This window comes from Chelon labrosus, assembly GCF_963514085.1.
Source record: "Chelon labrosus genome assembly, chromosome: 8".
In the NCBI taxonomy this organism is placed as follows: Eukaryota; Metazoa; Chordata; class Actinopteri; order Mugiliformes; family Mugilidae; genus Chelon; species Chelon labrosus.
In genome coordinates, this window is record NC_140358.1 from 25528599 (window position 1) to 25672777 (window position 144179).

General features: G+C 42.3%; 3 protein-coding genes across 4 annotated transcripts; all 3 read right to left on the bottom strand.

Annotated features, from left to right (window-relative positions):
- Positions 1-20215: 20215 nt before the first annotated feature.
- On the bottom strand, positions 20216-31599 carry fgf24 (fibroblast growth factor 24). Its single transcript, XM_084549192.1, has 5 exons — positions 30839-31599; positions 30617-30653; positions 26770-26947; positions 23724-23830; positions 20216-22204 (listed from the first exon to the last, which is right to left on the bottom strand). The coding sequence occupies exons 1-5, from the start codon at positions 30868-30870 to the stop codon at positions 21926-21928; spliced, it is 633 nt and encodes a 210-aa protein (XP_084405318.1). The 5' UTR covers positions 30871-31599; the 3' UTR covers positions 20216-21925.
- A 16236-nt stretch (positions 31600-47835) lies between these two features.
- Positions 47836-65502, bottom strand: npm1b (nucleophosmin 1b). 2 transcript variants are annotated; one of them, XM_084549429.1, is made up of 11 exons: positions 65304-65502; positions 64900-64982; positions 63135-63254; positions 62946-63039; positions 62662-62753; positions 62344-62417; positions 62172-62226; positions 56394-56492; positions 51499-51588; positions 51336-51410; positions 47836-50207 (listed from the first exon to the last, which is right to left on the bottom strand). In XM_084549429.1, exons 1-11 carry the CDS (start codon positions 65398-65400, stop codon positions 50163-50165), a joined length of 924 nt encoding a protein of 307 aa, XP_084405555.1. In that variant the 5' UTR covers positions 65401-65502; the 3' UTR covers positions 47836-50162. The 2 variants fall into 2 exon arrangements, with proteins under 2 accessions (XP_084405555.1, XP_084405556.1); XM_084549430.1 differs by lacking the exon at positions 56394-56492.
- Positions 65503-73468: 7966 nt separating this feature from the next.
- Positions 73469-83900, bottom strand: tlx2 (T cell leukemia homeobox 2). The gene is made up of 5 exons (XM_084549473.1): positions 83275-83900; positions 77155-77367; positions 76389-76626; positions 74087-74267; positions 73469-73596 (listed from the first exon to the last, which is right to left on the bottom strand). Exons 1-5 carry the CDS (start codon positions 83789-83791, stop codon positions 73585-73587), a joined length of 1161 nt encoding a protein of 386 aa, XP_084405599.1. The 5' UTR covers positions 83792-83900; the 3' UTR covers positions 73469-73584.
- Positions 83901-144179: the final 60279 nt, after the last annotated feature.

The following is a 144179-nucleotide window of genomic DNA, read 5'->3' on the forward strand; positions in this document are numbered from 1 at the left end:
ACTAGAGAACAAAAAGTGCAGCGGGGATTCAACACAACTACAAAAAGAAGTGAGGACCAAAACCAAGACAAGAACACGAGAAAATATGCCATAAGACAAAAAGAGAGAACACCACAGAAGACTTGACAGAGAGCAAGAGGAAAGGCAGAGCTATATATACACATGGGCAGAGGGGCGGGGCTAACGAGACACAGGTGAAACTAATGAGGGGGGAGCACACAAGGAGAAACCAATCAAAAAAATCAAAAGGGGGGGGGGAACACAGGAAGTAGAGCAAGACAAGAAACAGAGGAAGAATTTTACAAAATAAAAACAGGAAGCACAAGGAAAACCAAACACTGTCACGGGAAATACTCAAAACTCAGTTCTTAACCCAGTTTTAGTAGTTCCTACAATCTCCTTAGATGTTTTCTCTTCTTGATGCATGCCAATGATTTGACCCTTCTCAAATAGACTAACATCTTTTCCACGACCACAGGATGTGTCTTTAGACATGGTTGTTTAAGAAATGAGAAGCTACTCATTGCATCAGTTGGGGTTAAATAGCTTGTTTCCAGCTGAAAGATAATTGCCCATGCAGTAATTAATTAGTTAATTACAATAGGAGGATTATACTTTTGGTTTTTTGGCCAGGCAGTGTACATAGAAGCAGATAGGAAAAGTAGTTTTTAAAGCCTTTAATAAGACCCACAAGCATGTACGCTGCACCACTTATGTCTCATTGTTCTGCAAACAAAAACAGCATGCCACAGTGTTTGTATGTTCATGTTAAACTTGGCCAAATAAAGAGGTGGATGCATGCAAAATGAGTCCCTGGGAGCCAAATACTCCTGGCCTGCTCGATTCTCCATTCACGGTTATTTTTTTAATGCAATATTTACCGGACAGAGACGTCCTGCTGTAATCTTTGTTTCTGAAGATGTTTGCAGTGTCTACGCTCATATTCCAGATTGGATTCGATGTGAAACGTGTACAGATGGAGTTGAGAAGGTGCAGTTTCCAGCTTTCAGCCAGATCTTCCACAAAGGCGTTATGGATCCACAAGTTTAACTCGTGACTGTAAGCTGTAACCAAAGTCTTCCACAAAGTCTGCAAAACAAAAGCAAGGGTCTTAAAGAGACAGGACGTAAAACTGCTCGTTTCAGAGGGTGGATGAACTGAGGAGCTGCTCAAATGACCAGAATGAGATAAATAATCATTTTTTAAACGGTTAATCATGCAAAGCCACTTCAGTGGAGTATAGAGAATTAACCTAGAGATGGAAATGAAAATAATAGGCGGTCTCCTTTAAAAACTGGATATGCAGAAGACCTGATTCTTGTCATTGCTGTCTAATGTTTACTCCAGTCATTCCTCATTTTCTTCAACTGGGTCAGATCATTGTGTTCAGACGCCGCCTGGTTTCCCGTCTCTAACAGCTGATAGATCAACAGGAGCTGCTGTAATCTGATCATAGATAATCTTCGGGATCATACATCACAGCCGCATGACAACAGTTTGAACTGCTCCAAAGCCCTGCAAAAGCAGTGAACTCTGTGCAAAGAAAAACTCTCTGACGGGCAATCCGTCACTATCTCCTCAACCAATACATGACAAAGCAACAAATTGCCTTTGAATTGCTTGTTGCGGGTGAAATCCCAGCTTCAGGGGAGAGTTTTTCCTCCTCCTCTCTCAGGGCAATGAATCATAAAAATGTGACAAATATGGTTTGACATTGCTTTTTGGGGCTGATTAATGAGTGTAGCTATAGTCACGGTGGAAAGTCCCACACGGACAGGTTTGAAGGTTTCTGTTTAGCGCTGGAGCAGCGAAGAAAAGCCTCTTCATGTGTGTCCTGGCGTTGAGCTCAGGTTGGCTGCATGACATGCAATCAGGCTGTTCCCCTTATGTGAACCTTAAAATTCACTTTAAAGCTTGCTGCCTTCTTTTGTTGTCTGTTCCTACAGTAACAACAGAATGCTCAATTAGTCATCTCCATATTGACACGTTCAGGAGTCGCAGAAATCGTAATAGTAGAGGAGTTTTGTAGGTTGGGCAGTTAACGTAATGCAAAGTAAAGCCTCAGTCACGTTTGCCTTCAGTCAAGAGATTATCGCGCACGCAACACGGAGGAAGATGCATTTTCAGGTGTTTGGAAATATAGAGCAGATCTTAGACCAATCCTGCAAAACAGGGCTTCAGTGTGTGGAAATAATAGCTCCTCAGTTTTTATCACTGCATCTTCAATGTGAAGCACATTGCACAACAAACGTGGACTATTGCAGGATATTTATACACTCCTTTTAGCATGCGATGATTCCCTTTTGATGTTTTTGTAGTAAGATTTCCACTCTCCCCTTCGGAAATATCCTTGCAAATGCAGCCCGGATGAAATATTCCACTGAAAACACGTTTGACCTTTTTAAGCAGGAGTTTAACAGGAGCGTGAGAAGAAAAATGCTCCCGTTGCAGGGTTGTTACACGACTTACTGTATCGCTGGTGTGCTGGACGCTTAACAGAAGCGGGACAAAAACCTGTCCTTTGTCCTCATCTGTCAACCTCGCTGTGGCCGCGCTTTTCTTTCCCCCCTGCGACATGCAGTGGATGGCTTTCAGTGAACCTCCTGTGTGAAGTTAACAGTTAACATCGAAAGAGAAGCATACTCCGGTTGAGTTTATATGGACAGTGTGCACCGATCAGCCACAACATTATAACCACTTACACTAGAAGTGAATAACATTGAGCATCTTGTGACAATTCATTGTCCTGCTGGGAAACTTTTGGACCTGGCAATAACCCCAGTGTTTATTCCCCACTCCACCGAAACTCAATTGGAACATTTGCACTATTGTTTAATGTTTACTGTTTTAAAATGCTGCTATTCTTCACTGTACCAATTAGATTTATTTATGTGCTGCTGGGTGCTTTTATTATATATACTGTATTTTATTGTGTATAGCTGCTATAGTTGTTTTGTTTTGTTTTTTCTTTATGCTGCTATAGTTTCTATTTTACTGCTCCTGAACCAAAGAGCTGCCAAACTTTCGTTGTTTTTCACCGGACAACTTCTTATTCTGGTTCTTAGACATGTAGCACCAACGTACACCAGACCAGACCAAACCAGACACTCCTTGATGGCAGAAGACATCCCCAGCAGGATGCAGCCTGACACAGGCACACACACAAAAACGCTTTAGGAACAACTAAAAAAAAAACATGAAGAACAGCACAAGGTGTTGACCTGGCCTCCAAATTCACTAGATCCCAAACTAATCAAGTATCTGTGGGATGATCCACAGAGGCCCCTCTCCTCAAAGGCCCCCCCATTAACAACATTCTGTTGCCGCAGGACACCCTCAGAAGGCCCATGTCCATTCGCTGATGAGTCACCACAAGGGAGACCTGCACAATATAAGGATAATAATGTCATAATGTTATGCCTGATCAGTGTATGGTATCCCACTAATAAATAATATAATAGTCTGGTGAGGAAATAACGGTCTCATGTCACCACGTCAGTCTGTCACTAGGAAACAATTAGCTCCTAATGACCACATAGGTTTGATCCGATCATTTCTCTCTGGGTGGAATAAACGTATTCTTTCTGTGTGTTTCGTAGACATCAGGCTCGTTACGGTTTCCAGAAAGGGTCAGAAACACAGGGGCGGCAAAGCAGCAGATGTTTGAAGCTGGAACGTAAAGGCGGTACTGTCTTTGCCATCTTTTTCTGTGAAAGAAATTCAGCGTCGTCTACTTGTTCCGTTATTTTTCCGGTAGATTTGCTGCTTTAAACTAAAGAAATTTCGTGAATTTCACTACAGTCTTACCAAATATCTTTATTTTGATGTGTTTAGAGTTGACAGTAATATTAAAAGTGACATCTGATGGAGTACAATAGCAGTACTGGTTGCACTTGTGTTTGTGGTGGTATTATTAGAACAACGCTGAGTAAGCCTGGTTTAAGATGTGCAAATAGCAGCAGTATTAGTTATAAAATCAGTGGTGGAACTAGAAGGTAAGAATACCACTCGCATTAGAAATGGATGAGGTACTTGTTGTAGCAGCAGTAAAATAACTGGTGACACTGACAGCGCTGTAGCTGGAGCGGTCATACTGGAAGCTGCAGTTGTCCGGCCGTCTGAGAATGTGAAGGTTCCTGCGTTGTTTCACAGCATCACCACACAGAGAGAGAGAGGGAGAGAGAGACGCCGTTTCTGTCTTTCTTTTTTTTTTTTTTTATAACGCGCTCTGAATATTTCACGGATGAAGAGTTACTGCTGTTAAACATGAAATCATCACCTTCGGCTAAAAGTCACCGGCGTCCGTGTCTGTGATAGTAACCATGACTTCATACGGCGCTGTTTGGAAACAGCCTCCTCATATTCGTTAAACTCTCACCGGGTTTATTTTATTTGTCACCTGTGGCAACATGTTCGTCTGTGTTTTATTTAGCCGCGCATTCCAACTGGGCTGCATTTAGGGAAAGGTTTATCATACCTGTCATACTTTCAGAGCCATTTTCCTCCCGTATGAAGCCTAATATGCTCAGTCAGACCACACAGACCACACAGCATAATATTAAACATCCAGCAGAAGTGATTGGTCGGTGATGCATTCCAGCCGTGCCGGTGTTTCTCACAATGCGCCGGATAGCTGCGCTTTATTTAAAAAATGTAACTGGTTGCTGCGGTAACTGGTGGAAACAAGGTGAAATGTGCTGGGAAAGCATACCCAGGTGCATTATTGTTGCACTGCAATATGAAACTCGTGGCCATTTAAACATCTTAAGTAGATTTTGAATTTTTTAAAAAGCAGCCAAAGAGTTGATGTCCCTCCCACCGTCCAAAGACATGCTGGTTAGGTTCATTGGTGATTCTAAATTGGCCGTAGGTGTGAGTGTGAATGGTTGTCTGTCTCTCTGTGTTTGCCCTGTGATAGACTGGAGACCTGTCCAGGGTGTACCCCGCCTCTCGCCCGGTGACAGCTGAGATAGGCTCCAGTCCCCCCATATGAGTTGATGTCCTACCAGTCTGTTGTTGTGAGTTGCTTGTACTTTGCTGTGGCTTGTCGGGGGGGAGGCTGGGGCAGCACCAGCAAAAAGGATCGACAAACCGATCCGAACAGCTGGTCACTGGCTGGTCATTGGCACTGAGGGACATGTTTGAAGACGTTTGTGTCCAGTGTCCTCCTGGAACTGCTCTCCATCATGCACAATCCATCTCATCCACTACACCAGACTGTAGAGGGACACACTGATCCAGCTCCACTCCCACAGCCAACACTACAGGACGTCTTTCATCCCCTACTTTATCCAGCTGTACAACAACTCACCTTTCTGTAACAGATAACTCCATGTTATTCATGCATATTATTGCACCTTATTATCATTCCTATGTATATAATATATGTTTACATCTGCCTCTAGTTCTTGTACATTTGTTCACATGCTTATACTATGCTTATACTATTTTATTTTAGTTTTACTATTTATGTGCAACTAGGCTACTGTGACCAAGCAATTGCCCTTGTGGATGATTAAAGTCTATCTAAGTCACAGTCTAAGTTTACATTTGACGAAGACATAAAGACAACATTTATTTAAAAGTTGCCAAACGGTGAGTCTTTGCTGGAAGAGTGTCCAATGATACGCAAGTCTGGGAAACTAAAAAAAAAAGCTCAAATCTTTCTTAAACACTGAAATTCCTTTAAAAAATGTAATACCCCAGCAAAGAAAAAATGATCTACTGTGGAAGGCTAAAGAAAGCCACTAAACTAACTCCATCAAACTTTGTAAATAAGCTGTGCTATTGCTGCCTTCAAATTGGACTTGTGAGCTTGATACTTGCCGTTCAGATGTCCACCGCAGGTTGTGAGAGCGTTGCTGCCGTGCAACTGCTGTCCTCCAGGAGCCGCAGACGCTAAGAGTTGCATATGCTGCAAATGCAAAGGCGCGACGAATTGATTAGGCCACCGAGAATATCAACGTTACCATGATATTACGTAGAAAACTCTAATATTACTGCATATTAACCTACCATCTGACTCGTGAACTACAAGAAATTCCACCACGAGGTTGTGAATACCGCATGTGGGGCATGTTCATGAATCTTTGTTAGTCCAGTCCAGCTGTTAGAACATCCTTAATCCACATTCGAGATTCAATGGCCTTTTAATGGAAATGGAAATGAAGGATCACGTGTAAAAATAGTTTCCTTCACTGAAGCAAGTACTGTCAATTACAGCCTTGTGATTATCTGGATCGAGCTCAACTGGCAAGCTCCCCAAAATAAAAAAATAAATAAAAAACATACTAAAACTACCAAAGACAGAAAAGCTGTGGTGCACATTTGTCCACGTAGAGCATCGAACAGATGAGGATCACATGTAAAAACGTATCTTTAAATGGAGAATTACACCAAATGAATCAATCATAAACCAGACAACATCCAACATCTGATTAGAAGTAAAAAACAAAATAAATAAAAAAACTGCACCTGCAGGATGCAATTATCTAGTTTCGAAATACATCTGGAATTAAAGACCATAAAACATGTACATTGGGTGAAGAAATCAAACTCAGCAGTGCTCTGATCCTCAAGCAGATTAATAAAAAAGAAAAAGTGCGATGGCGTGCTATGTTATCGGCCCGTGGGTAGAAGGCATTTACCAACGTAGAACTCCCATTTTTTTATTGCACCTCTAACATTTTCTATGTAAATATCGACAAGATATTTCAAGTACCCGGTGAGTCTCGAGCTCCTCGTGCCACTGAGACCTCCTTAATTCACTTCACACCTCCTGGCTGTCAATAAGAAAACAGGCATTCTTCTCATTCTTTCCTTTGCGGTTTCTGTGCCACCGCAGCTGCAAAATAGCCGTAATAACTCTTGTCCCATTACAACGCACTCTGATTTCGGCATTGTTTGGGAATTTCCCTGAAGAAGCCTAATATTGCAGAATAGTATTAAGACCGCACAAAGACTTTGGCTGCGGAATAGGTAGAGACAATTTTTCAGACGATTCAGCGGCTGCAATAATAAACATTGACATTCCTCGCTTTATCTCGACATCTAGAGTTACACAAACGCTGCCAAAACGAGCAAGGTGTTTTTTTCTTTTTCTCCCCCCCCCCCCCCCCCGCCCCCCGCGCCTGATAAATGATGATTATTTGTTGCAAATCTTGTCAGGACACCGTGCCCTTGACCCTTGCTCTAAATGTCGAAGCGTACAGTCGTTTTGTGGATTGCAGGAGGCGCTAATCCCGTTAAGATATCGCTTTATGCGTTTAATAGTTTTACAAGAGCCCTATCAGCAAGTGTTCAAACATCCCAGCGCTGAACATTTCTGAAAAACACTCACTGCCAACCGTTTTTTGTTTTCGTGCGGAAACTGAAGCGCAGCAACTAAAGGTATGATTACGCTAAGGCAACTAAAACCATCTGCTAAGCCCGACATATTATGGGACTTTGGTGATCTGTTTGATGAGCAGCCCCGGGCGATGTGCACCTGTGTTGTGTGCATATACCCCTATTAACAAATACGACATAATCTAACACAGGTGACTGAAATAATCTTGTTTAACTTGGATCAGGAATGCATAGTTAAGATGTCGCCAGGCTTAACTTTGGATGCAGGGATTGTTTTTTAAAAAAGCCTCTTGATTTAAGCCTACTCCTGATTAAATTAATTTTCTTGTTCTTTTCAATAAAGTGGTGCACTGGTGCATGCAGCTCTTGTAAATCTTGTACGTACTAAAACACGCTTGCACCTTGACATTACGTAACGCGGCAATAAATAGCCCCAGGGACTTCCCTAATAAGGATGAAATGTGCTGGAATTGCCGTGATATTTATACACGGTTCGGTGATGTGATGTAGTTTATTGACGCAGCCAGCAGACGCAGAGAGACATTTATTTATCTCTCCTAAGAAAAAAAGAGCAGAATTGGTCATTTTAACAAATGCCTGAAAATAATCTGCTTCAGCCCAGAGCAACATTTATTAATCAGAGGACGAACCCGGGCGATGTTCTTGTAGAGTAATCGAATATGGAGGATGTCAGGGTGGATGGGCAGACACGGCAAATTGCGAATTATTAAAATTAAGGGCAAACGCTCCGTTTTTGTCATTAGATTTAAAAGATTTATGGCTTTTGGTTCTGCTAAATGTTCGCCAGCTGATTGCAAACTTTGTTATGTATTGGTTCCTACAAGTGACACACATTAATTCACTCATAGTCATTTGTTCTTTTGCTCATACGCCGATTGGGCATAACATCATGACCACATTCCATAATATTGTGTAGGTCTCCCTTGTGCCTCCCTAACAGTTGTGACCCATCAGAGAATGGACACGGGGCTTCTGAGGGTGTCCTGTGGTGTCTCGGCCTTTGGGCCCTATGTGTTGAGGGGAGGGGCCTCTGTGGATCATCCCACAGATACTTGATCAGTTTGGGATCTAGTGAATTTGGAGGCCAGGTCAACACCTTGTGCTGTTCTTCATGTTTTTTTTTTTGTTTTTTCCTAAAGTGTTTTGTGGCTGCATCCTGCTGGGGATGGCTGCTGCCATCAAGGAGTGTCAATGCTATTTGGTGGGGGTGTCTGGTCTGGTCTAGGTGGGTGCTACATGTCTAAGTAACATCCACACCAATGAATGCCAGATCCAAAAGTTTCCCAACAGAACATTGTATTGTCACAAGATGGTCAACGTTATTTACTTCTCCCGTCAGTGGTCATAATGTTGTAGCTGATCAGTGTATATAAATAATTATTGGAGCTTAAAGCAGAAAGAAATCTTGTTTCCCACTAACTGAGATGTCATATTACATCACATTATGTCTGTGATGGTGCATTATTACACTTTTGGACCTTCAAGGAGTTGTTGTACGTCCTGGTATTATTTCTCCCAGCATAAATCTACATGTCATTCTGAAACACCTTTGCTCCCAGCGCTGACTATCGCAGGTGAATGCAGACTCTCTTCATTCGAGCCCCTCCCGGAGTTCGTCCAGCCGTGGCAAAGTGCTACTGGCAGTGTGTGTGCAGCTGTGATTGGCGGCGTTGATACGTTTCATTAAGAGGTAACTCTAGCTGCTCATATCTCTGTTTCATCCTCACAGAGGACTCTCTAAGAGTGTGCTGGAAAACAAAGGCGGCGGGGTCCTTTGTGGGGGTACACTTAGGCCTGGTTCGGTTTACTGTAAACACAGTGACGGGGGGCACCGCAGAGGTCACATATGAGTGTTTGTGTGTGGGTGTGGCAGCCTTTGTCGCGGGGCTTTCATAGAGTTAAGTCGCGGCTAGTGATGGAGAATGAAAAGAAAACTGGAGAGGAAATAAAGAAAGATTAAGATAATGGACTGTTGTAATGTAGTCAGACCAGAGTTTAGTATTTTTGATTTTGTTTGTGTGTGTGTTTGCACTAGATTTTAAAAAATAGATATATTACTCAGGAATCACTTGAGAATCGCCTACAGTATAAAATAAGTAGGAAACAGATTTAAAACTGATTTAAGTACACATGCTCAATACAAAGCATTCGTTAATACACAGGATTAGATGTTACCATTACTTGTGCCAAGATCCCAGGCAAAACACATTTAGAGGCCCTGTCCAACTGAGAAACCCTAACAAACCTACAGTCGTGAGATGTGACGATTAACCTACAATCTAAAAGTAAATGTTGCTGGCTTGTATGGCCCACAGAGCAGCAGAGGATTCAAGGATTCAAGGAGTTTTATTGTCATTAGACTTAGACTTAGACAGACTTTATTTGTCATTTTGATTTCCATCAAAAAGAAATTTTGGTATAATGGCTCATAGTACACACATGTTGGTACATGAGGTGGAACAAAATTAGTTACCCTGGTCCTGGTGCAAGCCAAAACAGAAACAATAAAGGTAAAGTATAAAAATAGAATAAAATTAGCTAAGTATAAAAAAAAAATAGGCACGTAAAACTCAAGTTCCCTGACCGGGAATCGAACCCGGGCCGCGGCGGTGAGAGCGCCGAATCCTAACCACTAGACCACCAGGGACACGTAGATGGGAAGCCACTGCACTAATGCACGCCGCCGCCATCTTGGATGATATAAACCTTGTGAAATATAAGCTAACCAAATGCTGCTGGCTTGTATGGCCCGCTCAGCAGCTAAACAAACAAAGAAATATCGCTACCAACCAACATGATGACATCAGATACCTGGCCTAGTCAACAGCAGTATGCAGCATGTCATTGGGGTTTTCAAGTGTGCACCTCCCTTCACCGATGTTTCGTTAACTACACAATCCGTTTTTCTCACCTTAATGGCACAGGTAAGCTAAAATGTTCTGCTACCCCACTCTGTAATCCCTTCATTTACATTCAAAGCAAATTTAGACATCTATAAACTGTAGTCTACTTCTTGTTGACTTGAATTTGCATGTACTACAGCATGGTTTTGTTTTAGCATATGCTGCAATCCAATATGGCTGCCTGAGGCAAATCTAGCGCTAAGGCTACATTTGTAAAAAACTGTCGGGCTTTTACACATTTTACTTCTTACTCCTGTGTATTAATTATGCTCATGATGAGGATTACAGCACTGCTACCATGCCCACTAATCACTACAACATTTGGTTTGGTGAAAACTCGTGCTACTACCTCGTCTTTCTTTACAGTTTCACATTTGCTTCCGGTGCACACTTCAAATACCCATTGCTATTTCAATAGGCGCTCACAAAACTCTTCCAAAGTCATTTTCTAGTAGTTTAAGTCTAGTAGACTTAAAACACATCAAGAGGAAGTAATTGTTGGCTGACCAGTTAGGAGGTAATCACCTTTCTGAAGATTTGTTTAACGTTTGCCGTTTGTCGCCTTGACCCTCAGTCGTTCTTCAAACATTGGTTGTGGCCTAAAAAGGTACAGGCTCTGATGTGTGCATGAGTGTGTGTGAACATTGTAGGGACTCTCCTTCCTTTGTGAACAAAGAAATCCTATAAAGTAATTCAATAAATGTAAAGATTTGAGGTTAAATTTAGGATTAGGGTGTATTTTAAGTCTCCAAGAAACAAATGTAATGTCCTCTGAAGTGACAGAAACACGATTGTGTGTGTGTGTTTGAGCTTGTACCTTTTCCGACACAGAGGTCAACCAGTCAACTAGGTGCTGAGGGAACGATTTTTCACAGGCTTTGATTCGCCTGTGAGTAAGTTGGCAAGTATGCTTTCAAAGTCCAGTAGTCTGCGGTCCCAGCAGACCACCACAAAGGAGTTAATCCCCTCTATCACAGCCAGCGCAAACACATTAGCCACACAACATCAACACAGCACTCAAGAGCCCCATTGACAAATCCTCCTCGCTTCCTCAATGAAATTCAGACGGGGAGCCACGATGTTCCTTTTCCCAGCGAAACGAGGAGCTCAGATGTTGAAATTCAAGATGCTGTGGAGAATAAATTAAACTGCACTCTGCAAAGTATGAATAAAATGCGTACATATTATCGGTCGCTGTGTGTTTTTACAACCAGCTCACCTCATGATTAAGCTATTTTTTTGGTTGTTTTTTTTTATGTTGTCACTTGTTTGCTGCCTCTGCTGGCCTCACAGTCGCAGCTTTGGCCTTGGGCTAGATGTTATTTCAAGGCAGACGGGTAATCAAGATGACTGTTGGAGCATGAACTTGACCGAGGTGAAGCTACCAATCAACCCCCTGACTTGTGTGTCCCCAAGCCATGTATTTTAGCTTTAATGAGGCTACAGTTAGCTACAATTCACCGTTGAAGTAATGCAGAATTTGGCCATGGACGGAAGCTGGAGGAAGTACCCCCTTTTCTCTGCGTCTGCACTCCAGGAACTGAGGAAGATTGTCGGTTCTATTGGGTCTTTTCTAAGCAGAGTTGGTACTTTTCCATCATAAGAGGACCCTGGAGTGAGTCAGTTGGTTGAAAACATGAATGCAGAACCAGCAACTGATATTTGTCAACAAATAACACATTGCAAAATGTTAGGTGTGCAAAGAAGTCTGGGATTTGCAGAGCCTATATGCTGCTATATCAGTGGCCAGCTGGTTGGTACTCCTCAGGATCTGCTTGTGTATTCCTACCAGCGTTGTGAATGCAAATAGACATAAAAAAGGGAAAGTCCGCATAACTGTTTGGTCCAAAAGTGCCTGAGACAGTTACCTTCAATTATGAGATGATTATTGGCCTCACTTTTTAACCATGAGAGCAACCTTTCTCCATATTTCTCAGCATATCTGTTTTTGAGGTCACCTTTTGAAGGTAACCTCAGTTGTGAACGGGTTTGTTTTGGGTCCCCTGACCTTTTTGACCCATAATCTTGTACCTTGTTGGCACATTCAGTCCTCACTCCATCAATTCGGTCGCATAGTTTTCTGACCAGGGTGGCACTTCCATGTTGGCCTGCATGTCTTTGGTGACAAAAGGAGGGCAGGGAATTTGACCCTCCTGTGTCGCCAGTAGAAATTGATCCCAATGACTACACTAATCCCTCCTCCTCATCCGACAGTAAACTTTAGGTAGACATCTCCCTCTAGCAGCCAATCCCACGCCAGTATCGCCATGTGCCTGACGTTCCTCCTCCTTCCGCGACTCCATCGGGCCACTGAAAAGTCGAACGCCAAAGCAGCTGCTAGCGGTGTGAGGAAGAGCATTGCTGTCAAGCTCCTGAGAGGACGTCATCGGAGGCACAATGGCGAGTGGGCAGCGGGCCCCCGTGGGGGTTGCGGGCTCCCGAGTGAGAACCCTGTGGACTCACAGCTGTTCTATGCAACATGCTGAACAGTAGGGGGTCACCCTGTGTTTGTTTAAAACTAACAGGAGTCCCATTAAAGCCCTGACTCCCCTCATTTAGGACTGCCATGGGGACACAAAGGACAGCCCTGGGAAGCGGCACGTTGCAAGGGACACCAATTATTGAGGCGAGGACACAGGCCAGCTTGTTCGTGCTCAGGGACATGTCAACTCGTTGGACGACCCCCTCCGTCAAACCCATTGACCAGAGTGCACGGAGAGGCATCTTAATTGGTGTTGGGCAAACAGATTTTGTCACAAAGTTGCAAAGGAAGCTAAGTAGCTGAATGTTCACATTGTCCAACCCCTGACCTGAGCTTCAGGGGCCGTTCCGAGACATCATTATGCTCCATTACTTTGAGTAATCGTCTCAGACTCGTCCTATACCGCAGCAGGGAATCCAGGACAGCAATTAAAAGCAATATTCTGGCAATAAAGACGGCGTAAATAAAAAGTGAGCCCTTTTCTCTGTGTACAATGATATGATAGTGGCAAGGGGTAAGATCTGGCACAGAAAGTAGCCGGTAGGGACCTTCAGCTGGACCAGATTGAGTTTTTGACTAAAGGGAGAAGCCATCTCAGCCTTCTTCTTTGCTCCAACCTGTCCCTCCTCTTCAACTCTATCCCCTCTCTGGACCCCCAGAACCCCCCGCACTTCCCTCCCTCTCTGCCTCTTTCATTCTGTTTTAAAAGGGATTTTGTTAGAGGGAATCACTTGACATCATTAGTTTTGGAGAGCGGCCACCATGGCAGGGTTGCTTGTCTTGGCCCATGAAAACATATGTCAGATTAGCAGCAGAGGACCTGTGTTTCGACCTCAGGTGAAAGGTCTGCACTGTTTTGTTTTTTTTTCTCCTGCTTTTGTTTCCTACTGTTCTTCCTTCTCTCTCGCATACCAAGTTAGATATTAGCCACAAATTATTCTTGGCATTATTTTTAACCTGGCAGGAGCCTGTGTTGAATCTTTTTTTAGTCATCTTACTTTAAGCAGGCCATGAAGAAAGACTGACTTACTGATTAGAGACAATGAACTGTCCCCATCTGCAACATCCCCTGACAAGCACCCACAGAGTACACCATATCACGTAACACTGGACAGAAGTGAAACACCAGTGACACCAAATAGCACTTAAGAATAATCTTTAGTTTTTAGACTTGAGTCAGAATAATAAATATTTAAAAGACAAAACTATTTTTATTCAACACACAGACATGCCTTTTCTGTAATGTTATATATACCCAAAAAAGGAAGTAATTTGAGACTAAAACAATAATGTGCTAAGTTTAATCAGGTGATATATATGTATAAAGCAATGTTTTTAACACATTCACCCTCAATTATACTATATAATGTTATTAATTGTTGCTTTCCAAGGTTCTGTTTGTTTTATTTCCTGGTTTACCTTCCTTGGTAGTTAAATGTATGCAATGATTTATTGATTTATTGATTTATTTTGGTTTTCCTTTAGTACATTTTGTACCAGCTCTTTTCAAAGTTTGCATTTACTTTCATTCTGTTGGGGAGCTTTAATGTGTAGGTCTCTCATTTTAATTTTATTTTCCCCCACTGAAATCAGTGTAATCCACTGGGTTTAAGTAGATTCTTCACACAAAACATGCTTTATTGATTGACTAATGTGGTAAATGAGTTCAGGTCTGACTGTACTCTTAAAAAAGAAAAAAACCAAAACCCTCAAAAGTCATTTTCACCATTTAATAATTGTTATTGTGTGTTAAGCGACATTTAGATGTTCACTTAGTCGGCATCAGTCAATTTGAAGCAACATATGTCGACATTCAAGTGACAAAGACTTCTTCTTGTTGTAGTAGTAATCAGGATGTGAGAAAAGGAGGATGACAGGTAAGGTAGTTAGAGAGCTACAAAGTAAAGAAATGGAGGTTGGGGTAGATCAATGGGTAAACAAAACATTGGACTTTAACCCCATTTTACTCACGGACCTAAAAAATGGGCCGAGTGAAACTGTTGCCACCGTAATTCTCAATCAAATTATACACTGCCTGGCGAAAGAAAAAAGTCACCACCAAAAAAACACACACTTTAATATTCTGACCGCCTTTAGCTTTGATTACAGCACGCATTCCCTGTGGCATTGTTTCAATAAGCTTCTGCAATGTAACAAGATTTATTTCCATCCAGTGTTGCATTCATTTTTCACCGAGATCTTGTATTGATGATGGGAGAGTCTGACCACTGCACAAAGCCTTCTCCAGCACAAAGATTTTCAATGGCGTTGACCACATTTCTTCCTTGAAGACGATGGTTCTCCACTATCCTTCCAGTTTTTAATAATGCATTGGACAGTTCTTAAAACAGTTTTAGCACTTTCTTCAATCTCCTTAGATGTTTTCTCTGCTTGATGCATGCCAATGATTTGACCCTTCTCAAACATCTTTTCCACGACCACAGGATGTGTCTTTAGACATGGTTGTTTAAGAAATGAGAAGCTACTCATTGCATCAGCTGGGGTTAAATACCTTGTTTCCAGCTGAAAGATAATCACCCATGCAGGAATTATCCAATAGGAGGCTCGTACCTATTTGCTTAGTTGAATCCAGGTGGTGACTTTTTTTTTTTTTGGCCAGGCAATACATGTCAATTGAAAGTGCAAAGCCTCACCAACACCACTACAAACAGCCGCAATAGCACTATGTAGCATTATGGTAGTTTAGTAGCAGTAGTTTCTTCGTTTATATGCTGCATGTGTTGCTGCAAACCGTTTTAACTGTAAAAGTCCAACAAGCAAAGTACTTTCAAGGTAGTCACTTGAAGCAAAAACAAAAGATGGATATGGAGGAGGTTAACATGGGTGACCAAAACCGTTCCATAAGCTTAACCTCATGTTCATTCCTGTAGCCGTGATGACGAAGGTTCTCTAACCTTAATGGAGTACTTATCTGAATCCAAACCAGAATCTTTCCCACCAAGTATTTGAGCCTAAACTCTTCCCAAACTTCACTAATCCTGTGACATCATAAAACGATTTGTTAGTTAGATTTCCGCAGCGATTTTCAAAAGACAAATGAAACTATTCCTACGCACATTACTAACGGCAGCACTCCAGACAGGTGGAGCAGCAGATCTGGACGCATCAGATGTCAGGTAATTTACCACATGTTGATGTTACGTGATTTTGAAAAACTTTTCTGGCACTCACTATTTGGTTTTATGTAACAACCAATCGCCCCAAATTTGGCACATACGCAGACTTAAACAAATCACAGAAACAGCTATTATTAAAATAGTTTGACTGCACTTGAAGGGACAAAACGCTGCGATGCATCCGCCGATTTTTCATCCCCTGATTGCATCATCTATTTTTGAAAACCGTTGATATGTCCATTCCTGGAAATAGCCGTCACAACTTAAAAATTTGGCCTTGATAGAATCAAGCAGCTTCTGCCCATTGGTGGGAAAGTGCTGATTAATTGTGTCGTAGCCCTGTGAGAAAGTACGCCCAGCGCAAAGCACTAATTATGGGCCCTGCCTGGCTGAGAGAAAAGGGGGCAAAACTCTCAACAAAGGCTCATCTCATATCTCAAGACAATGAGGAGCCAAAAGAATAGGAGAAAGGAGAAGTTAATGAGCTGTGTCACCTGGCATCTGTTGATGCTGGGGACAAGGACTGACTGGTGTGTGTGTCTGTGTGTTTGTCTACATGTGAGGCCCGAGACAAAGTTTTAATGTATGTTTACATGTGTTTAGTTTGTCAGTGTGGGATCCTTTTCTTCATGCAACATTACCTAACACAGAGGGGAATGCAGTGGGTAACAGACCGAATCAAAAATGATTTTATTTTGTTCCCATCTACGGCCCGTAGCAACCAGCAAGCTTAAACTTTACATTGCAGAACTTTATTATAATGCATGTAGTTTTATCCATGTTTCTTTTCCTTGTCCGTTCAGCCTGAGTGACTGGCACTCTCCAGGAAAACTAAACAACACTAAAGGCTTGTGTGTAAATGCAGACATGGGTCATCCTGTGATTTTCCATACTTGCAGCATCTATATTTTGTTTCCTACTTCTTCTTCTTCTTCTTCTTCTCCTACTTTACAATTTTTACAAAGAGAATCGAAGGACAGGTGCAACTCCCGGCTGAGCCAAAGCCAAATCTCTCACAGCTGGAGTTCTGCAGCTGTAAAAACTGAATTGTGACATAATGTTACAACCCGTTTAGAGAAGGGGTACGCCAGAGATCCAGGCTTTTAAAACTCCAGGTTCTGTTCTCACTTTTCACAACGTACTTGTTTGCATGACTTTTAAAACCTGCACGTTCCTAATTTGTGTTGAAAATTTGTCATTAAGGCTAAATTGAGGCCTTGTTCACACCTGCCATTAAGATTGATGGCATTAGCGTACATTTCTAAACACATAATTTCTCCACATGCCTCTTGGGTGATCGAAACCATGCGCAAATAAATATGTACATAATTTCCATTTGTAAAAACAAGCAATTGGGTTGGCGTTGGTCACGCATCTTCGCTGTGTCGTCCGCATTTCAAGCTAGAGGAAACAACTGGGCGTGAGAAAGGAGCCGCGATATTCACATCCATCGTTGTTCCCTGTCCGGTGCCTATGTACAACAGTTGAGTGGGCGGTTTTCCAGTGTGGCTCTCTGAATGTGGCTTAATTGGATTTCTTGGGTGCGTTCACACATGTACTTAAAGCCGTCCATTAGCGATAAGCTCAGGCCCAAGATGCGTGTTAATGCCAGGTCTGAACAGGGCCTGTTCTAAACGTCTTGAGTTTGCAACACAAGCTCTCTTGTGTCACTCTGCATTGACATAGCTTTTAAATATGCTGGCTAGAACAAAAGACAGTTATTTCTAATGTTATGATTTTTTTTTTTATTATTATTATTATTTATCTAAATACTACCAAAAAAAGCCTGTTTCAATTTTGAAACGAGACAATATCGAGAGAAAAAAAATCTCAAATTCAAACTTTTTAAATTATGCAGATAATGTGCTTCACAGACTAACAAGCAAGCACATTATCAACACTTTAACCATTTTTTTTTTAAAACAGATTTTCCATGATCTTGAGATGAAACAGAATAAGGCTGATGGCACACTTACAGACCTTTTTATTCTTGACCCCTTTCCATAACACGCCGCCCACATGTTGTTAGGAGGAGAACACTGAAGAGGTCTGGCTTTCCAGAAACTGTATGTACAGTAAGCACATTTGTAATCCTGTAAAAACACAACCCGGCCGTGTATTCAAAAATACTCTGAGAATCCCAGCGAGAGTTTCCCCCTGCGGATTCCACAGTCATAAAAGGCGACCAGTCAACTGTGGTTAGCGTTTAGCGTGACTTAGACGGGCGGCAGCGGCAGTCCTGTTTTGACAGCGAATGACGTGACGTGAAACTCCATTTAACAGCACAAGTCATATTATACTGTAGCCCTGTTTTGTTTGGCTTTTAAATTTTGTTTTTCATTGACCTTAAGGAACAATTTCAGTAATGTTCACAGAGACAAAACTTGTTTTATGTCTCAGGGAGAGCAAATTTCTGTTGACAGGGCTAATTGTTAAGTGTGCGGTTGCTGATCCCGAGGCCAAAGAACCACTTTTGGTCGTTCTGCTCAGATTTGTGTAACTTACTCCGAACCACAACGTTTTCTTTCTCTCTACACTGACACTGCTTTCTGGTCATACTGTACCCATTGTGCGGAGTTTCAGTGCGCTGAGACTTTCTAATAATAGAATATAAACTACTTGGCAAGCGGGACTGCATTTAAAGATTCCCCCTTCTTTGAGAAAAGGGGCTGGTGCTTTGCAAAAGGGAATTCTATGTTTCATTTTGAAGTTATTGGTCCAGTTCCAAGACCATCTTGCCTCCAATGATCAAAGGTTGAGCCAGAGAAAAGCCTGGCGGGAGGCTTATGCAAAAATGTCGTCTCCTTATTGCGAATCCGCCGTCATGTTGGAAACCATCGGCGCTCGTTTAAATGTCAATATGCCCAGATGCAGTTTGGCTGTGCTTGGTCAAGTTTGAAGTATGCGGATAAAAAAAAAAAAAAAAGAAAAAAGAAAAAGAAAAAAGCTTTTCGCACACATAAATAGAATTTGGAGGGTTTCGAAAGTTGCATTGATTAAATTCCTCAAGCGGGATGATTTAAACTCCCATTCCTTTAGAATAGCAAACGTCTGTAGACAAAACTTATGTGGGAAGATGTGCGCTAGAAGTTTTTATTTATAGCAGTTTTTTTTATAAGCGGTTATCTTTTTGCTGGGACATATTTAATATATTCTTGAAGCGTGTTTTATTTTTTTCATATTTCCCTCTCAACGATGCCGTCATTCTTTCACAGAGGAGATAATAAACAGCTGAAAGAGATGAAGACAAGATGAAGGAACATAAAACATTCCTTAAAATCCATCCAGCAGCTATCCCAGCTTCTTCTCCGCCCCTCCTCCCCCTCCCCCTCCCCTCCTCCTCTGCAAGACAAGCGGGATCATCACCGCTGATCCATTACGCTAATGGCGACTCACTGGGTCACACATCAAGCGCCGCGTTTCCACGTTTAAAAGCAGACCAGACGTTCGAAATCCCATGACAGAACGGGGAGGGGGAACTTCTGGATCTGTTGTAGGTAGCTATCACGGCGGAGTGGCGGGGGTGGAAGGGGTGGAGGAGGGGGAGGGGGCCTGATAGCATCGCAAGGAATTTAAACAAAAGTATTTTTTTCTCCCTCAAAGCCGCCATCTTTCAGTCTGACGGTTACTGTAAACATCATTCCTGCACACAGCATTATAAGACATGCTACTCCACATTCCTTTAGCACTTAAAAAAAAAAAAAAAAAAGATGGAAAAACCACTAAAATATTGCATGTTTACTGGTTCGGAGGACGGAGCATTTACATCAAAGAACATCGCGTTTTTAAGTGCTCGGGGGTCGCCCGGGGTCTCATCTCTGACCACATTCGTCACATTTGCAAACAATACGAATTTATTTATTTTTTTCGCCTTGCGATGCTCCCTCGAGCCGCCGCAGTTAATCAAACCGCTAATCAAATCTCATGCATGTATATCTAGAGTTCTGCTTTATCTGCCGGCGGTATCAGTGTTTAAAAAAGACGTGAACTCTCTTAGCCCTTCTTCACGGTGATATAAAAAGCCTTGGGAAATGTTGCAATAGGCCTTTCTCAAACCGCTGACCTTAAAAGCAGTCCTCACACTTTGGGTTTGTATATAAAAATGCATACCTTGGCAGTATGCGGAGAAGGGAATGTACTCTATGTCTAACCAATCGCTACCTGCAGCCGTAAGATATTCAGCGCGCCCATCGTCAAATTCCTGGACATAAAAGCACCTCGACCTCAATCCACAGCACAGTGCAATAAAAACAAAATTGTTTTTCTTTAAAATATAGTCCTCATTTTATTAACAGAGGCCAAATAAAACTCATCACATTTTATTTACAAAGGGAGGCAATAAATATCTTAATAATAGTCATAAAATTATTTTTTGCTTACATTTGTTTTTAAAAAAAAAAAAAAAAAATCATAAATGTGTCATGTTGTTAGTAGCAACTCATACAAAATCCTGCCGGCAGACAGGTACCGTAAAATACAAACTACTGGTGAACAAAAAGAGGCTGGAGTTTTTTTCTTTTTTCTTTTTTTGTCAGTGAGAGAAGGAACGACAGAAGAGGCACGAGCTTTTCCCTTTAGGATTCAGATGCAAAACTTCCCCACGCCGCTGAAAATATTCCCTGAATCCTGGACAAAGTCGGTCGTCGAGTGGAAGCTTTAATCGTCGTCGACCGATTATCGGGGGAGGGGGTACGTGGAGTGGATGGCGTGCGTTAAGGGTAAGGGCTTTAACCCAAAAGCATCTTTGAGGCTGTCTTCCGGTGAGGGTGAACCGAAGCGGAGGCGGCGGACTCGCGGTCGAAAGATGATTTCGGGAAGAAAAAAAAAAAAAAAAAAAGCCCGGGTTCGAGCTCGGAGTCGACTGAAAGGTTCAGACAGTCTGACTAGGCCGAAGATAAACAAGAGAACAAGGAGGTAGAAGAAGTCATCACCGGCGCCAAAATACTGGCTAGCTCACACTTTAAGAATCAAGGCATCCTTTTCTGGAACAGCTTTAACATGTGACAGGAAGAGCTGATAGAAATGTCCGGGAGGGGGGAGGGGAGAGGGGAGGGGAGAGGGGAGAGGGGGGTTGGGCAAAAAAGGGATTAACATCCTTCCCCTAAATGTGATGAAGTTGGAAGACAGTGTGCAATTATTATGAATCACATTAGCTGTTGTATTTTTGTTTGTATTGTTTTCTTCTTCTTCTACTACTTTTTTTTCCCCCTTTCTTAGTGTTTAAACAAGATTAAGCCATGGCGGGTGCCTGACTAGTCAAAGCATGTCGTGTTTTAGCTGAATCACAGGCTGCATGGAAATGTCAGGGAAATCACACACACACACACACACAGTACTCGGCAGCGCATTCCTGGAGCCACGAGTGAAGCTGAGGTTGAGAGACGTATGGAAAGAGCAAAAGAAAAAGAAAAAGAAAGAAAAAAAAAAAGAGAAAGAGAGAGAACCTGTTAAAATATTGCACTCAAAGCTACACAGCTATCCCGGCAGCGCAGTGTCACCTGCGGACTGCCACCTCTCTCCCCGTTCCATCTCCATGGTGTCTAATTCCAGTGGAAAGTATGGGATCCGCGTTGTCAGGGGCAACACAAACAAAAACCGACAGGTATTCCAATAAATCTCTAGTTGGCTGATTTTTATAACATTGCGTCAGCTCCTGCTCCGGCTCCCCCGTTGTCGAAAAAGAAAGTACGCCTTCGGCTGTGCAGTTCGGACGTCAGCCGAGGACGACGGCGGCGACAGCGGCGGCGACAGGGATTCTCTCAGAGGTCCTTTAGTTTTATCCAGTATAAATAACATGACAAGACACGTTAGCACAATGACATCAACCCAGAAGAATCCAAGAGTTAAGAAATATTCAGTCATCCTGAAATACAAAAATAAAACATCTTTGACTTTTTTTTTTTGTTCTTTTTGTCTTTTTGTCTTTCTTTTACAGAAGTGAAGTCTTTAAGGTGATTCTTTTAAGACATTTTCAGATACAGTTTCTTTTCTTTTCCCCGCCCGTGAGGAAAACTAGTGCTGTCCCATTGGTCCCCTCAGTTCCTCTTGGCGTTGGTTTTTAACCGCCGAGCCCTTCGTGTCCGCTTAGTTACTGGGGTGAAACGAAACTCCTCCAGCGGGTTCACCCTGCCGTTCGGCGGGCGCTTCATGAAGTGGACTTCCTGCTGCCTCTGCGTGGTCCGCGAGCCTTTCTTGGGCCGCCCTTTCCGGTTGAAGCCGAGGTACCATCCTTTGTACTTGGCCGACACGAGGGCCGTGTAGTTGTTCTCCAGGAATTCCTCGACAAAGACGCACTCCTGCTTCCTTCCGTCGGGCTGGCAGAAGAAAAGAGACGTGAGATTAATTATTAACATACCAGCGTGGCCGCTTTTTCTACTAGTCTGCTCTGACTCTGGCCGGTTTCCTTTTCTGGCTGGGGTTGTAAATTGCTCATAAAAGCCCATTTTTTCTTCTCATTTTCACATCTATGAGCTAAAAAATTGGGCAAATGACACGTAACGTGAAGTTTGAAAACAAAAACATGGCTCAAACTAAAGCTGTCCTTCCACAGAGCAGCCTTACCTGCATACCTTCCCTCTCTAATGCCCTATTGTAATATGACACTACCTCTTGTCGTTTTCTATTTTTTTTTTGTTAATAACAGTGGAAAGCTGTTATTTCACATGCCAGGGCCAGAACACTTTGCAGTAGTTGCACATTAAAAGAGGTAATATTCTAGCATCTATAAATCCACGCCTGTAGGCTAAACATGTTGCTGGAGCTAGGACACAGGTAGCTAGCTCACTTTCGTTAATGTAATCCATGCAAAACCAAAGGTATAAAAAAAAACAACTGGATGTTATGTGATGTATTATTTCCTGGTCAAGACTTCTTTTGCCATTGCTAGCTGTTTCCCAATGCTGCGGGTCTTTATGCTAAGCTAACCGTATCTTGGCTGTATAGCTTGCCGGTTAGCCATATTCACAACTTGAAACGAGTAGGATCTGCTGATTTAGAAGAGAAATTTCAAAACGCTGCATTTTGAGATGACGTTTTCTTTGGTACAAAGTTGAAACTTTTCACAGGAAGGTTTCTAGAAAGCCGCGTTAATCGCGGGGCGGGAACCTCGGCGACGGACCAGAAGTTGGGAGCACAAACACGACACCGTGACGTGAGCTAAAGATCTATAATTGATTCCAAAACTCATTTTGTATCGTTAATAATGCTGAAAATGACAGGCTACGAAGATTGCCAATGTATTCTTATTGTTTTTCGAAACGACGACCTAATGAAATGTTGTCAGGGGACATTTTTTTTTTAAACAAACGAGGCCCCTGCAACTCAAAATGCACATTTCTAACAGATGACCGTAATGACAGAGGGAAAACGGGTGCGGATTCCTGCAGCCCCTGCCGACAAGCGGCGGTTATTAATGCGACAAAAGAACCCTACACCGCTCAGGCCGCTAACTTCTTTCCCGACGTGATCGTCTGCGGAGTCGCATGCGGCCATCCCGCGCTTGTGGCCACCTGGTGTGACTAAGTGATATAATTGCAATGGCATTCCTCCTAAGTGACCATTAGTCTCTCAATGCATTGTGGTGATTGCAGTCTGTAATTGACTGATCGAGTGTCAAAGGAGTAGGCCGATTACGTAATGGAAGAATGGCTGGGAGTTATCAAAGGGGTTTTGTTAGGGTGTACAAAAAACAGCAGGAGAAAGCAGATCTGAGGCCGCGTTCAATTCAGCCCGGATTAAGAGCTCCGGTTAAAAATATTCGTTTTGATATAAGAAAGAGGCAATTCAAACTTCAAAAGCTAAAAGGTAATATCTGAAAAGCAAAAAGGTGCTCACCCTTCCCACTATCTTGCCCTTCTCGTTCATGCAGATGTAATGCTCGCTCTCTTTTCCTTTTATTCGAATGTGGCTCCCGAAGGTTTCCGTCTCGACAACGAGAAGAGCTGGAGGAGAGAAGAAAAAGCATACTCGGTTAAGGTCATGTGTATGTCACGTGCTACAGTCCCTTACATTTAAATATGCAGGGCTCTTGTACCTTTTTTACCCCACACAATCAAGACATATGGGACAGTAAAGAGTCCCTCCAACCAAGGGCCCTCAACAGAGCATTGTGGAGATAAATTCTAATTTGTGCACTAAAGAAATTTGGTCTATTCGGGTTATTAATTTATTCTTTATGAGAACATTGTCATTTTAAATCATATATACCACTAATAGTAGGTGTACCAGAGATTTAACTCCCCTTATGAACATATATGCAGTAAAAACAACAATGCCACGGTCACTTCGACCTGACACAGCAGCAATCCACTCTCAAGATGTATCCCGGCGACTCTCATTCTTATTCCCCCCCACCCCCCCATGCCCTCCTCCTCCTCCTCTTCCTCTGCTCCCATCCCAAATGTTAACCCCTGCGAGGTCACCTTTGTCTCTGCTCGCCCCTTTCCGACCAGGCAAGGAGAGATCTGCCAAACATTTGTGGAGCGGTTACGTGCCCCTCGGGATTAGGTTTCAAGTTCCCTTTAGTCTGTGCTCACTCAATCAAAAAGTTAAGATGATCCATTTGTTTAACACACAGGGCCATTCAGTAGCGCTCAAGGGAGCAGGGGGGAAGAATAGCCGGAGGGGACGGGATGGGCTTGAGGGCAGAAGTAAACCCCCCCGCCCACCACCCTTCTACCCCCCACCCCAAAACCCAACCTTGGGAGAAAAGTGGGTAGTAGGTAACCTGCCTGAAAGGTGAGAGAGGAAAAGGCTTTTCCCTTCTCTTGTTCCGATGTCTTATTTGGGAAATAAAGAACAGCACCTCTGCTTTGGTTTCATCGTTGGATAGATTGGGCCCCAAACACGTGAAGTCAACTATTAAAAGATATTCCTACTCCTCAAATCGGACATAGGGGTCATTTGGGCTTCTCACTCTGAGGTGGATTTACATGGTATGAAGCCTCAACCCAGAACGTTAGGTTAAACCCCCTTAACGTTAAGTTGTCCTCTCTCTGTGGCACCCTCTTCCACACCCTATCCTCTTCCGAGACTCTCTGAGTAAACCACTAACGGTTTGATCTTCAAAAAGAAAAAAGAAAAAGAAAACAAATAGTCTGGTAGCTGAAGGCATCATCAAACTTAATTACATTGTTGAGTCACAGCTCTAGCGAAATGCAAACACTCGGCGGAATCTCACCGACATCAACGGAGCGGCGTTTGGTCGACAAAGGAGGGAACGTGGTACTTTTATTTACAGCGTGAGCGCTTCATCTGCAACTTTTAAAACCTCTGTGCAGGAGTCTTCAACCAACATCGGCCGTGACACTCCATAGAATAAGACATTCAAGCACGACTGCGAGTCCTAAACGCCTTTATTCTGAGCTATGTTTTTGCTTTTTGTGCATCGCTGCAACGCAAATAACGTGGGTCACATTAGCTACGTATTGACCTGAGCAAGAGGACACCTGTCCAACTTCAGCTTTAATTCCAGATTGCAGCTTTTATCAGTTTAAAAGTCTTCGCAGCGACGCACCATCTGCTCGTGGTGGACAGCGAGCATCAGCTGCAATGAAACTGCTCTGGAAAAGCTTTGTTCTTAAAGGTAATGAATATGCTACGCTAATACCTAAGAAGAATTACAACGCAGCCCACTTTAGCTGGACAGATACAGACTTTGCAGGCATTAAGCTCGGCACTTGAACCGTGCACGTCTTCTACGGTCGTTTGCAGCCCTTTGCCGTGGAGCAGCAGCGACTGAGAGTGAATTAGAGCAAGCAGAGTGTCTCGCTGAGCGTTATTAGTAAGTGCAAAGGAGTTCACAGGTGCCAGGTACTGCAGCTGGATGGGGAGGTGGAGGAGGAGGAGGAGGAGGTAGGGGGGTGGACTGTGGGAGGGGTGAGGAGGGTAGAGTTGGCAAAGCCTCATGGGAAAAATTGGATCTGCTTCCACTCAAGCTCTAACAAGCAGTGAGGAAACTTCGCCTCGGCGCATCTGTGACTGAACACACTCACTCAGAGGCATTTTCGAGACCAGCAATTTTAGGGGCCGTGAGTCAGCTGTTGTGAGCACACAATATCTGCAGGGAAGCGGCAGCAGCGGCTAGAGCAGCAGCAGCAGCAGCACGAGTCCTGCTGCTCCGTGCTTGTGCGCCCTTCATCAAAGAGAGCTTAGCTGACCGTCGGTTTACTCGTTCGCCACATTTGTTTTGATCCGCAGTGGCCACCAACGTCAATGCAGGCGGAGAGAATTCACATAAGAGGCACAAGGCTGCATCTCGGATCAGTCTGTTGAATGTTTTTTAATGCTTTTTGAAAAGTTAACATGAAGGACTTTTATACTTGTAGGCTGAACCAGATTGTCCTGGTTTCCCATATTTAGTTTCTTAGCAAGGAAAATGTATTAAATATTGGTAATTCCCATTGTGGAAATGAAACACGATGATTAGATTCTTCAACTTTAAGAGTAGAAAGTTGCGTAATGTGCCATAAGTGAATCCTGCACAGCCTCAAATGCACGATTTACATCCTAAAACCCTTAAACTCCGACTGGAAAAGTACCTCTACACCAAAGGTATCAAGTTAAAAATAGATGTTCTTTGAATACGCAAACACTCAAAGTCAGCAATTTCAAAACGGTTTCATCCACCCCAACCAGTAGTTGGTGGCTTCCGAAGGTCGCCATCCACTCCAGCGCCAGCCAAGCACAGACAGTGGAAAGCCGCCTCCAAACCATGGGCGGTAAACAGCCAAAGTGGCCGACCGGGATGAGCGAGACTCCCAAGAAGCACCAAAAAAAAAAAAAAAAAAAAACCCTGGCTTTTAGGTGGGGGGTGAGTTCTCCTGCTGTCATAAGAGACTAGCTAGAGTGTCAGGTGAGATGCACAGGAGTTCTCCCATACCATACTTGCCCCCATCATCGCCGTTGGCGTTGACTTTCTTCCCCAGGATCTGGACGTGCTTGCCCGTGGTCCTGCTGTAGAGCTGGTAGATCCGCACCTGCTTCCGGCTCAGGTCGTCCGGGTTCCTCGTGTGGTTCTCGATGTAAATCCTGAAATCGGGGGAGCTCTGCTGGGACTCCTGCACAGGAAGTGTGAGACAGGAGGAAACACAGATAGAGAGAGAGAGAGAGAGAGAGACAGAGGGTGAAGAAACACAGAAAGAAGGAGAGACAGACGGTGAGTGTTCGTCACGGCACAGGTGTTGATAGTAATGTGCGCTGTTGGTTTTATGGGCCCGGTGTCAAAAAAAATTGTGCCCCGGGGTTTAAAAACTGAGATAACAACCGGGAAACTGTGGCTGTGGCATTTTAGTGTTTCTCTCCCTTGCTTTCAACTGGCACATTTTATATGCAACGCATTTACAAGCTGCTAACTATGTTACAAGACACGTTAATGAAGTCGCCGTTTGAGCGAAAATCCCACAGAACAAGTGCAAAGCCTATAGTGCAGCCTCGTCGGCCTGTACTGAGACACAGGGAAATCGCGCGCCTCGGGCAATATTGAGAAACCTGCACTCCATTTCCACAAGCAAGCAAGCCACTAGCAATTATACACCTGAAGCATCCAGACCGGTTGCACTATCATCAAACAAATATCTGCCCGCAGGCTACGTGGGGTCCATAAATTAGGAAACGCAGCAGGCGGAGGGCTGAGGTGGAAAGAGGCACCTCAAACCACAAAAACCTCTCCCGTAGGAGAACTTTCTGATCAGACAGAACTCACCAGCCTCTTGTTTATGAGTCGGCTCGGGCCTGCCATAAAAGCGGAGGAAACCGCGCGACTCCGAAAAAGCGACTGTGACCCGACACGTGGAAGAGCGAGCGGAAACGTATACTTTCAGAAGCCCTGGAATCTCGCTTCACGCCAAGATCCCGTTTCCCCAGCTGTATGGTGTGGTAATTGCACAGTAATGGCTTTTTATGTGGCTGTTCTCAGGTGGCTAATTATATACACATTACACAGCCCGAGTCCTTGTTATTCTAGCTCCGGCAAATTAATGACATGCAGGGAACATGATGGGAAATCGGGGCATCGGACGGACATTCAGATCCTTTAAATCAGAGGGGAAGGCCGGACCGCTCCCGAGTGCAATCCTGACATGCCTCCTCTGAACCAGGTGTCATGCTTGAGTTGGGCCTCAAAGATGTGGCCCAGAAAAATACAAGTTCCTCTAAAGGAACTAAAGGCATGTTCGTGCATCCGCTTTACCCTCAAATTCACCATCAAGTGGCATGTCTGGAAAGACACTTGTAGCTCTAGATACCCACTTGAATTTGCAGGATCGGTGCTGATTTCAAGGTATGAGGTATATTCTCAATGTGTGAGAATTTAAGAAGGGATTCTGAATCAACACAACACAACCGTGCAACACACTACCCTTTAATAATTACACAAATATACCTTTCCAATCCTAAGCTCCACCTGGACCAGAGATAAGCCAAGAAATGCACAGTTTTACTGCAAAACGAATCACTTCAGGATTGATGAAACCAGCGCCTGTTTAACACACGTACATCAACATTACTTCCGTTGTACCTTTACAACAACTGCCAGCAACAGTCACGATAAGATCGTATGGCTTTTGGCACCGACAGAGCTGAAGGAAGCTCATGTGCTGGCCGTTTTGTGCAATTTGTGTCCTCGTAGGTGTTTCCGAGGAAAAACGATAAAGAATGACGAATTTCATAAGGATTAACCAGACATGTTACCGAGAACAGAAAGAGGCCGAGTTCCACTGAATAGATAGGTGTTCCCAACAGGCCATCAGGGAAGCGCTCATCCCAAACTGTGCACAAAAAAACTGTTTTGTAAATCAACCATCAGCACCGTCTGTTGCCAACTCTCTCTCCAAATGAACCTCAAAGCTGACGAGGACGAGGAAGAAGAAGAAGAAGAAAAAAACTAGCGCACAACAAAACATAGCCTAACCTGGGCTGCTGAGGGATTTATCCCAAATCTCCCCCATCTCTAAACAAACATAAAGGTGTGTTTGGTAGACAGTTGCATTTCATGTCGAAGGGGGGAGGGGGGAAGGGGGGGAGGCAAGCCTAAGCACATGGCTGGGGTGAACGCTAGCGACAATAGTTTTTGTTTTTTTATCACGCCGTCTCCCTTCTTCAAAGACGCGGCATGAAAACGGATATGGTTGAAACTTCAAAAGTCTGGCGCTCGCCTTCGCCGAGGAAGCTCAGTTGTCGCATCCATCTAAGATACACCACGCTATCTGCTTGACACACGTGCAGACAGTCAGGGTCACACACACACACATATGTATAATCAGGCACACTGGTGCGGAAAGGCACCCTCAGCGTTGGCAGTGCATTCAAAGCCGACTTCCATCTGTGGTTGCTTCTTTTGTTTTTCCTTGTAAATTCACAACCACAGCATGACATGTAAGAGTCATTAGCCGTACGTGGCTGCACCGAGGAGCAGAGTTTCCCAATAACACGGAGAGGCGGCGTGACAGGAGGATAAAGAGACGCCCCTGCACTTCTTTTTAGTCAGGTAAAACTAATCAAAGAGCCGCAATCAACACGCAACGTATTCAACGGTCCAACTCCTACATCTACTGGGTCACATTCTGCATGAGCTTCTCCACGAGGAGTGGTCAGCTTTGTTTGCGGCAGCTCTGTTGGAATAATCAGAGCAAACAGACTTATATAAGATTGCAGTTTCTAGTATTAAGGGTTCTCCTTTCCTTTTTCATTTTTTTTTTTTTTATGTTTCTGGGAAATTTCTCCAGTTACTTCCCAAGCTACCACAGCCCTGTTATTTTGTCCCTGGGAGCTAATGGTTTCCTGGAGAAGGTGATCCCTGCAGAACTGTGCAACCTATAAAATGTACTGTTTCAAGTTAACAAACATCTGCTCCCACCGGGTTTTATTTGGCAAATGTGAACTCATCATGTTGGATTCATTTTTTTTTTTCCTTGACTAAAAAAAAAAAATACTTTATTAAATATGTAAATAAACACTAAAATAAACACTGACGAATGAGGTGAGGCTTTTTGGAGATGCATGGATGAGAGATAAATCCACTGCTTTAATGTATTATTGTTATTTTGATAAAACAAAAGGTGGAATATTAGGATCGGACACGTGATGCCAATAAACCGATCAGATATCTTTATGGGGAGAAGGAGCGTGCTGTCTGCGTCCTATCTAAATCACACCCGCGCACTCAATTAGCTGAGTGGGTGCCTGCAAATCATTACTGTTCAAAGTGAGACGCAACCAATAAAAACCGAGGCAACATGCGCCAAACGAGCCATCTGTTCAAAGAACAACTTTTAACCCCAGGGATCAAAATATTTATTACGCGATTCTGTTGTAAAATACCGAAACTGCTACTTGAATTCCAAATTAAAAACAACAGGTTTTAATTTAGATTTTTTTGCCAATCCCTTAAAACTCGGTGGAAGTATTAGTCACCATTCTTATAATCTATTTTTTTTTTTTTAGATTAAATCGATAGGGCTCTTGTCTCTCATTTTCCCATTTTCTCTCGTTTTAATTTTCGCTTTTACGCACAAGATCGATCCAAAAACCTATACTCTCATTTTAATTCAGCATCCCAATCAAATCTAATTTACCTTAAGCTCATTAAATCACGCTAGTTTGCTGCCTAACAATGTATATCTGGTCCTGAACATCCATCACACCACCATCATTCGCATTTAAAAACGACACAGCGTCATGCGAGCGCACAAACACACGAAAAAAAGGCTTGATAATGGGAGTAAACATACCTGTAGCTGGAAGTAGAGTACCAGAAAGTGTAAACACCTACAGCAAATGGAGAGAGGGAAGAAAGAAGAGAGGAGGGGAGTGAATCACACAGGCAATTACATGAAAAATAAATGCAGCCTACCTGGATGACACCAGTGCACAAATATGAAGTTTTTGGCGACTTCTATTGGTAAGAATGCATGATTCTGTGTGCAAAGAGAACCGAGATGTGGTGTACTTACAGGTATATGAACCTCGAAGGCAGCAGAGACATCTTGACTCGCAGAAATACAGCTGAAATACACCTGCTTCCACAGATTTAGAGCCCCGGGAAAGGTTGGCGAAATCGCCCCCCTCTCTGTCGCTTTCGCTCCCCTGCGCGTCTTTTACGCACACAGCTCCGGGGGTAAGTAGGAGATTGAATCCCAGTGTAAGGACATATGACGGGAGAGCAGCAGCAGCAGCAGAGTTACGGAGTGCAACATTGGGTGCTTCCTTGTTGGGGGAAATTATCCAGAAGATTTTTTTTTTTGTTTTTTCTCAGCTCAGTCTCCTCCGCTCCCCCGAAAATAACTTCTCCGTAAATCGGTGCCAAATGTGGGAAGGAATCGGACTTCTCCAAAAAGAATCCCTCTCTCTCTTAAAAAAAATATCCTTTGAGTTTTTTGTTTTTCTGCGCACCTAGAGCTAAGTTACCCCGCAATCCCGCTTCTCCAGAGATCACAGGCTCCTCAACTCCGTCCGTACCTGTGAGGGATTTCTACACCTTGCATGGGTCATTTTATTCTACCAAGTGCTACGGTGGAAATAGGAAAAAAAAAAAAAAAAAAAGAATAACAAAACGACCGTCCACCAAAAACAAAACCGGTAACTGCGGGCAAATAAACTTATCCAACTTATCAAAAATATATATATATGTTAAAAAAATAATAAGTAGTGTTGAAATCGCAGCGGTAGCAGCAGCAGCAACAGCAGCAGATCCCTGGAGAGGTTCGGGGGCTGATGATGGCGCAGCAGTGCCTGTCAGTGGTGTTTGTGCGTCTGCGGCTTGAGATTTGGGCACAGAGAGGCTTTTTTGTTGTTGGTGGGTGGAAACATGTCAGCGGTTTGCACCTGATAGGGTAATCTTGGAGAGACCATCAGCCCGGAGAGGGTTTTTTCCTCTCGGTGGGCAAAGCGCCGCGCGAAGAAACTTGAACAAGCAGATGAAGTGCTTTGGTTTGGTTTTATTTATTTATTTATTTTATACATATATATATCTCAATTCAGATATGTGTTTGTGAGAGGCTTTAATTAGTATTCGGGCATGACCAAAGACAAATGCGATAATCTAATTTAAAATATCTGCATCTGATGGGGTGATATTAAATATTTTTACGCAAAATTATATATTTTTTTCTTTCAACCTATTTTTTTTTTCTTCATTACTGTTTGCACGTTGTTTTTTCATGCTCAGCTGATCTGTCGCTGTGTTGCAACAGCGACAGAAACTGCGTCTCTTTCGCTGTTATTCGTGCGCTTTAAACCGCCGCCGGTTTGTGGATTGGCCTCGCTCTCCCCAGACGGCATTCAAATGCAGGTTGTTGTCCTCGATTTTTTTCAATAATGTGCTATAACTTATCCCGCATTTAAATGAAAGAGAGGTGTGAATGTGTTTACGAGTACTTCAGAGCTGGCAGCAGTAAAGTGAGCCCACATCCCTGCTGCCATTAAATAAAAAGAGAGGAAAACCTTTGTGGTTCGCCTTTATTGTCCCATTAAAACTGGATCCTCGGGATTCCTGCCCCATTGATATTCAAAATGATTCTAAATGATTACATACATAACTTCCCATGCTGGGGATTTCAAAGGGCCTCCTGCTGCTAGTTTAGTGGGAAATGAAAAGGAGTGTTTGACTAAGAGCTCCAGCTGCTGATCATCATGAAGCAAAAACAGCAGCGAAATAAACAAAAAATCAGGATGTTAGCTGGAAAATATTAATTCATGACCTTTGTTTAAAAGATTTGAGGGTTTATGGCGAGTTAAATCACAGAGCGTGCATCTTTTCCTCAAGAACATAAAGTGGGTTGATGTGGGTTTACCCAGTGATTCATGGCTTTCTGCCTAACAAGAACCCTTGATCCTGTCAACCACAGGGCACTGTAATCATCCCTGTAACACAACTGATGCATTATGTCATTTAAAGCATGACTAATTTAGCCTTGTCTGCCTCAGGGAGGGAAATCACAGCGAAAATGGAGCAAATAGTAATTATCCAGAAAGATAATTTGACGATTTCTTTACAAATACAAGGCTCCGGGAGCGTTTGATCAAATAAGGCTCGCCGCTGATAAAGATTTCTCCGAGAGTCAAAAAAAAAAATAAAGGCACCTGACAACCTGATTTAAAGGCAGGGACGATAAACAGCAATTACCACGCTGGCTGCGATAGAGCCGGCATTGTGGAGTCACTCATCGCCTCTTAAGCACATGTTTGTGACAAACTTCTCGGAGCATGACTGTAAATTCACAACCGAGGGGAGGGGGGGAAAAAAAAAAGGGGAGAGAGGAGCAGCAGGCTTGGACGTGGCCACCTGTGAGGGTACGGGAGGAACCTGCATGTCTCTGCTTTTGGCCAAGAGGGAAGGTTCCTGTTGTTTTTTGTTTTTCTTTTATCGTCAGGCTTTGGGTGCACTTGTCTGGTTTACCAGTCACTTTGGCAGCTGACCAACGAGCAGTCAGAGGGATAGATTTATTTACTATAATAACATAATTTGACTAATAAAAGAGGATTTATAATGACCTACGTTCCCTAATCCGTTCAAATACTTGCAGCTGCCTTGCACGGATCTTTTTAGGACACGGCTGCTGTTTGGTTGTCTTCACCAAATCCGTTGTTGCAAAAAAATTGAAATGCATCCTCTGCACACGTGGTGCAGACTTGAAGTGCAAAAGAAATAAATAAGCCTGCCTTCTAAACATTTCTTTTTTTTTTTTGGTAGTGGTGGTTCCAATGAAAACAGCTGACATCATGTTGCATTGATCATCCAGTCACCATAAAGGAATTTTCATCCCCTTCTACTATAACGGTATTGTGGCAATATCTCAAATCTCGATGAAGCAAAACGTGGAGTACCTGCACACAAAGACGCCGCTAGATGTGCGTGAATTAACCCTTTGAAATAAAAGATGAACCAAACACATTTTGAACCGTCGGTCAAAAGATTCGTTGAGCCTGCGAACTGCCTCCCGACTCTATTTGAAGAGCAAGAGAGAGAGAGAGAAAAAAAAAAGCCTGATAAAACGGTAAGAATCAATCAAATTCAGTTTGCTGCAGGTTGAGCGTAACAAGGGCGAGCTTTGTGAATGGGGAGAGCTGTTTCAGTCCAGTTCCTGAGGCTCAGAAGAGGAGCGGTGGTGGTGGTGGTGGGGGGGTTGGGTTGGGGTGGGCAGCCACTCAAGAGTTGGGATAAGGTTACCCACACAGATTAGCTGACAAGAGTGAGGGAGTGAGAAAAACAAGCAAGCAAGTTAAAGGTCTTAGTTTACCTGGCTTGCTGTGCTTGGCAGCCAATGAAAGTGCTTTCCGACCACAGATTCAAGCGGCGATGCCTGAGATGGACCTGTGCAGCCACATTTCCTGATTGTGTTTCAAATTTTATTTTTTTTTTTATGAAAACAAATCAAACTCTTAAGTCGGGGAGGGGAGGGGGCGAATGATGTTACTCAGACGTCTCCCGGAGTCCTTTCAAGCCTTTGAATTTGAACCTCGCCGCTTCCGTGCAGTTATGCGTGTCTGTCTGCGGCGACGGGACTGTGGGAATGTCACCGAGGATATCTCATTGAAGCTAAAGGAGGAGGCATCCGAGGGCGGGCAAGCGCTCAGCAGTTCAAAGGACCCTAGCAGGCATTTAAGGCTTGACAAAAGAACTTGGCAGATCAGTAAGTGAAGCCCAATGTACTACATTAGTGTCAGGACCCCCTCCGCGTCCCTCCCACTTTGCACTTTCATCTCTGACACGGACATATTGACTTAAAGGAAAGGAGGGGGTGCCAGGGGTCGCTGCTGGTTTGGTGAGTGTCGGAGGGGTGGGGGGGGTGCATGCGTCCCATTCAATCCCCAAGGTGAAGCGAGTGATGCCGAGGGGTGACCACTGACTCATACGAGCCACCCAGAAGCCTTTTCTAAACTAGAAGTCACAGGCCGACAAGCATGTGAGACCCAAACGGGACGGCCCTCTTCCTCTCATCTCCCTCAAACTCAGACTCACCCCATTAGTGCATGCTGACCCTACCCCCGCCCCTCTCCAAACACATCCCCTTTTCACACCGTTTGCTGATCGCGCCCTTTCTGCTGGCTACCCAGAGTCCAATATCTAACGTGGGCCCAGGTCGTAATGGGGTCGCGACACCTTGACATTGCGGAGGGTGACAGAGAAAGGAGCCAGAGGTGGGAGGGGGCAGCGAGCCGGGCTACCTCAGAGACCTTTCAAGTATCACCTGAAGAAGAGGGAGGAGGAAAAGCAGGAAGTGTTTAGGTAATTTGTCCCCCGTCACACGTTGTTTGCATGGAGTCATTAAGGACCATTTAGGTTTTGTTTTTTTTTTCTTTTTGCCTTGAAGGGAAGACGCCGGAGCGTTTGGGTGCAGGCTGCTCTCCTGGAGGGGAGAGGCCATGGGAGCGAAGGGTGAAAATTAAAGCATCGCTCTTCAACAAATCATCTCCAAGCACCGCAGCACATGTCGAACATATTAATGTTTCCATTAGCCTCAGTCGCCTGTTTGACATTAATGATGATTTGCTCCATCTCGGTCCAGCAGGGAGTCTGAAGTTGTCCAAAAACATAAACAAAAGTTTGGACTCTCTTGTTGCTAGTTACTAACATGTGCAATAACTTTATGTGACTACACGCAGTTTGAAGACCTCACTAAACTATTCATGCTTGGATGAATTCTTTGGCCATTGCTTAGCGCAGTGAATCTGCCAAAATGTGTCACCGTGCTGCAGTGAATAAAAATCAGCTGACAGACCTCATGTGTTCTACGTCTTTTGGCACGTGTTTGACAGATAAATGTCAACTCCCTTGGACGAGCAGAGGTAATCAGAAAGTCTTGTTTCTCTTAGCAGACTTTAGCCGAACAATATGAGTGCTTTAATGACATAATAAGCCTTCAGAGCTGGGCGGACTAGTGGTGAAAGTTTGGGAAGTAAAATGATGTAAGTGTTTTTTTGTCAGCTCTTTAAGTTTTTTTTTCCTCCCTGAATTGAACGACCCCATAATCGTTTTCTTGGATTGCCACAATTACCAAATTAAGGGGCTGGTTGTTTTGTAATGTGGTATAAAATTGCTCCGAGACTCACACACTGGCCGGCGGGTTTGACTCATTCACGCAGGACGTGTGATGATTCGACAGTTATTAAAAACACTTAGCCGCCCCGCCGAGCTTACCCTACCCTACCCGTACCCTGACCCCTCGACGGATGGCGCTTTATGGACGCCGTTAACGAGACGAAGGCCCAAAGTTAAATTAAAAATTAGCTCGAAAGCAGCTTTGAGAAGGTGACGCTTCGCAATCAAAAGGACGCCGGAGCCCACCAAGGGTGTGACCTGAACTCGGCCACATGATTTGATGAGGACTTTGATTTTTAAGTCATTACCTTCCGTCTTAGGGGTGAGAAGAACTGAGTGAGTGTTCAAAGCCGAAACCTGTCAGGCTAATGTTTATCTGATTACCGTCTGAAAGGCACTTCCTCAGGTACAACTGGTCTGCGGTGGTCCTGGGAGATTGGTTTCAGCTTGTGCAATCGCCTGTCAGGATGAGGCCGTTCATGCACATTTTAAAACGTGCGTTAAAAATCATTATTCTTCCGTTAAATGAGATGTTGTAAACATATTTGAGGAAGATGGCAAAATTCAAGGGTGGGATTTAAAAAGGAAGTGTCTTTAAAGCTAGGGCTGTGCCACAACTTGATTTGATTTTTAATGGAACAAATATTTGGCTTAAGATTTGTGCAGGACGATGCTCTACTATTGCACTTTTATTATTCCAGGTTTACACATGCACCTTTAAACTAAAGGTCCAGTCAATTATTGACATGCTGGGTAAAAAAAATCAGGGCCTTAATCTGAACCCCACGGTTCCAGCTTTGGGCCAGAGCGAGGGCCGAACTCAAGAGCATTGTTAGGCGTAAGTCAACTTCAAAACTCTCTGCCCATCTCTGAGCTTTACAAAGTGTTGTGCGCCGAAGTGCAGCTGCGGCCTATAAGTCCTCTGTTCCCAGTCACGAAAAAGAACCCCGGAGTAGAGTCTCTCCTTGAGCTGTCTGCTCGGGTAAGCTAGCCTGAACCTGCAGTTCCACTCATCCTAATCGCTGAGCCCAATCCATTCCCCTGTCTAGCACCTCTTCAGAGGCCGCTCGCCCCCTTTGTTCTGACAATACACAAACGACCATTCAAATGGAGGGACTCTGTAATCAGTGAAATACTAGCCTCTAGGCTTTCAGAATAGAAAAAAAAGGGAGGGAGAGAGCCACATAGAAAGAGAAGAGAGAAAGAAAATCCATCCATGACCAATCAACTCTAACTACCTGTCTGGCTTTTTAGCTGCAGATGTTATTTGGAAAAGAGGGGAAAAAAATGTGCCCGTTCCAGATGTAAGATGTACAAAGGGAAGGCAGGCTGGTACCTCCACCCACAGAGAAAAAGGCCGGACCCTTCCACACCCATCCATCTTTGATACGGCTGATGTTATTTTTGCTCTTGCCTACGCCATTTCCTTCAAACAAATATGTGATGCATTGCATCACCTTGCAACGATGAAGGAAAAAAACTAAAATATGATCGATGCAGTCTCACTGCAGAAGCATGCTGGGATCACGTATTACTGAATCATTCTGAGCTGAACTTCAAGGGTTGTAGTGGATCATTTGTGGAATATTCGTATGAGTTTATAGTGGATGTTATCTGCCTCTAGAAAATAAAAGAAGCGCTAAAAAGGAAATTCAGGGCATGTCAGAAATGTGTGATTCCTAAAATGTTACTACTTCTTTGGCTCAGAGGTCATATGACTAACAGCTTGAAGATAGATGATGAAAATACATATAACAAGGGTTGCTGTATGTTGTTAATGTGGGCTTCACACCTTGAAAATTAGGTGCATGAGCAGAACAAGTCAGTACATAGTCTGAAGTAATTTGCATAATAAGTAAAATGGGTTTTATATTTCAGTATTTAGAGTGCATGCAATTGAAAATGTGAAGTAATGTGAGTAAACCATCCTCAAAAATACGCGAGATCAGCGTCAGTATGTGTCAGTCCCTTGGAGTCACTGTGGCCTTTTCCTCGTATTTCATATAAGAACGGAATAAAGACACTAATGCAAGTGGAGCTACGCTGCTTTCCAGTGCATTTGCAAGGTGAAGACAGTTTGTTAATGTTTGCGCATGTAGACCGATAAACCTAACCAACTGATTCACCGACTACTCAAATAAGCAATACGTGAATTTTAAAATATGCATTAAATCAATTGACTAAAAAGATGCACAAAGTATCTCTGGCAGTGAGCTATGAACTGCTTTGGCGGGACATTTGCATACATTGCTGGTAGATTGTGTTTGCAACTTGCCTCTCATAATCTTAACAAAAAATAAAAGCACAGCAAAAAGAGGCTGCAGAGCTGAAATAAAAGCAGTTGGACCAGTAAATCAGGTCGGATCGCGGTGCAGTGTTTGTCAAATTGTGTTGGAGGTCAACAAAGGTATTAGCTCAACCGACAAAAAGAGCAGGGGACTTTATCTTGTGGTTAACATCTTGTTTCAAATAAAATAAAGCAATTAAAATAATAAAAACATCACTCCCTCCTTTACATGTGACTGTACTTTATGATTAAACTATAATTTCCACTTTTGCTATCATAGATGTTTGTGTACACACTTGCTTTCTTTAAATTCTGCATCCTGTCAACAACCAGAAAAAACGTTGCCTCGTGTTTCGCTTCAAATGCTGAATGGAAGCGCCTTGTTGCAACGATGCAGAGAATACGTTAGAGAAAGTGGGAGAGGTGTCAGGTGAGACAACGTGCACGGTGCAGGTAACAGCCTTAACAGAGCTTGGGGGCTAAAGTCATTACAGATCTCAGTTTTTTGAAGTTTGGGGACTGACAAATTACCTTGTTGAACCACACTATTCTGAGTGAGGCATGTCTGTCAAATATCTGATGAAAGTGCTGCCCGAGGCTCTTGTTGGAGTGATCTTGGGCAGATAAGCGTGAAAACAGGTAAATGTAAATTCAGCTGTGAACCTGTGATGTGATGATTTATTGAATTTCAAGTCAGATGTTCCGTCATCACCGTAAGAAATCGGATTCTAGGTTAAAGAGTAAGAAAAAAACTCCATCATAAAGTCTCGGAGCATATTTTTACAGTCATACCTTTGGCTGTCGTTAATACGTATGATAATTTGATCATTTGAGTTACTGCCTGCTTATTTTACAGATAATCTAGTCACCCGATTGACTACCTACTAGCTACTTCTAAAAATATAACAGAGATGTCAGGATCTCACCTGCCACACTACCACTGGAGGACTTTTGGACTACCTCTGTTACATTTCATTAAAATACGGAAAGAAAAAAGGTTTCTCCAGAGGTTTTCGATTCAGTCCAACAGTTTCTCGCCATCTTGAGTCATCTTCCAGTAAGTCTTTCTTCAAGTCTTCTTCAAACTCTTTTCCACTTTTTTTCCTAAACTTCTGTGTCACTGCAGACCTGACAGATCTCAGCGCACACACACACATACACAGTTCTTGACGCTGACCAAACTAAACTTGGCAAATCTGGATTCCCCAGCCTCTCCCTGGACGCAGTTGAAGGCCTTGTGAAAAGTAGCCTTAACCATTCGTATTGGACCTGATCCTGATTCTGTCATTCTTCGGGACCAGAGTTGAATTCCAGACCTTGCCGCATCCCGCCAACTCTCATGTTAGCTTTGGTTTGCTGACGCACTGCTACCAAAGAGCCATGATTCTGTATCAGAGGACCCTAACCCACAGACATCTTTCTATCTTTCAAGGACAATTTGACAAAATGCTGTTGCCCTTTCCTATGGACTCATGTGACACATTTTCAAGGCTCACGGAAGTCCTTATGAAAATAGGATTAATCCCGGAATCAAGCCCTGTGGCACTCCACAGGCAAAAGCCTTCGTGTATGAAGAAGTAATCTATTGCAAAATCCACTCGAGAACAATCCCAGACAAAACCGCCCACTGCCTTGCAACTTGTCTACACCGGATGGTTTTCAGCTGTCAGTCTAATGAATCTGCTTCATCTCCAATTTATTCTTGGCAGGTGTTTACTCCAGCCTTTACCTGGAGTTTAGAGCAAAGGGATCACATTTTTTAAAAGAGAGACTCAGTAATGGCATTCTTAAAATAGGTGGGGACATAAACACAAATAATGGGACTGTTAATAATTAAGAGCCAACTGGAAGCAGTAGCTAGTACAACAACTTCCTTGAGAACATAAGAGGAAATACTGTTTCATGGGGGACGAAAAGTAGAAGAGGTCTTTCCTGGTTGTTGTTGTTGTGTACAAATGAATCCGTAAAGGTTAAGATTGGAGGGAGAACCCAAAGATTTGATATCACTATGAGTTTGAGCAGAAAATGACTAGGATCTTGGAGACGTCCAAGCGACAGGGGCATAATAAGCTTTCAGTTGTGTTTAACCATATTTGCAATCTTGTCTAACACATTTTTAAATGCCATAGTTATGTAATAATAATAATAATAACATAAATCATCTTTTGTAATCGTCATGCCAGCGTAATCTTTGAGAAAGTACAATGTGTACTATAAGGCCATAGAACAAAGTCATGGTGGGCTCCCTTACACAATGCCCAAGCCCTCGAATTCCTCCAGATCTGAGCTGAGTAGCTCTCAGAAGCCTCTCTACTGCATTAGGGGAAAAAACCTCTGAGTTTGTGGGCAGAGGAATGCAGCTCACATCTTTGCCATAGCAGCCGTAGAGGTAATGCACTCGCGTGTTGGCGCTTGTCGAGGTGAGCGCACCTCCCTCTTCTGTATTAATAACCGCATGTCCTATTGCTGTATCAACGGGGCTGTGTTTTACTGGGCCAGGGTTTGCTTACGGGAAGATAGATGATGAACTCCCCCACCCCTTTCCTCTAATTTACACAATTACTTCCCCCGATGTCTGTTTTGCTGAAGTATTCCCAATCCCTGAACGAGCAACCGTCGTACAACCCCCACCCAGTCATCCTCCACATATCACGAATGCCAAGAGCAGACCTCAGCAAAAAAAAGTGAATATGGCATAAGGAAAGTCAGTGCACAGGCATTTTAAGCATAGCAGAAATAGTTAAAAATAGCCCTGTTTAGTTTTCAAGGATAATGCAAAAGAGTTCACAAATCCTGACAAGAAAAGAGCTGACTGCTTTTTTTTTTTTTTTTTTTTTGGAAATGTTTATATAAGCGCATCATCTTTGACAATTGACTTTAACATAGAAGGAATTGTTATTAAGATACAGTCAACTGTCAAAATCGTGCCGTGAAAGAGAAAATCACTGGTGATGACAATGATGGCTTCCTTTCCGTCTAATATAAACATACCAGCATGATCACTTTTTCCCCCAAGGGCAAAGTCATTGTTCCATTTTGAAAGCTCTCCGTGAATGCTTGAAATGTTCCCTTGATATTTTTTCCCTCTGCTCGTTTATTTGCTTGTATCCAGGTGATGTGCCAACCTGTCACATCAAGCACAGACGGCCTTATTTCCTCAGAGCAAAGGTCAAAACAATCGTCACGGGAGGGATGGGGCGCATGCGCGTGACGGAGGGCGACAGAAGACCACGCTCTGTTTTTTTTGGGGTTTTTTTGTTTGACGTGTGAAGTACAAACGGAAATGGATACGTTGAGAACGTGCTCGGTGAAACGCGGGAGAGATTTTGATCCCCTGGGAATGGGATATCTATTCATAGATATCCATCATTTTTGTAAGGAAGCAAAAATACTTATCAGTTTAAACCTCCAAAACATGGATAGAAAAGTGTATTTTCTACATTACACTGACCTAGTTTGTCTGTAGACACAAAGACGCTAATCTCCACCTCCAAGAAAAACAAAACTTGCTCATGTTGCGTCACAGTACATGGCTAATAACAAGAAAGCTAAGCCCAAAAATACAAAAGTCAAAGATATATTTCACTGCCACTTGGGGCCGCCAAAGTGCCCACCCAAACAATGCAAAAAAAAAAAGAAAAAAAAAGAAAAAAAAAAGAAAGCTTCCATTTCAACACATCTGCATGTCCCTTTTTTTAAAAAAAATTTCGTAGGACCAGTACAGAGTTGCTTTCCAATCTCACTCCATCTTAATAACAACACTTATCACCAGTTTATGGCATTGACCACATGTCTTAACCGCAGAACTATTATATAGTATTAGAACATGTTAACAACACCTGTTGCTGTGGGCTGAGCTTTTTTTTTTAAACTAGACACACAGATGTCTTTAAAATCACACATCCCTTTGGGTCGTGAGAAAAAAGAGGGCGGAAATGTACATGCCTGCAGAGACATGACCTTACATTTCTTTCCACCAGAGATGGAGTGTGAAAATCTTGGCCTCTATTAGATGTCCTACAGGTAAACCCTAGGAAGACGGAGAATATCTGATTTCTTCAGAACTTCTCATGAAATATAACAATGGAAGTGTCTAGGCTGCTAAAAAAATGCAACTACAGCAATCTCAAAGGTGACATAACATGATATTTAGAGCCGATGCACTTGCCATTTTTGCTCTTAGCTATCAGAACTGGAGCTGTGAAAGAGCAGGCTTGGCTGCTGTGAGTAGAGTGATATAGGCAGCCTGACAGTAGTGTTAGCATTCCCCCGAAGGCAGTTTAAAAAACAGTGTAGGATGAGGTTGCATAATCAGTGCCTTCGAATTCATGGAAAAGAGAGCCTGGACTTAGAGAAAGATATACTGACACATCAAGAAGCGAGGAGAAAAGTGTATGGAGCAACATTTTTGGCTGGAACCCAGGTGAATTAAATTGAAATTTGTAGCTTAATTGACACTAGTTGCTACAAGCTATACTGACGGGGGAAAATGATGAGGTGGTAACAAGAAATGTATGATTTTATATTTAATCTAGATGTATTACTACATATATCGGACAAGATTTTGGTTCTTCTCATAAATGACTATATCCTGATTTGCTTTGACCTTTGAGCTGGGTACAAACTTACAAATACAGCTTTAAATAAAAGTCAGAAATGCGTAATTCCGTTCTTAATTATGTCTACAAAGGACTCTGACTCTGTTCCTATAACTCTATGTCCATCTACATTTTGTGAGTCTTGTCATTGCAACATGCCAAGAAATGGGTCAGTGTGTATATCACTACTTGAGTTCAACTGGAAGGGAGTGAGCCCAGCCAGAATCGCATATTATCCTTTAAAGCTACCATAGTGGATTTTAAGATTTAGCTTGACATAAGCTACATTTACATGGGGTGGGGGTGGGGGACTCTACTGTCTTAATATGTTAACCCGACTATTAAAAACTATTTATAGAGTATATGGCACGTCAATGAAGAGCATGCGTTTTGTATCAGCCCATCTTTAAATTACCCTAATAACGGATATATTGGATTTAGCGATAAATAGCAGCAAGCTGTGCAGTTCAAATACCAAACATGTAGCTGTTAAGACGTGGCATTCTATGAACAAATATATGTGAGATTAAATAAAGTATCAACAAAACTGTTGAATGTCAATCTGACTTTGGAGTTAGCTCTTATAAACCTAAACTAGTTCAGGCTACGTTTGGAGTCGTATGGGAAACTCTGTATCTCCCCCTTCTGGCAGTGAGGGGAATTACAGACATACAAGTGACAGTTCGTCTTCTTTAACAGGAATGGTAATCCGTGTTCGTCTTTCCCGCCTTTCTTTTTCAACTACAATCAATCGTCTGAACGCAGAGTTTCCTTTTCATTTGCAGCACCTGAAATGTTTCTTGGAAGCTTCCTAGATTAAATTTCCTTTCTCCAGCCCACCAGAGATTCTGAACTCATAGAACCACAGTTGCATTCGTAACTGCTGCATCCACAACTACAGACTATGCTTTACTTATAGCTGCTGCAGACTATTCCGTCTCCATTGCTACCTTTGTTCCTCTCTTAAGACGCCAGATTTAAAACTGCCTCATTAACTTAACTAGCGCTGGGTAAATATGGGAAGGGTTTGAATGTAACCAACATTCATTTTTATGTATAAAATTCTGCACTAATGTTTTAACTATTCTTTTTTTTTTTTTTCAGTCATGGATCAATGAACAGGTAAATTCAGATAAAAACCAGTATTCAAAAGACAGTGGAAAAGAAGGAGTGTATAAACTGAGACAATTGGATGGTTTCTCTTTTTGCATTTTAGCCTAGCTAGATGTTTTGTTAAACTATTATTTTTCACTTGTATTACACAGTTTCAGTTGCACAAGCATCTAATAATAGAATCAAGAATCTTGATTCTTCTTGACAAGCATTTAATTCCTTCAAAAGTGCTACAAAGGTTTTTACAAAACTATACAAAGGTGTGATGTGTGTGCTTTTACAACAGATTGCTCAAAGATTGTTTGCTGTACAGGAACAGCTTGAGCCTATTAGATGTTATCTACTGTTCCTCCTCTTTCCTATTACACTCCTCTAAGTGCTGAGAAAACACATATTGGTGCACGCTGTCTTTATAGTTGCAGGGAACGCAACATCCCTGGATCAAAAGCCATGTTTAGTTTGTGCTAAAATGCCTCTGAACAGTACAAGTGATTGACAACAGGCACAAGATCATTTAGTCCATTCCCTCTACATACACACACACACACACACACAAACGTTTGTATGGCTATCTTTGTAAGGAATCCTTACCCTAACCTTTACCCTTTACCTTTAACTAAAACTTAACCCTGAAACAGCCTTGTACAGAAGTGAGGAGCGGACAAAATGTCCTCACTTTGCACAAATGTCCTCACTCCGAAGGTGTAAAACTAAAAACTGGTCCTCAGAAAGATAGCTGTACAAGATCTCTCACACACACACATACACACACACACACACACTTCAGGCTGTTGGCAGATGCTTGTACAAGATGGGTTTACACAGCAAGAACTGCCCGTCCTCTGCCACCCTTACACTCTCTTCACAAGGAGGCACAAATACACTTACAAACAAAACACACCTGTTCTTACAGGACACGCACACTCACAAAATGCTCAGAATCATGACCGTCCTGTCTCATATCGCGTGACGCCTGGATTAAAGAAAAGGGCGATATTTCCCTAATGGCCCTAATGCTGGATTTGGCTGGCACGCGGTGGGTACCGATACCAGCGTTGTCGCACGTACCGCACACCTGCCTTGTGTCTGTGCGGTTTAACTCTTAAGAGAGAGGCGCTGACTGTTAAAGGGTCAGTTTATCCAAATAGGAAATTAAATAGTGGAAAAAAAAACTGTCTCAATGAGAAAGATGAAGACAGAGAAGATGAGATCATGTCCTTGAATGGTTGAGAAGATACCACCAGAATTAAGGGTTCTCACGCCACCTTTTTTTGCTTCCTCAACCACTGCACTTTGTCCTTTACTAAATTAAGAGTTTGCACCTCGTCTAGCTCGCTGCTGAAGGGGGATTTTCTGTTTTTTTTTTTTTTCCTGGAGACATCCTTTTTACTTGGCATCCAACTAGTTATTGGTCGCTCTGGTGGAAGTAAATCCTGCAAATGTCAATTCTCCCATTTTTTTTTTCTCCACAGGTGTACGCTGAGAAAACTTTGCCAACCATTCTTTACATATATGTGGCTGTGCTTTGGGATTCTGGTGTGTGTGTGCGTGTGTGTGTGTGTCAATACCTCCGGGCTGGTTCAGTCAAACCCTGGACTGGAATTCAAGTCAACCACAATGGGGGGGATTTCCACGTGCCTCTCAGTCGTCTTGTTTGGAACATAAAATCGTGCGTCATCCCGTGGCTGCATCCGCTAGTGCGCCTCACTTCCTTGTGGCCGAGGGGCATGAATTGTTCAGCTGGCAGTGAAGTAATGGTTGACTCACGCTTCAGGTAAAGGCTTAATCAATTTATATCATTACCGAGACTGGCTTTGAAGTTAACGCCTAGACTTCAGTGCCACCCAGTGGTGACACCAAAGATGGATAAAGATTTGAATATTGAGGGCATACAATGATTAAGCATAACATTATAACTATCTTCCTAATATTGTGTAGGTCTCCCTTGTGCCTCCAAAACAGTCGTGACTCATCAGAGAATGGACATGGGCCTTCTGTGGGTGTCCTGTGGTGTCTGGTAACAGAATGTTGTTGGTGGGGTGGAGTTGAGTGGAGTTGAGTGGAGTGGAGTGGGGTGGGGTGGGGTGGGGGGTGGGGGCCCTATGGGTTGAGTGGAGGGGCATCTGTGGATCATCCCACAGATACTTCTACAATTTGGGATCTAGTGAATTTTGAGGCCAGGTCAACACCCTGCGCTTTTTTCATGTTTTTTTTTTTAGTTGTTCCTAAACTGTTGCTGCTGCCATCAAGGAGTGTCATTGCTATGGGGTGGGGGTGCTTGGTCTGGTCAAGGTGGGTGCTACATGTCTAAGTAACATCCACACCAATGCCAAGTCCAAAAGTTTCCCAGCAAAACACTGGATTGTCACAAGATGATCAATGTTATCTACTTCTCCTGTCAGTGGTTTTAATGTTGTGGCTGATCTGTGGTTTGCAAATTTCAAGCGTTCTGGTTTTTTTTGGGTCTTTAATAACCAGATGTTGGTAGACGTTTGCCAAAAAAAACATAACCACAACCCACTGGAGATGGTTAGAAACTCTTCAGTGAACTTGATTTCAAAATATGAATCATCAGTAAATAAAGGAGTTTTCACTTGGCAACACAGAGGTGCAACTTTGGAAAATGCCAAAGATGCTTCCTAGCTATTTCTTCATGACAAATCCTCATCAACTTGTAAACCCTGAACCAACAAAGTTACTGACAAACTGCTAAACATCAGTCGAGTGTTCACCTCAGAAGTCAAATCCAAGTTTTTCAAAGCAGTGATAAATGGCAGAAAAACAAATACACAAGGTTTGGACAACCTAACAAGCACGCCATCCAACGAGGACGTTTATGCTTGACTTCTAGTACTTAGTGGTTAACCAAATTCGTGTAGCATTAACAAAGCAATTGCACCAGTCAGCTTTACAGGTTGAGGCCTATGTGAATGCTGCATATTTGACATGAATGAATGTCATGTTGACACACAGCATTTGCTATACAAACAAGATGAAATACAATTAATTAAAACAAATATTTACACCCCAGTTGCGCCTTTTCCAAATTCAAACAGTCCAACAGCCATGCTTGGTGGAACTCCCAAGATACAAATAATTGTTGATCATGTATATTTCAGTTGAGTTGCTGATTATGATCATCTATTTTTGCTGCAAGAGCGAAACCTGTGACGACAGAAATATCTATACAAGGCTAATGTTTAGTCTCGTTCTAGGTAAACAGAACAGAATGTGACCAAAACCAACTAGAACTTATTTTATTCAAGTAAATGTTGCATGTAGATTTAATCAAATAAATAAAGGAAAATACACTGGTCAGGGATTACACTATGACCACTTTCCTAATATTGTGCAGGCCTCCCTTGTGCCTCCAAAACAGTTGTGACTCATCAGAGAATGGACATGGGCCTTCTGAGGGTGTCCTGTGGTGTCTGGCAACAGAATGTTGTCAGTGGGGGCCTTTGAGGGGAGGGGCCTCTGTGGATCATCCCACAGATACTTGATCAGTTTGGGATCTAGTGAATTTGGAGGCCAGGTCAACACCTTGTGCTGTTCTTCATGTTTTTTTGAGTTGAGTTTTTGTGCATCCTGCTGGGGATGGCTGCTGCCATCAAGGAGTGTCATTGCTATGGGGTGGGGTGCAGCCTGGTCTGGTCTAGGTGGGTGCTACATGTCTAAGTAACATCCACACCAATGCCAGGTCCAAAAGTTCCCCAGCAGAACATTGAATTGTCACAAGATGGTCAATGGTATTTACTTCTCCTGTCAGTGGTTTTAATGTTGTGGCTGGTTGGTGCAAACCACAGCTACTTTGGTCCGATACCATGGTTGGTCCAAACTACTACTACTGAAAATCCAGAGAGTTGAAGTAGCGTTGTAATTACACTAAATACAAAAAAGCAAAACTCAACATAAGGGGCTTTAAACAAAGACGTTTACTGAGAGATATTTACTACTACTTCATAACTACTCAGTACAGAATCAAAGGATGACAAACAGCAGAGTGAAAATGAAAGGTTAACAAAATCTTGACATAATTCCAGACATTTGGTTTTAAAAAATGGGTTTATACTCACAACATGTTTATACCAAACTAGAACACATCTCCAATAAAGACCATGATAACAGAATTGAAGCTGCAAACACAGCCATGAGAAAGATCAGATTAAGCAGAAACTTAAAATGTATTCGTTCAGTTCAGCTGCCGGAGTTGCAAATAAAAGCATAAGATATTTTTACAGAAAAAAACAAAAAACATCTGATAAGATGGAAGAATTAAAAACCACTGATAAAGAACTCTGCCTTTATAAACTTCTACAAACCAAAAAAAGAAAGAAATAAACAACCTGCCGCTACTGAAGCCTCGCTACAAAAAAAGGACATTACTTACATTCAATTTTGAGATTCAGGTAAATTACCAGGGCCATTTTCATTATCAACTGAAGTATTGAAGTTTGCAGCAAAGGATTTTTAACTATCTTTTAAAAGACGACGCAGCAGAGGAACCGAACAATTTGACTGGCTTAGGACGGCATACATCTGCCAACATTTGGCTCTTAAAATGCCTTTTACAGGATCATAAACACATTTTAAGCTCAGAGCGAGCGCATGCTTATTGTCATCTGAGCACTGATAGAGAACAATTACGCAGCTATTTATGTGGTGATATCATGTTACTCTGATGTAATCTTCTCGTGTATACCTTATGATTATGTCGTACTTAAATAAGCTCAATCACATGCTTATAATCTGCTTTAGAGTAAACTGAAATACACTGAAAACAGTGTCCGTGCCAACTCGTAAATATTCTTAACAATGTAATCGCCTTGTTTTTAACTTTATTTTCGTATGTAATGTAAAGACGAGCCTTTTAGTCTGGGCATCTGTGCTGGTTTTATGGGTCGTGTCGTACTCGTGAAGACGAGTTGATGAAATGATTTTCAGCTTAAATCACTGGAAGGAACAACAAGTTAACGGTGAAGATCCTGGTAGAAACATGGGAAGAATATGTACTTGTCTGCTCTTCAGATATGTACCAGCAGCTGTGTTGCAACTGCTCACATCCCAGCAGATACATAAACGTTACTGTAATACAATGCATTAATTGGTTTACATACGCAGTTGTATGACTTTCCTTCATTGGCCAAATTGTTAGTGCATATTGCTCTGCAGGAATTGCTAAAACCAAACTGAGTGACACAGTTTAAAAATAAATCCCACTGTAGAAGTATCTGCACAAGCGAAGCAATGACAATACGCCAGACAAAAAATAATAAATCTGTGAGCATGCTCGGAGCAAAAAAATGCTTTGTAAATCTAGACAGAAGCTAAAATAACAAAACAAAAGGTATCGTCACTGGCTGATGATAGAAGATCCTCCAACTCTCAAACTACCCTTTTACATACATCATTTGTCTTGAGCACCCTTGCATATACTGCTCAGATTCACACAAATTGGGACTGCTCTTTACCTCAGTTTACAGTAGAGATATTTAAAGGCACATTCTGCAATATCTCCTATTGCATTTTTGACTGGACTAAGGATGCACAGTGTCACAGATGCAAAGCCCCCGAAACCAATTTCAGGCAAAATCAAGTGCAACAGTTCTGGACCCGTTGGTTCAAAGACAGGCCACACTACCAGTGCATGAAGAAAGTCAGGTGCTGTTATGCCCATCTCGCTCTCTAAAGGCAAAGGAAGGACTTCTGTAATCTGACATTTACACCATCTGCTGTAATATGTGTCATTGATGAGTCCTTCTGTGTGAGAATATGACGAAGACGGTGTACAAACAATTAGAAATAACTAACAGGTTCAGGATCTGGGTCGAAGATTTTTTCTATTTCTGGCTTTGAATACTTAAAAGTAAAATCTCTGGATGCAATGTTTGTTACTTGCAAGTGACGCATTTGTTAGCTTTCCTGCAGAGAGCGACATAGACATCCATAGGACATAGCTGGTAGTGCTGAACAAAGCTTCAACTTTTGAAACATCTGCAGTCTGCTAAACATGAATGAGCAAATGAGTGAGCGAACCAGCTAAATTAGTTGCTTTGCATCTAACAAATGACACCTGAACGCACGCACTAATGGCTTACCTAAATTTGAACACTCAAGTCTTTCCGATTCTAGTCCTCCGCTGTGCTGAGAGGATGAGGCTGGGTAGGAAATGTCGCCGACTGTGCCTTTAAATGTCTTGCAGGATGCAAAATATACAAATGTTAAAACATAGATGTACGTTACTTCTTCAGTGTCTGCACAAAACTCCAGAGATCCTTGACCACCTGAGGAAGGTGAGAGGGGAGAGGGGTAACAACAGAATAAGAGAGAAAGAAATTATAAATCATCCAAATGAAGTGCTATACAGCATGAGACATATGACTCACTTTTACTACAACATGCTTTTGTGCGTCTCGCCTGTGGGAACGCTGAGTTTAGATGGGGCGGTTGGGGAACGACGAAGGTTGGGTGGGGGCAGCAGTACATACCAGAGTATATGACTAGGTGCTCCAGGTCTGACAGATCTCAGCCTTGGCTGATGAAACCAAAGCACTTCCACAGATGTTTCTACACACTGGGATCAACAAGCTCTCGCCGACCCAACTCCACCCCCACTCTTTCCCTTGTCCACCCAGCCCCTGTGCTGCTCTAAAGAGCTTTCACCTGCTCTCATAACTGTACAGTTAACGCCGCAATGCAGTCGCAAATGAGTGTTCAAATAGTGTGATTCAAAAGGGTCGCCATCTAACAGGTGCTTCGATACCAAAAACACAGCTTTACCATTGCACACATTTCCTAGAATAATTTACTCTGCAGTGGTCATCTAAGGGTTTTGGGTGATGAATTAATTCTCTGCCAAATAATGTGCTGGGGATGTTGTTTTTCTTCTGAGAAGACAAGCGGCATTAGGAAAGATTTAAGTCCTGCATTTGGTCAAAGGCCTTGAATGTGAAAAAGACTGGTACCATCCACATACCACCAGTCCCTTCATTAAGGCTACAAAAGACACACACTCTAGTAAATCACTGAGAAAGAGTTTGCCTTGGCAGGTGTACTCCCATTTCATCTCGTAAGAGCCCGCCGACACAAAATGAATATAATTCAAAGAGAACGCACCGTGCTGCAGAGACATTTGAGGCGCACTGGACAGTGCTACGGAACAATGATGCATTCCTGCATAACAACAAGCTCTTAAAGCAAAAATGAGGTTTGCTGTAAATGTGCCCACAGCTATTAAGAGTCAGCGACAGGAGGAATACTTCACGAAACCTGGCAGTAAACAACTTCCCCTGGATGACTGTTTATGACACCGAATGGAGAGATTTTAAACTCTATTAATGAACAGTAAATGTAAAAAGAATGAGAAGCAAAGAACAAACTGAAGCTGCCATATTTGTGCGATGATTACTTACTTTTTTGTCTGAGAGTTTAAATGCGCTCCTCACATAATTCTCAAACTTCTGCTCGGTCTTCGGTAGAGGTTTCCCCTGCAGATAAAGGCAGTTAAATCATCATCTTAACTGTCAAACATTCAATTAGGAGGGATAATTTGCAAAAAGAGGATGACAGCCTCACCTCCTTGGCTGCCGCTGACAACTTGCTCTTAATCTCAGGCAGAGATTTAGACGGGCCAGGCTGGGGTTTGTCTTTTCCTTGGGCAGGTGTCTTGAAAAATATATTAGCTTGATAAGAACACTGGTTGATATGTCAAATAGAGACAGAGTTATAGTTGTAGATACACCACAATAGATCCTCTTTTCCTCTAGTTTTCTGTAAGTTATAAGTTTCCATTTAAACCCCATTGTTCATTCTGACATGTCGTTGATGAATTCATTTACCGACCAATAGGCCAGTCTGAGCTTCAGCCCTATCATGACCCACTTAGTCCCAGGCCTGTGTTTACAGGCTTGGCGTGGGCAACCAGCTGGAAGATGATAAAAGCATTAGAAAGGACAACAAATTCTAGCCTAATTACACCATTTTATTTATTTATTTATTTATTTTAGAAATACATCAGGTACAAATTATGTTTTTATGGTTTGCAAGCAGGCGAGGGCAAGCCCCGACTCTCCAATACGCAATGCACATGGTCAGATGTGTTTTTTCCATTGATGCAAAAGTCTAATGACCGAATTTAAGAGGAAAACGTCCAAGTTCAACGATTGTTCTTAGGCTCGTTTTCCCATAAATGTCATACTGATATCAAATTAATGACTTTTCTAGGTAAGACGACAAGTTTTCTTTTCAATGTGAATGACGAAGCCTAAAAAACACCATAACAAGCAGCCCCTCCATTTGGTGACATTATTGGTGCTCTTTCAAAACACGAAAACTCCCTTTTGTTTGTGAAGATACGAGCAGCATGAGCAGTGAACTAGCAGACCCACAGGTGTGTCCAGACCCAGGCAGCCACGGGAACCAGAGGTCCTCAATTAGGAAGTGTCTGAATGTGGCACAACAACAACAACGCACACACAAACGCCATACGCTGTGACTGCATGTTACACAAGCCGTGGAGCCTGTCCCTACACGCTAAGCCAGTGTGGAATCCAGTGAAATTGCAGGGTTTCATTGATAGCCAGAGACGCATTTTGAAAGACAACAGAAGCCATGTGCAGAGCAACTCCTTACACTGCAAGTCGAAAAACAACAAAAAAACCTACTGAGCAAATGGACAGCCATGGTTTTAGTTTCTGATTGTTTCTATTCTACGCTGTGTTTCAAAGGGTGCAGAATGGCACCAACAAGGTTTTCATTTATTAGATTTTAGCTTAAAATAACAGTTCTTGCTTCATAATTCAAAGTGCTTTCATATTAGCCAAGACACTAAGAAAAAAACGAATTAAAATTACTATATAAAGTGATAAATAAACATATGTGCTATACTGTGCCATGCACTGCATTTGCTTGGCTCTGATCTGCCACGTCGCAAACACAAAATGCTGTTCTTAAGGCTCATTTTGAAGTACTGCAGGACATGGACAACGTAACCTACGTACGTAGCCTGCCGGTGCAAGTCTTTTATACTTGTGCGCTCGTCAGTCTGGCTCGCCCTGCAACTATGCCACCCAAACACTAGTCGGTGCTGTGACTTCTTTGCCAGTAAATTTAAGTTTCTACTTCCTGCTTCACTTTCAACAATGGCGACTGAAACTTTGGCTGAAATTTCACAGAAGACGAGTCAAACAAATGTTTTTTTGTCTCTGAACCTCCTCAGTTTACCTTTCCTCAATGTGTTCCATCTTTATTGATCCAAAACAATCAATTAGGAAATTGCAGAGTTGGAGAAGCGGCCGGAAATACTAAAGCGGAAACACGCTACTACCAAGCGGACCAATCACAGCTCTTGTGGTCTGCGTCACTGTGGTCTGTCGTCGTAGTCAAATTGTCAAATGTCAAATTGACGCAGATGTCATGTAAATTTATGAGCACTGTATACCCACCAAGTACTTTTTCTCACCCACCGATGCAGGACCAATAAAAATATTTGTAAGCTGCATGTGTGCTTCATGTAGATACATGTATGAATTTAGCAGCTTCCTTCTCTCTTCCCTCTGTTTGTTCTCTACTCGGTTCTCCTCAAGGTTTCTAAAGGGAGTCTTTAAAGCTTGCTCTGTGGGTTTCAGGATCTGGGTTCTGTAAAGTGTCCATTAGACCATTTGTATTGTTACTGACACTATATAAATAAATTTGAATTGCAACGGCTCAATAGGTCAAATCTAGGAGTGGACATTCTCGAGTGGGACATGTATAAATCAAACAAGTCGTTTCTTCTTATACATAATGAACCGATTTAATAACGTGCCTTGTTCTCCATGCCCAACCCCAGTGCTTAAATTTTTGGGTAAAAAGTAATGTGATTCCTTTAAGACCACTTTAGCACCGGCCGGCTGTGAAAGCAAGACTTTGGCTTCAAATAGTTAAACACAAGGGAACAATGTTAGGAAAGTTAATTCTCCTTCGTGTTAAAAAAAAATGCAATAATCTGTCCCTGTCCCCAAGAGAGCTGCATTTTATAGCAGAGATCAAAAGGTATAAAATTAACAAAACCTTGAGTCAAACATACCACACTACAAAAAAAAAAAAAAAAAACATATGCCGCTGGCTCCTGGCCAGACAAATGCACTACGTATTTATTATTTACGGGCAACTCTCTACTTCCAAAGGACAGCTGTGGACTTGAAACAGCTGATAAACACACAAAGCCAGCAAGCTTTTTCATCTGGGCCAGACGCTGATTACAGATGCCATGAAACTTAATCACAAGCACGCTATCATTTGATGCAGTCTCTCGTCTTCAATCCAGTGCAAACACATGGTTGTGACACCTTTGCTCATCAAGCCTGTCCAGGGATAGTTGTCACTTTGCTGGAATGAGAAGCTTAGAGGAATATGTGTGAGGGAAACATCATCCTTTTAATCCTATATATATGTATGTATGAGTGTCTGTACATATGTTGGCCGTCTGGACATGGAGTTTTCAGGTCCAAACTGTAAAATCATAAGAAGCAAACATCCATAAACTCACAGTGGATACAGGTAAGCGCTAACTTAATAGGCACCTGCTGTAACACATGTCAATCAGTCACTGAAACAATGACTCACACCCTTTTGGGATAAGGCTGAGTGAAGTGGTTAACAACTTTATGACTGTGACGTGTGCTTGAAGGCATCAGCTTCTCCAAACCCATCAATCAAAGGACACCAGCTGCAAGATGAAGTTACTTCAGATCAGCACAACTCGAGTTAGCAGGTTCTCATGTCGAGCCTGTTACACAAGAAGGTGCCGAAGCACGCTGGGTTCTGAGAGGTGAGAACTGCGGTACTGGCAGCAGATCTGACAAGCCAATCTAATGACCAGTCACCTGCATTTAGGAAAGAAAAAAAAAAAAAAACAGACATCCACGCCCGCTTCCTCGCTCCTCAGGGGCATCTGGAAGCGCAAGCTGCACCAGACATCAAACGCTGGTAATGAGAGCAATTGGGAGAAGGTGTGTCCAGGAAGTGAGGGGTGTGAAGAGGTTGTAGAGAGGGAACAGTTGTGAAGAAGTGGAGAGGGGACGGGAGAAGTCAAAGCACCAAAGGCCAGAGAGTTGAACTAGCGGGATGGTTTCGGTGTAGGCTAATCCCCAAGAGCGTTTCAGGAGCCGCTGTGCTATGTCTGGACAACAGCCACTGCAGAATGTGCAGCACTCACCCACACAGCAAGAACGCTCCCCCTTCAGGGGGATTGCTCTCTCGCCTCAGGAGTTTAGCAATCCTGCGGCTTAGTGTTTAACATGACAAAAATCACAAAGCTTTCTGTCAAGGCGTCAGACGAGAAATGACAGCTTTCTCATGTGCCTCGAGTGTGCAAGTGTGTGTTAGATGTTCTGCCTTCGGTGCGAGTCATGTTTTATCACGGGAGCAGACAGCGTTAGCATGCCAGAAAGTAACGCTTTATCTAAACTGACTTTCTGTCCAAGTATTTTCCTTCACAGTAACATCCTTTCTGAAAACGTGCAAACCTGCTTGCCAATTTGTTTTCCCCCCCTGATTTGTACGAGAGCCGCAGAGGGGTGAGGGGCATCAAAGTTGGCTGCAACTCAAGACGGCGGGGTCAAGCCAAGAGGTCGGGGGTTTAAACCTCGCCCCCAGGAAACCTGTTTAGAGGTCAGGTGTGTTTGCTTAAAGACGGGCAGAGTTCAAGCTGTAGGTTTTGAGAGGCGGCTGTCCAAGACATTCCATCCAAGAAATTAACTATCAGGTTGAGCTAATTGCAACGTGCATTTATCACATTCCTTGGCATTGGAATGAGAAGGCTCTCCAAGTTTTTTTGTTTTTTTTTCCTGCATTTTCTTAGAGACTGGCAATAAATGCAAACAATTAGCTTAGCCTATGCTCTATATAGAAGGTATTTTCAGCATCGGGTTTGAGCAGAAGTAATTTTATGCAAAAATCAAAGGTTCTGTTGGTTTTTGTTTGGAAATGCATTGCGTAATACAACTTCGATTGCATGCCACGTCAGGGTTTCACTTCAAAAATACTGCAGGTAATGGGAGATCCAAGTCTTTTTGCAAAGGAGAAGGAGGTTTTAAATCTCTGCTGTGCTCATTTATTCTTTTTTGAAACTCCCATTTTCATTACTCATCCTTCTATCACATACTTCTAAAAGTGACATGCTACCTTTCATTAGGAATAGAGCAGCAGGCTTTGACTCTAGTCGACCCATGACTGCAGAAGCAATTAATCTAAATCTAATCTGGCCTGCTACACAAATCTAGCTATGTTATTTCCAAACTAATTTTGAAATAATCTCAAAAGTAGGCTAGGTGCAGAAAAGATTATCCCCCTTTCTGCAATGATAAGTGACTATTGTCTTTCTGTATGTTTCAATAAACATTATATAAAAACTTAACTGATTCCAGGTACAATGGCTAGATAATTTAAATAACCAAAAGTAAACAGAAAGAAGCAGCCTTTTTGTATACCTTAATCTGGGGTTTGACCTCTGATCCTGAAGGTTTTCCTGCAGGGCCATTTTGTTTCACTGGAGTCTTGTTGGCTTTCTTAGTTGAAGGCTCTGGACTCTGAGGGAACAAGTAACATCTCAAGTAAGACTTCACTGAGTTTCAAATAAATGTGTGTGCTATAACAATCTTGTTTATTTTTTTTGGTATTGTGAACCAATAACCAGAATTTGACCCTCTATACACCAAATACATATCACATTCCTGTTGATAACAACGGTGACTGTGATTCCTTTTCATTAATATTATGCTTTGAGACTATTTTTCTGTTGTCGGACATTAAAACAAGCGTCTCCTTGCTGTTCAACCAATAACAGTACTGGAAACGCCCCTCAGTTTTGGGTGTACCGACGTTTACACGTTTTATTGTCACTGTACGGTAAAAAAAAATCAACAAAATACAGTTCTCTGGTACAGCAGCAATAAAACTAAATGCTATAGCAGCATAAAGATAAAATCTACAGCAGCAACACACAAGAAACATTACAATGTGCACCAGTAAAGCCTTTAAATTTGAAGCGTCACTGGTCAATTGTCAATTTTAACATCAGCAATCATAGGGAACATTTCAATACGCCTCCTGTGAAAGTACACCAGGAGTTCAGCAAGGTGAAGGGGGAGAAAAGGGACCAACTAGAGCAGGAAACTTTGGAAGCTGCATTATAGCGACACAGAAAATTCCACAAAGACCGGCCAAAACTGACATAGATAACTGGTAAAGCTGTCAAACTCACTAGTCTTTATGACCGTTATGGAAAACTAGGAATTATGCCACTTATTGGGTCATCCAGAGCCACGGTACAGTTCGCCAGGTCGCAAACGCTGTGCGAATCTTCCATCCCCAAACTGTATGACACAGTGAGTGAAGAGGTTTCACAAAGGCTAAAAGATGTGCAGGTAATCAGCTTTAATCGCTCATTAATAATGTCACATCTGCACTATACAAAAACTGTCCATTCTGTAATTAAGAAAACAAGGGTGGCCTCAATAGTTTATTCTGATTAAATATCAACGTGAGTTCATTCAATGCAGGCCACACTAAAGACACCTGTGCTAAAACTGCAGAGGAAACACTAGACATACTTGGTAATTTCACACTGATCAGGTACTTAGCACCCAATAACCTGTCATTGTTCTCCACACTGGAGGCCTTCCCGTCAGGTTTCCATTGCTCTCAGTCACCTGTGTAATTACCTTGTAATAGCCGAGGCAAGTACCTGCATTTCCTGAGCACCAACCCTTTCCTTGCAATCACTGGTATTCACCTTGGAATGGACTAGAAGTGTAATTGCCTGTGTTGACAAAATTGCTACAAGGCAATTACGCAAGCAATTCCCTACAGCGATACATGGTAATATAAGAAGGCGAGGTTTCTAAGCTTCTTTCTGTTTCAGATCGGTGGTGTACTGATGCATGAAGGACTGTGAGCAGAGAAACATCTTCATGAATTCACAACAGAATGAAATCTATATTTTGAAGTCAATAATATGTTGACCATGTGAATATCCGTGCCTCTACCAAAAAAGCAACCAACACCCACGGAAATACCAAAAAGTGTTGACCTTTTGAAGCAAGTACAGTCATTGCCTTGCATTTTGTAAGTGTTGAAAGAAGTCTTTGGGTCACACTGGGTCATCAGAAAGTTCTACCTCAGCGGCAAAAACAATTTTCTCGTGGTTTCCAGGAAAGGTTTCCTGTGATGTAAATCCTCCCTCACTATGCAAAGGACTCATTAAACACAGTTTCACTTAGCAGTTGCCTTCTCATAACATTGGTGTGCTTTGTTCTCAGTGAAAATACTGGCATTGCCAAGCTCCTCGTCAGTGGCCAAACCTATGACAACTGCCTAAAGTAATGATGTTTCTTGTCATGGCGATGCCGTCGAAATCACACGAAGGGTCAAATAAAGGCCAGGATCTTACAGGACGTAGAACACATCCGAAGGGATGTAGATCATAATTGAACATGATCTTCATAAATGCGTTTTGCTCTTCAGACTGAGAAGGAAACATTAAACCAAAGTCCACGCGGACACACAAGTCGAAACTCGAGCTCAGTTTAGATGCTTGAAAAGTCGTCACCAGCTGAGGGCTCTTAGTACCAATACATGACGTTAAGAGCAAGCATCTATACAACAGACATTTTGACAATCTGTGTCCTCATTTCCAGTACAAAAATATCTGATCAAAGAACAAGTAAACTACATTCATGTGAACAAGCATTTGGTGCAACGTTTGATACTCAGTACAGTACTGAGGTTTGACAACAAAAGGAAAACTAATTTTATCCTCAGACACAGCTGAATTAGAAGTCAAAAAAATAATTGCTCCCAGCCCTACGCCGCTCTAGTGCTTTGTGCTTTCATTATTAAAGAATGAGACAGAGTAGCTATGGAGCTAAAGAGAAAAAAGGTTATAAAAAAAAAAAAAAAAAAAAGGAGGAGGATTAAGGTCATGGAGGGAAGAAGGTGGAAGAGAAGACAACAGAATAAATCAACAGGTGACAGAAATGCTCAGCTGTCATCTGACCCTGAGGGAAGAATCGGCGCTCACGTCGCAGGTATGCGCATCTGCCCTGCTTTGATCTTTTTGCCTGGCACAGTTTGCACTTGGATAGCGTGCTTTAAGAAAAAAAAAAAAAACGAAATCACAAACAGACACCGACGTAAAAATGAGGCAAATACACACACACACACACGCACCCACACACTTGCAAGCGATTGTAGTAACACGCAAAACAAGTGTTCAAAGGCGAAAGCCAGGTGCAAAGCTGAAATGGCATGAGAAACGATAAAAAGGAGCAATCATATTAACAGTGGGATGACAGAGGGACAAAGATATGCAGTGTTTCAGAAAAATGGTTGAAGATGTTTCCCATAACTGAAGCGTGCATGTGTGTGTGTGTGTGTGTGCCTCTCTGCATATGAACTGTAGATATGCACTGTTAATGTTTGCAGAATATGTGCATTAATGCAAGTGTGCATGCATACTTACACATTTAAATGTGCATGTGTGCAGTGTGTATATGTTCCTTTAAGTGTGCATGTGTGTGTGTGCATGTATAGCATAGGAGTGTGGTCTTGTCGGTGAGACGGTGAGAATTCAAGCAGATTACAGAGAAGAAATCCGATCATTACACCACGCAGACCCTGTGTTTTACTCTCGGAAAACAGGTGGGTACATGAGCGAACAGGATGAAAAAGTTCCATGTTTTGTGTCTCATGCGAAGAGCTGGACGGTCAGCGGGTGCAGGAATGGGTAGGGCCGGCTGAAATGAAACGCTGCTATAGCGTGTACTCTGCTGAGGTTTAAATGATGTGGTAGAAACAAAACAAAAAAAAAAAAAAAAAAAAAGGGGAGTGGGCAGACGGCAGTGTCACGGAGAAATTCCTTTTACACACTAAAGATATAGATGAGGGGAAGCCGTTGGCTACCCTGACACCTGGTGGACAACAACGGATTGGAAGCATTCCAAATAAAGAAGAATTAAGTTAAAGACCTACAAGGAAATTTAGTTTGGTCTACAAAGTCATGGTAACTATGGAACAAAGGAGTCAATAAAAATATCAAAAACTTATTTTAGCAAAGTTTTACCTGACAATAAAGAATATGAAATAGCAATTAGAGAAAAGAAATCTAATTTATCTTCTATCTTATCTTTTACTAATATATTACTTAGTCTAATTACATAACACAATCCAAAAATTTTAACAGTGTTTAAATTAGTCGGCGATCGCAAACCAAAAGAGGAACATCCGTCCAGACTAAGGACCAAAGATTCCGGATTCATTTCAAAACAAAAGGTTTCGGAGATTTGTTGTATTTCCACAATATTTAACCTGTAATTGGCACATCTAGCATACCGAGCTCTTCTCTGTCGACATAATATTTAAACCTAAAACGCTGACACAGGCCTCAGAGTCATCATGTTTTGGCTCTCCCTCACACGTGGACGAATCTTGCCGCACAGTTTTGCGAGAGTAGTCAAACAGCAGCAAGATTTCTAACGAGATGATGCAGATATGCAAACGTTTAAATGTAGGGACACATGTTAAAACTGTTCTAAGTGGCCGATAATTGGTGTCTCAGCCCCCGTCCCCTATTTCAGAGAGGGTTTTTCCAGTGTTACACAGATTCCTTTATTCAAACACTTGGTTCAGATGTTCTGATTAAAAACTGAAGAAACCCCTTGGATAAGTGGTGAAACATCTTCAAGAAAACTCAAGCAACAACAGTTGCTTAGTTTTAGCTCGATATGTCTAGATATCACTTGTCAATCCCACATGAATAAGAAGTGTAGCTAGCTTTAGCCGCTGCACTGAAAGGCCATATCAGTAGACGGCTATAACAACAAGTCATGACAGTGTTTTAAGTTCGTCACAGAGTCCAGTAGTCATGATGCCGTTCACAAACAATAAGATGTTTTGACGCAATGGAGGATGGAGGACGGCAGCTATTGTTACGGGACAAGAAAAACATAAGAAATGAGAATGAGCGATGGATTAAGTAAGAGCAGGGGTTCATTAGCCTGACGAGCCAGACCCACATTAAATGTAGGGTCTGGGCACTCTCCATAGACAGGGCTCAACCGGAGGGGTGGGATAAACGGTTGTCTTTCAAACTCCCTCTCCACGCAATAGGATAGCGCTACAACCAATCAGAGCAACGAAGAAGGTGACGTAGTCGGAGCGACGGAAAAGAGAGTTCCTTGCATGTGTTGTGGAAACACGTATCCTAATACATATTAAATAGTTCTTGTTGCATCCTTTTTTTTCTTCTTTTTTTATGAGTTCGCCTACAGGTTGAGTTTCTCCTGCATTAATCATTTTTAAGCTGTGGATCAAACTTTTGCCGTATCCAGTTGGCAAAACTCCAAATACATCCTTCTTTTGTAAGAACGACCTCAGTGCAGTTTCTTGTTCTTTTCTCAGAGGAAAAGCTTAACTTCAAGTCTTTCAGAGTGGCGGCCAAAGCCGATTCGAAAGAAAGTTGTTCGCTAGCAGCAGCCATCGCTCTGGTAGTTCTAGCAGGATGGGGAATTCACGCGTAATTCACGGAACTTATGGTCGCAGGTCAGTCGTCATCATGTTAAGCCTGCTGTTACGACCCGGCTCGAGAGGTGCAACATAAAGTGGAGACAAATGACGGAGCTAGAAAAATAAGGGTTTATTTAATTTTAAACAAAGACAAAAAGACACCAGGTCTGACATAGCGAGCCTCAGCAGCTGAAGTGATCCCCTGGGCTCTTTCAACAAGGCCCTTTATTTGGTCTTCTCAGGTGTGGCTGGTTAAGATGATTAAGCACAAGCTAAAGACTTGCACAGCCAATGGAGGAAGCAGAGGGGCGTAACACCCGCCCACCGACTCGTGATTGGCCTGGTCCATCTTGGATTTTTCGAAATCTCAAGTCAACGGAGAGTAACTAGACTGCCTCTGGAAGCAAATGTAATTTACTGCCGCTCGGGGCGCGTCTAGATTCTAGGCTAGGGGTTCATATAATTGAGGAGAGAAGATGGAAAAACCCTCTGCAATAGTAATAGAAAGGCCAACGAGCAATGGATTTGTCAGTCAGCGCTAAATATGAACTCTGAGTTTGTTCAATATATTCATTATGACTCAAATATGTCTCATTATGATTAAAGACACAATTAAAGCGATGGGTAATAACAGACAACGGTGAGAGTTGTCACCTTTTCCGTCAGAATGACAGAAAACAAAAGAGTCTGACAGACTTACTCACCTTTTTGATCGCTTTCCCGACAGGCTTCGCATCATCTTCATCACTGTCATCATCACTGCAAAGAAACAGGAAGAGGACTCAACATGACGGTATCAGTTTTATCTGCACAAACACATGCACAAAAAAAAAGATTCCTCTTCTATTATAGGCATCAACATAAATAAATGCATACTCATCATCCTCCTCCTCGTCACTGTCTTCTTCGTCATCATCGTCGTCGTCATCAGAGTCCATCTTTAGTTTTTTCTGCAAAGAATGTGACTCAGTTTATCAGAAACATCATTTCAGTTTTATAGAGAAATATTTTTTATATCAGCGTCTCTCATTGGACGTGCAGCAAATAAATAACCACTATGTCCTGCTCTCAGGATTAAACTGGGGCTTATTACAATAATTTAGTTGGAGCATTTCTTTCTTTGTGATTATTTTCTTGGGGAGTTAAAAACTGATCTGTACATAAATAATTCAAAGAACAAACTGTGACAACTACCAGTGGAGGCTTCTTCCCTGACAGCAGGCTTGCAGGTCGTTTCACCGGCGACGTATTGTTCTCCTCTTCCTCATCCTCGGAATCCTTCACACCTACAAAGAAATGCTGGTTAACGCTGGTTAATGGCACAACATAGTAGTGAATCCTGTTTACTCAAAAATGACTGTGTCAATTACGGGGTTAAAAATTAGGTTTCATTCCCTTCATTGTGAAAGAAGGAAGAGGATACAGTCAGTAGTTAGGTGGTAAACTGTTAAAGCCCGAGTCTGGGCTTTGATACTCACTAACAAAATGTTGCCCGCTGATGTGAACTGGTCCAGAACCAGACTGGAGACGGAACGTGATTGGGGGAGTAATCTCAAATCCCCCCAAACTAATCTGCACCAAAAAAAAAAAAGAATACAATTACAATGACGATATTTCTTTTTAATTATATAATTTTGCTGCTGCTGTGAGAGCTAGTGTTGACTCACCGAGGGAAGGACCGAAGGTTTCAGGGCGACGAGCGGCACTTTGGTCTTCTTCCCATCAAAAGTGAGGCCCTCGACTTCCACCATGTGGAACTTATCCTCAGCCTCCGCTCCCAGACACACCTGGAACAGCAGCGCAATTGACGACACCTCCACGTCTCGGCACCATCAACTTTATGCTACTTTTGATACCCATTTATTTATTTTTTTATTTTTTTTGTATTTAGGAAGAATTCCCAGAAGCGACTAAAGTTCAGGCTTCAAGAGATCAACCTAATGTTTCGGCATTTCTAAAATTTATTTTCTAGGAAGGTTACTGGCTCCAGTTACAGCTGAAATGTCTGAAATACAATTTAATGATTCATTGATGTCATTACTAGTTAACTGGACAGTATACCATCATCTGCTTCAGACATTTCACCAGATAAGGTATCAAAGATTTTCTCGATACACATTTAAGTGTAATCAATATCAGAACAAAACTGCAATTTTAAGGGTGCAGTTCCAAAAATACGCTACATAGCTCGTCTGAACAAGAGTTTATTCATTTTTCATCTTTATTGCTTTATTTGAGTTTGTAATATATACACCTTGGCAGCAATTCTTGTCTTTAGCAATAAGTATTGTTAGGTTATGCCCCATCACATGCTTTGAATATATTATTATAAGTTATTATTGAACTAAAGCTTGACTTTAAGTCAAATCTAATGGCAATACATGCACTTGCCAGTTTATTAGGGACACATTATTAGGGAAAATTAAAACATTCTGCAAAACAGCCCAGCACTACGTTAAATTAGCATTTGTTCAAAATAACAGAGAGAACAGTTTTCATTTTGGAGGCTTTTCTACTATATTGACAACCCTTTTTTTAGTTAGACTAACTAACATTTCCTTGTTTATTTCCAATATTTCCAAACAACAGCTTGACACCAGTCTATGCAATATTTTACAATTCAACCCGTGCAAATTACAATTCAATCTGTGCAAAATTTCTATCCGATTCTACTTCATTATTTATCTTTTATAGCTACTCTTTTTGCTCTTGTTATTTTTTATTCTGCATTTTCTGTAAGCTGTTGTAAACTGCAATTTCCCCATTGCGGGACTAATAAATGTTTTTCTTATTCTTATATCGGTTTAACAGCACCACAAACCACAGCCTCCAAAATGATCATCCAGTTGAATGACCACCTTTCTGACACGGTTTCAAGATCTAGTGCAGAAATGCATTTGTTTTCAGGAGTGTACCTACTGCTTTGTCAAGTGAGTGTGTGTTGTGTGTGTGCAATATATGCAAAATATTCTAAATATGTTCCCCACATTGTGCAACCTACGTAGCGTGTATATTGGTTTTATATGTTGTACAAATTTAAAAAGACATCTTCTTAGCCTCTGAGCATTTTTGACTGCTAATGTCACAACAAAAGCCCTAATTAACAATAGTAAATAATAATAATATCTGCAGCTATAATTGCAAAGAAATAAGATGCCATGAACAACAATTTAACATCGATAACATCGTTTTTTTGTTTGTTTTTGTTTTTTTAAGGGGGAATTAAGACGAAAATGACAGATGTTGAGCAACAACAACAAAAACCTAAACTAGCAGCATGTTATGGGACATAAAGGTTTAATTTAACGACCTAAATCAAGGTTTTAAAGATAAAATCAAAGTGCAACTTAACACATTTGTCTCTTTGCAGCATTATTAAGCTGCAACCATTATCCTACAAATAAAACAAATAATAGACAGCGTCTTCCTTACTGCTTTGAGTGACAGCTGTTGCTCCGTATCATCGTCGTCTACGTCAACTTTGAACTCCCTCTTGTCCGATTTCAAGGTACAGCCTGGGGGGGAAACAATACATGCAACGTGTAAACAAACTCACGCCTGCATTTGCCGTCCGCAAACATAAACAAATGCATAAAGCTATTTTAAACAGAGGCGTATAGTATCTGCCTGTTTGCTACAGCCATGTATCTCCATGCTCGGCTAGCTAACAAAAGAAGCTGAATTGGCGCGAGTGAGGGGAAAGCAGGTTAGCCAGGCTGCTACGCTAGCTTCCTCCGTCTAAACATGTTCTTTGGCTATTGGTGCATGACAACATGGCGGTAAACCTGATTGTGCGACCAAATAATCTCGGGTTGTGTCAGAATAAGCGAGCTCACCAAACAAGTACATTTGTGGTCTGCTCAAATCTGAGATATCGTCCTCCATCTTTGTAGTGGGCGGTTGTACTTCCGTAAACTGCTGCGGCTGACACATGGCAGAGCCAATGGGGAGGCAGGACGTCACTGACGTGGGAAAACACGTTAGCCAATAGCGTTGCAGTATGGGCGGGGCATATTAAAATAATTGTGTTCTGATAGATGGACACTAGATGGCGCCGTCGTAATGTAGATTGTTGACACTTTTCCGTAAACAAAAGCGTTAAAAAATAAAAAATAATCATAAATTTGAAAAGGTTTTAAGGAAAATTATTAATTTTTTAAAAAATGCTACTATTAAATAATTATTAAAAATAATTTATAAGACAAGCGAGATTAAAGTTCACACATTTTCTGAATATCTGCAGTTTTGTTTTTTTTTGTTTTTTTTCTGTGTAGTTGTTTGTGTCATCCTAATTCACACAGGCTTCCTAGAACAATTATTGCAGGTTTTATATTAAGATTGGGATACTCTCCCTCATGTCCATTTCCTAGTGAGCTGTTTGGACTAAATAAAAGAGTGATATTAAAAGTCCAGCCCGGGGGGCAGTTGCAGTCTTGAAGAGTCCTCTGTGGTTGTTAAAAACTATTAAAAAGAAAATCATTGCAGGTTCACGTGCTAAAATGAACAAATATGAAACTTGTCTAAACTGCGTAAGTGTGCGCAATGAAGTTACACAGGCACGTATTGTTCATTTAATTCATGACCACGTGCTCTCTTTTAAGTTGAGGGCAGGGTGTAATATAAATCCGAATATTAATTGTGCATGCGGTTAAAAGACATTTCATTCAAATTCCTTCACTGGACTTCACTTTGAGGTCCATACATTCTGCAGCTCTGCGGCCGGGGTGAGCTGTTTTGCTCAAAGGCATCACAGCGACACAGGTTTTTAAACACACACACACACTTCCACTGCCGCTTCAGAGGTGACATAATTAACTCTCACGTGGCTCTTCTTTCTCGACTTTCCTGGCATCTATTCGTCAAACAAATAACTACAGCGTATGCTTGAAATATTCCAGCTGAGTTACCTAATTGTGAAATGTCTCTCTCACATCCGTAAGTGTGTCACAATGAGCAGGTGGTAGGCATGTATTGAGCAACTAAGCCCCATCGCTGGTATTAGCCGGCCCTCTTCATGCATGCCTGGCAGCTTGAGAAAGCCTTAATGTGTCATATACTGCCAGGACACGTCTGCAGGTCTGTTCTCATAGCTGGTATAAACGTGGTACGTGTGAAACTCACTCAGCACATTCGCTTTGCACTTACAGCGGAAGGAAACTAAACCTTCCCTCGTCATCTTCTGGCGCCAGGTTAAAAAGTATGTATGCGTGTTTAAATTCTTCATCAAAGAAGCACTGGAATATTTTCAGCACATCGCCCCTGAATGTATCTCGACGTTCACGCTTATAAGACAATTTGTGAATTTGCATGCTTGCTCTTGTCCCTGCATGCACCCTTGGATGCAAACATGCCCGCGTGCAGCTGTTTGTTCATGTATATGCGAGCATGTGCATATACTTTACGTGCAACCGCAAGGCTCCGCAATGGAGTTACGAGAGCACGTCGAGAGGGGTCAAAAGGTTGAGGCGAGCGGAGGAGTCACGGTGTCAGGCAGCTGAAAGAGCTCTTCATACTTCGCCTGACTCAGCTGGAAGTGACTCGATGCTGCTGGATTTTCGACGGTTGTTTGTTGATCAGTTGACGAAAACCATGCATCCAGTGCACAAAAGGAGGCGTCAGTATTGTTCACGTCCACTTCTCTGTCACGGAGTCGTGTAGATTTAATGCAAAGAATAAATGTGCAATGTACTGATAGACTTCTTGCTATCACAGGTGCTCAAACGGACTAAATCAAGAACTGCAGAAGCCTTTTGCCCACATAGAATTAATGCACATCTTGTTAAACGTCCTTTATTAACTCAAATAATCCTGAGTTTGCATATATATTTAAATGGAATTTCTTCAGAGAGGTTCAACTTCAAGTCACGGCATTGAAAACTAATTTTATTTACAAGCTAGCGCCAGTCATCCAGAAATGTTCTCTCTTGCCCTTGCAAAATTCAAAAGGTTAATCGGTCCAGTCAAACCTGTTTAACTCATTTGTGTTCAAATAAAATGTATTATATCGTGTTGTTGTCCTGAACTTTAACCGATCTGAGGACAGAATATGAAAACAGAGCTTTTATATTTACCAAAAATGAGCTGCCGCAGGAGAATCAATTCAAACTTTCCAACAGAGTTACGTCAAAGGTTAAATAGGTTTGAATATTTTACTATATGTGTTTAACCCAGTGGAGCAAAACTTGTTTGGGATTTTAATTCGTGCTCACTTTAACTTTGTCACACACACACACAAAAAAAAATAAAAAATACAAATACTGTTTGTGTTTCAAAGACCCTTCGTCCTCGGCCGAACACCGCAGAGAAATGCCGCAGGGCTGGTTTTTATGAACATATAGATTTAATTTAAATGACTACAACTGTATTTTGCGTTGACTGACTTCAGCAGAATTTCTCCCCGGCATGTCCTCGTCTCATTTTGCAGGTGCTCAGACTAACGGAGCGTAGCTGTAATATTTTAAAGTCACAGACCGTAGGAGCCCTTTGTCAACAAAGCCTCTCCGTGTCAACACATCAGCAGTGACCCAACAGAGTTCGGCAGCATCGGGCAGTGTTTGCTTTCCTCTGAAATTTAGCAGCTGTCATTGTTACTGAAAGTGATTGTTAGAATTTCAGACAGATATCATAACATGCGGCGGCAAAATAAATAAATAAAAAAAAGACTGCTGAACTTACCTGCATCATTTTGCATTTGAACACTGGCCTGAAAAGCCCTAATAAGCACTAGTGACAAATGTGCCACTAAAACTGATGTATGCTGAAACTATAATATTATCTGCACTGGAAACTAAACCGTACCAAGCCTGCACCATCACAAGCCTTTTCCTTGTTCATAAATGCTTCTACAGACATTAAATCATCTGTAATCTGAATAAATATGAAAAGATCCCAGATTAAAAGTAAAGTGTGTCTAATGTACGTGTTAGAAAACCTGGAGGGATGCAACAAATCAGTAACGTGTTGCTACCTGACAGCTGTGCAACTGCATTAAGCTGCAAAGTTGACAATTTTAAGGGGAGACACTGCAGGTGAGTAGGGTGAAAAAACAAATATATATTTCACTAGCATATCACAGTGAAAGTTCTCCAGCTGTTTATGCACATCAAGATTTTTTGTTTTTCTGAAGTTCTATGTTGAAAACAGGTTTTATTTGGTTCATTTTTGGCTGAACTGCAGCAATTTTCAGAACAGAAATCTGAAATACTGAATGAACCCGAAGGTTTGTAAAATCCTTAAACCGTAAATTTAAAAACTACAGCCAGTAGCAGGAAGAAAAAGGACGGTTTTGTGATATTTCCGAGAATAAAATTCTGCATAATTGAGGAATGATATGTGAACGATTCTCTCTGAGAAAACTCTTAAGATAGGAATAAAACTAGAACGTTTGGTCTCTGTTTGAGCCACTGAAGAGGAGATATTTGGCTCAGAGAATTAAAGATATACCCAATTGCATGTCTGTTTGTTTCGGTAATATATAACAAGCTTTCTTTAATGTTGGAAATGAGATATTATGTGGTCAGACTGGATGAAGCCATCCAACTCAAACTTTACAAGACACACGAGCCACGAGGATTTTTGCAGAGGCTCGTGAAGTGTGCGGATGCCTTTGCTTATCACTCCGTGAATCGGAAATTACTGCAGATAGTCAGTGTTTTCAGGAATAAACTTGAGGCTATGAATACAAGACACATGAACAAACCTCCCAGTAAACACTTTCCCGATATAAATAGGAATAAAACTGGAAGGTTTAACGTCTCTAAGAGCCACTGAAGTGGAGTTCTTTGGCACAGAGGAAAAGAAAAGCCCTTTAAGATATGCTTTTTTTTTCTTTCGTACTCTCTGAAGCTTTAAGTCGTAAAGAAGGTATTTTTTTTAAAACCAAGTTCAAAATTCTTGACATATGAGAAGTGAATATCTTTTACAGACAAGGTTTGTACTGACACTGTCGTTCAAAAAACCCCAATGTTTTACAGTGTTTGATGAATGATATATGAACAAGCCTCCCTGTAAAAACCTCCACAGTATGGATACAAGTAAAACTCGAAAGTTTGGTGTAAGAAAATTATGCTGAAGTTGAGATTTTTGTGTTTAGAGAAAGGAACTTTGAACAACTTGACTTTTAAGACACAGCATCTGTTGCTAAATAGTTTTTTGGAAATGAAAAAACATTGTAATAGATATCACATGAAACTTTAACTGCTGTCTGATAACATTATGACAATTATTTTTTATACACTACCTGGCCAAAAATAAAAAGGTCCCACACTTTGATTACAGCACACATTCACTGTGGCATTGTTTCAATAAGCTTCTCCAATATCACCAGATTTATTTCCATCCAGTGTTGCATTCATTTTTCACCCAGATCTTTTATTGCTGATGGGAGAGTCTGACCACTGCACAAAGCCTTCTCCAGCACATCCCAAAGATTCTCAATGGGGTTAAGGTCTGGACTCTGTGGTGGCCAATCCATGTGTGAAAATGATGTCTCATGCTCCATGAACCACTCTTTCACAATCTGAGCCCCATGAATCCTGGCATTGTCATCTTGGAATATGATCCATTGATGGAATAACCTGGTCATTCAGTATATTCAGGTAGTCAGCTGACCTCATTCTTTGGACACATAATGTTGCTGAACCTAGACCTGAGCAACTGCAGCAACCCCAGATCATAGCACTGCCCCCACAGGCTTGTACAGTAGACACTAGGCATGATGGGTGCATCACTTCATCTGCCTCTCTTCTTACCCTGATGCCCCCCCATCACTGTGGAACAGGGTAAATCTGGACTCATCAGATCACATGACCTTCTTCCATTGCTCCAGAGTCCAATCTTTATGCTCCCTAGTAAATTGAAGCCTTTTTTTCTGTTTAGCTTCACTGATTAGTGGTTTTCTTAAGGCTACACAGCTGTTCAGTCCCAATCCCTTGAGTTCCCTTCTCATTGTATGTGTGGAAATGGCTATTTAACATAGCCCTGAGCTCTACTGTTGTTTTTCTTCCTTTTGATTTCACCAGATGTTTGATCGCCAATCACGATCAATCAGAATTTTTTTCCCGACCACATTTCTTCCTGGAAGACGATGGTTCCCCACTATCCTTCCAGTTTTTAATAATGCCTTGGACAGTTCTTAACCCAGTTTTAGTAGTTTCTACAATCTCCTTAGATGTTTTTTCTGCTTGATGCATGCCAATGATTTGACCCTTCTCAAACATCTTTTACACGACCACAGGATGTGTCTTTAGACATGGTTGTTTAAGAAATGAGAAGCTACTCATTGCGTCAGTTGGTGTTAAATAACTTATTGCCAGCTGAAAGATAATCACCCATGCAGTAATTATCCAATAGGAGGCTCCTACCTATTTGCTTAGTTAAATCCAGGTGGAGACTTTTTTTTTGGCCAGGAAGTGTGTTTCTAATGTTGTTAAAATTAAATACGTAAAAGACGTTTAATAAATAAAGCACTAATTTGCAAACATCTGAATCAACCAAATGCAGCAAATGATGCCTCAGTGTGTATTGTACATGTCATTCCTACTAATCTGAAGACGTGATCCAAAAATTAAAAAAAAATTTAAAGAATCAGAATTCAAACTTCCCATGCATCCAGTGCAGAATCACCTGAAGCATCAACAGCCGCCTGATAGCGATTTAAATGTTTACTGCATTTCTCAAGAATGGAAACAACTGATGGCAGCAGACAGAGCGTGACACACAGCACAACAGGGTGTGTGTTATGAATAGTTTTTCTTTCTTTTTTTTGGTGCCCCCGTTCAAAACAAAGCGCTTGATAGGAAGTCTGATATAACCTGAGCCTCTTGCGCTTGTTCATCTTGTGTGGTGACATTTTATTGGATAAGGACAGGGCTCTGCGGTGGCGGAAGACAGGGGGTGAGGTGGTAGTGGTGATGGTGAGGGGGCGGGCGGGGGGAATACAGAGCCCTGCCAGGAGAGGAGAACAAATCTTTAAGCACCTGTAGTAAAACACAATGCAGAGTTTTGAAAACAGAAAAGAGAGGAATTTTTCTAAAATGGGCCAAGTCACGTCTTCAAGGCGTCTGAGACGGGAGAGATGAAAGCGGCAGGGGAGCGGAGGAAATGGGGGTTGAGGAAGGCGTCACCTGGAGAACTGCTTGTTATTGACAGGATCCCAACCAGGCAAGACGCCCTGAGAACTCACTAAACACCGGCGCAGCCTCTTAGAGGAAGCAGGAGGGGCCGGGTTAGGGGTGGCTGGAGCTGCAGACAGCTGATTCCAACCACGCCGTCAAACCTCTCCAAAGCAAAGATTGGGATTCTCAAGCAGGCAGATGCCAACGGTGTGCAAACAAAAAAGGTTTGCGTTTGCACAACGCCACGTCTTGTGATAGGCGCTTGTCATCGGTGAGGATTCGCAGGAGGGAGGTAACGCTTACAGTCCAATGGAAGTGAGTGGTTCCCTGTGAGGGAGAGGAAGCAGGGCGCAGCGAGGCCCGTTTCCTGTGACGTTCACGGTGTTGAAGGCTCATTTACGAGCAAGGAACCTGAATGATCTGTTTACTGTACCTGTAGATAGGTCGTTTTTGTTATGACTTGGCCGATAAGCGTTTGCATGATGGGCTGGTCGCGGCGATAACGAATGTTTACGACTGTCTGGTGTCTAGGTGGCCGTGATTCACCTCGACAGCAGTGAAAGCCAATATCACAACGGCGGGGAAACTAGGTCCCCAAATAGGATTCTTTTTGGTATTTTTATTAAAACAATACTGGTGTCTTTTTGGGGTTTAAAGCCTGCGACTACTCCAAAAAGGAGCAGCCAAAAACGTCAACCATCATCCAAGAGTTTATCAGGCGACAGGCATTCGATTGATGACGTGAGGGTGGAGATTTCCATTCCTCCTGTAGGTGTCAGCCGGGTGACGGGAAGCGGAGCGTAACGTAATGCAGACCTCTGACCAAATCAAACTGCAGATTCCTTTTTTTTTTTCTTTTCTTTCTGTCACCAGTCGTGTCACTCAACTATGAGAGGTATTTTTCACTCCGAAGGCACCAGAAGAAGAAGGCGTGCTGAGCCGGATAGAAAACCCCAGCCACTTCTCGCTGATCATGTGCAAAGAGAAGAGGCAGAGAGGTGAGACTACCTGGATGCATGCCACAACAAACACCTTTTAATCTGATGCAACGATCAACCAAACCAAAAAATTGCTGCAGTGAAAACAAGAGCGCGGACAAAACGCGACGGCGGCCGCTTTTCAGATGTCCTCCTGGCAGACGCTCCCTGTCTTCCCGTGTACTCTCACTCTAATTTGAGCTGGCATCCGTTTTCAAACCTTTATTTATCCAGGGAGGGTTTTGCTGAGCACACTTGCTTTTTTCTATTTTTTTTTTTTTTTTTTGAGGCCCTGCTTCACATTCACACATGGGAGCTGTAGTCATCCGTTTTTTATGGATCAAAATAAAGGCATTGCCCTGTCCTTTCCGATACGATTCGACGGTATCTTACCTTTGGGTGGTTTGAAACTTTAATGTGTAATCACGGCTAAATCCCACGGGGCTAACTACCGCCCTAAAATCGTAAAGCATTATTGCATTGGTTTTCCATAATGGTGACAAACAACAAAGAGGGCGAAGGAAACACAACAGTATAAAAAAAGAAAAAAAAAAAGAAGAAGAGGCAAGAAAAACAGAGAGAGGTTTGTCTTCTTTTCAAAAAGTCACAATATCATTTAATATAAAACACCTTTTAAATTCAACATAATGAGGAATCCGTAACCGGGACTTTTCACCAATTCATTACCACTTGAACTCCGCGGCTGGCTGGAGGAGATCCACCTCGACAGCGGCTGGGGCTGACTTCAGCGGTACTTCCGAGCGTACACAGAAAAGGAGTTGAAACATGCACTTACTACATTGTACAAAGTCAAAAGCGAAAAACAGGAGGTCTTTTTTATTTATTTTTTGTCGCCCTTTTTTCGGCAGAGAGTCTCTGGCGCCTCGTGAAGGGATCCAGAGGCGGGGGAAAAAAAAAAAAAAGGTGGTGGGGGGGACAGTCTTGATAGTTGGGCATGTACAGAGGTGTCCATTTGTTTCCTGGCACTTAGGGGGGCAGGGGGGGATAAAGTGCCCTCTTCTCTTTTAGACCGACAGCTGAAGGGAAAGCGGAAACTTGGTGTAAGGCATGAAATGACTCAATATACTTCAAGATATTCAAGATAACAGTTGCTTAATTATTTTTTTTTTCCACAAACAGCAATGTTAGTGCAGCTCCTGAAGAGTTTGTAGGCCTTGGCAGTAACAGATCTCCATCCACACATGCTCCACCCACCATGTTGCTGGTATCAATCAGTGAGGAAGCGCAATGTCCACTCAAACTTTTTAATTTTCCAAAGCAAGCATTACTCTCCTGCACCTACGATATCCCAAAATGGAAGTTTCTGAACGTCAGACGTGTGAGACATAGACTTGAAGAAAGTCCTCTCTTTCGTCCATTCACACTGACGACGCTTTAATAAAGACGTCTCACGTCCCTCCCTCTGTCTGTCTTGTTCCCTCCCTCCCTCCCCCCTCTCTCTTTCTCTCTCTCTCTCACACACACGCGCTCTCACACAACAGTTGCCACGGAGGTGACGGAGGTCACCTTATTGTCTTCTGCCCACGGCTGCAGGTTCTGCAGGGCGTAGAGGGAGGAGTTGTGCAGGCAGAGCGGGTCCGGCTGCAGCGGCTGGCTCAACGTCTTCTGGAAAGCTTCCTGCTGAAGCTGCAGCATCAGCCGGTTGGCCTGCTGCCTCTCGGCCTCTCTCTCCTCCGCAGTCTGTCTCCTGGGTGGAAGGAGGGGGGGAGGATTTAAGACCAATGTAACGTTGATCTGTACGGGTGCACGTACAAAACGCGAACAGTCGGGATGAGAAACGTTGGCACCGTAGTTTGGATCTGCTTCACAAACTTAATATATATGCATATGTATATTATGTAAAGTGATTTTCAGGCGTCCATGCATTTCAGTGAAAAGTACAAATGCAACGTTTAATTTTAAGGTGCAACAAGCCAAAAATCAACTTCACAAATAAATAAATTCTTGCAGACTGACTCCACTAGAGCTACAAAACCCTTCAAGATGATTTGAAATGAGGAGCAATTTGTTGTTTCGGGATGTTTTTGTGAACAGAAGCAAGAAAATCAGAGCAGTAGAGAAAAAATCTTCGGAGAAGGGCTGAAAATAAAAGCACTTAGACGTGTCTCCAAAAAAAATAAAATAAAATGCAGTTAGTATCCAAACCGGCTGGAGTTCATGTCAAGTTTGTTCAACACCTGTGCCAGCTACTTCAGCCTTCAAGCTACATGACAGCTGATCAGAATGAGTGACAGGTGTTGGTGAGCGAACGTGACTAACGAAGGAGGAGGAGGAGGAGGAGGAGGAGGTAGAGTACGCTTCCTGCCTCAAGGTGAAATCTGTTTTAACTTCGTCAGCATATGTTAACAGTAGCCCGGGCCCTGTGTGTTGTGACAGTGCGTGTTGAAAAGCAAGCGTGTGTGTTTTCCTGAAACTGTCTCATGTTTAATAGGAGATTTGCCGTGTTGACGTTGGAAAGAGTTCTGTGGTTTTTCGTTTTTAGTCACCGGCCCGAACCCGGAGGCTGCACGAGAAGATACGTGACTCCCTGACGAGCTCGATGTTGTGCTTCTACGAAACGCCGAGTTGGTTATTATTTCTCCTGAGCTGAGGATCCTTTAATGCTTAGATCATGGAGGACATTTTCTTCTCTGCTAATTAAAGCCAGAGCATGTTCTGAACAGTCATTATGAGCAGTTGCTCCTAATAAAACAACCTATAACAAACGCTTAATCGTCCTTTACGATCGACAGCAAAATACAAATGGCAGGCAGGAGTCACAAGCTGAAAACACACCTCTGAAACACTCTTTCATGCACACCAACCTCCATCCATTAGCCACACATTATTGTTAACAGCATTATCATAATCTGATTCCCCCGGCTGTTGATTCGATCATCCTCTTGTTACTAGCGTAGTCGTCACGCAAAGACATCCCTCACGCTCGCCCTATCGGGTGCACACTGCAGGGAAACGGCATAAATCTCGGGGCAAAAGTAGGAAATCGGCAAAACGAGTTAAGCCAATTCCCTCGTTACGCCGTGACGTGCCGCTCGGTCTTGGATGCAATTTGGCCCGTGTTTGTTTTTACGCAGAGTCATTTCCGTCACGCCTGGACGCGGAGGCGCTCACCAACACGCTGCAGGATGCGGCTCAAAACAAACGCACCTTTTTGCTCTTCAGACTAAAGTTTTACCTTCACAGAAATGCTCACCGTGACGGTTTTCCATCAAATACATTAAAAAAAAAAATCTTTAGGATCATTTAAACTCTTAAGGTAATGACTTAAGGTAATTTAGCTGCTTTTGAAACATGCCTCTGGCCCCTTTAGCTAATAGCAGGGCATCATAATTTGATTTTCTACTCATTTACTTCCGAATGGCTATAAACAACGGTTAGAATGAAGTGAAATAGTGTGTGTGTGTGTTTTCTGTCCACGGACTTGGCAGTCAATTCCTCCTGTGAGTGTTCCAGTATTGCTTTGGACAGCAGGTTTCTAAAAGGCCTTTCAGGAGGCTCAGGAGTAATTGTGCTTGGTCAAGTGAACTGGCCTCGACTGGCAGCTAAGCTAAGCAAAATAGGTGTTGTGTTGTACAACTCCTCCAATGCTTCAGCTGTGGGCCGTTTTACTTGTGCTTAAAGACGCCGGTAAGCATTTTTTTGGAGGAGTGTAAAACAGGAAAGGCATTCGGGGCCGTCAATTTACGGAGCAAGGAGTGGAGATTCATAGCGGACGTCCCGCGACCGTAAAACGGCTCCTGAAGCGCGCCAAAGGCCTTTCGCACGGGGAAAATGACACTCGAGGAACGGCGCGCTGCTGTGGTCTTACCGCCATTTTGTCCGTCTGTTCTGAAACCAGGTCTTGACCTGCGCGTCCGTCATCTTCAGGGCCTTGGCCAGGGTGGCCCGCTCGGCCGACGCCAGGTACTTCTGCCGGTGAAAGCGTTTCTCCAGCTCGCAGATCTGCACCCGGCTGAAGGAGGTGCGGGGCTTTTTCCTCTTGGGCGGCGTCCGGTTCTGATACGGGTGGCCGATGCGACGGGTCACGGAGAAGGGCGAGAGGGCGGCTGAGAAATAAAAAAAAAAAAAAAAGAGGGTGGGAGGAGGGAGAAAAAGAGGATTTATTTGACTTTTATCCTTTAGTATAAGTGGTTATTTCCATTTCTGAACTGGGATGCTGCTGGAGCATACATTTATTTCCCATAAGGTTTTGTTTGTCTCTTCCCTTTTTTTCACACCTTGGATAGATAAAATTATTCTCCATTTTGTCTTAACTGTGGAAAAGCGAGCGTGTTTGGGGAGTCCAGGAGAAGGCCCAGAAGCTGCCAGTTGAAGGAGATAAATGTAATTACAAATACACATCCCCTGGTGCATTTTGAAAGCCAAACACTGGCTCCCAGCTGCTGATAAATTAGCCTCCTACCATTTAAAAAAAGAAAATGATATAAATACTGCATCAGATCAAGATTCTACCTTAGCAACATTTTCTTTTAACATTTTCACAAACAAAACCTTTCAATATTTAATGTGCACACAAGAGGGATGCTTCTAAATACACAAATGTGTGCAGTCTGAGGGGAAAGGGGGTGACTCACCTGGGCAAGCCCCCTTTGGAAAAGGATAGTCTGCTAGAAGGCCATTGCCGTCTCGCAGGTGAGCGAGCTCGGGGTAATAGCATTTGGCTAATGTCTCCACAGTGCTCCAGACAGGGACCCTGCCGATGTCTCCCTTGGGGAGAGGACAGAGGGACCCGGCGACCCCCGGCCCCCCTGTGCCCTCTCCGGCTCGGATCTCCTCTGCCTGCTCCCCTAAAGGAAAGGGAGACACAGTAAGGTCCCACATCTGGAGCAGCAGCAGCAGCAGCAGCAGCTGCTGCCGCCGGGCGGGCGGGCACCGACGCACAGCAGCTAATCACATGAAGGAGGCCTAAACGATGAACAGAGTCTACTTTAACGTCGTTTACTGCTCGACTCTTAAGTTAGCGTTTGCAATTGTTGGGCTACAAAATGAAATATCTGGCCGTTCAGAGAGTATAAGTGACAACTAGCAGGGTTACACAGATACATCAAGCATCGTACGGGTTGGTAAACCAGAAACAGGCAATCAGGGCCATCCACTGACAATGTGATGAGGCTCTGTAAATGCTATACACAGACTAACAAAATGCAATTACGGCCTAACAAAACGCAATTTAGAGAGTCGTTTTTCAATCACAACAATCAGATTTAAACATATTCAATAGTTGCACATAACGTCTCAAGCACAAACATGAAGCATTTGTCATTAGAGCTTTAAACCTATAGCAAAACAGTAATTTTTTGCAGAATATACTACAAATATTGCACACACTGCTTTTGATTTAAATGAATCTTTACGGTAAAGTGTATATAGATGTAGAGCTGGGGTGTTTCTGCCTCTTCCTAAAACATAAACTGCACACTCTGGGCGTTTTTCTTCCATCTGTGCCTCAGCGCCCGGTGGCTCACTTTCACATGCCGGGTATTAATAACAACTTATCTCCTGCATCATAAAATATCTATGAATCCTGTCTATTTTGTCAGCCATGGGTAAACAGAAGATCGATAAATGTAATGAGATCGTTGGCCATGGATCCACTCCACAGCCACACTCTCGTTCTGAGGCCGAATGGAAATGAACAGCAAGAAAAGGCTGCCTTCTCCTCTCCTCTCCCTCCCTTTCTCTCCCTCTCCGTGTTTTTGTGTCACTCCTCCCCGGCAAGCTGTTCTTCCCGCTGTCTTACAGGGTGTTTATTTGTTTTTGTTTTGTCAGAAAAGCTCACCAGGAGCCAAAATGAATATGAAAACATCTGCATAGGTGTCCCCTCGGGGCTCCTGCACACTACTGCTGCTGCTGCTGCTCCTGCTCTCTGAGTTTCCTTTTTTTTCCCAGCGACCTGAAAATTCATTTGCAGCACAGACGATGACAATTTGGATGCAAAATGGAACATGAAGCCATTACGGCGCTCGGCACTCATTTCCAGTCGAGCTCGCCGGTCTGTCCCCTGATGGTGCTGAACATGAGTGGCAAATGAGAGGCGTGCGCGGGCAAATGATTTGCAAAGCGAGGACGCATGTCGCCGTTACAGTAGGTCACGTAAAGTTAACGCAGGCCTAAATTAGCAGGCCAGATTTAGTGTCTGATATGAGTACGTGCTGATTTTATTGGCTTTTGTGCCGGGTTTACAGTGACCGTGACGTCTCCCCCCTTTTTTTTCCCCCCCTCATTATTATTTTTAATCATCTGTGGTAATATTCTTATAACATTATTATCTGGTTTCACATTATGTGTTGCTCTGACGCTCAATAATAATAAAAATGGTAATTGTACCCCTCTAATATTCCTTTTGGGACTCGGACGGGCATCTGTGGTATTTAATCATGAGTTTATAATGACAAAATCCCCGTGATATTTCTATAATATTCCTATAGGTGCTCACAGTGGACTGCAGCGCCTCCATGGCCCTTAATGCTGAGTTATAGTGAGCTTATTGCACTTTACGGGGCGCTTTTTTAAATCTCCACTGATTCACTAATTCTTACGGTGACTTTTATGATGTCTCTAATACATATACATTAAAACGTGTGCTGTAAGAAGCCGTTGCCCAAATCTTTTTGGAGCCTTGTAGGGGCCACGGTTTATCGAGAGACTGTGTGTGTGCAGGCCTGCTGCTGTTGCTCCGAGCTGCAGGTCTGGCTAAATGATACCGCATTAGACGGCTATTTCAGGCCATCTGCGGGCTAACTAATGGGCCAGGCGCATGCGAGCACGTTCAGAGGCAACCCAGCGTGCAGGAGAAGCCTTCGGACCCGCAAGCTGCTGCAGTGGTTTTTCCTGGCGGCCGTGCAAAATGCGGATGAGGTGCATCAGTCACATAAGAGCTGCCAGGTTTATTTATCCACTGCTTTAATTGCTGAGGCTGTGAACTGGTGTATTTTTTTGCATGCAATCTGCCTTTAAAACAACCAAAATTGCTCCAAATGCACAAAAATTGCAACTCTAATCCTGCAAATCCTAACTTTACTGCATTAATGTGTCCACTTGTGTGTCCTTATATCAAGCTGTTATTCATGTGATGATGTTAAAATTGGATTTAGAGTAAACTAACACGCATTGCTTGATAATAGGGTGCATGATCAGAATCACAGGAATAAAAACTAAATATTAAAAGCTGGAAAAAGATGTCTTTAAATGTGTCTAAAAATAAACAGGGACTAAAGCAGCAGCTTGCAGCAAAACAAGGAAAGAAATATTAAACAAATTCTGAATCTAGTGAGAGAACAGATATTGATTGATATCCCATAAACGTTCCCTATAGATTATAAAATCAATTATTGAGCAGAAACGCAGTTAATCCCCCCTAATTATTAATTGTTTTCCCGCGCAGAATGGAAAACAGGTAACTTGCGAAGAGGCTGCGAATAACTTGATCATAAATCACGTTAAATAAAAGACAGAATTAAGGTGAAATTAAAAGAAATGCACTAAAAGAACAATGTGACTTTTTATTTTTATTTTTGTTTCCTGCTTCCTTTTGTTAAATGCAAAGCAAAAAAGAAAGAAAAAATAGCTGCAAATGCTAAATCTGCTGCCCGGGTAACACAATTTAGCATAAGCATATCAAAAAATAAAATGCTACCGCGGAGAATATGTTTCCCATAATAAAACCACTTATACTTAATAACACTTCTCGGTGACAGCGCCTCCCTTCCCCACTGCGGATATTACCTCTGCAGCAATCTAATAAATATATCCGTGAAGGATTCTAAAGGGGATATTGAAATATAACATGAACATATATTGCTATTTATTACACTATACGGAACAAAAGGGGGGAAGAGAAGAAGGAAAAGACGAAGAAGAGGCAGGGACGCTGTCTTCTGTCACACTAAGAGTGGGGAAAACACGAGGGCATGAGCTGTGCGGGTTCAGGGCTCTAATAAAAGCCCGCTTTTCTGCTCCGCTGCCATTAAAACGCAGACAGAGATTTACTGCAGAGGGGAGGAAAAAAGGGTTTAATTATGTTTTTTATCGGTGTTAAGGTGGCGTTTAGAGTTGCGTACGCTCGTATTGAGATTCTGCCGGTTGTCCAAATGCGCAAGAGATCCGCGTTATCCCCCTGTTACTGTCACTTTTATTACTATTTTAATGATCCTTATTTGTATTTGCAGCTTATTTGTTGTTGCGGTGGAAGTGGTTGTGTGTTCGCGCGATTTACATTTCAGTTCATCCCCTAATTTGCAAATAAATAAAAAATAAAAATAAAAAAAAACACTCCCCATTTGACTTTACGCTTTCTGTCCATCCCTAATTTGCAAATAAATAAAAAATAAAAATAAAAAAACGCTCCCAATTTGACTTTCTGTAAAACACATTTTGCATATATGTTTGCATCATAACTTTAAAACAGTTATTACAGACTAGGATATATTTATATATATATATTTAAGAGCTTAGTTCTTTTTTGTTTTGCATGTTAGTGAAATAGTTTCAGAGACGTGAGCAGGTTTAAAAATAGAAAAATCCTAAGTCAACACGTTAAGAATTGGAATAAAAAGAAGAATGATGCCCAGAAAATAATATCAATTACAGAATATATTTTACGCACACATGCAGTGATTAAATACTGTCAGGATCTGGTGATCACCGTGGATCCAACGGTATATAAACGCGTCTTAGTTGGATTAAATGATCCCCTTTCACACCTTAAATCTTTTTTTGCACCAGTTTGAGTCTTGCTTATTGAGATGAACTGATGCCGTGTATCCCCAGCGTGGGAAAAAAAAGACTAGAAGTCGACCACGCGTTGTAACGGGTTTCGTTTACATCCCTGCTAACAGAAAGAAAAAAACAAACTCCCAGGGCTGCCAGAGCTGGAAACCTTTGTCAACACGTTCAGCTGCTTAGAGCTGGACGCTTTCTCTCCTCCGGTTTCAACTTGGAAGGCGAAGGGGAAAACAAGAAACCGGGAGAAACATTTAAAAATGGTGCTCTGCCCATCAGGATAGATGATAGTGCGTTTGATTTACGGCCTTTTATAGGAAGCAGAGCAGGCTAAATCTGGAGTGTGTGTGTGTGTGGAGTGTGTGTGTGTGGAGTGTGGAGTGCTGCTACTCGCCGCTGTTGATCTTTGGCTGATCAATACAGGGGAAAGATATAAGCTGCGAAATAATTACAGCGACACAAAGCTGAGAGAAATTAAACGAGAGGCCCTCGGTGGCTATGAGTAAAATTGATAAGCCTATTTACACTGTATCTTTTTGCAGATGACATATCGTCCCCCAGTATTTAATAATTAATCAGGTAGAAAGAACTGAATGGTGAATATTTAATGGGGGTGGGGGGGAGAGGAGGGGTGGGGGGAGGGTGGGGGGGCGGTGGTGAGCGCATCCATGATGCTCTTCATTTTCATCTTTATAACTATGAGGTCATGAGAAACACAGCGGCTGAACCACCCCTTCAAAATAAAAGAAAATACAGCACGATTTAGCCAAATAAATGAGTTTATTCTATTCATCTTGGACGTGTCTATTGGAATTGAGTTTCTGTTTATTTCTATTTATGTTAACTGTAATTAAAAGGAATAAATATATACATATATGTGGAAATATGTAACGTTTTGTTTTGGATGATAATTGTGCCACAGCTCAAGAAGAATAAAATAACAGATACAGATATTTTTTTTAAGGATTAAATTGGATTTATGTGGCTTAAATCAGAATTACAGACAACAGTGGCAAATAAATAAATAAATAATAAACTAGATTTTTAGTTTTACTTTTTAGAGAAACTAAAATTTAGATTAAAAACACAGAGTTAAAATTAAACTGCAATATATGTAGAGCCTAAATTAAAGACTGTAAATTACCTAATTGCTTCGTCATGAACCTAAAAGTAGAATCCCCAAAAGAATTATTATCATTTGTTTTTTATTTTGTGCGTGTTTTTGCTTTTGCAATTCCTCAAAATAAATAAAATAAAAATTAGTTGTCATTGTTGTGAGTTTGAGTGAGGAGACTGGCTGAACCAAAAGCTGAGCCTCAGCTCCAAATAAAGTGAACCAAACATGTTCATTTGCACGTGTGAATTATCTAGAAATAATCACATGAATATATACTACTACTATTACTAATAATAATGATAATACTAGTGTTGGTATAGGGATTTAACCTGTCATATGTTATCACTACCGTGACTCATCTTCCTTCTTTCTCAATTGGCTCGCTGGAGAAAGGGTTGGAAAAGAAATCATTCATCCTCATGAAAAAAAAAAACAAAAAAAAAAACGGGGAACGTCGTTATCCGTCATCCGCTGTAAATGGAGAGTGATGGTCCAATACTGATTCATCAGCATGTCCGCGTCAATTTCTCCACTCGTTTATCAGGCTGCCCTTCCAAGCATAATAAAACCGATCCTGCGTGCGCGCATATTCGCTATAGATTACAACCTAAAGATGAAATCATCAGCTCCACTTTCGCTGAGGCCCAAATCAGCCTCTGTCTGCCCTCAAACGCCCAGCTCTGAACGCAAATGTCAAGAAATGGCACAATTTACACTCGAGTGGCCGTGGGGAAACTATCCAGTGTGTCATAATGTAAAGGAAGTACTAAATAAACAGAGGGCTTCTCTTTGCGTAAAGATCTGACCTGTGTTCATGTGAAACATCAAACTATACGTGTTGATATATATTTTTTACCTGTTAATCTGTCCTTGGCAAACCTCCTACTGCTCTCCATCCACGGAAAGGTGAAGTTTGCCGGGTTCCCCATTCCCATCCCGGGCACCGAGGGGATGCCCGGTCCGATGCCAGGCGGATGCGCCGAAGAGGGTGGATGGGGCGCAGCAGCGGCTGGGGGCGGCGGCGGAGGCGGCATGGGTCTGTGCGCCGGCACCCGGATCACCCCACCTGCGCCTCCGGAGTTCACGTTAACGTTCATGTTCATGTTCATACTGACGTTCATGTTCATGTTGACATTATAGGAGCCGGCCAAACCCGCCGCCGCCGCCATGGAGCAGGCCGGGTTGTAGACGCTGTTGTACCCGTTGCTGTAGACGTTGGAGGCCAGCGCGTAATCCGGGTCGCCGGTCCGGTTGGGCAGCATGCAGCCGCTGGACTGATCCGAGCTGTTGAGGATCTGGTCGATCCCGAAGCTGATGGGTTCATGCTGCTGCTGGTGCGTCTGGTTCACCTCCTCGATCCCAGTGTGCTCCATAGTTTTTTGTTTTTTTCCCCCGATGATGTGCTCAGTGTATTTGATCAGTGCTCGGATGTATTTTTGACATAAAGTAGTTCAACGCCGTGGGAAATGAAATATTTGTGTGTATGCTTCAGTGCTAAGCCGTTTATTTTTGCTTTCAAGCATCGACACAGGCCTGTGCTACTCCCAGGAAACCAATAACGTGTCCAACGTTGTCCAAAATCTTGCCATTATTTTTGTCCAGCAGCGGGATCGGGTGTTCCCTAAATTAAATGCCTGTCCGTCGGGCTAAGAAAAAGCGTATCCATCTTGAATAGCGAGCTCTATCCAAGTGAATAAAACACGAGGCAACCTAACGACAGGACAAAACAACACGGTGCCAAACTGTTATCCAGAGAAGCCTACTTACAGGCAAAAAAAATCCGCGATTTCGGGGGGAGGCAGCTCTCTGGAGAGACTTGATGCGCTTTGTTCGCCTACTCTGGCAGAGACGATCCGCACGCACGGTGCATGGCAGGATAACCGAGCCCGTCGCATCAAACCGACGCGGGAGACAAAGCAAAACAAACCCCGAAGAAGCACGAAAACGAAGCGCTGACCTCGCAGGAGTGGATATTAATTGGAGGCGAGAGCGAAAGATGGCTCTGTTGTGCTGAATGGTGAAGTGCGTTTCAGCAGGTGAGACAGCCCTCTGCGTAAACGCTGCCATTCGGTCCTCCAGCCAACCCTCCCTCACTCACGCTCTCCCTCCTCCCTTCCGCCCTCCCTCCACGGTAGGACAGTTGTTTTGCTTGGATGTCTTAAAGAAGCCGCAGCTTTCTTTAGATTTTGTAGTTTCTCACATTTTATTGGTGTAGGTTTTGAGACTTTTAGTGGAGCCAAGGCCCGGGTCAAGAGGGGTCCAGTAACTTTCATGATGATATTTGCCAACTGTTTGAGATTTTAAGAAAAATAGCAAGCGTCTAATACAATTCTTTGGATAATTCCCTTTGATTTTTAGTTAGAATAAAGAGTTTTGAAAAGTTTTTTATTCTAAATGATCAATGAACTTGCATATTTCTTGTGTTACGGGCCTAAAGAGAACTTCTAAATGTTAGGTTTCTTCTTTGGGATCTCTCAGCCAAATGAGAAGGCACCACTGCTGACCTGGTACAGGACTTGTCAGCAGGTGAGCGCAACAGAGACGACCCGTTTGCTCACTGTCTTCTGCGTAAATAAACAAGCCACATGTAGGCCCATCAGGTCTCCACCTCCACAGCTCCGCCAACATCCACATCGACATGGAGCAATGAAAACCGGATGAGACGAAACCTGGGTGGCTCAGGGTTACGTTTAAATAAAGGCAGGTTACAACAGTTTGTCCCAAAACAAAACAGTGACCCAGATTTATGTGTGAGAGCCAGACCGAAGCAATAGTCTGTTGCACCGTTACGCACAACGACGCCATTAATCCAATGATAGATAGATAGATAGATAGATAGATAGATAGATAGATAGATAGATAGATAGATAGATAGATAATTAAACAAATAAATAGCAGCCGGAGACACATCACGAAGCCAAATGTGAAAAGCCACGTCGCTGATTTGCACAAATTATTTAACCTTTCCCCGCCCGGAGCGACGACGTGGATCGCTCGGGCCTCAATTCAATAAAAATGAAAAATGACTTATAATAAAAGCGCGACACGGGGAAAAACGAATTTAATATATCACCGTTTTATTACGCACTTATTTCACTTTCCGTGCGAATAAAGATATCTCTCAACTGCACAAGGTGGCTAGAGGGAAGCATAAAAATCAATTGTGTGAATTCGAGGCCATATCAATAACGGCGCGGGGACGAGGACGGTGCAAATGTGTGCCTGCTATTAGGCCTGTTTATATTTGCGCGTTGCGATAAAATGAATAGGGACGAGAGGACGCGCCGAGCCTCAGATCAGCTTACCGGCGAGGTAATTGGTCGTTTATGCAAAACCGGGGAGATCTATGGGGCAGGAAGGCGGAAAATAATGTTTGAAAGCCTCTTTGGGGTAACACATGTCTCCCTGGCGGTGATGTCAGCGAGTGTGGTTGTGCTTCACCTTCAGTGCCAGACACAAACAGGGGTTCCCAACCCAAGTCCACATAACAGGATGCATAGAGGTCTGAATTATGGGCCTGAATTCAATTTTATTTATATAGCGTCAATAGCAATACAAATGGTCTCGAGGAGAGTTTCAAAATCCGGTCTGAAACCCCCAGAGCAAGCCTGGAGGCGACGGTGGCAAGGGGGAACTCCCTTTTAACGGGAAGAAACCTTGAGCAGAACCTTAAGCTCATGCGGAGGGACCCATCTGCCTAAGGCCGGCCGGGTAGAGACAGAAAAGAGAGAGAGAAGAAATAGGATGATGATACATGACAGTTTGAGAATACAAGAGGAATCATAGGCAGGTTGGAGAATTGTTCATTCAGGTAGGAGGCCATGAAGACAGGGCAGGTTGATGAGAACCACGACAACAGATGTAGTATGGAGCTCCCTGATGTTCACGGACATATTCCAAGATGACAATACCAGGATTCATGGGGCTCAGATTGTGAAAGAGTGGTTCAGGGAGCATGAGGCATCATTTTCACACATGGATTGGCCACCACAGAGTAGGAAACGCGCAGCTTTTACAAGGAATGTCAAAGATCAGGTTTGCTCAGGCTTCTCTGTGCCAAAACGATCCTCGTATTGTGCCAAAATCTTTTCTTTTTGACTTTTGCATCCAGTTTTTCAGACTCATTTTCTGACTTCTACGCGTTTATACGTGTTGATTTAATTGCGGTGGTTATTTGAGGTGTTAAATCGTGAACCTGTCGTCAATTTAAAGCACAGGACTCTTGAAGCCTTGTCTATAGGCCCAGCTGAGTATTTGGCGGCTGTGCGTTATCGCATAGGTCTGAATCATAGCCACCATTTAGTTCATCTTTATTGTTTTTTATTTATTTATTTTAAGAAAAGACAAAGTGTTTATTGTCACATGAAGAACACCAGATCTCATCGGAGCCTCTTTGCCAACGTGTTGAACACAAAGGCGAGGCTGTAAAACCTCCAATCATCAGGAGCAATATCGCAGATCTCTTTATTGAGCCTGACAGCCCGAGCTCAGTCAACAAGACACCGAGCGTCTCGTTTCATTATTCCCAACAATTTAGACTGTTCTCCGCGATTAGCCTCCGTGTCTGCTGTTGTAATGAAGCACCGGGGATTTAAACATCGTGCAACTTCTTTGTTGTGTCATAGCTTTCGTATTTTTTTTTTTACACGCAGTGGCACTGATTTGGTGTTTTGACGACAAGAAAACGTGTTGATCTAATTATTTTAAAGCGGGTTTTAAATGATGGTGATGTGTTTTTTATTTATTTATTGTCTCCCTTTGATGGAGATAATCCATTCATTGCATTCAGTCTAAACGTATTTAATCGCGTTTCACGGCACATCGTTCAAGTCTTTCTCCATTTTGTCTGACACGACACACTTTAAAGGACAACACCGTGATTCTGTATGAGCCGCAGCTCCAAAGGCCTGCTGGAAACGCGTCTCCATCAGGCTGCTCTGCTCTTAAACATCGCCCTGTCTGCTGCTGCTGTTGCTGCTGCTGCTGCCGTGGCCCAGTTCTCCCAAAAGGATCATCGAAACTTTATCTAATAAGTGAAGCATAATGGGTTTTAAATAATTGTCTTTGGCTTTTTCTGAACAAGGATCCCTGACTTATTATGCTTTGCTATTAAAAATAATAGGAGGCCTGTCTATAGGTTCTAAATGCAAACGTAACATGAGGATTGTGCAGGATTGTAATCAGCAATTTTACTAATGTAATAAAAACCCATTGCCAATTAAGGAACCCCCACCTCTACCTTCACCACTACCACTACACTCTCTCCCTCTCTCTCTCCCTCTCTCTCTCTCTCTCTCAATATGAAAGCCCCTCGCTGGCTTTGCCCAAAGGCGTTGTCTATGGTTGCCGGCTGTGCGTGATGAATCGTTATCTCCAGGCCATGCTGCTCGTCTGGGTAATAAAGTACCAGCAAAGCGGAGACAAAAGGAATTTGTCACAGTTGCCTCCCCGATATATTAGTGACCTACCGGCCGATTTGGCTTTCGTTCGGGGAAGGCCGGTGGGGGGCTGCGCACCAAATTAAAATAAGCGTGAGGAGCAAGAGGCGAAGTTACGCGTGTGAAGATACGCAAAGATTAAGCCGAGGCTGTGAGGTGGAGCCACCAATTTGTACTTAAAATAGGCAAGGGCTGTATGGACGACCTTCAGGGCCTGAGAATATAGGATGCTACAACGACTATTATTGGTGTTGTTTATATCCAGGTGACCTTTTCTCTCCACTAGGACGCACAGGACTATTACGCACAGGGCTATTCTTATTTTACGCAGTCTCGCTTTCCTGGCCAGTCACGACTTAACATTACCATTAAAGTTTATAGATGTACACCAAATTATTATTTACATGACATCTTGTTAGTTTTTATTCATATAAATGTAGAAAAACAGCAAATAAGAAACCAAAATGGCGAACCTTAGTGGCCATAATAGACAAAAACTCAAGATAATAATGCTCCACTGCCCAGTTTAATTACTGAAGAATGTTAGATTCTATTCTGTAAAAGATTGAGTAATATTTTTTTATATAAAGTGGAATTAAAACGTGCAACATTTCCTCTGAAATGCTCTTAATAAGCAGGGAAAATACTCAAAGTGTTTTTCCAAACGCATTTTCCACCACTGGTTAGTGTCTGACCATTGTCCAGTCCAATGAGCTTGTTAGTGATGTTGTCTCTGACGATGTTAATGCTGTTAGCTTTTTGTTTTGTGTCATTAGTTTGTGTTAAGCCTGTTAGTTGTTGGTCTTTGAGTTTTTTTTCCCCTCACTGTCGTGTCCTGATGGTCACTAATGGTTTCCTGTAAAGAAAAACAATAAACTGAGAAAAAATACTTTAGAATTTTTATCTTGTGGCTCAGGAACTACTGACAACACCAGGACATCAAACTACTATCTTATCCCACTGTTAAAATAAATAAATAAATAAAAGTCAACACATAAGCATTAATAAGAATTCATGATTTCATATCAAAGTGGAGAAAATGCACACCAGGCCAGACAGTTGGCTGCGTCCGATAATGGATGTCTACCGCTAAGCTGTCCGATAACGGACGCATTAAAATTGACAGCTGAAATGATCCCAGACCTGAGGAAGGGGGGAGGGGGGTGAGGGAGTGGGGGAGAGAAAAAAAAAAAACACTGCCTCTGCAATCAAGGATGTCGGAGATTAGTGTGACGAAGCCTGTCATCCTCCTCTCTCCCCGGCCCTGTTTGGCTCTCTGCTGCTATTAGGTTGAATTTCAGAGCAGACACACCCAGAAAAAACAGGGTGCCATGGTCAAAGAAAGGGCCTCGGTGATTTATCAAAGGACCTGTGACGATTTCAGGAAGAAATGTTAGCAGATTTAGCTTTGTTTTATTCCATGTATGAGGTCTTTATTACTACAAACTGAGAAACTACAGTGCTAATTTATCTATTTATGTGGTAATATAACAGATTTGCAGAGAAATTAAATAAACTGATTCCTCTGTTTTACTGTAAACTGACCACTGATGGAGCAGAGGAACCACAATCACAATAGCACGACTGTTGACCGCTGAGTTCAAGCCAAGGAGCTTTTAGCTTTGCTTGAGTGCAGGGTTCCTACACCAGGATCCCAGTCGACTCATTGCCCAACATCTTGGTCCAAGAACCAGGTTATGGTCCAGCAAGTCCACCACAGACACCGGGTTTCTGGAAGGTCTGTGGGTGGATTTGGACAGAGGCAAAAAACTGGGGCTCGTTGTTTTCGTTTGAAAATCCACCTTCCGGGCCAACTAATAGTCTACAGTATTTACATTTTGCACAAGACATGCACCCTGAAGAGAAAAAAGAGAAATTCCAACCAGGCTAACACTAAATCCAAAACAAAAAAAGTAGCTAGTATTTGGAGTTGACTTGTAAACTTCAAATTGTCGTAGGAACTGTTGTGGTCCAAGAAAAGATCCCAGAGGGTTCCCGGAGGTTTAAAATTACAAAACATATATTTTTACATTTTAATTTAAGATATAGAAGTGGTTTAAAGATAAACTGCATCCACTTTATTACTAGTAACCCATTATTGACCTCTTTTTAAAAGTCATAAAACACAAATATCAATGGCCGAAATTCTGTGTTTTACGTTTTAGACAAACAGTCCAGTGAGTGGCTCCTGGTTGAAGATATAAATGTTGTAGGAAAATACCTTTCTTTAGGGGGTGGGGTGGAATATGGACTTCAGGTTTCTTGGTTGGTGGAAAAAATGTCCTTTACACCGCGTGAATACAAGCAGTTCACACTTTGCTGTTTCCAGTCAGAGAATTTGAGACTTGATGGACGGAGGTAAATGACCCGTGACTCCAGAATTTACATGTAATTCTGACCAAAAACAAAAAGTGAGCACATGTTATTTCATTCAACATGCATGAAAGAAGAAGCGGAAATGGCTTTTCGGGGCCAAGACCAAAGTCTCAAGCGGGTCGTTCAGTTAACCTAAGAACCAAACGGATGGTGTTCATAGTTTATTCACTAAATCATACATTTTCATTGAAGAAAAACTCAATCAAGCTTAGACTTGACCTATTTCATTCTCACAACTGCATGGTGAGCTAGCTATTTCTCAAATTACTTTCAATTTCCAAAAATAAATAGTTTTCTTGCAGGGTTATGCAGGCTTCCTAAGGACATTTGATCCTCTGCAGATTTCACTGTTATCCCAATATTTAATACACTTAAGTGGGTAAAAATGCATCCCATCCAATGCATCACTGAGCTGCAATGGGTTTAAACATGCTGTTGATTTTTCTTTCGTGAGAACACAACAGTCACCACCAGCGAGCCTCTGCGTGGAGCCAGCTGGAACCGCCATTCACGCTGCAGCCTGTGGAGCCTCCCGTGTGGAGGGTGGAGAACAAACAGGCTTCAGTTCAGTGGAGCCTAGAGCCACCGGCGCGCTGTTACAAATGATAAAACCCATAAAGAACCATCATGCACTGCGGAACCCTTTTTATTGAGAGTGTAGAATTACATTATTCTGCATTTGGAGGGTTCAGTCCTTGACTCTTCGCCTCCCTCAGGGGAAAACCTGGCGCCTCCTGCCCGTATCAGACGACTCGAAAACTGGACGGAGTGGAGAGGAGGAGAGGGGTGGGTGGGGAGGAGGGGAGGAAGAGAAGGAGAGAGTGGGGGGAGTAAAAACGGTGAAAAAAGAGAGGGGAAACCGCTGAAATGCAGGCTTGGGACCCGGAGGATGGAGGGATGTCATGTTGCTGCAGAGTGCGTTGCAGGGCCTCAGTGAAAGACAGGTAATAATCTTTATTATTATCATTATTGATTATTATTTTTTTACTTTTAATTTCTAAAGTTTCCACATGCATTCATTGCATTTGCAAAACAGGAATCGACACGGAGCTAAAATAAGGCGCCTCATTTCATTACCCGACGTCATATTCCTCGGCTTCATCGTTTCCTGCTCTCCTTTAAATGCAAACCGATTCATTTTTGCTCTTCTCAGCCGTTTGCCTCAGAATAAACCTATCGATTAGACATCAGTTAGATTCCTAGCCAGGGCTTTATTGAGTAAGTTGGTGAACCTTAAAGTGAATTACAGGAACTGGCTCTGCCCCTCCGGTGAACTATTTAGGTGAATCTAATTTACTTTGATAAAGACCATCTATTTTATTTACTCTGATCGCCATTTTCATCGCAGCTTTATTGTGAGAGTGTGAGGCCACGAGTTTGTGGAGGATTGTTTTTGGGGGGGAGGAGGAAAGGAAACAGGGATTTGAGTTCCTGCATCGATTTAAAGCGATAAATGTAAATTAATTTAATGCTGCGTTAATAAAATAGGTAAATAATAAGAAGACGAATTATTATTATTATTATTATTATTATTATACCAAGAGAAATAATAATAAATTAGTTCTAATTTAAAAAAAAAAACAGCTATAAAAGTCAGCTATATATATTTCTCTATAAATAATCAAATCAATAAAATCGACTAGCAAGATTTTATATATTTTAATGATGTGCGCATTTATTTATTTTATTGTTTTGTTCGCAGGAGTCGCAATTTTTTATTTTTTTTTTAATTTAAAAAAATCGACAATTTCTTCCAGAGATGTACAACTGCTGCAAGATGCACCACTACACCTGAACTGTGCAATCGTCAGACTGCTTCCTGCTTTGAACGCAAACACGCTGCACTGCTCCCCTTTTTTTTCTTAATTATATATTTATTTTATTTTATCAATCAAATTTTGTGCAGATTTAAAGTTTTTTACTCCTGTTTTTTATGGCTCTCGTTCAAAGAAGAACATCTTTTGTGTGTGTTAGTTTTTGCAAATTTACCGGGGATGAATAATTAACCAACAACTATCTCTGCAGGACAAATTACAACAAAGGTGTCTCTCCGGTTTGTTTGCGCGTCCTCCTCCTCTCCTCCTCTCCTCTCCACGCGCTCCCCCAGTATCCCGCAGTCTGAACCGGAGCCTGTTGTACACATGCGTCGTATTTAAAGCGTAATTGGCCGTATCATTGGCTTTTGTCTTGTTTACAAAGCGGCCAACAGGAGCGGTAATTTAATTTCCTCCGCCGCATTGAAGAGCCACCAGCCGCCTGTCAGGCCCCGAGCTCGGCCGCACTAACCCCGGGCGGCGGGCAGGAGTGTGGCCCCGGGGCGATTCTGGAGAGTGGAGGGAGGGAGGGAGGAAGGATGGAGGAGGAGGAGGGTGACATCTGCCTCCAAATAAAAGTCAATATGAATGATATGCTGGGATGCAGAGTGTGGCTTATAATATAGAAGCCACATAATATGTATTTTTTTGTTCTAATTAATGCAGTTTGATTTGATTTCCTGTCAGTATCACACATCAATTAATATTAAATGCATAATACCTGTTCTCTTAGATTACCTCCAACTGTTTACCTTCCTTAATTTGAAAATAATATATCTAATATATGATATTTTATTTACCTTACCTACCTCGAGTGCATTATTGTTTGTAAAAATGCAAAAGTAGGCTCTGAGAATACATTTCACAATTATCAAACCGTCGAAGGAGGAAGGAAAAGACGGAAAAAATAAAGCAAAAACCGGTCATTCAGGATGATGCATTTCTGTCCTTTAACGACGATAATCACCGACATTATCCAATTTTTTTTTTCACTGACGCCACAAATGGCATCTGGAAAATAAATAAAATGAAGCGTAATTACGGAGAATCTTATATAAGAGAGGGTGGATGCGAAATAAAGTAACGCACAGAAAACTGGAGCGACCTGGAGATGTTGACATCATGGTTTAAAGCTGGTGAGGAATCAAAGGTCAACTGCTGCGTCATCTAATAGCGGCTCGAGTCCTGACTGAACTGCTGAGAAAATTAAAACCTTTTTAGCGGCGTCTCCATTTACAGTATGTTCCAAAAACATTTATTTGCGCATCTTTATCTGTATTAAACAGGTCTGAGGAAGAGTGAAGCGTGTACCGTGTTGTTTGTTTACCAGCAGAGAGAGCGAGAGAGAGAGAGAGAAAGAAAGATGGCACATTAGGCCTGAGGGCACATCATTATTAGAGAGCCTGGCTTCCCTCCCTTCTCCATCTCCATCTCCTCCTCCTCCTCCCTCTCCTTCTTTCTCTCTCTTTCTCTCTAGCAGACCCGCCGCGTCCAATCACAGGGGTGGTCGTAGGAACAAACAGAGCCGGCCATCGTGCAGCAGCAGCAGCAGCAAAAGCAGCAGCAGCAGCAGCAGCAGTAGCTTCCGTACAGTGCAGCACGGCTCCTGCTCTCTAATTACGCCATGATACAATGCAATATTCCTTCCGCAAATATTCCCACATAAATTCATTTCACGAGCCATTAAAGATACAGCGGGTGAGATCATTTACATCACGGCGTCCCAGTGCAATACAGCCCGAACGCCGGCTTTTACAACGCAGCCAAATGCACCAAGTCCCCCCGGTTGAACGGCAACCTGGTAGGCATTAACTCAACATAATGTCTCACAAATTAAAGTATTGCTGGGGCTACCACCACGGCGTCAGATAAATGTGCTCTATTAGGAGGCCCCAAGCTGTGCACAAAACAATTGATTGCTTGTTTGTGTTTTCATATGGCATCCGCGAACATGCAGAGTGATGGATGAGAGGCCGCCATCTCAAGTTGCTGTTAGTCGATTGCTGCTGGTGTGTTTTTTTTTTTTTCCTTCCTTTCCTCTAATAGGAGAGTCGGCCAGTCTGCGCGCACGCACCTTATATTTTCTTTATTGAAGCTGTAGGAAGGCTGAGAGGGGGCTGATGGGAGTTGAACCCGGGCCAGCGAGGGCAAATGTAATTGCAGAGGCAGCAAGGTGTTAACTGCGGCTGTGTTCACACCGCGAGGCTTCTCCTGCAGCTTCTGACCGCCGCCCGTGTCGGGTTTTATTATTTTCATCCTGTTGTTTGTTAACAGTTTATTCTTGGAACGGGATCTGTTTCTGTTTCCAGCGTCAGGTGACACGGACGTCGAAAGGGCCGGCATGGTTTTGTTACTAACCGCATTTCAAAAATAAAGCTAACCACCAAATGGCTTCTGTTGGCGCATCGTGTCTTTTTGTTCAGCATGCTAGCACAGGCTACGTTCACATGGATGATATTTGTTCAGCCTGATTTAAATCATTCCAACCAGAGTGTCCAACTTAGCCTTTTTCAAGTAAACTTTAAAAAACTCAGTTTGATTCAACCAAAGGAAAACACAAACCAAGATTTAGAGTCACTCCTCTTGACTTGACGAAAGGTTTCAGGCCTTTATACGGTAGTTAACAAAGAATGCAAACCTCAAAATGTACGGTATAAGGTCTACATCGAAGACCAACAGTGGACATAGTCAACCCACTCTAACGGGAGTTTGCGAAATAGTCATGAAATCCAAATCCAGTGATTTGTGTCCATGGACGTGTTAGCATAAACTCTCACGCCTGCATCATGTTTGAACCAAAACCAAGATGTTTTACGAAAACAAAACTTAAGCTTATTCTCCCAGAACCATTTTATGAACTGTCATAGCAGAGAAAAGTAAAAAGCCTCGGGTGATGAAAAGTAACACACCTGGGCCCATATTCCTAAAGATTCTTAGCGCAAAGAGTTGCTCCTAGTGGCCAAACTCTAAGAAAATTCGTAGAATCATGACGTTTTCTAAGAATTTCCCCTCAAAGTTAAGAGTAGATCCTGGTAAAGATAAAAAATATTCCTTAAGAATCCCGAGGTGAGATCTGTTAAGATCAGGGATGAGGACTTTTAAGAGGCTTAGGAGTTTCTTAAGCAGAGGAGAAAATGGCAGAAAGACGGCATTTATCCGTTGTGTTATATTTTCCCATGCCTGCTTCTTGGCTTGTAGTGCGACACTGGGGCCAAATCTACCTCTTAAACACTTTTATTCTCATTGACCAGTTGATCCAGAAGCAAACACTGTTCCTCTGTCCAGTTGGGTTTCTTACGTCTTTTCTTCTCCATCGCTGTTCGGTTTGTGGAGGATTTGAACACCAACCAATACTGCTTCTTACAGGCCGGTTAGCAATCACAGAAATTGATGAAAGCTGAGCCACTTTACCCTCGTTAATACTAAATGAATGAAGTGAAAAGATGACCAGTATGGTAAATGAATGGAAGCAAATAAATCAGCGTGTGAATACTGTGCAAGTGGGCCTGAGTTTTCACCAATTTTGTAGGATATTGAAGTACTGATTTGACACTCCAGTCTATGCCCATTAGCACCAAAAGTGTATTTTTATGTAGCTTTTAGGATCAACCAATCACACGTCTTGAAATGATGACTCATACCTAGCAACGGGGTCAACCACTTCACCTCCTCACTAAGATAAGAGTTTCTGTCCATTCCTTGCTCAGAGTTCTCTAAGAATGTTCTGGAACAACTCCTAAGCTAAGACTCCTTGCTAGGAATTTTTAGGCTAAGTTAGGATTTCTATGAGAGGATTCTCGGAATCTTTAGGAATACAGCCCCTGACTTTCACGCATTTCGTAGGAATTTGCACTTGAAAACATCAGAGATAGACTGAACCCCAGGAACCAGAAGTATGAACCATGGTGGAGAAACGAGAGTTACGAATGTAACCGTGGTTCTTTGAGTTCTGGGTAACCAGACTGAGAAGAGACAAATACAATCTAGGGAGCATCGAGATAAAGGTTATCCTTAGTGTGGTGTTTCCTCAGTGGAGAGTTCCCAAAGACGAGAAGAGAGTGCAGGACTGTAGATTCATTTCAGCAGTGTTTATGTGATTATTCTCCACCAGAAGCGGGAGACAAAAGGTCCTCACTGTAGCTTTCGGATGTCCTGCTGATATTGGGTCATGTACTACTAAATATAGACGATACAACCCACTCCACGGAACAATATATGACATTCAGTAAGATTTGGTATATCCAAAAAGCGTTGAAGAAAGGCGCACTGGACTCTACAAGTCCAGTGCGCCTTTCTTATTTTTGGATATGTTGTTCTCATGGGCAAAATAAACTCTCAGCTGTTGGAAGACTGAATGAAACGAGCTATATTTGGTGTCAGAGTTAGACCGTTTGTAAGAACAAACATCCACTTTGACCTCTTCGTGTTAAAATGCGTGACCTTTTGGTCTACAACATTGTCTCTCCCTTTAAGGAATGAGACAGATTTGTGTTTCTTGAAGTGGTCAAACCATTTGTTGTATCTCAAACATGTCATCCAATTATGCTCATTCTGCACTGAGCTGCTCTGGCTTCAAACCACTGTAATCAACCGCAGAGTCAAATGTCGTCAAATCTGTATTTCATTACCTCAAAAAAACAGGGATGTTTGCTTTTTCATCCACATCACGTATGAGTTCAGTTTTATCAATATCTTCAAAAATAAATCAAAGAAACCAAAGATGTCTTTCTTACTCTATGAATTTTCTCAATTCAACCGCATCATGACACATCAGAAAACAGATGTCCTTCCACACTCACGAATCCTACTGAAAGCATCGAAGCGACTGCTGCAACAAATCAGGGTATAGGACCAAAAGCTAAACACCGTCATCAATCAGTGTCTCTTGGTCCATACCAGTCATTACGGAAATCAGGAGGCTGCCTCCGAAGAGTCCAGGTGAGAGCGAGTCGGGTCTCTGAGAGGATATTGCAGCATTAATTGATGTTTAGCACGATCAGTCTCAGAGGTGCGGGGTTGCAGGTGCGGCGGTGGAAATGTTAAGCACTCCCCCTCATTGCCCTTTGCCACTACGCCCACACGCAAACACCCACACACATAAAAAACTATTTATATTTTAAGGTTATTAAGTGTTATCCATGCTGTTTATACCGTTAAATTATAAATCTGCAGCTTTTTTGTACTTACTACCACTTAAAGAATTCATATCCAGATTATTGCTGTCCTGACATCCTCCTTATGAGTAAAGTCTATATTTATGGTATACCGTGAAAAAAAAGGCATAATTTTACTAGAAGAGACACATAGATGCGTAACTGCCTGCAGGTTTTCGTGCACTAGATGCCGAGTCTCCTGCTGTAAACTGGATGTTTTATCTCGGGGAAGCAAGCAGCCGAGAGGAGGCCTGGCTGCAACGCCAGCCAGGGCAGCTAATTACATTTTCCATCTCGACAAGAATGGAGGATACCTTCCTATGTTATTAATCATAATGAGGGGAATATAATAAGCTACCATACATCATGCCGTTGACAGTTGTAGTTTGCCATTTGCAAGCCCAAGCATTCTTCTTCTTTTAATGGCCGTAAACTGAATTAATGCAGGCTAAGTTCGATGCCCACAATCAATTGTGGATGAGATTTAAGGCCTTTTAGCCTCACCCTCCATGATTTTGGATGGACATCAGGAACTATACTACCCAGGAAGCTGCGATCGGTGTTTAGATGTATTGTGCAGGCATCAGCGCGTGTATGGGGAAATTGTTTTAGCAGGTTCATGTATTAATATTTTATGTCAGCGGAACACATTTTAGGGAAAACATGCTGGGCGCTGAACATTTCCTTTTGCAGCTGGTCACGGCGACTAAAGCATGACTACGTTTTGTAAAGTTAAAACGTTGTTAATTGATAAAATTAAACGAGCTTCCAGTGAAAAATCCACAGAGAAACATCACCCACTTCTACAGCTCCACAGAGCATTTTTTAGCTCCTGCTAGTGTTTTACAGCGTATTTACCGTATGGTCTGGTCTCGAGGCTCTCATCTGCGGTAAATAGCGCGGTAAATGTATGCTATCCACCCAGCAACAACGGTAAACATGTCGTAAACAATGCTTTGTGTCTCCTGGATGTGTGAATTAAGGGCGGTGACACCGGGCCAACAGTCGGGTCGTTGGCCAGTTTTGGGCAGATCCCCGTCTGCAGAGTGTTGAATCGGAATCAGCAGAACACAACGAGATCACTCTTTCTGTTCAGCTTAGCAAAATAGTGCACCAGAAGAGAAATGGAAGAGACAGAAGTAATGAACAACTAAGACCACACACAGAAGTCTCTTCTCCTTTTTCATCTTCATCATGAGTGATCATTTCACAGTGACAAGGTCATCTGGATAAGAAAACCTAGACCTACTCATCAGCGTGATTTGGGAAAGGTCAGCTCTCAAGAATGACTTGCGGCTCTTCCTAGCTTATCCTAGCTCTTTCTGCTTTTGAGCGAGAAATACAGACTACTGACACCTGCAGGTATGGAGAGTTATTGCATGAGATAGACTGGAGACCTGTCAATGACAGCTGGGATAGACACTGTAACCTACGTACGTAGCCTACATCGGTGCAAGCCATAGTTACTTGTGCACGCATCAGTCTGGCTCGTTATGTAAAAACGCCACCCAAACACTTTTTCCAGTCGGGTTAATTTTTGTTTCTACTTCCTGCTTCACTTTCAACAATGGTGACTGAAACATTAGCAGAAACTTGCCGAAGTCGAAACATAAAAGTGTTTTTTGTATCTCTGAACCTCCTCGGTTAACCTTTCCTCCATGTGTTCCATCTTTATTGAACCAAAGCAAGTTCAAAATTTACGGAGATGGAGAAGCAGTTTGCGTCGCTGCGACGCGTAGTTACATTCCTGGGGAGGTGCACATCAGGCTACAGTGTCAGGGTCTGGGCTGTTGATGACAGCATGTTTTCCTAATTAACTTAAAGCAAAACTTAACCCCTTAACGCCTAGTGTCGCGATTTCGCGACGCACTGTTTCCGCTCAGACTGCAGCCGAAATAACGCATGTAATACTCCCATGTCGGTTTGTGCACATTCAAAAAATTCCTAGGAATCTTTTGCAAGGACTAGTTTCTCGTAGGACCGGTCGGAGTGGTAAGCAAAAATACCAATAATTAATTTCTTTATATAATTGAAAAATCTATTCAGGTGTTAAGGGGTTAAAAATACTGGAATCAAAAGTTCATATTCGATTAAAAAAACTTAAGAATTGCGTTTTTTCCCCAGACAGTGGAAATTTGTTTGTTGGCTTTTCTAAGCAAGTGTTAGATGAGAGGACTGATGCCACTCATATATGGGCATAAACATACAGGTCAAGCTAGCAACTGGTTAGCTTAGCATAACGATAAAAAAAATAATGCCTTTAATATTTGCAATAATTATTGCTTATTGAGTCATGTGTAGAAATGTCAGGAAGATAAAGACGGACCATTTCTCTCTTACAGAAGCAAAGACTCCAACACCAACACTAGCAAGAGTTAACAAACGACAGTGTCTTCACCAATCCAATTTTGGTGAATTATGTCTGCTACACATGTACATTTAATGTTAACCTAGTATCAGCTCAACCAGGAACAGATTGAGGTTGCAGAAAAGTATTTCCCCGCACTGTCTGTAAATCAGTATTATAAATCAGTTTCATATGAATATAATATTTGCAGGATAGAGTATTTCTACGCGCACGGATGTGATGGTGTTCGCCGGCGTTTGCAGGTGTTTTGTCATTGATCTGATGTTAGAGGCGACAGTAAAAGTGCAAACAGCAAACCACATTTCTTCCTCCGTTGTCCACCCTGGCATTTCTGAATCAACTGGGGGAAGCCGATTCTATCACTATGTTTAATAACGGCACGAAAAATGAAAAGCTCCTGAAGGTAGCTATTCCTCCTGAACGGCTATCTGGAGAGAGAAACAGCACTGAAATGTAATTTATCGGGGCTGAGCTCACTGCCCGCAGGCTTCTCCTTCCAAGGTAAAAAACAAATAAATAAATAAATAAATAAAATCCGAAAAACTAACAAATAGGAAATAAAGGCATTTCTCCTCTTAATCCTCCTCACCTCAAGGGTGAAAGACATAGGTTAAAGACTTCACAGCCCTATACAAGTGAGATAAGGTCTAAGTCAGTCTGGTCAGTATTTCAATAACGTCATCAATCCTGGAAAATGCAATCAGATACAGTCCAACTCTAAGCTGCTGTTGCCCTTTGGGAGGCTGAGAGAGACATTCATTTTGGTGAGGAGGGCACACGATCTCCCTTTTGTAATTAAGAGTACCCAAATAAACTGTGTGTGTTACCCCTGAAGTGGAACAGTTAGAAACAAATAAAAGGCTAATGAAGAAATGATTGCTCTTTTACAGGAAGAGGGAAGAGAAGGACTCTTAAGGCAGTGAGCTGAGTACATGCAGCGCTCCAAACTAGCTCTCTCTCTGTGCTCACGGTGGAAAAATCAGCTTAAAAAAAAAAAAAAAAAGAAAAAGGAAAAGGACGAGTGCACTTGCTGTATTACTCATGATCCCCCAAGGTTAATGTGTGGTTAAAGTGGACTTCCACTGATTGAAAGCTGTTGTGTTCTTGTACTGGAGAAACGTTGTGCAGGATTCCAAGATTACACCGAAATTCAAAGAGGCGGGAGGAATTTGATTTGATGTGATTAAAAATACTGTACTGCAGTTGGCATTATGGCAAAGAATCCAGCATTTGTAGTGTTTAACTACAGACTGTATAAAATGCTGCCTTCAAATGTTTCCTTGTTCACGAGTAGACTAGATTTGAACAGAACCCTCTTATGGTTTTCAGGGCTATATGATTTAGTCGTATAGCTTTTTCTCTTTATAATTTTACATTATGACTTTGCATTTCCTACATTAAGTTACCTGTCCATTAGCTTGATTAAAGGGGAATTACCGTTTTACAACCTGGACATTTGGAGTCGTTCAGAAGATATTTAGATATGTATATCCATATAGTGGGAGTGACTGGGGCACCGAAACGCAGCCTCTAAATAACGCATTATCTGCCGCGAAACTCGTTCATTTCACCAATATTTTGTTATGATACGCTAGTGCTATTCCCCGTTGAGTCCGGAGTTACCTGTTATCTATATGCGGATGTGCAGCGGTTTGTTGTTCTTTGGCCAGCTGTTCCTCTCTCTGCCTCCTCATCCTCCTTTCAACAAGCTCCTCATCCGTATACTCTGGCTCAAAATGCTAAAGACGTCCATCATAAACATAGTCGTCGTCCACAACCTCAGAATCGGAAAATTATTCAGCCATGTTGCAGAAAACTAGCAGTAGCCAGTTTTAACGAGTTTCACAGCAGATAATGCGTTATTTAGAGGCTGCGTTTCGGTGCCCCAGTCACTCCCACTATATGGATATAGGCGGTGCTCCACTGGATCTAAACATCTTCCGAACGACTCCAAATGACACCAAAGTTATATGGGTGAGTAAACGATCGTATTTTATGCCAGAAATAAGGTCCAGGTTGTAAAAAACGGTAATTCCCCTTTAAGTGTTAGCCTGGGCTGCACAGTGGTGTGGTGGCTAGCACTGATGCCTCCCAGCAAGAAGGTTCGCCTCCGCGTCTCCACAAAGAAATTAGTCAGCGCTAAAGCACTTTAAACGGTCATTCTTGAGAAGGAGCAACTCCAGTGGTTGCAAAAAGAAAGTCTAATGAGTCGACGAGCGAGCAATCCTGCCTGAAGCTACCCAAACGGGGTCCTACAAACAATTTCATGTGAACATAATACTTGGTTTGCATTTGCGTAGCTGTGTATGACAGGGAATGGTTTTGAGAGTTCAACCAATGATTTAACTTTGTGAGCTTTTGTGTAGTCTTAAAGCAAGCCAACACCACATCCCCTACATCCCTGGGTGATGACAGCACATGCAGGTAATAAAAAAAAGAAGCCCCTAAGAAAGAAATTCTGAGTCCAGTGTTTTATGAAAAATTAAAATACCAGTAAAAGCACAAATACATAGACATCTTTGGTTGTTCAGCACGTTTTTGGACAATGGTAGCGGCATGATTGCGGGATATGCCTTTGGGTGTAGCTACCTTGTGCCAATAGATTCTAGGTCCATGAATACATGTCTTGCACCTATCAAGCTTGTATGTCGTGTCCAAATACGTTCACTTCAGGTTCCAAAAAAAACTAAATGGCAACGACCAAATTGTTGAGTGAATGATTATGGTAATTCAACCAAGGCATGAACTTTCGTGCAGCCTTACAATAAGCCTGTAAGCCAAAACCACACCCCTGGGTGATGACAGTACATTCAGGTCATGTGCAGAGATTGGTCGAAAGGGCTTGAACCAGAAATAAGTGACAATAGCACAGTGCCTGCCAAAGGAGAAGCACAAAAAATGGCAAATGATGGAGAAGCACCTGGTTTCAGTCGACTAAAAAATAAATTATGCGTCCAGTGTTTTCTATGGCAGAGGGAAAACCTAAACTGCCACCAATAGCACAAATACAGACAGTTGTTGAACATATTATTGCTGCTGTGAGTGGACGGTTAGAACATGTTGATCTGCATTTAAGAAGCTCAGCGCGGTGCCAACTGAGTACAACACTGGAGCCTTCACTCGTTCTACTACCTTGGAAAATATCAATCATTTCAATTTCAAGTCTCGTTCAAGACAGCATGGCCATAAACATATGAACCTCATGTATTACCTATATGTTCTCTTTTAGAAGGAAACATTGGTAAAGCAGGGCATGCCTTAGGGCGTAGCTACCTCGAAAAATATGGGCATGAGTGTCAATAGAGTTCTAGGTCCATGAAGCCATGTCTTGTATCTGTCCAGCTCATATGTCATGATATTAAAAGATATACTATCATGGCTTCAAGTCTTTTACCCCTAATAGTTATTGAACTAGAGCTACTTGGTAAAAGGGAAAGATGGTCTTTATGGTACCAGCAAACACACATAACTGAGCTCCATGTCTAGAGGTCTTAGCCGGGCTTTGTCCACCACCCAAGAGGTTTGGAAACAATGTCATCTTACTTTTGTGTTTGTGATTATGAGACTGAAAGATCGTAAAAAGCCGATTTATTATTATTATTTTTTTCATAATAACTCGTATCTGAATATTTATGTGTGTTTTGATTTTACACTGAAGAGACAAGACCATCTTATAAAATATTATCCATTATTATTATGTGTTAAACCAAACTAACAGTTTAAAGTGCCAACCGCAATAAGATCTGGCTGACAATTTAATATTATCAATATTCGTGGGACTTTAACGCGTTAATTACAATTAACTAATTACAAAAAATGAATGCGTTAAAAGAGTTTACATACCACCGAAGCACTTCAACCCTATGGTGCCATCTAAATGCAAAGCATGTTGCAGTGAGCACAGAAACACCGGAGCTGTTAGCCCTAGCAGTCCCAGTCGAGTATGGACTTGACGTGTCAGCAACCCAAACAGTTTTTTTTTAGTTTTTTGTTTTTTTACCATTTAAAGTCAATACTGTTCTGAAAAAGTACTTAAAGTACTTAAAATTGCACTTTAGGTCTGTTCAGTTTTGGCCAGGGATATTTTCTTTCTTTTTCAACTGTTTTGAATTGAAATGAAATGAAATGCATTTTTCCAGACTTGAAAAGAGCATGAGTTTACAATATCCATGTCTGTGTCTATTATTTGATTCTGTCATCCACTAAAATCCATTTAAATTGAAAAATGTTGCTTTTAGAGGCAAATATTGTCGTGCAATTAAAATGTGATTAATCGAGATTAATTAATTGCAAAGCCTCTAATTAATTAGATAATTTATTTAATCGATTCCCACCACTAATTATCAACTTTCAGCATAATCGATTCTTGATGTCGTTTGGTTCAGTGAGTAAAATGTTGTTTAAAACCTACAAAATTAGTTTCTCCAGGTTGGTCTGATGTAAAGTATGTCAGTACATTACTTACAAATAGTTAAATTTACACCGTATAACTCTTGATCTTCAAATATTTTTTTAAATTTTAAATATTTTTAAAAATAATGAGAAATGCAACTTCGATTGTGTTAATACTTATTAAGTACTTGTGTCTAGTCACCGGCTCACTAGCCGTGAATCACTTGAACACGCTAAGCGCCCACAGGCTGCCCATAATTAAAATGTTTTTCAGTGTCTCTGTTACCCTGTATTTCTTTAAGTGTGGGTCTTTTGTTTCGTGTTTACTTTTCCCGGCAGATAACTGACGGCAGATCAAGACGCTGAGCCGTTTGCGATGAAAGGTTTTGACTGCAGAGATGAAAGTTTGTGAATTCCAAAGTACAACTACGTCTCTGGTTACAAAGCGAGGTCAATCCACTTGTGGTGACTAGATTTTAGTGTTCGGGGCGCCATAGGTGGATGAAAACACGCAGCCACAGCGGACATGTCTGCTATTTCGAGATTTCAGCTGTCCGTCTCCCCCGTTTGAAGAACTTTTTTTGGACAAGGCCTGAAAACAAGATGAAATTTGTTAATGTGCCATCAAAAACTTGATCAACCGAGGAAAGTGTGGCGCATACCTCTGTGCGGAGCTGTTGCAGAGGCTTGTTGGGGCTACTGGTGTATCAACGCTCATCTGAAACATGATCTTCCACATCTGCGTTTTTCCACTGTGGCCAAATTCCTGGCTACTGTAACTAAGGGGATTGTTTTGCTCCACCGCACTTCTACTCTCCGTCGACTGTCCACCCATAAAAGTGTCAAGATTGAAATATCTGGATTGAGAATGAGTGAAGCGGCTGCCATTTTCAACAGCTTGTGTGAGACGTCTCTGTCGTCGCACAGCGCGGCCTTCTAGCAGGAGGAAAATGCATTAGTCCCAACAGATCGCAGTCCTCCCGGAAACCAGATACGCCGCTTTTATTAAGAAGGACACAAGTTAATTTATGTCAGAGCTTAAAATGAGCCTGTTGCTGCGTCTTATGTTAATGATGAAGCAGGTGTTGTGGGGTTTAACCTCAGAACAACAACTGGCTCTGTCCCAAGGTTGTGTCTGAATCCAAATGTTTTCATTTCAGGAGATTATTAGCGGTCTGTAAAGTTAATATCAGTCAAAGTAACGATGTTTTCTTGGAACGAACCCCGAGGATCTTTAGAAAAACAAACACAAGAGCATGCAGGCACAAGTCATTACCGCTCATAAAAGGTTACTTAAGAGGTTCAGAGGAGGAAACCATACACAAACGCTACACAGCAGAGGAGTCAGGGAAGGAGCGTGACACTGTTGAACTTTGCATGGCGTGTCCAAGCATGCAGAAGGCCTCCGCTAATATCGATGCATTCCCATCTGCCATTGTCTTGCAAAAGCAGAAGCCTGAGCAACACAGCTCGGAAAGAAAACACACTCCCTCCCACCCAACCAGTGATCGACACACTGACTCATGGAATGAACACTTCAGCTGAGGCAGAGGAGAAGGCATCTGGATAGCATCTCTTGCCTGGATCCTCTGAACTATCGAGCCTCTTGAAACGTTTTGTCGCCATGCTGTCCGGGCCGTGCCATTTTCATTCCAGTGCAGCCGCTCTGCTCTTCCACCTGTCATCTGCACTCTGCGCTCCCCGCGGCCAACCTGCTGACAGCTTCTGAACGTGAGGGGAGTCACAACACCAGCAGCCGGGGGGATAAGTGATTTGAGGATGGCCTAGATACTGTATTTAAACTTTCATTGTGTTCCTCTGCACACGGGGAGATACTTATACAAACACATGTTCACTTAAAACCCTAAAACTAAACATCAGTGTGTTAAGAACATGGATCGTGGACGATGTCTGTGTTTGGGTCACATGTCATCAGCTGTTGCTCTCATTGGGCGTGGCCTGAAATATTAATTCAACTTGGTTCAAATTTAAATCGCCAAAGGTTTTCTCAACAAAAAGCATTATAAACACTAAATGCTGTCTGGTTGCCTCTTCATGTGTGTTCATCCCTTTACAATAATGCTTAACCGTTTATCGGGCAAGGAACCATATTTGGTAACTCCTCTCAGTGAGGTTTAGAAGCATGTGGTCTTCACCCAGCCAATCAGAGAAGATCAGGGCAACGTTCTCAGGTCAAGTGTGGCTGCAAGGTCCACCTCTGCATGAATGCTGAGCGTAACTGCTTTATTAGGTTCCAGGAAGAAGAGGTCTAATGTTGTCTAATGTTATATTGTGTGTAATGACGAGTGCCTGAATCAGCACTTAACTTCTAATGGTCTAAATACATGTTTACATTTATTTACCACTTAAGGGCAAGGAACCATATATGGTAACTTCACTGACCTTGATTTTTCTACATGAAAATTTAGGAAAACTGGCACACAAATAAAAAAAAGTCTTCTTATGCCCTACAACAGGGGTGCCCACACTTTTCTGGCTTGTGAGCTACTTTTACAATGACCAAGTCAAAGTGATCTACCCGTACTTATATATATATCCTAAGTCATATTAATTGCTACAGTGTTAAAAGCTCTATCCATCTTTGTTTTTATTTTTATCAAGAAAAATTGGTGCACTGCACCTTTAGAAAAATAGCGCTGTCTCTTTAAGAAAGATGGTAGTCTTGAGTTGTTGTTGTGGATGTGTGCCGCTCACCTGAGGGCATGTTGCAAATATAAAGCAAAAATAAATAAAGATGAACGTTTGTCTTGCTGTTTGTTTTGGAGGTGCGACAGATAAATGATTAGACTATCATCTAAAATTTTTTTTTTCAATGGCACGCGATCTACCTGCACTGCCTTCACGATCTACCGGTCGATCGCGATCGACGTAATGGGCACCCCTGCCCTACAATAACACTCTATGGGTCTGTTGAAATAGATGACTGAGTGATGGAGGAAACATTGAGATGTGAGAAACAACAAGCTAAAAAGCATCCAGCTAATGTTGGACAACTTTTGCAGAGTTATAGACGGTTTATGCCTCCGCATCAATTTAACGCCGTAGCCTAACATGCACCTCCCCAGAAATGTAACGATGCGTCGTGGCAACGCAGACCACAAGAACTGTGATTGGTCCGTCTGGTTGTGGCGTGTTTCCGCTTTAGTATTTCCGGCTGCTTCTCCATCTCCGCAATTGATTCGAATTAATTGATTGTTTGATTGTTTTAGATCAACAAAGATGGAACACATCGAGGAAAGGTTAACTGAAGAGGTTCGGAGATACAAACATTTGTACGACTCATCTTCTGCGAAATTTTGACAAAATTTCGGTCGACATTGTTGAAAGTGAAGCAGCAAGTGGAGACAAAAATGAATCCGACTGGCAATAAAGACAGGGCGCCAACTAGTGTTTGGGTGGTGTTTTTACAGAGCGAGCCAAACTGATGAAAGCACAAGTATAAATGGCTAGCACTGGCGTAGGCTACGTATGTAGGTTACGTCGTCTAGTTCCGCAGAGGCGTAAACCACACTTTGTGCTTTGATGTTTCACTTTAAAATGCTTTCATACCACTACAGACCGTGGCATGAAGTTTCACAAGTCAAATGCACACATTTTAATTGTTACTTTTTTAGATTAACAATTTCACCACAGCGATTTTCAAATATTTTAACCTTTTCCCTTATGTTCCTCAACGTGCTGCCAATTTTTAATGAGGTTCAGCTGTTTTTCCATGTTTTAATGCACTTATTGTTAGCAGCTTTGGATAAAGTTGTCATTTTGTAGACAGTTTAAACACACAGGAATTGAACTAATGTATAATGTAGTTCAACTGATTAATTATTTCATTAAGCATATCAAATAAGCCCCCTCCATTACCTCCATTTGATCTTATTGTATTTTCACATATACCAGTGTTTTCAGGTCTTATGAGTATTGTGAGCACTTCTTCACTGCTGGAGACAGTTCGTGTTCCACTCTTAAATTTCAATTTGTTTCTTGCTGTTTCCTCAAGTGCCCATCCTTGATGCTATAATTACATTTGGGCAATAGGGTCTACAGTATTTCAATTAAAGCAGAATGGGGCACATTTCTCTGCAGTAGCCCCACTTTGTGATTCGGGCTGACATGTATGTAGGGCTGTCATGTGATCAGATGATAAGGCCGACCGAGCAGGACACCCAGCTGGGTGCAATTTTACCGGAAAAATATTGCCCACTTAAAGTACTACAGCAGCGAAATTTACCTTGGTGCAAAACTTTAGTAATGAAGAAACTGCATTACATGGCAGTCTTATTCCAAATGTTCCATGCAGGAATAATTAGAAATAGAATAAGCAGAAATTTAATGTCTGTCTCTCTGCAGGTGACAGTAAATTGTCTTTGCCATGGTTCCTCAGTGAAAACGCAACATATAAAGGAAAAACAATTAGACACAAAACAACTACATAAAGCATCTGTTTAAGCTCATCACACAGCATGTTAACCCAACGGGGGTCAAACATAAATTCTGCAATCTCATAAGATTGTATCTGACACATCATAGAGAGGACAAGATTTGCAATCATTAACATTTGCTTGGTTCAACAGGGAAATAAGTTTGACCCGTTGCATTTCTGCTACTTTTATAGAGCCTTGATACGGATCTCTAGGTTTTTCACAGGATGTCTCCTTTCACAGCGTGTGAGAACGCCCTCAGCCACCATTGCCGAACAGGTGATATACGATGTTCAAGCCATTGATGTCGGCCCATAATAATCCCGGGACAAGGCTGAGGGTGTTTGGAGAAATACAAACACCACCACCATGGCTTCGTTTTCAAGAAAGCCGGCCCTGATTCATTCATTCATCGGCCTATCTCTGATCGTCTGCATGAGTTGCTATGCCCTCAGCTTGACAGATGCTGTAGGAGAGATCAGGTTAATGGCCATTAACAGAGATGATGGTAAAACTGATGAAACCTTTGATTGTTTCTGATAAGGCAGATGACTGTTACCCTTGTTTTTTGTGTCACTGACACCGTAACAGCTGCGTTTGAAGAAAATTATTAATGATTCACAGAACTGTGAGGGAGACAACAGCACCGTGTGTTTATAATATGTTCATCCGGTGAAAAGATAGTTGCTGTTTGAAAAGCATTACCACTACTGTTTGTACTGTGGTTAAACTGGATGTTCCATGGTTTTCAGTTTCATTGCTCAGGGTTTTCTGATCAAAACAACAACAACACAAATTCCCCATTCAGAGCTGGCATTAACAAGCATGACATTGCTCGTGCATGTGGACACTAAAAATACTAATGTCAGGGCAGATATCTAAATAAAAGACTTTACAGCTTGTTCCACAATCTGCATCATGTCCCCACGTTGGGACACATGCAAAACAGCGGATGCATTGTTTTGATACAGCAGCTGCACATTATTCTACTGCGCCCCCAAACGAAGTTGGTGTTTATTTGAATAAAGAGTGCAAAACCGTGATCTGATCTCAAGTGTCGTCTGAGACGCATTTAAATTCCGGGCGTGAACACATAAACGTAAAGTTTGCCAGTGGAGATCAGATCACTCAGGGCGCATCTTCACACCAGGTCTGAACTAAGCCAATGGGACAAAAATGTGAGTTTGTGTACTTAGTTTCAAATTGTATTTGTTCACCATCATCACTAGCGTAAAACCGTGTCACCAAGTGCAGAAAATGAAGATTCTGGGCTTAGTTTAGTTTTAACTTGGAGATAATTTCAGGTACTTAAAGGGGAACTACTGTGTTTTACAACCTGGACCTTATTTCTGGCATAAAATGCGATCGTTTACTCACCAATATAACTTTGGTGTAATTTTTTCCAATCCATATAGTGGGAGTGACTGGGGCACCGAAACGCAGCCTCTAAATAACGCATTATCTGTCGCGAAAAGTGTTCATTACCCCAATTTTTTGTTATGATACGCTAGCGCTATTCCCCGTTGAGTCTGTAGATTGACCTAGTAACCTCTGACCTGGATGATGTCATCCCTGAGCGCCGCGGCAGATAATGCGTTATTTAGAGGCTGCATTGCGGTGCCCCAGTCACTCCCACTATGTGGATATACACGGATGTAAATATCGTCCGAATGACAAAAAATGACACCAAAGTTATATGGGTGAGTAAACGATCGCATTTATGCCAGAAATAAGGTCCAGGTTGTAAAAAACAGTAGTTCCCCTTTAACCCTTTATGGAGCGAGGAACCATATTTGGTAACTTCAGCACACATTTTAAATTGCGTCCCTGTTCCTCTCAGTGAGGTTTAGAAGCATGTGGTTTTCGTTCAGCCAGTCAGAGAAGATCAAGGAAGCATTCTAAGGTCAAACGTGGTCTGCAAGGTCCACCTCTGCATGAACGCTGAGCATAACTGCTTTATTAGGTACCACGAAGAAGAAGTGGCCTAATGTTGTCGATGCTGACAAGTGCCTGAATCAGCACTTGTGTTCTAATGGTCTAAAATACATGTTTACATTTGTTTACCACTTAAGGACAACTAACCATATATGGTAACTTAATTGACCCTGATTTATGCCTTACATAAGACTCTTGGGCAGAAATTTTTAATTTCCAAGTATTTTAATGAGTGCTCTATAAAGGGTTAATAACAATGTGTGATTTAGTTTTAAAATCTAGTCCATCTAGCCTTCGCTCATTAATAGCCTCAGTGGCCACGGTCAAAGTTACAGGATGGCTAAAATGCACAAAGAACACAAAGTCAGTGAACTTCACAAACAAAGCAACATTTGCTTGTTTGCTCGTCATACCAGACCAAGTGATCTTTAAAAAACCCCATAGTGTGTTCAGTCAGTTATTGTGGATGAATGAAACATTTAATTTGCGAAAGACAGTATTTTTTAAACTAGGTTAGGACCACATGAGTTCCCGGCTGATTTTATCAAAAGTTTCGGAAGACAATCTTTTTTGCCTTATTCTGTTAGATTGGTGTTAGTTTTTAATATATTGATGTAATCACCTACATTTTAAATCCTAGAATATAAAACATGTTTGATACTAACTCTTACATGACCATCTAATCAGGGCTGACCGGACAGGACCTTGCTCAGCGCTGAGGTTCAGATTCAAAATAAACAGATTAAGTTGTAGCGGATAAGATTCATCTGAACTGCAATCTAATTAATAGCTCAAGTACATTTACATGAGTCGGTTTAGTCGACTGTGAACGTCCTACCATCCCACCGTCCCCACTTAACACTTGTTTACAGACCACATTGCCTAATCTGCAGAATCTAGATAACGGGGGGCGAAGACGAGGAAGTACCCCTATGTGACAATCAAGCCGAGCAGCCTGCATGCTCGGGTAGTGATAGGGGCCAGAGGAAGGCATGCTGAATTGAACATTTGACTTATGACTCTGTAATCGTGCAAGCTAATGCATGAACGATGGTGGTTAATGGGGTGTGGACGGTAGTTTCTCGCTAAGTGCCATCATTCATACGTTTCAGGCCTCAGTGGTTTCGCTCCAACTGTCAGAAATGAAATGCGTAATTGAAAAAAAGCTCCACGGTCGGGAGTAACATGAGGATGGACGGCGAGCCAAAGGAGGGGAGGCTTCACGTAGTTTCATCCCAACCTGAGAATGGGCTGTGAGGTTAAACAGGAAGGATGCAAATTAAGATTTTAGTCATCCATAGTCTTCATATTGAACTTTCTGTATCTTAGCTATCTTAGCTTCAGATAAAGTTTGTTGTTCTTGTCTTAGCTAAATGAATGAATGAATATGATGCGTCATACCTCAACAGAAAATGTAGAACAAAATGTATTTAGATTTAGAAGACAAGTAATATATAAAATGACAAGTGCCACAAAGAGTTTCACTTTCATCTGAAAAATAAAAATAAAAGTGCAGAGAACCAGATCAGAGAAGTTCGCCAAAACCAATAACACTGAAAATGAAGCTTAGGCCAAAGTACAAGATCTGTTCAAGTGTTCTGTTTCTATCCCTCTACGGTCAATTTGGGCTATTTCAGCTGCTCCGTTCATTTAATTTCCTCTTTCACACTTTGTCAGAATCACTCCATTCTCAGTTTCAGCATCACTTCTCTTGTCCAATGATCTGTTTGCTCATGTTCTCCGAGCCAGTCAGTCCCTTTTCTTTGAATTCGCTGCAGTCACTCAGACATTCAGACTGTCAGTTGTGCAGCCTCCCCCCACCTCATCCTGGTTGTCCAAATGATCCCTCCTTATTGAATTATAGAAGAAACTAAAAATGCCTTTCGAATACGTCTGACTCCAATAAACATGCTTTTAGCAAAATCTGGTATTCACAGTAATGATTTCAGTAGATCTAATTCATTTGGTGACGCCCATCCCCGATGAACGTTGGTAACGGAAAGTACAATATATTATATCAAGCACTTGTTGAGCATCAAATATGTCACACACTCAAAAGATTAACTCCTGCGTTGGTTCACAACTCGGCCAGACACATTCAGGTTCTTTCAGTGAGGAAGTCACTCTATGACCAGGGGCCTCATGTACGAAAACTTGCGTGGATTTCCTTCTAAAACGTGGCGCATGCTCAGATTTAGAGGCATTTTTCCTTTGTACATTCCAATATGCAATTCCCTGTCCACGCCCCTTTTTTAAATAAAATTATATTTAAATTGACCCTGCACCTGAGATTCCCCTCTCTGCGCGATCAGAAAACGAAAACATGAGAATGAATAAGACGGGAAAAAAGAAGAACTTCACAGAAAGCGATTGGAGACGCTACTCACTGGAATGGAGGTGCGCAAAAATGTACTCTTTGGCACGCTGCCACAATGTTGGTTACTTGCATTTGCGTATCACGTATGATCTGTACATTGAGCGAATGAAAATGTTTCCTGTTGACATTTACAAATTCATGCGGTGGCGCTTTTATATCAATGTGTGTCCAGTCCATAGCTCCGATTACATTCAGAAAACCGTCTCTCGCTGCAGATTACTCTTGAATGTTGACCTGTTCAGATGCATTGTATGGGAATCTGATATACCTGGCTGACATGCGGATAATTCCGTCCCACGCGGCTGGCATGGCTCTGCTCAGGGTCGACCGGCACAGTCCCAATCGGTCGGACCAATAGTTTTCACATTTATGACAGTTTCCCAGCATCACCTCTAATTCTCGGCAAAGGATCAACATCTGTAGAAGCCAGCGTACGCCAGCCATGGCGTTGGCGTAGGCACGTACAAAGTTGCGGACATTTCATTCTTGATACATCTGAACTTTTCCGTGAGTACGTACGGAACATTTTTGTACACGCGCAACCTTCATACATGAGGCCCCAGGTTTTTTTTTTATGTCATGCCAATGCGCAATGAGACTGTGTTAATGCTGCATGTCGTTGGAGTAGTTTAAAGAAGAAGGCAGTCTGTGGAAGTGGTCAAAGGAGAGGAGTTGGAGGTGTATGCATGGTACCTGCAGTTCTTCCACGAACACATGCATGCAGTATTTAAAATGCAGCTGCCTCGTTTAGGACAACTCAAGGAGCCAGGTTGTTAGGGTGATGCTTATTGTGCAAAAACCACCCAGCTAATCTGAACTATTCGTCTTGTTGCACTCTTGTCTTGGGCAACACCTACAGAATAAACTTGAAGAAATCAAAGGGGCTGGCTAAAAATCTTGGCTACCAAGACAACCTGACAAATGAGGAGTAAGGTTAAACTGAAAGGGAAGGTCATTGGTTGATGAAGGTGCAGAGAAACTGTCAGGAAACAAAAGACAGGAAGTGGCACTGAAAACTGAAATACACAAAAGTTTTCAAAGTAAAAGAGGAAACATGAGTACATAACAAAAACCCAAACCATGGCAGTTTGATGAAGGCAATTGAAATGCAGCGCAAAAGTCGCTGACACTTATAATCTAATGCACGGTTTAGACGTCTGCGTCAGTTTGACGTCGTAGCTACGGCCACAGCCCAGATCCTACGCAAACACTAACGCCGTAGTGATTGGTCCGCTTGGTCGTAGCGTATTTCTGCTTTCGTATTTCCAGCTGCTTCTCCATCTCCGCAATTTTCTAATTGATTGATTTGGATCAGTAAAGACGGAGCACATCGAGGAAAGGTTGACTGGGGAGGTCTGAAATTTCCGTGGTGAAACAGGAAGTAGAAACCAAAATGAACCCGACTGGCAGAAAACGACACAGCGCCTACTAGAGTCTGGGTGGTGTTTTTACAGAGCGAGCCAGACTGACAACCCCACAAGTGGAAATGGGCCGCACCAGCGTAGGCTACGTACTTAGGTTACGGGGTCTAGTCCCGCAGAGGCATGAACCACAAAAATACAATGAATGACTTGAAAATTTATAAATTAGAAGGATTATAAACTTCAAATTACCCCCAAAAAAGAGAGCTATGCACATGTAGGACCAGTTAAAATATTTAATGACCTGTTATTATGGCAAAACTTGAACTTGAAACTTGAAAACTAGTTGTTTGATTGAAAATAAAACACGTAATTGTCATTTGGAAAATAGCTTTTCATTCCACATTTGTTTTTCAGGCACAAACCTCCACGAGGTTCCCTCATAACTGTATGATGCACGATAATCTCCGATACTTCCTGAGATAAGTAAAAGCAGCCCCTCTGTTGTCTCCGTCCTCCTATCGCTCAGTGTGCCCCCAAGTGAAACAACAGCCGACAAACTTTTTTTTTTTTTTTTTTTGCCATCGTCAGCAGTATGTGCACCAAACCAATAGCATCCAATCAGTTTAATTTGCATCGGGCTGCGGTTGAGGTGGGCTCAATTTGATAGTGTCCTCCTGTTTTAAATTTTGTATGCGCTCTCCTCCATCCTTATCCGAACAGCTCGGCTGCTCAAGGGGTGAACTGTAAGAAATGAGTGCCTAGTTCTCACAAGATCGCTAAAAACAAAGGGAATGATCAGAACGGTGTCGAAGAACATCACGAAATATCATCATGAAATACAGAATCATTTATCCCACACAATGTCAAAGGTCAAATATGTAGTTTTCCAGAGAACAGAAGGGAAATTTGCAATGTTTTTAGGCCAGATATTAAAAGATAATCTTCAGTTATTTCTGTCCACAAATCACGAGCTGCATATTTTACAGCGTTTTCTGATGTCGTACACTTGCTGCCTAAGCAAAGCCTCTAATGAACCAGCGGGTATCAGCAGATGTGGGTCTATAACTTAATTTCCCCCCTCAGCTATAGAGCAGATCCTATGGCGTGTAAGTGGCCTTGATGGATGAGCACTACAGCTCATCATACCCCCACCACCAGCACCACCACCACTACCACCATCAGCAGCAGCAGCCCCCAGCATCCAGCATCCAGCACCCTTCAGCTTCAGTCTCCGCCGTCCCGGAATAACAACATCCCGGCAACCCTGAAGTGGTTTTCTAATTCGTGTTCAGTGGGTTTGATTTTATTATTCGAAACCTCCTAGTTTCACAACAGTTGATCGACATACTTCAAGGCTGTTCATCCTGCAGCAGCGAATATTCGAAACATCACTAATTAACGTCTGAATGCATCCTTCTCTGTAATGCAATGTCGTTTGACATATCTCTATCTAACAGGTTAAAAGCTAAAACAGATAAAGTCAGTCATGTAATTTAGCCTGACAGCCGGCAGTGTTTAGTGTAGCCTGAGAGGTGAGAGAAAGAAGAAACATCCAAACACCCAAAGCCACATACATATACACACACGACGCACACGAACCCAAACACACATGCATCCGCAGCATCCTCTCAACATATCCTCTGTCCCTCTGAAGGGCAGGGAGCTGTGGTTGCTGCCGAAGGGGGCCGAGGGGACCATGTGGCGAGGCGTCCATATGGGGTAACCTGAGTAAACGCGGGGTAAGGCCACCGTGCGTCGGTGCACTCTGTTGACTGTTTCAACAGACATGTTTTCCCAAAGCAAGAAAAAAAGTACACTAAGAGGGGTGCCTTAAGTCATGGCTCAGAGCGCAGAGATATCTGATCTCGCTTGCTTTTAAAGGGCTGCTGCGGCTCTCCGCGCCACTTAAACCTTCACTCCCGGGGAAGACTTTAACGTTAGGTGTTAAATTAAGAATTTGTCAAAGAAGTGAAGTTTTGCAATTTGCACCAAAGAGTCTGCAGAACCAATCATTCCTGCAGCTGCTACATGCCTTCCTTAACGTCTCTCAGTGTGGTTTGGCTGAGTTGTTTTTATTTTTCCCTCCCTTCAATTCACCTGCGGATGCATTCGCAATCAAAAATGCTAATTACCCAAGTGGCTTAATCAACATTAGAATAATTACACCATTAGAATACAGGCAAGCTGCGATGAGTGTGGGATGTAAACCCATGTAAAACATGTACCGTTTATTGGATTAACATCAGGATAGTTAGATGGCTCCCCCACCAACAAAACAGTGTGATTGATTGAGAGTGAAAAAATTAAGAGCAAAGCAGACGCAGGATTTGTTTAGTGTGGAGCAAGTTATACATTTAGTACATTTTCTCTTCTGAGCTCCTCAGCTCTGTTTTCAGCTCCCTAATTACCAAATACTTTCCAGCCTGAAGACATCACTGTCAAAGTATTAACATGCGAACCAGTATCTTGTTTGTTTGGAATATGGTGTTTCCACCAATCAAGCATAACATTATGACCACCTTCCCAATATTTAGTCTTCAAAACAGTTGTGACTCATCAGAGAATGGACATGGGTCTTCTGAGGGTGTCCTGTGGTGTCTGGCAACAGGATGTTGTTAGTGGGGGGGGGACCTGTGTAGATCATCCCACAAATACTTGATCAGTTTGGGATCTAGTGAATTTGGAGGCCAGGTCAACACCTTGTGCTGTTCTTCATGTTTTGTTTTGTTTTTTGTTGTTCCTAAAGTGTTTTTGTGTGTGTGTCTGTGTCAGGCTGCATCCTGCTGGGGATGGCTGCTGCTATCAAGGAGTGTCATTGCTATGGGGTGGGGGGTGCCTGGACTGGTCTAGGTGGGTGCTACATGTCTAAGTAACATCCACACCAATGAATGCCAGGTCCAAAAGTTTCCCAGCAGAACACTGAATCGTCACAAGATGGTCGATGTTATTTACTGCTACTGCCAGTGGTTTTAATGTTGTGGCTGATCGGTGTACATGGAACACATAAAATGTGGCCCTATTCACTACTCTTTACTTAAATATAATGTATTCATTTACATGAATTTTGATGCTTTGTTTTCCGGTGTCAATTGCTGAATGCAAAAATAAAATTAAAAAAAAGGAAGTCTGACGAAGAAATGAAAAGCATTCATTATCCCCATTGTTTGCGTTTATGTTCGTTGGTTGAAGCCTGAACCCGAGCAGCTGAGGTCCGAAACCAGGATAGGATACAAACATCAGCAAAATTTGACTCATTAAGGTTTCTGAAATCAGGATATTATGTTTACATGTGCAAACACAAAAGTCAAAAAACTAAATAAAATAATAAAAACTTGATCATAACAAGGAAACTCAAGTCCATAAACACACAGTAAGTGTGTCAAATTGGTTCTCTGCAACTCTTCAGACACACACTCGGAGCAGCCACACAATGCATCTGGGGACCAGTTTGGGGAAGAGGCGTTCAGGTGTTCTCGCCTATGGACATAGAGAGGACTCAAACTAGTGACCTCACGGACCTCACAAAATTAAATGTTTGGTCTTTATTGTCGTCATTTCAAAAGTACGTTTGCGTGTGTAATTGACTTTAAAAGGCTAGCTGATAGCTAGCAAGTTTCCAATAAATTGCAATAAAGTCACATTAAAACACTGGCCTTTTCTGGTAATCTCTGGTAAAACAAAACACTTTTCTGAATTTGACATATGGTTATCAATAAAGTTGTATCTTATCTTGACTTTTATCTGTCAAAACTGTTCAAACGTTCAGATTTGCAGGCCATTAAAGCAGAAAAAAACATATTGTGTGGACACAGACGAAACCTTTCAGATCATCCCCAAAACAACAACAAAAAAAAAACTAAAAAGAGTACGTCACCTCCAACTTACAAAATTAATGAGAGGCCTTCTTTGTCTCTGTTGTTTGTAAAAGAAGCTAAAAGAATTGATTTCCAATTGAATGAGGGCCTATCCAAGGCACTCAGATTATCATCAATATTTAAGCGAGCGGTGAATAAGTGGTATTTAAGGACTGTTTTGCTGACGTTTTGACCTTAAGTGTCTCATTTTGGAGATGAGGACGGGAGCGTTTTTTTGTCTTTTTTTGAGGGGGTAAACCGGGTCAATATTGAGACACACACACAAGTCAATTAAAGCTGTAAAGTGTCTTTTCTCCTCTTTCTCTGTTCTTCCTGAGTGACAGACTGAACTCTCAACACCATCTGCTAAAAATCTCCCTAAACTTGACCCCTCCGCCCCGAGGGCTTGACTGACCTCTGCTGCCAGATCCAGCACGCCGGACAATCCCAAAAAACAAGAAGCTTGGGCATGAGTCAACTTGACATGAGTTGAGGATTCAGTAATTTATCACATATCAGTCTGGAGAATCACAACCTGCATTCGGCACCTTCAAAACAAAAGCAGAAGGAACACAGAGGGTGGATGGGGAAAGCATTAACAGCCCATAAATCTGCCAGAGAGGTCCACAAGTGCTCCGTCTTTGCTGCCATTTAAAATGACGGACATGAGGGCGAGACAGCACGCTCCCCAGAACGCATTCCACACAGGCGTCTGAGTAAGGTGCACTTTCACTGACTTGCAGGAGGCGATGTTGATTATGCAGGATCTGTTTTTCATCTCTTCTCACAGTTTGAGCCTGCATCCGAGACGCCCGGAGGCTCCAGACCGGCTTTTAATTATACAAGGAAATGTTTTATTTTTTCCCCCTTATTTAAAACAGGAAAAAATAATTTATTGCGTCTTCGATATTGTTTCAGAAACGACGTCAGGATGCTCATTAAATGTGCAAATATTAGCATTTCTTTTTCTTTTCTTTTTTTTTTTCTCCTCTGGGGAACCTGAGGGGCAGCAGTTGTAGACGAGCATTAATATGCGATTGTTTTTATTACTTCTGTTAATGAAAAATGAGGGTTAAGATGCATTTCAAAGAAGATATGTGTTTACAGAGATTGTCTTTATGAGGTCTGGGCGACGTCTGAACGTCCTTAACAAGTTTCTGGAGATGAAACATTGCATTTTACCTCAGGAAGGTGGCTGACTTGCAAAGACCTCCTCGTCTAGGTGACAACTAGAGTTTGGATAAGGTTAGGGAAAGGCTACAAGTAAATTAATATCCTATTTCAAGTAGTTGCAGACTTGACAGTTGACCATTTTGCTAATAGAATAAAATCCAGTTAGCGTTGCATTTCGTTTAAAACATACAGTACCTACTGTTGCAAGTTATAAAGCCTGAGATACTGACTGAGGACAAATTTAACAACGAGAAGGAGAGTTGCAGGCTACAAGGCATCATTGCGGGCATCAAAATGTAGCCCAGTATTACATTGTTTGCATATTTCTTACTTAAATATTAGCATTTTTTTCCTGTGGTGAATCCAAGAAGCAGCAGTTGTATTAATGCGTGATTTTTTATATTACTTCTGTTAATGAAAAATAAGCGTTAAGATGCATTACAAATAAGATATTTGTTGACAGAGATTGTCCTTATAAGGTTTGGGCACAGTTTGAACCTCCTTGACATGTTTTTCAGAGCTCAACGGCTGACTTGCAATGACCTTCTCATATTGGTGACTAACCAGCAGGATGTCCTATCTCATGTCATTGTAGCCTTTGTCTGTATTAAAAGGTCAGTTTTTCAGGCTACAAGGCATCTTTGAGGGCATCATAATATAGTCCAGCACTGTTTGCATATATTTTACTTGAATATTTGCATTTTCTTTTTTCCATAATCAACCCGAGAGGAGGAAGTTATATTAATATGCGATTCTTTTTATTCTGTTAATGAAAAATTAGGGTTAAGATGCATTTCAAAGAAGACATTCGTCTTTATGAGGTTTGGGCAAAGTTCGACCCTCCTTTAAAGGTTTCTGGAGACGAAACATCCCATTTTATCTCTCGCGGGGGAGCTGCAGCCGGATGGTCATGAGGGCTGACTTACAAAGACCTTCTTGTCTAGGTGACGACATCTCTTTGGAAAAACTAAACACAGCAAATACACTAAACAAAAGCAAACATGAAAACTACCAACCAACGTGCAGCTATTTGCATGGTTGTATTTCCCGTAGTGTTTTGTAATCTTCGTGTTGAAAGTTCTTGGAAAGAGACTGTGGCTTCAAGTAAATGTTAATGAATGTCCTATCTGAAGCAAGTGCAGACTTTTTCCTGAGTCAATTTTGAACTTAAAAATTAGCCCAGTTTTACAGTGTATGCATTTATTATTATTTTTTTTTAACTTGAAAATCACCAGAATTGCACTGAATCCGATTTGTTCAGTGTTAGAGATCCAGTAGGTATCCAGCTAGGTATCTATCTAGCTGAAACACTGAGACGTGCGACACTCTCTGCTGGACAATAGATAACATGCTGCAGCTATTGATCTCTGCTGGTATTTTAAGTTTTGGGTGAGGGGCGCTCTATCAGGTTTCCGAGCACAACTGCTCAGTCTGCCCACTAGCTGCCTGGTGTTTAGAGCCCCCTTATGTTCCAGAGGAAAAGAAGGGAAGGAGTGGGTCTCCTGAGGTAGGAGGTTAATTCTGGAGATCTGAATCTGGAAACGTCAAATTAAATGCATTTGTCAATCACCTGTTCATCGGGAAATCACGTTATTTCTCACCTCCGGTACTGTTTTCTTACTAACTACACCCAGCACTTTGTCCTGCCCCGATATCCAGTTCCAGACACAGTCACATCAAATACAATAAGAAGAATAAAAGGAATGGCTAATTTGAACACAGCTTATCAACTATCATTATCACAGTGAGAGCCGGAGACCCTGGCAGCGGGACTGATTACAGATACCGTGGTGTTATATTGAGAAATTGCTCATTTGGCAAATGCTTATGTCGTCTGATAGCTAAATGCTCATTTTCATCGATGCCTTTCAAGGGATTTGTTTTTAATTTAAAGAGACAAAAGAAAACAAGAAAAAAAAGAGACATATAGTGGGACACATAACCATTGACACGACCGTTCGAACAACACAGTTGAGCCTCGCATCCAACCTTGATAGACACATCCTTCAAAAACAAAAACACACGACTCACGAGGGAAATAAGCAAAAGCGAGCCTAATGATGGAAACAACTTAATGTGGCAGCAACATCGCCCAGACTCCTCCCCGACAGCACACTTTGCACGTTGTGTGCATGCCTAATGTCCATTTGGGACGGGCGAGCTAATTTGCCGTGCCCGTGAACAACACCGCGTGGCCCTAATGATCGCCGAGCCGCCGGCCCCTATCACAATCAAGCTCTGGTCCGGGTCGCAAAGCAGCCATGGATTCTGAATGACCTTTCCTTGTTGTTTAATCTGAGTGAGAAGATGCAGCCAGCAACGTGTTCGATCGTTCGGGGAAGCATTGAACCAAATCCCTTGGTTCTGCTTCATTTTCCCTCACCTTTTCTATAGTTTTTCAGTCTGACTTTTATTCAGTTATTCACACATGTACGCGACCACATGCACACCCAAGCTGTACAACTTGGACAAGAACTCCTCAAACTGCTTATTTTGACCTCAAGGGGTGACACCCGCAACAAAACTCGAACTCAGCCAGCACCGTCTGTGAGATAAATCACTGTCACATCAATCAATCAATCAAAATTACATGAGAGGTTGGTGATAAACAAATCGTGACTTCTCCAATTCGAGCGCTTTGCCAAGGTGCGGTAATTGATCACGTGAATGATGAATCCCCAGACTGGAGTTTTGCCTGGCAGCGGTGGTGTGTCTCCAAAAATCTTCCCCGGGGAAACATCTTCCCCAGCTCATGCCACTGGCCTCCTCTGTAACGCTATATCCACATCAGAGAGGCTGGCCCCATTGATTTAGCACTTAGCTTCATTGTCCCATATGAACAGTTATCATTTTTGGCCGGGGGCCAGAGTCCAGGCGTCAAAGTTACCGATCAATGATCCGAACTTTGGAAACGGGGGCCAGCAGAGTGTAGGGTGAGGTGTAGATTACAGGGAATATGGCTTCATAGGGAGCAGGGTAGGTCTATAAGGGGACATATAGTGATGCGGATGATTTGAAAACACACCTCAGCTTTTAGGTTAAACTTTTAAATGAAGTGTAACTAAAGGGAGTAAGTTAGAGGACTAGACTTGTCAGTTCAACAGGTAAAGGCCATAGACATTATAAAGACGGATGGCCGAACTGCTCCTCAAAAGTGAAGCCAAAGCAAGTAGAGCTCCCCCTGGTGACTGGCTGCAGTATAGGTCATAAGCTCCACCCCTTCCATGTTAGTAGGCGGGACTTAGGTCGAATACACATCAAATAATTTTTTTTCAAGGATGGTTTCTGTCATTTTAGATAGTTAATATAACGTTGATGCTTGTTCAAGTGTCAGTTCTTTGGATTAGTTTCATTTTTATTTGACGCTATAGAAACAGGACGTGACACAATGGCGACTACCAGTTGCCATGCCAACTGATAAAAGCAAACTCTGACACTGACAGGATTCATTTTTGGTAAGTTTTTTACCATTTTGAAATCAGGTGAAATTCATAACATCAAAGGTGGGGTAGGGGTACACGATGTTCCAAGTTTTCAGTTCTTCATTTAACCCTTATGTTGTCTTCCCATCAACCATGCAACTTTTGTTGAAGGTCAGAAGTGAGCTGGTCTATTTAACTATTAATAAAGTCTAAAAAGTGTATCACCTTATTCTGTGTCACACACTTTTAGCCAACTTATTTTCAACTATTTACCATAGCTGTACACTTCTTACTCCGGCTTCCTCCCACCACGAAACATCCTCGAGCCTATCCCAGTTGTCATTGGGCGAGATTGGGCGGGGTACACCGTGGACAGGTCTCCAGTCTATCGCAGGGCTAACACAGAGAGACAGATTCACCTGTGCTTCGTTATCCCGTCGGCCCTAGTGTGCATACGTAGCTCTTCCTTGTCAAGGCATCTGTTACAGTCACAGTTGTTCCTCCCTGCTGTGACTGGTTGCAAGTACCTTGGTTTTTGATTTGGCTTTAGATCACCCTGTTTATTTTAGTTGTGCCCTTCCCTCCTTGCCACACATTCATTGCCCGCATCTCCATACTGACTTTGATAAGACTGCACGAAACAACTCTGTTCGCTGGAGTCATTGGGTTTTCTTTGCAGTTAAATTGCGAAAGTTAATGTCTGACAAATGTCTCACCGCTGCAGCAGCACTTTCCTTTGACTTGCACGAAATATTGTTTGCCTTTTTTTGAAAACGGCAATTTTCCAACTAAGCTTTTTGCATGGCTAAAGAAAACTGGTATTCCACAAAAAAACAAATTTCCGGGTGACATGCAACAATATATCATATTTTCCCATAATTTGAAAACTTTTTGGACCATGCAAACATACAACCATCCTCTGGAAATGTTGGTGTACAGATATTTGCACATATTCAAAAACCTGTTTTGGGCACGCTTATCTACTCCAGCCTTACAAACTGTTGGTTTGTGTGAACAGACAACACTCAGAGTGTTGCAAACTGTAGTATCCCAACTGGGACACAAAGAACACCTGACCTCAAACTAGTGTAATATCGCTGTAGCAGAGAAAAGCTGAGGGTCTTTTTCTTGTTCTGTCTCTTCTTATGGCATCATTTGAGAAACTACTTCCTGACAATCACACTACTTGGTCCTTTTCCACCAGTTTTGGTTCAGGTTGCACTCCTAATTTCTGGACAGTCTGTTTAAGCACTCTCTTGGGATCTGAGGGCAGCATGGCGGAGCAGATGGGAAGTTTTGCTTAGAGATCATCTGCCTGAGACTTGAGATGTGACCCCTTTCACAGGGGCCACAGTTTGTCTACATGTTTTCATGTCTGAGTTACGGAGTCAGTCTGCAGGAGCTCTGAGATTTCACCAAACAGAGACGGTTCCGCGGTGGAAAAGGGCACCAGAAGATATTCATTACAACCTGCAACCAAACCTCCTCTTAGCAAGTAATGAATTGGATACAACTGGTTCACTGGTTCATTGGCACAAACGGTAGCTGTGCACACGGTCAGTCAGGAGTTAGATTCATAACAGATTATGCAGCATCTGGTTTATAAATTCAGTCAAAATAAAGGTGGTTCAGCTGATCTTTGTGCTGATGTCTGGTGTTTGTGATCCGTTGAAGCAATTCCTGAACATTCCTTACTGTACTAATTTGGAAGATTGAGGAATAAAATGCTCCAATCATAACCAAGATCCCCAAACCAATCAATTATAAAACTGGTATTTCTGCAAGACCCACAGAGCAAAGGAAGAATACCCAAAATACACAGATCAGCCACAACATTAGGACTACTGACAAGTAAATAACATTGACCATCTTGTGACAATTCAATGTTCTGCTGGGAAACTTTTGGACTTGGCATTCATTCATGTGGATGTTACCTACCACCTAGACCAGACCAGGCACCCCCACCTTATAGCAATGACACTCCTTGATGGCAGCAGCCATCCCCAGCAGGATGCAGCCTGATACAGACACACACACAAAAACACTTTAGGAACAACAAAAAAAACAAAAAAAAAAAACATGAAGAACAGCACAAGGTGTTGACCTGGCCTCCAAATTCACTAGATCCCAAACTGATCAAGGATCTGTGGGATGATCCACAGAGGCCCCTTCCCTCAAAGGCCCCCCCACTAACAACATTCTGTTGCCAGACACCACAAGACACCCTCAGAAGGCCCATGTCCATTCTCTGATGAGTCACAACTGTTTTGAAAGCACAAGGGAGACCTACACAATGTTAGGAAGATGGTCATAAAGTTGTGGCTAATCGGTGTATATCATGAACTGCTGGTATAAACAGTTACTTCCTTTCATGCAGGTGCAGATCGTATGTGCCGTTTGCTTTGGCCTTTCGTGTTCGGTGACTTCACATGTTTGGCTTCCTGTGCCCGCACGTTAACCTAATACACAACAGTGCAGAACAGAATATGGTGTCATTTGTCAGCCTGCTGGCACGAAGATTAATTACTCAACTGGAAAGAGAAAGCTGCACAAAACACACTTGTATCTAATAAATGAGGAGACGGAAAGCCTAGACTTTGAGATCAAATTCTCCATGAAAACACAAGAGAAGACAGTTCTGGCGCTTTTAGCTCGACGGACATGAATTTACAGAGAAACTCTTCAGCCTACTTCCCACATTTCCTTCATTCCACGGTAGACGGATTTGCGCACAGTGTTCTTAACTGCTTCATGGCGCATTTATAATTCAAATGATGCACATTTAAAAGCATCAAATTATAGTTCAAGTGGTGCACGTGCACATGCTGTCAACGCTCCTAAAGATTACAAGCAGCTTAGCCCCGTGATGGACTGGCAACCTGTTCTTGAAGGTCTACCCCTCCATCAACTCTAAAGGATACGCAGGAATAGGTAATGATGCGCTGTATAATTCATAAGCAGTGACTCAGTATTCATGTGAAGAAACAACTGGTGCACTGTATTTTTTATTTCGCCAAGCCGGGGAACGCTATTCCTCAAGCGTTCCCTGGGTTGGATAAATATCCCTCGTTATTCAGTTTAAAAATAAACACATTTCTCAACCTAATATTTTGCTCCCCGAAGGAACGGCGTCCGGCTTAATCAAACGTTATTACCCTTTATTGGAAATACTATTAGCAGATGAGCGCTTTCTGGGTGGAGTAATTTAACATCTTCTTCCCACGTTGTCTGAAATTGGGACGGGTAAAATGATGTTACTGTTGCCTCGTTAATTCACCTAATAATTTCTCATTTATTTAGATGATGAGAGCTATAACTCAGCTCACGCCGCTAATCGTCTAACTGTGGATTAAACGAATAACACTTTTGGAAGTACAATATTCCAGAAGCGGCTTTTTTCTTTATTATTATTATTACTAAGCGTCCTGCAGTATTTTAGATCTCATCAACATCTGACACAAAACATTATTTTGAGTTTTTTTCTTTTTAGCAGTTTTTTCGGCACAGTTTTTCTTGCCCGTCTGAGTCAGCTCCTCTGTGTCACAGTCTGATGTGTGCAGAAAATAAAAATGTTGACTGTATCTCATGCAAACTATGCTCACACCAATGCTGCCGTGCATGAACTGATAACAAGCGTTCAAATACCATTGTATTTGTTTTGTTTTCGTCTATTCACTATTTGACTATTTCACTGTTTGTTCAGAGACATACATGTACAAATGCTGCCTTTGTAAAGCGCTACTAGAGTCCTCGAAGAGCCATCTCAGTAAATATAACTCTTTATGTTTAGTTTGACATTCAAATTAAAAGCCTGCAGGTTTATTGAATCTGTCCGGATCGCTGAGCCAATAACATTATGACCACCTTCCTAATATTGTGTAGGTCTCCCTTGTGTCTCCAAAACAGTTGTGACTCATCAGAAAATGGACATGGGCCTTCTGAGGGTGTCCTGTGGTGTCTGGCCTTTGAGGGGAGGGGTCTCTGTGGATCTTCCCACAGATACGTGATCAGTTTGGGATCTAGTGAATTTGGAGGCCAGGTCAACACCTTGTGCTGTTCTTCATATTTTTTTGAGTAGTTCCTAAAGGACAGGCAAGTATCTATCTGTTAATGGACACTAATCGGGCCAGTTTCTGGTTGTTAACAGAAACAAGTCAAGCTAATTTCGAATGGGCTACCCCCTCCCCACAGATGTTCCTATTGAAACCGCAACTTCCCACCAGTCCCTTAGACCTGAAGAAGCTACTCGGATGAGTGGTGAAGCGTCTTCTCAAAAAATTCTACATGTTCAGTTGCCTCAGTTGCCTTTCTTAAAAGTTTTTGGGGCGTTTCTTGGCTGCATCCTGCTGGGGATGGTTGTTCCCATCAAGGAGTGTCATTGCTATGGGGTTGGGGTGTCTGATCTGGTCTAGGTGGGTGCTACATGTCTAAGTAACATCCACATCAATGAATGCCAGGTCTAGAAGTTTCCCAGATGAACACTGAATTGTCACAAGATGGTCATTCATTCATTCACCTTCTGTAACCGCTTGTCCTGTGAAGAGTCGCAGAGGATGCTGGAGCCTATCCCAGTTGTCATCAGGCAAAAGACGGGGTACACCCTGGACTGGTCGCCAGTCTATCACAGGGCTAACACAGAGAGACAGACAACCATTCACACTCACACCTATGGCCAATTTAGAATCACCAATGAACCTAACCAGCATGTCTTTGGACGGTGGGAGGAAGTTGGAGTACTCGGACAGACACAGGGAGAACATGCAAACACCACACAGAAAGGCTCCATTCGGCCCATGGATTCGAACTCAGAACATTCTTGCTGCGAGGCGTCAGAGTGTGCTCAGTTTGGACTCCCATACTTGGCAAGAGCTCAGCTTGGCTCTGATCCAGTCATTTATAATACAACTGTATCTGTACGATTAACTTTTAAATCTTGATAGATTTTCTTGAGGAAAAAAAAATTAAATCAAGTAATCCACTCAAAAAAATTCAAAAATAACACTATTTATATTTAAACTGTGGGACCATGTTTTATCTTTCAGTAGAAATTATATCGAAACGCAACAGACAAGAGAGTTAGCTGGGAATTACCTAAGGTCTTGATGAGATAAGACTGATGACAGACACTGAGCGGAACAGTCATCTGGAAACCAAGCTGTTAGCTGCCGAGATGACAGGCTTGTTCTCAACAAGACAGTCGAAGCAGGTTTAACAAGTTATTTATGTAATGATAAACCAGCCACAAACACTTCGGTGACTTTCTGAACTGAAAAGGTAAAAACAAGTCCATCGAGACGGGATACCTGGCTACGCCGCACAAATCAGACCCCGAAGAATCTTTAATGAAAAGGGACCGAGCGGCGACGCAAGAACAGGAAGCTCTCCTTGTGACTGGGTACGTTTCACAAATCCACAAGGCCGCAGAAGACTAGGAAAAGCCTCTGTTTCCTCACAAACAGCTTTCCAGATGCTGTTAATGGCCAGTTATCTAATTTGCAAACTCGCATGAGACCTGTTGCAGTATGTGTTTGTTCACCACATTAAACAGATCGTGTAGACGTTAGCGGCTGCTGTAAGTGCTGATGACTCAAGCTTAAGCTGAGGACACGCTTTGACAGATTTTACCCACGAATCCCGGTTGGGCAAAGTCTGCACCAGTCTGGGCTGGTTGAGGACAGTCGGCAAAAAAATCTGTTAGTGTGCGAGGGGAACAGACCCGACCTGACCTCGATCACAGTCAGTCAAACATGTTTGAATTTGTTAAGCTGAATCTCAGCGCAATCAGGTTGTGTGAGCTGATTACCAACCCAACTGTGAACACATGTTGGCAAAGGCGAATGAAAAAGTGAGGGTGGGACGCAGGAAATAGCATCAGAAGATGATGGGATGTAGAGGGAATATCTACGCAACAATGGTGGACTGCTAGAGCAGGAGAGTGGTGACAAAGTGAAACCTAGACCACAGAAATGGGGCAAAGATTAATGGAGTTGTGGCAAGAGTGCCTATATGATGTTGGCTCTGGTGCACACCACAACTGTCTCGCCGTAGGTTTGCACAAGAGTTTGCAGAGTTCAGTTGACTTTAGTTGATTTGACCAATCATGTAGTCTGTGATCCCCCATCAGGTGTAGTTGTTAAGTGTGTGATTTTCAGTTTTTCAGTCATCATACTTAAATTCGCAGAAGCCAGTCTGTTAGTGTGCACCCCTAGTTTTTCAAAATCTGTAAAGACTATTTAAAGGGAAACTATCGTATTTTAGAACCTGGACCTTATTTCTGGCATAAAATACAATCGTTTACTCACCCATATAACTTTGGTGTCATTTGGAGTCCTTCGGAAGATATTTAGATCCAGCGGAACGCCACGTATATCCATATAGTGGGAGTGAATGGGGCACCGAAATGCATCGTATTTTATGCCAGAAATAAAGTCCAGGTTGTAAAAAGCGGTAGTTCCCCTTTAAGTTATGTCCCGAGCTTTAGACTGATCGGTAGAAATTGAAACATAAATCTTTTCCAGTTGCTCAACATCCTATTGGACTCTTTTGAACATTTTCACCTAGTACAGACAAACCAATTACCCCAGACAAAAAGTTGCATCTAAACACAACAAAAACAACTACAGCCAACGGCCGTCTGGTATACACGTTCTTCTGAGTTCATCATTCAAATAGGGAAAAGGGGAAGCTGGGAGGCTAGGAAGCTAAGAAGAGCAACAAACGGTCATACAGAGATGGCCTCTCCTGAACCATGCCGATCAGTTGGTGTACAGTTTGTTCATTCTGTGATCATGAACGATCATGTCGTTAAGAAAATATTCGTGGATTTGAATGATGAGATAAATATGTAAAATGAGAAGCACCTGGCCTTTCATCTTTGTTGTTCTTTCCTCCCTTTCATTTCACGCTAAGCCAAACAGCCAGTCAGGGAGAGGTCTCTGACCGACATGATCTGGCACGGATCCAGATCCAGCATCATGATCTGGTGTGTCTCAGCCTTTAGGGCCGAATTGTTGTTTTTTTTTTAATCCAAAGATTTATGCAGTTTGGGAGAAAATTAAGTTAATGAAGACACCTTAATAACTTCACAATACGCCGATCAGCCATAACATTAAAACCACTGACAGAAGAAGTGAATAACATTGACCATTTTGTGATAATTCAGTGTTCTGCTGGGAAACTTTTGGACCTGGCATTCATTTATGTGAATGTTACTTAGACATGTAGCACCCACCGAGACCAGACCAGACCAGGCACCCCCACCCCACAGCAATGACACTCCTTGATGGCAGCAGTCATAGGAACACCTAAAAAAAACACATGAAGAACAGCACAAGGTGTTGACCTGGCCTCCAAATTCACTAGATCCCAAACTGATCAAGTATCTGTGGGATGATCCACAGAGGCCCCTCCCCTTAAAGGCCCCCCCACTAACAACATTCTGTTGCCAGACGCCACAGGACACCCTCAGAAGGCCCATGTCCATTCTCTGATGAGTCACAACTGTTTTGGAGGGGACCAACACAATATTAGGAAGGTGGTCATAATGTTACGCCTGATCGGTGTATATACATAAAGGTTATTTTCAGCTGCTCACTCAAATCGTCAATCAGAATCGCTGCCTCTATAATAAATCTACACACACTACTGTATGCACCAGTTACTAAATGAAACACACGACTTTTAATAGAACAGATAATATTAAGAGTAAGAGGCAACCACGATGGAAGCAGCATTTCTAAACTCTGGCTGTACATCTCCATTTAAGGGTCCTTGTAAAGATTCACAGAGTTTGTGCTCCAAGCCAGGAGAAAATTGGGTGCCATTGCAACAAATGAATACCACCGTGTCTTGGAGGCAAATGAAAACCCTTCACCGTGAGTGGATCCGAGCAGCCAGGAGTCATCGGCGGCCTCTCCCTGGTGTCACCTCCAGCCTATTAGTCTCTATAAAGGATGATGAATTAGAGACAGAGGGGGAGGAAAGCCTCGGCACCGGTGCCGAAGATGGGGGTCATAAGAATGATAAAGTGAACAGCGTGAGCACTTTAATGGGCGATGCCAGCGGAGAGGGCGGAGGGAACGTGGAATCTCAAAAAGGGGATTTCCATGTTGTTCTCTCGGTTCTGGAGGCCAAAGCAAACAAGTAAGAAAATTTCATAAGGATCACTTTTCTCAGGCAGATATACCTCCGTTGAAGGATCGACTGACAGGTTGAAAAATAAACACAAGTTATTAGAGAAACAAGTAATGGTAGGAGTCATCTGTCTTACAATCAAAGGGGACGCATTCCTGTTTTGCCATTTGAAGCTAGAGTTCACAAAGGTCAAAATACAGTAAGTCGTGTATTCTAAATATAACATATAAGATCATTTTAGTGTGAACCAGTCTCTCTATTGACAGAAGTGACCTGTACATTAAATACTTTTAATTATTGGTGGAGGAGAGCAGCATTCCTGGATCTGAATCTGTGCCTTGTAGGCACTGGATTCAAACGAATAAGGTTGCACGAATGATTAATATTTTATTTATCGAAAACACTGAAGAAGAACCCTATTTTTAAATGGCATAGAGTTGCACTAAATGCAAATACAATTAAAAACCACAAAGGAAGAATATGCAGCTTTATCAGTTAAAAGCAAAACATTACATGGCAATGAAATGAATGATACTGCACGCCTTAAGTATAAGAACAATAATTAAATTAAATAACATTATGACCACCTTCCTAATATTGTGCAGGTCTCCCTTGTGGTGACTCATCAGAGAATTGACATGGGCCTTTCGAGGGTGTCCTGTCCCACAGATACTTGATCAGTTTGGGATCTAGTGAATTTGGAGGCCAGGTCAACACCTTGTGATGTTCGTCATGTTTTTTTGAGTTGTTCCTAAAGTGTTTTTGTGGTTGCATCCTGCTGGGGATGGCTGCTGCCACCAAGGAGTGTCATTGCTGTGGGGTGGGGGTGCCTGGTCTGGTCTAGGTGGGTGCTACATGTCTAAGTAACATCCACATGAATGGATGCCGGGTCCAAAAGTTTACTAGCTGAACACAGATTTGTCACAAGATGGTCAATGTCATTTACTTCTCCTGTCAGTAGTCATAATGTTGTGGCTGATCAATGTGTGTATTGCTCTCTATTTAATCCAGCACTTGCTAAAACTGCTTTGTGAGGTTAAATTATGTTTGCAGACTCGAAAATAACCCGTTTGCCCCTTTTGATGAGAGTCAATCAGTTCTTTGGCGTGCGAGGCAGCGAAAGCAAACGGCTATCATCACGTAATATCCCGAAAGAAGAAACACTTAGTCGGGGCTCTTAATGGGTCTTTGTCTCACAAAACTTCCTCATCTGACACTGATGAATGAGGCACGGACGACCCTGGAACAACATCTCGTCCGTTGCTTCAGTGGCAACGGCTGGACTGAATTTAAACTGCACATGGCATCAACCATATTTTCAGTTTGTGTAAGAAATCCACGTTTTTTAAACAACGTCGGGATACTAGTGGGTCGAGATATCATAGATCATAATCATCTGCACCTGCATGTATTCAAAATCCGAGCACAGGCCGTCAGCCTTCTTTGATAAATGCTTGACGAGAATTTTTCCCATTTATTATTCCGCCGCTGGCATTCGTGTTCAGTCAATAACAATTATATTTCTGCTAATATTACAAGTCATTTATCACTGCCTCTGATCCTGTAAGTGTGGGCCCGTAAGTGTGGGCCCGTCAGTATCTGGGCCCCGATATTCGCCGAGCCAAGAGGGAAAGTGGCGCTCTCGAAAAAAAAAAAAAGTGGACGGGCTCGAAAGTGACACATCCTCTCCGCGAGTGTATTAACCTCTGCTTCTGCTCTCCCTGCCACATGAACCTGCAGTATCCTCTTCCCATGGATCACTGACAGCCGAGAAGCTAAGCATTGTGTAATTGCAGGAGCCGCAGCGGCATGCCGTGCAATAATACGTTAAGTGACTATTAATCACTTCAGTGACAACAAAATAAAGGTGAGACGTGGGGAGAGACGCGCGTTTGATTGATGCTCCGCAGGAAAAAAACGTCCTCTGCAGCCTTTATATATAATTTTGTTATTGTTTTTCTTGAAGCGTACAACTGTTGTCGTTTTGCCTCCTCTTTGCGAAATCGCTTCCTTTTGAAGAAGCGGGCAACTCTGACAATTTAATTGCTTTTGCAAAATGAAAACACAGTTAAGCTAAATTAAAAAAATAAATAAATAATTAAAAAAGAAGCAAGTAAAACCTGTTTTCTTTTTATTTAAATATCTGTTTCTCTCCATAAAACTAACTGCAGGGTATTTCCCCGCTTGTTAAATTTGTGTCTTGACAGCGACGCGGTGTTAAAAGAGGTTAACGGATGCTCAGCGGATGTGCTTCAAGTCTGGCAGTGAAAGGGTGCCAATCATCTTTCCGGCGAATTGTTCAACTTGTAATTTTAGCTGCAGATTAAAGGAAGGTGGTGATCGACAGCTTCATGCATTCAAAAAACTAGTTATTGGATTAAAATTGCAAGCAGGGTAATGCCAGTAAACATGACTGACATACCGATATTAGATGCTTCAGATCATTTCAGCAAATGACTGTAAAAATTATCTTGAAATCTGAAGAAGGAAAGCTAAACCATAACGGTTTCTGAGTTGGTGATCGACGGATGTGTCGTCTAACAACCACCGCACCCAGATCTGAAGACCTCTGGTAGAATCTGGTGAGTTTCATGAGCAATGAAGCCAAGAAAGGACACTCCCTAGCAGCACAATGATTTAAGCAGTTTGACAGTTTGACGTTTATTTAAAAGGGAGATCATTTTCTTAACAAACAAACACCAAATGGCACCAGGATACACCGAGGTGAATCATGATACGCAAATATTTCGCAACACCTGCAGACCAACCGATCAGCGTGATTCAGGAGAGGCCACAGGTCTGTAGCTAGCGTCCTAGCCTCCCACCTAACAGTAGCTCTTCCTGTTTTCCCTTTTGAGTAAAGAATACAGACTACTGCCACCTGTTGGTATGAAGAGTGACCTGTCCTTGCAGGTCTCCATTGTGCCTCCAAAACAGTTGTGACTCATCAGAGAATGGACATGGGTCTTCTGAGGGTGTCCTGTGGTGTCTGGCAACAGGATGTTGTTAGTGGGGGGGCCTTTGAGAGGAGGGGCCTCTGTGGATCATCCCACAGATACTTGATCAGTTTGGGATCTAGTGAATTTGGAGGCCAGGTCAACACCTTGTGCTGTTCTTCATGTTTTCTTTTTAATTGTTTCCAAACCATTTTCAGACTACATCCTGCTGAGGATGGCTGCTGCCATCAAGGAGTGTCACTGCTATGGGGTAGGGGTGCCTGGTCTGGTCTGGTCTAGGTGGGTGCTACATGTCTAAGTAACATCCACATGAATGAATGCCAGGTCCAAAAGTTTCCCAGCAGAACACTGAATTGTCACAAGATGGTTAATGTCATTTACTTCTCCTGTCAGTGTGGTCGTAATGTTGTGGCTGATCGGTTGCGGTGCCTGCTGGCCGTTGGCTTTAGTCTTGGCGGTGTATTCATGTGCAACCTTGCGGCACAGACGACATGAGGTGACGTCCCGGTCGGCCTTTGTTCCCGGTAGTTCTTTGACGTTGTCTTGGTGCATCTGTACTTTAAGATCCACACTCAGTCACTTCTTATTTGTGCAGCAAAGGAAAGTGGATGATTATTTTAAAAACAGCATAGATTATTTTAGGGACAAGCTCCATTACTTCTTTCACTTTAGCAGGTTGACTTGTTTTCTCTCTTATTATAAATCTGTAGGGTTGAAATCAGTTGTTATTACCAAGCAGTGTCACTACTTTAATACATTGCGTTCCACAAGCTGCAAGATGATCTCGTACACTTTTAGTTTGAGATTGTTCTGCTCATAATTCATATATTATCCACAATGGACCTATGAAAAGGCTAATGTGATGCAACATGAAGACAGATAAGACAAAAGGAACCACTGATGACTTCTAAAATGGCTACAAATGAAGCTGAGACCATATTACTCCTGTGAAATGAAGGCTTAATAGTAAATGATCAGTGAGGCTTGAGGAGAAAGTGTCTCAAAACAGACATCTGAGCTGCTTTTGTTGTGCAACACATGTCTGTCATCCAGGACTCTCTCCTCTTCCATCCTGTACGTTCTCCATCACTGGGTGATTAGGGCTTTGGGATGATGGATGGGGGCAGAAACAAGCTCTTTCTGTGCTTCTTCTCGGGGCCGACATGTCACGGGCACGCTCCCCGACGGCCATCAATCCTGATACGGCGGCCACTCCAACCCGAGTCCAATAAAGCGCTTCGGACCAAAGCAGAAATAAAGAGAAGCATCGGAGGGAGGGCGAGCCGGCGAGAGAGGGAATCTGAGGGAGAAAAGGAAAACAAGCTGTTCGCGCTGACATCAAACGTACCTCAGAGGGTCGTCAAGAGGAAGCGCCGAGCGAGCGCGGCCCCGGCATGAGCGCCTACAGACGGGAAGTGAGCGCCAGGCGGGGAGAGTGTCTGCAAGAGGAGGATGAGCTAATGCACGGGGGAGGAAGGGGAGAATCACCTCTTCCTCCTCTTGATTCGACTTGATTTATGTGACAACTTTAAAAACAGCATTAGGCACAAATAAAATCACAGTGGATCATTTCGGTAGTAAATCAAGGACTTATTACTCTGATCCGCGCGATGTCAAGGCGGCGTGGAGGCCTCTTGCGGAGGACATTTAGCGGTAGTAATGATGTGAGGCTTGACGGAGGTGAAGATCGGCTAAATTAATTATCAGAACACTGAGGTACGTCACCGCGTGCATCTTCATCAGTTAAAATGTTGAGTGAAGGGTTGTTCATCTAGCCTAGAACAGTTGGAGACGTGCAGAAAGTCAGCATTTGTATGCTTTGCACTCATAAATCCAGCTTTCTTCATTTTTTTTTTTATTTTGTATTTTCTTTTCCACTGCACATGCTACAGTTTCATATGAGATAAGATGAAAAAATCCTTTAATTTATCACACTTTAGGCTCATTTGTATATTTAATAGATAATGCAGCACATTACATTTATAATGAGGCCCCAAACGTGTGGTTTCTGATTTGCAGCTTCAGGGCATAACCAAAGAACTGCAATGCATTTCCATTAACCTTCAGTATAACCTTTGATAGACTTAGACATTCCACTGATGCATCATAGTATTGGTGTTTTTAGCTGAATTTGAACCTTCTCATGTTTACCTGCTGTTACCCAAACTGTAGACAGCATGGTTTCATATGAGCCCAAAACACCTGCTTGCACAGTTTGGTTTTCATTTGACTTTGAAAAGCAGCTACTGCCAAAAAAATAAAAAAAATACAAAAAATGGAAGTCAATGCAAAATTGCAGTAAAAAGATTCAAGAGGAAACGTCAGAAAACACCACCGTCCGGCAACTGTTGACATCCAGAACCCGCCGAGGCTAACAGTTTAGCAAGCTAGCAGCCAGGTAGCTTAACGTAGGAAATACAAAGGTGTAACGAAAGGATGAGTTAGTTGGGAATATCAACATTTTGCTCAGATATATTATGAAATTATGACTTTATGCTATAATTATATTACATCATTTAAACTTTCCATACACTTCCGCCATTTCAGAAAACGTTAGCAAATGCATCACAACAACTTGTGAACTTTGACTTCGTTCATATGGAGTTAACGCGACACCATTTCAATTTAATTTAGTTTTATTTATTGTTCCATAGGAAATGTTAAAGGGGAACTACCGTTTTTTACAACCTGGACCTTATTTCTGGCATAAAATACGATTGTTTACTCACCCGTATATCTTTGGTGTAATTTGGAGTCGTTACCTGTTATCATCATCTGGGGTTTGTAGATTGACCTACTAACTTCTGGCCTGGATTATGTCCTGTAATTTGCTACTGCTCGAATATTTTTCCGATTCTGCGGTTGTGGACGACGACTTTGTTTATGATGGACGTCCTTACTGTTTTGAGCCAGAGTACACGGATGAGGAGCTCGTTGAAAGGAGGATGCGGCGGCAGGGAGAGGAACAGCTGGCCAAAGAACAACAAACCAATGCACGTCCACAAATAGACAACAGGTAACTCCGGACTCAACGGGGAATAGCACTAGAGTATCATAACAAAATATTGGTGAAATTAACGAGTTTCGCGGCAGATAATGCGTTATTTAGAGGCTGCGTTTCGGTGCCCCAGTCACTCCCACTATATGGATATACGCGGATCTAAATATCATCCGAACGACTCCAAATGACACCAAAGTTATATGGGTGAGTAAAAGATCATATTTTATGCCAGAAATAAAGTCCAGCCTTGTAAAAAATGGTAGTTCCCCTTTAATGCCCACTAATGTCCGGTTTTGAACACGATAACATGTGGGAAATAAATAACAATATGCAGTATGTTATAATTCACTATAGATTTGGTTGTTTTTTCTTTTAGTAGTAGTACAGGCAAAGTCTATGCGACAAAGACACTAGAAGCTGTTTCGTTTCCAAAAGTGGGTCAATCCCCATAGACCTCCATTTAAAAAAGTCTGAATTTAAAACAGAAAAAAAAAATGTTTACAGCCTGGAACAAAATACTGTTGGCCATTTCACAACGACTGTTGACTGGGGGAAATTTAATCTCGGGGTGTGGCCTTTTATTTGCAGATGAGTGCTGTTACAGGTTGCTAGCTTTTTGCCTCCACTTACTGCTCTACCTCTTAACCTGTTTTTGAGCTGCGCTGAGCTAGGCACAGTCAGGAACTGCTGAGATGGCGACCGTTGAAGTCATCATGCTGGGGTTCAAATACGCTCTCCTATGAGGGATTGTCTAAAGATAAATGAATGATAAATCTGGATATGTTTTGGTTTTGAAGCACGTCTTTAAACGAATATTATTATCACAATTTGTCGAATAATTACAAAGCAGGCGAACCGTGCATTCTGCGGCCATTCACTTCCATTAATTTCTCGACGTGCAACACTGTCTCTGCATCTATCAACTTGCTTGTATTACATAATCTGTCACAGTCAACGTCCAGCCTGCTTTCATTTTGTCAGTGCTGCATTATCATCGTGTGGTAATGCAGTTTAAGAGTAGATGGATTTGATTTGAAACATCTGCGCTGCATTACCTCATGCTGATAATGTAAATTAAAGCAGGCCTGATGTTAACTGTGATAAATTGAACAACTCAAGCGAGCTGTAATAGACTCTTAAAAGATTTTTATTCCACATAAAAGTGAATGGAAACCGAGGGATCAGATTACTAAAACAGAGCAGCATTGTGACAAATATTGCACACATGATTCATTGCAGACTGGCTCAAACGTGGAGAAAAAAAAAACACAGTTGTAGTCTTTTAAATCTGAAATCCAGCTCTTTAAAGTAAGTCATCCAAAATCAGAAAGGAGACTTTAGGTGTATTGATTTATTGGCTTGTCTTCACGTTTTTTTTTTTAAACTTAATTTCATGACAGCAACAAAACGCAATGGTGGACAGACGAGTGACAGTTTGACTGGCAGGGATGTCATTAATGCCCTTATGGCAACTATCCTGGACATGCCTGTCACATCCCCTCAGCCCGAAGACACCGCATTTAATTGAACTGTCATCTTTAGGTCAGAGCAATATCGTTCCAAGTGGCGGGACGTTGACTAAGATCGCCTCTGACAGCAATTACAAACGAATCCGGCTTCACATCAGTTACGCCACTAATGTCTCCCGTATCAGATTGATTGTCCCTTATCACTCAAACTGTCCTTTGTAAAAAGAAAAAAGAAAAAAAGTAAATAAATAAAAAAGACATTAACGTGATGAATGGTCAGTCGGTGAAGTAATAACTCACAGCTTTGGAAATAAACGGTGATTTTCATTTTGAGTGTTGACCGACACATACAGGGGATTTAAAATGTCACACGGGAAGCATTCTTTATTTTTTCCTGGTAAAAGATCAAATTCAAAAATGTGGAATTAGTCATTGCAACAATATACAGAACTGCAAAGACATTCACAATCTCCAATTACGAACCATTTAAGACCCGTTTTCGTTCTAATATCAAACACCTCGAATTAACTCATTAGATGGATTTAACACCTCTCCGGTGATGGAGGATCACTGAGCCAGACGGCGGTGACAACAGCTAACACACAAAGTGTTTGTGGAGCTGGATGGGCTTCAGTAATTGATGGTCGGATGTGTTTTCCCACCGATAATGTGTCTTTCGCTGTCATGGGGTTGCTGCTTTCCTTCCTCTTGCTCAGTCAGAGCCCTTACTGTCAAAACAGCACATGTGTCTCCCCAATGAAGATGGATGACTCTCTGTCGGGTGGATACTGAGGGATTCAGAAGGAGGAGTGGGCGAGGGGAGGAGGGGGAGGAGGAGAAGATGGATAAAAATGCAAAAAAAATAGACAGAGACTGGGAAAGGAAAGACAAATGTGGGAGGGAAAAGCCAGAGTGACAGAACAAGGTAGGGAGAGAGACGGGAGATAAAAAGTTGGAAGAGGTTGTGGCACATATTGAAGCCTACTTCCTACGTAGACTGAGCCTTCGATATGTTGTGTTTCCTGAGAGGGCACACCGGCTCTGGACAAAAAAACAAAGAAAGGAGACTTTTGTTTTGATAGTCTTTCAATACACAAGCCACCTAAACTCATTAAAGGGGAATTACCGTTTTTTACAACCTGGACCTTATTTCTGGCATAAAATACGACCGTTTACTCACCCATATAACTTTGGTGTCATTTGGAGTCGTTCGGACGATATTTACATCCACGTATATCCATATAGTGGGAGTGACTGGGGCACCGAAACGCAGCCTCTAAATAACACATTATCTGCCGCAAAACTTGTTAATTTCACCAATGTTTTGTTGTGATACGCTAGCGCTATTCCCCGTTTATCAGAAATAAGGTTCAGGTTGTAAAAAACGGTAATTCCCCTTTAACTGTCACCAGTGTTTCATTTAATGATAATACATCTACCCAACATGTTATTTATATTTATTTCAAATTACAGAAAAGCTTCTGGAAGTTTCTTACATGTGAGAACCTGCACACGTGAGTTTCTCTGAACATGAAATGAAACTGAATATTACTTTAGTAAAGACCTTGCCAAACAGGTTCACACATTGGGCGATTAAGCCACTCGACTCTACATTCTTGCGCTGTAGCGACAGGTTTTTAGATCAGTCAGCAATGATTGATTGACTGATTGACTGAAGGAGAGAGCAACTGTAGAGAGAGCAACGGCGTAGCCTACAGAAACTGGGATCGCGGAGAAACGATAGTTACTGATGTAACCTAGGTGCTATGTATTCACCTTGTTCTGGAGGAAGCTTCCAAGAAAAGTTTCTGATGCTCCAGATAAAAAATAAAATAAAAAATGAAATTACACACATTCAGGAATGATGACAATCTTAAAAAGAAGTGATTAAAGGTGGAAACAAACACATACTACAACTGGTGTGGCTCTACCTTGCTGGAAAACACTGGATAAAAAAGAATATAGACTAAAGTGCAGTTTATATCTCTGCGGGACGTAGACGCCGTAACCTACGTACGTAGCCTACGGCAGTGCGAGCCGTTTATACAGATGCACTTGTCGGTCTGGCTCGTTCTGTAACAATGCCACACAAACACTAGCATACAAACGCTAGTCAGTGCTGTGTCTTTTTTAGGCAGTCATATTAATTTTTGTCTCTACTTCCTGCTTCATTTTCAAAAATGGCGACTGAAACTTTCGCCAAAATTTCACCAAAGACAAGTCGTACAAATGTTTGTATCTCCGAACCTCCTCAGCTAACCTTTCCTCGATGTTTTCCGTCTTTATTGATCGAAAACAATCAGTTGGAAAGTTGCGGAGGTGTAGAAGCAGCTGGAAATACTAAAGCGGACCGATCACAGCTCTTGCGGTCTGCGTCGTGTACTCCTAAGGCTACGGCGTTAGGGTCCGCGTAGGGTCTGGGCTGTCGTCGTAGCTACTGCGTGAGTTTGACGCAGTTATACAAACCGAGCATAAGGGCAGACATGGATGTTGCCTTTCTGCTCTTGTCTATTTGGAGCAGGTTAGGTAGCTTTTAGATTTGCGTTAGATTATTAGCTTGATACGCTAAAATTATTTATTTTATTTTTGCAACTATTTATGAATGCCAGCCTGGAAATTTCCACAACTGTTAGACATACTGTACTTCATATCCAGTACTTCATATCCAGTGTTTAATTATTCTCCCTGCCAGAAGGGGGCCACAGAGGTTTTGCATTACAGCTTTGAATGACTACAACAATACAACACCTTCTTTTTCAGATTCAGCATATTATATTAATCTTTTGTTTTTTTTCTGGCATAGGTAAGATTATGAAAATTGTGTCTTAAGCAAAATAGTAAAATGTAATTTGGGCTATACCAAATAGATTTATAATGTAGTTCATTATTTAATAGGTGAGTTACAATCCTAAAAGTGAATAGCTATCATTTTTAAAGTTGTGTATCAAACTAACAGCCACGCAATGGAGAAGAACTCCCACAGTTTCCAGAGCATGGGCTTAAAAATGCAGCACAAACACGCACATATGTACGAATGCTCACACCCTGACATAAAGCTGCTTCCCTTGCTAAACATCCATTAGCGTTGACCTTTGACCCGACCTGTTGTGATCGCATGATTGTGCAACACAGGGGTCACGCTGGCTTGTCAAAACACCGCTGCTGATGTGTGACAGTGTGGCAGCCTACGTGGCAATCTGTTTGAAGTAATGTTTCTGACTCACTGACTCCTGAACTGTAGAAGGAGTCCGTGAGTGATACTGCACTATAGTAGCATGAAATCAGAGAGGGCGTCTGTGGGGACCGCGGTAATACATAATTCAACTGCAGAACATTTTGTAAGGTTGTGAAGCATTCATAATGCATAATTTTGCTCTTTGATTTATGAGACTATGCTAGCATTTTTTGTGTGCTAGTTAATTTCTATTAAGAATTTGACAGTTTGGAAAAACACATGATCAATCAGTCCACTTTCTGTAAGAAGTACAGCTAGGGAGGCGCTTGCGGATTATTCATTGTCCATCTGTCGACCCTATAAGTTAAAAACAAGTTCATTTATACAAGAAGATTTGTACAGAAGAAGCTTTATTGTTGTTAAAAGTCTGGGGTTTTGGAGCATATTGAGTATCTGGTTGCAGTGGAAATGAGAATAATAATTTTGTACTTTTTCCACAATACAAAAAATGCAGTCTACAAAAAAACCTCCTTACTTTTTCGACACCATGGAATTAAGTTACACGTTTAAATGTTTCATATTGTATGTCTTGCACTATACGTCACTTACATATTATTATCCGACTCAAAAATGAAAGTTCTTTTGTAAGAAAAAGCCCTTTTAGAGTTTGCCACCTCCTGGAAAAAGATTAAAAACAACGTCCATGACTCATTCTGCACTAGGGGGGCGTGTACTAAATTAGCATCCAATGCTCATGTCCCTCTCTCTCAGTGTCTCCTTCAGCAGCAGCACTAATAGTGGGCGGAGTCTGCTCAGACCACTGGAGCTAAACCAATCAGAGCTGGGCTTTTTTGGGCGGGAATTGCCACTCTAGTTTATTTTTCTTAAAGACACGCTTAAAGGGGAACTACCGTTTTTTACAACGTGGTCCTTATTTCTGACATAAAATACGATTGTTCACTCACCCATATAACTTTGGTGTCTTTTGTAGTCTTTAGTCGTATCATAACAAAATATTGGGGAAATTAACGAGTTTCACGGCAGATAATGCGTTATTTAGAGGCTGTGTTTCGGTGCCCCAGTCACTCCCATTATATGGATATACGTGGATCTAAATATCCTCTGAATGACTCCTAATGACACCAAAGTTATATGGGTGATCATATTGTATGTCAGAAATAAGGTCCAGGTTGTAAAAAACGGTAGTTCCCCTGTAAATATGCAAAAACAAATATCACTTTGCTTTGTTTTAACGTAAAGTTACAGCTACATACTCAATATCAGGCACGTAATGAGCTAAAAGGGAAAAGACTCGGAAAAATGATTAGCTTTTTTAATTTTCTTGCTCAGGGGCAACACTTGTAACCCCATTTAAACCAAAAATTAAAGGATTATCTTATTTTAAAAGGGAAGAAATCAGAAGAGATATTGAGAAAACTGACGCATGCAAGCGCTTGGTCAGAATCCCCATCAATGCCAAGCAGATATGTTTTAATCATATTTAACACCGAGCAGTAAAAAAGTTTGATCGCCATCTTGTTCCAAATACAAACCCATTAGGCCCCCCCTCATTCCTTCCGTCAGAGATGATAATTGAACCGCCTTGTACCCCGGCACATGTGATGTTTACCTTGTCAGCCGTGAAGAACAACAGGATTCGTTTGTGTACCAGCCCCAGTGACTCAGGTAGCGTATTAGTTTGAGGAGATTGGATGCAGGGAATATTCCCTGACACTAATGAATATCAGTTTTATTAGGATATGATTGCGGCCATCAAAAAGGTTATTGCTTTCATAACATTGTATATTAAAAACAATTTAATCTCATCCTTGTAAACAGTAATTCAATCTCTTTCAAGCTGCATCTCTTCTGATTGATGGCAAAACAAGAAGTATATCATACGTGCAACGTCACCGGGCGACAAATGTCTTATTTCGAGACGCTGTCTGGAGTTCGGGAGGGTTCTTTTCGGGTGAAATCGTGCCGTATTGGTGAGGAACATTCCTCTTCAATTGAAATAAATGTGAAGACATTGCTGCAATATTATGAAATGCTGTCATTTAGAGCCTCGAGGTCAAAGATACGAGCTTAAGGACGCATGTCAAGCGAGGTCACACGCCATCAGCTGATAGAGCGTAATAATTCCTCGAACGATTTAAAAAAAATGGACGCCGACCTCAGTTGTCCTCGTTCTCGCCAGCCACCATCAGTAGCTCATCCTCCCGCCACTGCAGGCATTAAGAGACTCTCACGATAAGAGTTTTATAGTAACAACCGTGTCCCAATTTGACCAGAAAGAAGAAGAAGAAGAAGAAGATGAAAGACGCTTAGGAGAAAAGAGAGCTCGAGAGGAGTGGAGAAAGAGAGAAAGAGAGGGAGAGAGAAGCTTTTAAAAGGATTTTGTCGGTTATTGACTGGTTGCACTCTTCAGCTAATAGCCATTTAAAGATTATGGGCCTGCTGGTGGAAATCAAGGCCTCCATTGTTTGCCTTATTGCATTCTGGCAGATGGGGGCTGACACAACAACACACAGCATCCCTCCGGGCACACTCGCCGAGCACCGACCCTCCATCAGCAGATCTCCTATTGAACTGGCCCTAATAACTGGCCATGAATTATTAATCCACGAACCATATTGAAGACAGAGAGGGAAGAGGAAAAAAAAAAAAAAAACAAGGGAAGACTGTGGGCCGGTTGCAGTGAGTGTGATTGGCGTACAGGTGCCAGTCGAAGGAAAAAAGGGTCCGTTCAAAAGAGTCCCAGGGCGGCCATTTCTCGGAACGGGGAGGACATTCCGATAACTGGCACGGGAAGATAAAATATATATTCATTAAATGTCAGATTGTTGATGAAATGGGTCCGATCCATTAGTGGGTAGCGGAGCGGCCAGTTAATGTTTCCCGGTTGTTCTTGGGTTGGGTGG

Coding starts and splice junctions, on each gene's coding strand:
- tlx2 (XM_084549473.1), bottom strand. CDS start 83,791: ATGGAGCACACTGGGATCGAGGAGGTGAACCAGACGCACCAGCAGCAG. Junction 76,627..77,154: donor TCCAAAGGGGGCTTGCCCAG/GTGAGTCACCCC, acceptor TTTATTTCTCAG/CCGCCCTCTCGCCCTTCTCC. Junction 74,268..76,388: donor AACAGACGGACAAAATGGCG/GTAAGACCACAG, acceptor CCTTCCACCCAG/GAGACAGACTGCGGAGGAGA.
- npm1b (XM_084549429.1), bottom strand. CDS start 65,400: ATGTGTCAGCCGCAGCAGTTTACGGAAGTACAACCGCCCACTACAAAG. Junction 62,754..62,945: donor CAGCGGGCAACATTTTGTTA/GTGAGTATCAAA, acceptor ATTTCTTTGTAG/GTGTGAAGGATTCCGAGGAT. Junction 51,589..56,393: donor AGGTCAAACCCCAGATTAAG/GTATACAAAAAG, acceptor ATATTTTTCAAG/ACACCTGCCCAAGGAAAAGA.
- fgf24 (XM_084549192.1), bottom strand. CDS start 30,870: ATGTCTCTGCTGCCTTCGAGGTTCATATACCT. Junction 30,654..30,838: donor CCTTCGAGGTTCATATACCT/GTAAGTACACCA, acceptor CATTTGCTGTAG/GTGTTTACACTTTCTGGTAC. Junction 22,205..23,723: donor AGGGCAAGATAGTGGGAAGG/GTGAGCACCTTT, acceptor TTCTTCTGCCAG/CCCGACGGAAGGAAGCAGGA.